This window comes from Bos mutus, chromosome 2 (genome assembly GCF_027580195.1).
Source record: "Bos mutus isolate GX-2022 chromosome 2, NWIPB_WYAK_1.1, whole genome shotgun sequence".
NCBI lineage: Eukaryota > Metazoa > Chordata > Mammalia > Artiodactyla > Bovidae > Bos > Bos mutus.
Window position 1 is genome coordinate 10,051,952 of NC_091618.1, and position 136,673 is coordinate 10,188,624.

The following is a 136,673-nucleotide window of genomic DNA, read 5'->3' on the forward strand; positions in this document are numbered from 1 at the left end:
TAAATGGGAGCAGGAGGAAGCTTCCAAGTGGAGTGAATAACTTGAACAAAGGTGCAGTGTCCTCAAGATGAGTTGGGATACTCTTGATGGACCAGTTGGACTGGAGTGGACAGTTTGGGCCCTTGAGGGTCTGTGACTTTAAGCAAATCACCAGACTGTTTTAGATCAATTTTCTCTTCCGTAAAATGAAAGGACTAACCGAAATCAGTGAGTCTGAAGTTTTCTCACAGCGACCTAGAGGGCACTCCCAAAGGCTTTGCAAACACAAGTCCTAAAGAAAATACTAGGAGGGAATGTGTTAGTCGCTCAGTCATGTTCAACTCTTTGTGACCCCATGAACTGTAGCCCCCAGGCTCCCCTGTCTATGAAATTCTCCAGGCAAGAATACTGGAGTGGGTTGCCATTTCCTTATCCAGGGGATCTTCCCGACCCAGGGATCGAACCCGAGGCTCCTGCATTGCAGGCAGATTTTTTTACCGTCTGAGCCGCCAGGGAAGCCCCTGATGAGTACATTTTTTTTAAAAAAATATTCAATTATAAACTATTTCAAACATACAGAAAAATATAGATAATAATATAACCACTAAGATAAAAGTGATGTTTAATATTTTGCTATGTTTACTATTGACCTCTTTTTTAAGAAATAAGTTAGCACTATAGCAAAACCCAGTTTCCCAGGTCACAAAAGTGGTAAACAACCCACCTGCCAATACAGGAGGCATAGAATACCAGACCACCTGATCTGCCTCTTGAGAAATTTGTATGCAGGTCAGGAAGCAACAGTTAGAACTGGACATGGAACAACAGACTGGTTCCAAATAGGAAAAGGAGTTCATCAAGGCTGTATATTGTCACCTTGTTTATTTAACTTCTATGCAGAGTACATCATGAGAAACGCTGGGCTGGAAGAAACACAAGCTGGAATCAAGATTGCCAGGAGAAATATCAATAACCTCAGATATGCAGATGACACCACCCTTATGGCAGAAAGTGAAGAGGAACTCAAAAGCCTCTTGATGAAAGTGAAAGTGGAGAGTGAAAAAGTTGGCTTAAAGCTCAACATTCAGAAAACAAAGATCATGGCATCCGGCCCCATCACTTCATGGCAAATAGATGGGGAAACAGTGGAAACAGTGTCAGACTTTATTTTTCTGGGCTCCAAAATCACTGCAGATGGTGACTGCAACCATGAAATTAAAAGATGCTTACTCCTTGGAAGGAAAGTTATGACCAACCTAGATAGCATATTCAAAAGCAGAGACATTACTTTGCCAACAAAGGTTCGTCTAGTCAAGGCTATGGTTTTTCCTGTGGTCATGTATGGATGTGAGAGTTGGACTGTGAAGAAGGCTGAGCGCCGAAGAATTGATGCTTTTGAACTATGGTGTTGGAGAAGACTCTTGAGAGTCCCTTGGACTGCAAGGAGATCCAACCAGTCCATTCTGAAGGAGATCAGCCCTGGGATTTCTTTGGAGGGAATGATGCTGAAGCTGAAACTCCAATACTTTGGCCACCTCATGTGAAGAGTTGACTCATTGGAAAAGACTCTGATCCTGGGAGGGATTGGGGGCAAGAGGAGAAGGGGACGACAGAGGATGAGATGGCTGGATGGCATCACTGACTCAATGGACGTGAGTCTCAGTGAACTCCGGGAGCTGGTGATGGACAGGGAGGCCTGGCGTGCTGCGATTCATGGGGTCGCAAAGAGTTGGACACAACTGAGCGACTGATCTGATCTGAAGAGACTCAGGTTTGATCCCCTGTGCTCCTGAAGGAGGGAGGGAATGGCAACCCACTGGAATACTCTTGCCTAGAGAATCCCATGGACAGAGGAGCCTGGCAGGCTATAATCCATAGGGTCGCAGAGTCAGACACAACTGAAATGACGTGGCATGCATAACCAAACCCCATTGTTCATCTTGGTTTTCTTCCTTTTCCTCAGAGGTACCCACTTTCCCCAAATTTCTATGTGTTTTTCCCATTTAACTTTTTGTACTTTTATTTCATATGTAAGCATCTATAATATGTGGTATTTTTGTGTTACGTTTTACATCAATATCATACTGAATGGATCTTTTTCAACTTTCTTTTTTCCACTCATTATTATGCTTTTAAGATTTCTCTATCTTGACAGCATGTGAATCATTGAATTGGTTGTGTAGTACTTCATGATCAGGGATTGAACTTGCTTATCCTGCATTGGCAGGCAGATTCTTTACCACTGACACACCTGGGAAGCCCCTGATGGCTCAGCATTAAAGAATCCACCTGCAATGTTGGAGACAGAGGTTTGACCCCTGGGTCTGGAAGATCCCCTGGAAGAGGAAATGGCAACCCACTCAAGTATTCTTGTCTGGAAAATCCTACAGACAGAGGAGCCTGGTGGGCTACAGTCTATAGGGTTGCAAAGAGCCAGTGCAAGTAAACGCACAGTCACCAGTGGTTAAGACCCCGTGTTTCCAATGCAGGGGATGCAGTTTCAATCCCTGGTCAGATCCAACATGTCTTGAGTTGCGAGGGGAAAGGTTGTGTTCTTTTTAAATTTGTAAAAAAAAATATCAGAAGTTGCATTGCTGGGTTGTAAAATATGAGCATCTTAAATGCTTTAATGAGCATCTTTAATTTCAGGTTGACTATATCCCCTTTTGTCCCAGAGTCCAATCAGGACATGAAAATAGTGGTGTCAGTGACTACCTCTATAGAGCTGATCAGCTGGGGCATCATCGCTGCATTCACTACTACAAGCCATATTTGAGTAATCTTTGTCTACTTCCAAAAGTCAAATCAGAAAATATTAGAATTGGTCATATAATTAAATATCTATACAATAAAGTCAGAGAAGGCAATGGCAACCCACTCCAGTCAGTACTCTTCCCTGGAAAATCCCATGGACAGAGAGCCTGGTAGGCTGCAGTCCATGGGGTTGCTAAGAGTTGGACATGACTGAGCGACTTCACTTTCACTTTTCACTTTCATCATTGGAGAAGGAAATGGCAACCCACTCCAGTGTTCTTGCCTGGAGAATCCCAGGGACAGCGGAGCCTGGTGGGCTGCCGTCTATGGGGTCGCACAGAGTGGGACACGACTGAAGCGACTTAGCAGCAGCAGCAGCAGCATACAATAAAGTAATTCTTTCTAGAGTATCCTGGACAGATGACTATATAATATATCCTATACATGAATCCCACCAAAGACAGAGAGCTCCAAACCTCCCAAAGTAGCCCAACTCTAGTGGTTAGAAAGTTCTCTCTTAAATTGATCTGAAAACACCTATGGCTGGGAGGGGTCTTATTCTGAACTGAACTCCCCTGTGAGTCTCTGTTTCTTCTATGTAAAATGAGAGTAAGAATAATACCTACCTCATAATGTTGTTGTGAAGATCAAATGAGTTAGGGTGTGTGTGAATGTATAATGTGTGTAAACAAAGATACATGTATATATGTATGTATACATGTGTATATATATATATGTATACATATGTATATGTGTATATATTTATCTATAAATGTGTACACATGTATATGTGGACATGGATACATGTATGTATATATGTATATATATGCAATATATAAACCTGTCATATATACATATATATTCATAGATGTAGAAAAGAAAAAGAGTGCATGAGAGAACAAGTGAGCTCCTGATAGAAAATAATAAATAATAGATGTAGCTATTATTAACATTCTTCTTGCTATCATCCACTCCCTATCAACAACTTGACAACAAATATTTACTGAATGTCTGCTCTCTGCAAAATATTGTGCTAAGAGTCACAGAAACATCAACCATACTTCTCTATCAATATTTCTAAGATCCTCTGATATTGCCAGCATAGAACAGGGTTTAAAATGGGGGTTCTGGACTCAAATAAGCTGGGTCTTAATTCCAACTAGCTATATGATTCATGACAGTATTGCTTAATTCACTGATAAGTACTTATCTCCCATGGTAAATGTTCAATAAATGTTAGCTATTATTCATTTGAATTGACCCAGTGGTTTAGCCTGCAGCTTGGGAGCTATACATAGGTGATCTCAAAGCTTTCTCCCAGTCTCGAAGTTTATAATTTTTTATTTAAATTATTTATTTATTTTTATATTATCTTGGTCACACCATCCAGCATGCAGGATCTTAGCTCCCCAACCAGGGACTGAACCCATGCCCCTTGCATTGGAAGCACAGAGTCATAACCACTGGAAGTCCCCTATACTTTTTCTTTAATTTTATTTTATTTAACTTTACAATATTGTATTGGTTTTGCCATATATCAAAGTGAATCTGCCACAGGTATACATGTGTTCCCCATCTTGATACTTTTTTAAATTTGGTGAAACATCTATCTGTAAGAGAGAGATCAGGAGGAATGATCCACAACATTTTTAGGATAAAGGCATTGCACAAAGCTGAATTGACAAGGGTAGGCTTTAACGCCTCCAAATGGGGAGAAATCGCACTTAGGGAGCTCACAGACTAATTCAGCTCTTGATATGAGCAGAAGCAGGACAAAACAAGCAACTCATGGAGTAATAAACACGGGAAAACACTCTAAATGCTAAATACCTATATATAGTTCTTCCTGAGGACAAATGCTGCCTGGTTCTCACTGGAGGGACAGGTACTATTCAAAAGTTCAGACTCTCAGATTGGTTCCTTATCATCCATGTGACCCTGGGCAAATTGCTTTTAACTTTTTTATGCCTCAGTTTCCTCTACTGCAAAACAGATACAGTAATAGTACCATCTAAGGAATAGCATCTTCCTTAGTAGCTCAGTTGGTAAAGAATATCCTGCAATGTAGGAGACTGAGGTTCTATCCCTGGGTGAGGAAGATCCCCTGGAGAAGGAAATGGCAACCCACTCCAGTACTCTTGTCTGAGGAATTCCATGGACAGGGGACCTGGCGGGCCACAGTCCATGGGATCCCAAAGAGTTGGACACAACTGTGAGACTAACTTTCACTTTTCAAGGAACTGTACTCAGTACAGTGCTGACATAGTAAGCAAATGCTCAGCAAAAGCACATTATTGTTATTGTCTGATAGAGGGCACCCTATGGGTGAGCGATAAGTTTCCATTCTTGGAAGATGACCTTGTCTTCTTTTTCTGACTGGAGGCTCCTCGTGGGTGGGGCCCAGTCTCTACCTTCAGAAGTTAGGCAAAATGACTCCCTTGTGACCTTGGGAACTTCTTTAGAGAGGAAGTGACTCCTCCATCAGACTTGGGACTCCACAAGGCTGGAACCGCCTCTCAGAGGTGGGAACAGCAGTACTTGCACCGATCTCAGATGCATCTTGTCTCTTCCAACAGACTGAGGGTTTCCAAGAGTGTGTGTATGGCTGGCTCCCCTCCAGGCCACCCAGTGTAGGCTGATTACCTTTTATCCTCCTCCTTCAGGCGGGGAGACAACGGTGAGGAATGTGCCGCTGCAGCAGCCCCCAAGAATAGGATGGAGTGAGCTGAGACTTGGCTCTAGGGGAGGACCTGGGGCCCCAGCCTTGAGGGGTCCCGCAATTAAGGGGCTCTGAGGAAGTCTTGAGAAGGCTCTTGAGAGACTGTGTCGGCCTCTGGGGGCAGTGGGTGAGGGGAGTGTCCCAAAAGTGACAGCAGGGAGCATTTTACGTGGATATAGGATAGAAGGCGCGTCCGGGTAACTAATGGCAACTGGGCGGGGTAAGCCCGCGCTGCGGGAGCTCTTCGACGGAGAAAAACTACGACTCCCAGGATGCCTCAGGGCCTAGCCCAGCTTTTCCGCCCGCCCACTGGCTGCCGGTCTGGCGAGCGGCGAAGCGGATTGGCCGCGGCTGTGCGGGGCTCCCCCACTAGCAGGTTAGTGGGCGCCGCCGGCAGCAGACGTTGACCGGGCGCGGGGAGTGGAGGGTGTTGGAGGGGGCCCTGATCGCCATTCTGGAAACTGCCGGGCGCTGTCTCCGTAGCGTAGCCGCTGGCTGTGAGGCGCGGGGCTGGGGCGGAGACTGCGTGGCGCAGGCGCGGTGCTGGGCTTCTCCTGGGTCCCCAGACAGCTGGAGGAGATAAACAGAGCAGGAGGAGGGAGGGGAGTGCGTGTGTGAGAGCGCGCGAGGGAGTGTGAGTGTGTGTGTGAGCGCGGGTGTGAGGCGGTGCGCAGGGGCGGGCGGAGGCGCTGTCCGGCCCCGGCCAGGCGCCGGGCGGGGAGCATGGGAAGGGGCTAGAGCAGCCCGGGCCCCCCAGCCCCCTCCCCGGGATCCGCGCCCCCCCTCCGGGGAGAGGGGCCGGGCCCCCCGGACGGACATGGGCTCCTGAAGTTGCGCCGCCACCGGTCCTAGGAAGAGGCCTGACAGGTACGGGTAGCCGCCGCCCCCTGCTCTTCGCGGGCGCCCAGGCGAGGACCGGCTCCGGCAGCCTTGGGCGCACGGGCCGCCTCTGCTCTGGGCCGGCCCCAGCCCTGCCGGCCCGGGGGCCTGAGCCCGTCCGCCTCGGGGAGGGGGGCCCGGGGTGTCCCAAGAAGGGGCAGGCCTCGCCGGGGCGGAGGGCAGAGTGGGCCGGGGTCGAGGTGGGGACGGAGGGCTGGCTGGGAAGTGGTGGGGAAGGCTCTGGGAGTTCGGGGAGCCTCAGCAGAGGGAGAGGTGGAAGTCGTCCCATCACGGGACTTTCTTGCGGAGTTTTTGTTTGACATCTGATATGGCCCGGGTCTCAGGAAGAAGGGGGCAGGTGGAAGTGCCGAGAGGGCTACGTTGACCTGACCTCCTGCTCTCTCTTAGTTTCTCTCTCTCTCTCTCTCTGTCCGTCCCCGTGTCCAGTCCAGGCTTCTGGCAGCCGCAGATGCCTTCAGTGGCCCATCCTGGCACCAAACTGAACTCTGCCGAGGTGTTTCCACCAGGCGACTGTAGCGCCCGTACAAAAGGGCCTTTACTTGGGAACTGGCTATTCAGTACCCACTTCAAAGGGCAAATAGGAAGTGTGGAGTAAGAGAGAGACTGCGACCCAGCAGGTTCCAATTCTCGTTGCTGAAAGCTGCAGAGACGCCCCCTTGCCAGTCAGGTTGAATTTGCCCAGTGCCCTCTGTCTCTCCTCTGCAGGTGTGCTACCGGGGTCTCTAGAAAAGAGATATCGGGGACTTACGACTCATGTCTAACAACCTAATTTGACTATTTCGCCCAAAGGCCTTTTTTTCTACGACTTTCTTTAACTGGTAGAGCAACTTAAAGTTTTCTTCTCAAGTTAGTGAGTTTAAAAGCCTGGTAGGGTGGCTGTAGCTTCCCCATTCTTTCTAAAGATGGGTAGGTGATCAGGGCCAAGTGGCAGTTAAGTCACCACTTTTAATAAAGCCTGAAACAGTTTTGAGAAGACTATTCTGAGGTCACCTCCTGACTCAAAGGCATTATGAAATCCCCACCTAGGGCACAGGTATGCCCAGTGGCCTCACTAAACTTTTCTGTATCTTGCAGTCCTTCTTGACTGGCTAGTCTTTGTTCCTAAGTTGAAGGAACTACTTAAGGCTATTTTGGTTTGAATTCTGGTTTCTTCTTTGTAATTCTTCTGTTTTTAAAGAGGTTGTTGGCTGTTGAGTATAGTACTAACTAGATTCCTCTCTCACATGCCAAGGAGTAACTAGAAGGGCTTCCTTGGGCCGAGTCTAAAGACTGACAATGAATTTCTTCCTTGCAAGCTGTTGTGTTTCATTAGTAGGTGGGAAAACAACCTTTTCTGCCGTAGTTTGTCATCACACTGCTTCAGTTCTGGAGTCCAGCGATCCTTCCCTCTTTTAATCTGCTTGGGGGCACTTGTGTTCAAGTCACATCCCTGTTTGTAGAAGCAGTGCTTTGGGTCAACTTTGAGGAATAACTGAACAACAATTCATATTTGTGCCTGGGACTCCTTCCCTTGGGGTCACTGAAGGAAAGAGAATATGTGTAATGCTTGTGGTGATGATCTCATTGACGATTTGCCAGTTTTGAGTTTTAAAGTAGTCAAACAGCTTTCCTAGCTGGCAAGAACTCATGAGACATCCTGTGAAGGATATTTTCACACACCTGGGCTTAGAATCTGGCAGATTACAACTGAAGAAGCCCCCTGCTAAACATCTGTAGCTCTGGAGAGGCTACAGATCCCTCTCCAGATCATCCCAGCATGGAATGATCCAGAACTGTGACTTTAATTATTCTTTAATTATTTTTCTTCTCTCTTTTTTGAATTAAGGAATATAGCCTGTATGTGCAGTCCTGGGTCTCAGAGAGGGAGTCATAGACAACACGTAGTGTGGTGATACTTACCTTTTCTTTTGGGCGACTGGTTTAATGATCCATTCTGTTTCCTTTCTTCTTTCATTGTCACCTTTCCAGATTCTCCACCACATCTTTGGGCTGCCAAACCCATATAACTCTTGGGCTGTGCTTTCTTCTCAGCTGTATAATAAGAAAGCTCTTCAAAAACCCAAGCCTCGATAGTTCCCATCAGAAACCAGTCCCTTGTGTTACATTTAATTCTGGCTCATTTACTGTGAGGGATATTTGCTAATTGGAATACATCCTAAAAAGTGACTGACATTTATTGAAGGCCTGGTATATGTCAGACTCTATGCTCAGTAGTGTTTTTACTTTATCTAATTTAACCTTCATGACTACCCAGTGAGGCGAAAATCATTTTTCCTAATATACATATGAAGATACTGGTTCAGAGAGGTAAAATAACTTGCTTAAGGCCGCACAACTAGTAAGTGAAAGGATCAGAACTCAGACCCAGGTCTGTCTCCTCGGGAATCGTGACACTTGATCAGGAGCTGAAGGGACCAGAGCTAAGAGCCTGGGGGACATATACTTGAAGAACTGTCCTTGGAAAGGGACCTGGACTTTTCTCTGTGTGATTCTGGAATGCAGCATTAGGATCAGAGGATGAAAATCCCAAGAGGGTAGATGTTGGCGTGACAGGAGAGAATTTGGCTTTCTAAAAACAAAATGGGCTGCCTTGTGAAGGAGTGAGTTAGCCATCATTGGAAGTATTCAAGCAGAGGCTTTGCCACTTTTTATCAAAGATATGGTAGAGGAGTTCATACTTATGTAGTTAATTGGACAAGTTTTTTTTTTTTTAGTAAACTGTTAATATGTGAAAATTATATAAAATTCCTATTGTTTTGATCCGTAAATAACTAATATGTATTGAATATTTTGTGTCTGGTACTTGCTGGACACTTTTCTTCCAAGATTTCATTTAGTCCTAGTGATAAGTATTATCACTATTCCCACTCTACAGATGAGGAAGCTGAGGATCCAGAAAGTTGACAGATACGCTGGAGGTTACACAGGGAGTAATAGTAGGGCTGATACTTGATCCTGCGTGTGCACCTTCTTAGATGCGTGTCCTGGAGTAAATCAAATGTTCTCTCTGAGCTATGCTTTTCTGATCTGTGAAATGACCACCTACTCTACAGTGGGTTTGTGAGGACTCACTGATGTAATATTTGCTTTTCATTAGATCTCGTCTATGGCCCATCAAGGGCCTGGGTTTGGGGGTGAAGGGACTTTGGTTTCTTCAGGGTGAATTCAGGCCTGCCAGAAACCCTGAGAGTAGTTCTGGGGTTCATTCTTGGTGCTATTAGTAATAGCTGCTGACTCCACAAAGGGCTTTGTGGCATTAGTGACTAATACCCTAAAAACTTGAGGCCTGAATAAGAGGAGGATTCAGCCAACAGGTTGGGGTATAGGAGGCAGTGTTGGAGGCTGTGTGGAATGGAAATTCTCACCCTGTTGTAGAGTCTGCTTCAGGGATCAGTGCTGCATCTTTATATTTAATGTCTTCTTTTAGAATGAACAAGGTCATAACTGCTAGAGCTGTGACAGAGCTGGATGCAAAGAATAATAACCCTTAATCCTCCCTGTAGCCATCTGGGGAGGTATTAACCCCATTTTCTTGGGGAAGGGGGCAGAGGAGGATCTGTCCTTGCCCAGGTAGCTATCTACAGGTTCTTTGGAGGCAGTGTTAGGATCAGGACCTTGGTAAAATTATGTCCTTGTTCATAACCTCCAGATTTTATTTTCGGAAAGCATAAAACTGTGCTTATTCGTGAACCTTTTAGAGAGCCTTTCTCAGAATGGGAGTCAGGCGTTTCTGGTCAGGGAGCTTCATCAGTTGAGGCCTAAGTGTTTGGGTGCCAGTGGCTCTTCCGGTTCCCTCTTGAGCTAGACATCTGGATGTAACACAACTGCAGTTGAATCAAAAAGGAAACATTTCCAAATTGATTGACTTAGTTTTCCTTGACCTTTCTACTAGGAGTGAAATTAGAGGGTGAAACTTAAGGGCTTCCCTATGAGAGGTACGTTGAGTTGTGGCAGGATTTGGGGTGATCCAAGTTAAAGGTGAAATGCAAGACCAGATGCTCTTGAATTCAATGAGAAAGGATAATGTTATCAGAATACTCTCCCATTTCTGTTTCTGTTCCCTTCCACTACCTTAAGATAATTGTGGCCCTATGACACTGCAGATAAATTAGTATGGTCACTGAAAAGCAAAGTTCTGAGAACAGGAAAATCTTTTACAAAACTTCAGATGGCAATAGAGAACTCTACAGACAGAGAAGACATCAAGGTGAGTTTTCATCCAGAGCTCCCAGAGTGGAGCATTTCTTAAATGGCCTTTCACAGAGAATGCTTCAGTCAGCCCCATACGGAATCATTTAAGCCAGGAGCCTCAAAGATGGCAAAGAACTTTTCCAGTGGTGCTTGGCTGATGGGCTTGTCCTGCCATCCACACCTTTCTCAGATGTTCTTGTGCCAACTTAGTCCATGACCCTGAAATGCAAGCTTTAAGTTTGTGTTTGAGACCAGCAAAGTCAAGGTGATTTTGATGCCTTAGCCTAACCCTAAGAAATAAGAGACAGAGTTTCTTTTGGCAAAGAGTGCTTGGATGTGGTCTAAATAAAGATAGTAGGAATTCTTTTTTAGTGGTCAACAGCCTGGGTTCTGGAGATAAACTATCTAGTTTGACTCTTCATTTAATTACTGTAACTTTGGGAAGTTAACTTCTCCATGCCTCAGTCCTTCATCAATAAAATGAGAATAATAGTAGTACCTGTCTCAGGGCTGTTATGAGGAGGGGTCTGTCAGACAGTACTTGTAAACTGCTTAGAATGTCCAATAAATACTATTTGCTAGGCTCAGTATCAGGCATTTCCTCCCATTCCTCATCACTCTGTGAAGGTGGGCTTTATAATCCCTGTTTTATAGATTAGGAAACTGAGGTTTAGAAATAACTTTCACAGAGAAAGTAGGTGGCAGAACTGGAATTTGAACCTGAGGTCTGTTGGACTCTGCAGCCAACTTTATTTTATTATTTTAGTTCAAATTACCTTTATGCATTGGAAGTGCATTTTTTTCCCCCATAGGATTGCTCCAGTAGGAAAACCATTGCAAACAGAGAGGAAACTTGCATATATCTTTTGCGTAATTCAGGATGTTGACAGGGAGGTCAGTCAGTTGTCACTCAGCCGGGGGCACTTCCCTGTAGTGGGAGGCAGCAAGTCCAGAGGAAAGAGAATACAGATGATGTGGATTCAATCTCCACTCTACTGCTTCCTAGCAGTGTGTCCTGGGATAATGGTATTGGAACGAATTTTGCAGTGCATCTCAGTCTACCTCTCGTTTTACAGATGGGTAAGTAGGCTGAGGGAATGAAATGCCATACTCAGAGTCACGCCGCCAGTTAGAGGCAGGTCTTGGCTTGGAGCACAAGACCCTAATCCCAGTTCCGTGCCTCTCCCTCAGTACCGCGTAGCAGTGGGCTTCAGTTCCCCCTTGTTAAAAGGGGATCGTAGGAACTTTCCAGCTTCTTCTCAAGGTTATTGTGAAGTTCAAATAAAAGCATGAACAGAAGCATTGTGATAGGTATGAAACACTGTTTGTATGCAAGGCAGTCATGCTGTTGTTCATTCAGCAAGTTTTAATATATTGGTTCCTGCTAAGCCCACATCACTCCTTGGGAGACCCAGGAGGGGTCAGCAGATGAATCAGATAGATAGAGTTGGCCCTCAGGATGTTTTCAGTCTGTTAAGAAAAAGAAGCCACATAAATAACTGCTATTCAGGTTAGGAGACAAATGAAGGAAAGGGTGAGAACTAAATTTTCTTAAATTGTGATTTTGAGGTAGAGAACCGAAGAAAGGGTTTGGGGACTTTTCCTCCTTTATAGCTGAGATATAATTTACTTACCATAAAACCCATGCTTTTAATGTGTGCAGTTCTTCACTTTTTGATATAGTCACAGTTCTATAACCATCTAATTCTGGAACATTTTCGTCACCCCCCGCCAAAGAAAACCATACCATTTAGCTATCACTGCCCACCCCCAATCACCCCATCTTCTCTCTCAACCCTAGACAACCACTAATCTACTTTCTGTCTCTCTAGCTTTTTCTATTCTTGAGATTTCACATAAATGAATTCACACAATATGTGGCATTTTGGGACTGGCTTCTTTCCCTTAGCATAATGTCTTCAAGTTTTCATCCATGTTACAGTGTGAATCAATACTTCATTCCTTTTTATGACCAAATAACATTCCGTTGTATGAATAAGCCACATTTTGTTTATCCATTCATCAGTTGATGGACATTTTGGTTGTTTCTGTCTTTAGCTATTGTGAATAATGTTACTATATGCATTCTTATACGAGTTTTGTATAGAATTTCTTTGTTTTCAACAAAGTCATTTTTTTCCTCCTGATCTTGTATTTCAAAGCTAGCAGAGGTGATAAAGACATCCTGTTCTCTATGCCCCACCATACCACGCACAATGGAATCCTCAATGTCAGCTTTGTCTCTCTGGTAGGGAAGGAAATGTGGAAGAAATGTTGTAACCATGCCACTGAGCATAGATAACAGGAGTTATCCGGTCTTAGAATTTAGGTTTGGCTACCATATATTCCCTCATAGCTCAGTTGGTAAAGAATCTGCCTGCAATGCAGGAGAGCCCGGTTCGATTCCTGGGTGGGGAAGATCCTCTGGAGAAGGGGTAGGCTACACACTCCAGTATTCTTGGGCTTCCCTTGTGGCTCAGCTGGTAAAGAATCTTCCTGCAATGTGGGAGACCTGGGTTTGATCCCTGGCTTGGGAAGATCCCCTGGAAAAGGGAACAGCTACCCACTCCAGTATTCTAGCCTGAAGAATGTCCATGGGGTCACAGAGTCGGACACAGCTGAGCGACTTTCACTTCACTACTACTGCTGTTGCTAAGTCACTTGAGTCGTGTCCAACTAAGCCTTCAATTAACAATCTATTAAGCCCCTACTATGATCCAGGTATGTATTTTGCACTTTTATACATACTTTACCATTTATTCCTCACAATGCTCCATTGAAGGAGGTTAGCATCCTTCTTTTACACGTGAGCAAATTGAAACTCAGAAAGATTAAGTAACTTGCCCAACCAGAGGCTGAAATTCAGGCCCAGGTGCCTACGTATTTTAAGTCTGCTCCTCTTTCTGCTACATTAACCAGAGCCCAAACAAGGACTGTGGCACACCTAAAATGGGCGGTTCCTCATGTTTGCATATTGCCATTTAATCCTTGGTTCCAGATGAGTAATCTTCTCCAGGTGTACTTTGTTCTAGGTTTGTTAACCTTAAGCTGTTATATTACTGGTACCCTTTGCATTATGACCCTGGAGAAGGAAATGGTAGCCCACTCCAGCATTCTTGCCTGGAGAATCCCATGGACAGAGGAGCCTGGTGGGCTACAGTCAGTCGGGTTGCACAGAGTCCAACATGACTGAGTGACTAACACTTGCATTGTGAAGTATGAGTTGAAGTCCTCCAAACTGAATTTTATTAGCTTCCTTTAACTGTAACAGATATAGGCCCATTGAAGAAAGTTTCCCAGTAGCCTAAGTTAGAAGTCTGTGGAAGTGATGGTGTTAAGTTCTAGGTGTTTTAGAGCTCCAGGAACAGAATACCCTTTGGAAGATACAACATCTACATAGCAGCTCATGTTTTCTTTATAACATTAAGTCATATGTTTTCCTCTGTGCCTTAGGTGTTTCTGTATTTCTCATATTCCTGATTCACAAAAACTGGCTTCTTTCTTCCTCTTTTCCATTGAATATCAGCTGGAGTTTGCCTGTAGTATCTTAAATTACAAGTAAATACCATTCCTAAACCTTTGTATTCTAGCTGGAGAACGTTTTCTTGAACTTTCATATTCTGCTAGCAAATTAGCCCTCAATGTTATGAGAGCTTTAAGTGTGAAAATCAGAGTTTATTTATTAACTGTGCTATCCTTAGGATGAAGAAGATACATTAAAAGTTTCTTGTTGTCTGGGAGTTCCCTGGTGGTTAGGACTCAGCCCTTTCACTGTGATGGCCTCAGTTCAGTCCCTGGTTGGGAAGCTAAGTTCCCACAAGCCGTGTGGTGCAGCCCCCAAAAAAGTTGCTTGTCAATTGTTAAACTCTTCATTCTTCATTAGTGATTTCCCAGGAGTCTGCCTAGCTCTACTGTTACATGTTTAGATGTGTGAATAAATGAGTATAAATAAGATTTAATTTATTATTCCATGTTGTTCCTTCTGAATTTACTGTCCTAGCTATTCATTTTGATCATCTAAGTTAAAGTCAGCCTTCTTCAGTCTCTCCTTGGAGCTCCGATTATGGCCTGGGTGCCTTTGATGCTCCAGTAACTATGCCTACATTGTGTGCTCTTAGTCTGTCACAGTCCCTGGCAAAGTAGACACTGAATTTGTTACTTTATGGGTTCTTGAAGTCACTTAGTTTGGTCTTTTTACCCCTCAACAGAACTGAATATTATGTAATTCGCATACTGCACCAGAGATAGAAATTCTCTTGAATTAAACACTTTTCTAGTGTTTAATCACACACACACACACACACACATATGTAACCTCCTTTTGCCAATTTCAATATTTCATTCATATCATTTCATGTCTATGAGTTCTTTACTCTGTAGAATTGACTATTTCTGAACCTTCCTTAAAATAATGCTTTTAAAATTTGACCATGATTGAATCTCACATTCATATAACTTTTATTTACTGCTCTGATTATTTATGTATTTGAGAAGTATGAAACTAGTTATGCCCTCTGTACATTTGAGTATATTTCTCTCCTGAGCTGAGCCTTTTAAATGATCTCTACTTAGAAGTGTTTCCAGTTATGCTTGTCTGCCTCTTAAAGTTTGTGAAGAGGCACTGTTTCCTTAAGAGAGGAGAGGGTGGGCTGTGTTACAAAATGAGCTATTTGCCAGTGTGCTATCATTTCTTCTTAGGATGGGAATGGAACTGTTTACCAAAATACCACCTGAGCAGTAGTTGTGTTAAATTTGACATTTTGGGTCTTAAACCTCTGCCTACCAGTCTGATACTGTTTTAAATCCCAGTTTCCATTTTACCATTTACCTGAATAGCAGTGATTTTTGCTTGCCTGGTTTCTCTGCTTTTACTCTTCTTATTCCTTTTAGTATTTCCAAGCCACACACCAATATTAGCTAGAGTTCCTTGTGGCTTGTGGGATTTTAGTTCCCCCACCAGGGACTGAATGCATGCCCTTGGCAGTGAAAAACACAGAGTCCTAACTGCTGGACCACCAGGAAGTTCCCTAAATCCCTTGCCTTTGATTCTTTGCATCTTAGCATAGGTACTGTATCTTTTCACCTTCACTATTCCCTCATGACTAGCACAGTGCTGGGTGCTTGGTAAAAATTCAGTTTATGTTTTAAGAAAATTAGTGAATGAATAATGACAATTTATTTGGCTCTTTTGGGGATTCCCTGATAGTTCAGTTGGTAAAGAATCTGCCTGCAATGCAGGAGACCCCGGTTCTATTCCTGGACCGGGAAGATCCGCTGGCTGCTGCTAAGTCGCTTCAGTCGTGTCCGACTCTGTGCGACTCCATAGACGGCAGCCCACCAGGCTCGGCTGTCCCTGGGATTCTCCAGGCAAGAACACTGGAGTGGGTTGCCATTGCCTTCTTCATTGTGTGAAAGTGAAAAGTGAAAGTGAAGTCGCCCAGTCGTGTCTGACTCTTAGCGAACTCATGGACTGCAGCCTACCAGGCTCCTCCATCCATGGGATTTTCTAGGCAAGAGTACTGGAGTGGCTTGCCATTGCCTTCTCCGAAGATCTGCTGGAGAAGGGATAAACTACCCACTTCAGTATTCTTGGGCTTCCTTTGTGGCTCAGCTGGTAGAGAATCTGCCTGCAATGCAGGAGACCTGGGTTTGATCCCTGGGTTGGGAAGATCCCCTGGAGAAGGGAAAGACTTCCTACTCCAGTATTCTGGTCTGGAGAATTCCATGGACTGCATAGTCCACGGGGTCGCAAAGAGTCGGGCACGACTGAGCGACTTTCACTTGGGGATTCTTGTGGTGATCATTACTCTAGGAAATTGCATACTGGAGCAGTTTATTTATGTATACATAGTGGTTAAGAGCGTACGTACAGTTTTGGGTTTGGGTCCCTGCTGTGTCTCCAGTTTATCAGCTATGTGACGTTGTGGGAATTGTTTCATACCTATGACTGTCTCCTCGTGTGTACAGTGAAGATAAAACCAGCACTACCATACAAGCTTTTGAGCTGATCTTAGCACTGGTTGTCTCCCTTCTCAGAATTGTATCCCCCTAGATCTTTGTGACTTCTTGCCATTCACATTTCAGCTTAAATGTCATTTTCTCAGAGAACTCCTCTGTATCAGACTGGATTTGTAGTTGTCAGCAACAGAAACCAATTCTAGATGATTCCTAAAAGGATATTAAGGAAACTCAACAAAATATCAAGGAAGGCCACAAAGCCAGACTTGAAGAATGGGCTGGAACAAGGGAAATTAGTTAGCAGCCAGGACCCACAGCCAAAATTATTCACAGAACCAGTCCGTGAGGTCACTGCTGCCACTTACGTAGCTTACCCCACCAGCTGACTGGACCCTAATGGCAACTGTAGCACCCCTTCCTGCCAGCATGGACTCTCCATGGTCCTCTGATTCTTTGACAGCATATCTCAATTAAGGTCTGGGGCTCATGTGTCTGTTGACATAGCCTGGGCCATATGCACGCACACTAGGTATAGGAGAGCCTCAGAAAGAGAATCTTGTCTCCACCATTCTCACTTCATAGTGAGAGGGCTCTCTACTTCCCACCAGACTCATGAGATGGGAAATTCCCAAAATGCAGGAAGGAAGTTCACATGCTGAGCAGCCAGACAAACTCCAAAATGCACTATATCTTTTTTAACCTCAAGTCTAAAAGTAGCTCATCAGTCACTCTCTGATCAGCTTGTTTTATTTTCATCATAGCACTTTTCACTACTGGATATAGTCTTATTTTATTTGTATTATTATTTGTTATCTATCCCCTCTTGCTAGAATATAGGTACCCTGAGAATAAGGAATTTATCTGTCTGTTCACTGCTATGTCTCCTAGGTCTGGAATAGTACCTGGCATATAGTAGAAGCTTCTTGTGCTTACTTGTTGAGTGAATAAATGAATGGGTGAATAAATATAAAGCACTTAGCATAATTCTTGGCACATAGTAAGTACATAATATTTGGCAACTTACTATTTCTTAGCAGATACAAGTATTTATGTTCCTTTCAAAATAAAATTAGGGAAAGGGCTTTATACTTACATTATTTTTTTTGACCTTCCCAGTAACCTTCTAAGGAAAAGGGTGTTGGGAGGAAAAAGTGAGCCTTCTTCTGGTGAAGCGTGCATGGCCCCGTCACTGTTTGCTGCAATGCTTCCTGTGCCTGTGAGTCACAGGAATGAGTGCCTACTTAGAGAGATTAAGAGACTTGACCAAGGCCACATGGCTGGTCTTACTTTATATCAGATATACTCACTGACTTTGGTGTTTTCCATTGTGATAAGCCCCATCTCATATTCATGGTGATTGTGGGGGCAATTACTGTTAATGTTTTGGCTTTGACTGTTATAACACAAATCAGAGTCATAAACACAATTGCAGGCCAGTGCTTAATGTCAGTTTGTTCAAATTTATAATTTTAATTTGATAGCCAGGGGCCCCTGGAAAAGCCATCACAGAATTGTAGTTCTTACGATGGCATCCCTGGATGTTCTTGGTGCTTGTAGGTCTTGTGATCCTAGGTAGTGCCCATGACTTCCATATATCCCTAGTAATGCTCACTGAGATGCAGTGCTGGTTGGCTTCCACATTCTAAGGGAAGGTTTTTGCCCTTTTAAGAGCTTGTAATCCCAAAATAGATCATGGAGACATAAGCCCCAAAGCATTCAAGCCGAATGGGAGCATCTAATCAGGCAGCAAGTTTTGTTTTGTTTTTTTGTCCTACTATGTGCCTAGCACTAAAGGGAAAAAAGCAATCTCCAATAACATAGTGTTTGTAAATGGAGTCTCCTTTTGTGGTTAAATGTCAAAAGGAAGGGAAGGAGTCTGCTCACAGCTCAGGTGGGGAATGTTTGGTTTTAGGAGGGTATACAAGGGATCTGCAGGAGGCCAGCAGGAGGAAAGCCTGGGCCAGGAGATCCAGAAGTGGCTTCAGGGGGTCCTGCTGACTCAGGAGGGTTAGCAGAGAGGCCTGATGGGTCCCCAAGGCATTGTCATAGGGCCATCATGGAGAAGAAAGACCGGACCTCCTGTGTGACTCCAGAGGTAGAAACAGGACCAAAAAGTGGGCATAACAACAGACAGAACTTTATTTTAAAATTTTGTGGGTTTATTTTCTCTGTTTTTTTTTTTCTGATTGTAAAATTAATGTGGTTATATAGAAAAAAATTGAAAACATCAAAAAGTAGAAGGAAAAATTCAGTCATACTATTTATTATCTAAAGATGGCAATTGTTATTTTTTATATTTCCTTTTTTAAACATAGCTGTGATGATAGTGTTTATTGCAAAAGAAAATACAGGCAATCTGATATAAGCATTTTTCTTTCACAAGTAGCCTTTCTAATGCTGCATTATATCATATGGCTATCCATTATTTAGCTGTTCCTCTATCATTGGAAACTTGGGTGGCTTTATTTATTTATTTTGCTCTTCCAAAGTCTGTGATGAGTGTGCTTCAGTTTGGAACTTTTTTATTTCTCATATTTTGTGCTTTCTTAATGATAAATTATCAGAAACGGTTTCTCTGTCAGAGTTGTATAACAAAGAAATAGTTTGCTTCAAGAGGTTCTGAGTATGAAAATCTACCTATCAGGATACTGAAGAAGGTTTTCTTAAAGTTGGACATGGTCACCATTACATTTCCTTTCCACTCTTTGACTCTGTGAATCTGTCAGACAGTTGAATGTTCTGTCTGTGTTACTGATTTTGTTTGGGGGAGAGCCAAGCTGAAGGTCAAGGATTTTGAAGCATAATTAAAAGTTACAGACTGGTGGCCACAGATGCATACTGAGCAAGTAAAACTTGACATCTTTCTCGCTGTATGCCTTGTTCTTCCTTTCAGGATGTGTTTCCATCTTCCTTCATACTCAGTCACACACACACATGCACACACACACACACCCATTTTCTGGAGAAGCATACATGGCTCCTTCAGTGTTTGTTCCAGTGTTTCCTGTGGCTGTGAATCACTGTTTCTCCCCTGCCCCCTTGACCCTCCAGAGGTTCTTCAACACTATGGAGCAGGGCCAGCACACCATGTCGTAAATCACAGGAGATAGCCAGTTTACTGGGTGGGCTGGTGGGGTATTTTAGGGGTGGAATCAGGGCTCCAAAGCCACCTTTCCCCATCCCTCAAGGTTTGATGATTTTTCTTCCCCCAGGTAATTAAATGTGTGTCTTGTGGACCTGGGCTTGGCTGGAATGCTCAAGGGTCCTGAAGATCCTTCTATAGCGTCCTTCTGTTGAACCCATTAAGAGAAGATGGCAAAAGTCAACATAACTAGAGACCTCATCCGTAGGCAGATAAAGGTAAGCAACCCAGGCCCATGATCCAGAACATGAGGTCCTTTTTTCCCCACAGGTTTCTTTTATAGCTGAATAAACTGAGGACTAGAGTCTCTGACTTGCCCGAAGTCGTACAACTAATTTAATCAGTGACAGACCCAGGACTGGAGCCGAGGTCTCTTGACTCTGATCTTCTTTTACCCAAGAACGTGGGATGCATGGGGATTCCTCTGTCCAAGCACGTGTACCTGGGCTCCTGAGATTGGTGGAGTCTGGGGAGGGAGGGGAGCACGAGTGTGGACATCTCTGAGGGTGGGGGTACAGCAGATGTAAGGAGAGCTTCTTCATGTTGCTCTGGCTGCTCAGCTGAACCTGGGAGAGTCCTAATCCCACTTTAGCTTAAGCTTGCTCTTCTCTTCTTCGAGAGTCTCCTGTACCAAAGCCTGCACCTCTTCTCTGCGGTTTGTACATGGAAGACTCTCTAGTACTGTGAGATGAATAGATGACTGGGCATTCACACTCATTTAGCTATGTAGCCCGAACTTTGTCAGGGAGGCCCTCAGCAAAGGAACACGGGTGTAATGGAGGAGATTCAACCAAGACAAGTTGTGCTTCTGAAATAAGAACCCCAGGCTGGGGTCAGGAGCTTATAATCTCACTGCCCTAATTAACTACCTGTATGACTTTAGTCATTTCACCTCCTTGTGCTGCGGTTTTCAACTGTTAAACGATAATAATGTCTGTCTGCCTGCAGGCTAATCTTGAGGATGAAATCTAAAAGACCCTGAGAAAGTTCTTTGTAAAGGTTTGGTGACAAAAATCTTTAAAAACTTAAGTGGCCTGCAGCATCAGGTGTGGTTGCCATCTAGAAGGACCAAGCACAGCCTCCCCATGAGCCATGCACTTGGTGCGCATCAGTCTGTGTGTCACGTGTTCTGCTCTGCATCCTTTTGCAGCTTTGTTCACTTGTCAGGGCATTTTCTTGGTTTGATTTCATTAGACTGGGTGGCCCTCAAGGGCCAGGACTAATTCCTAGAGGCACAGAGTCACATAATTGGAGGACTGTGCAAGTTATTTTTCTCCTTTGTATATATCCCGGAATATGTGTCCTGAAGATGATGCCCACCTTCTTTAACCTAAATATGGAAACATTCTATTTGTTGTTTCAGGTTTGTTTGTTTTTTTGAACCTAACAATTAGGACTTAGTGCTTAATTACATACTCTCTTCTATTCTCTAATCCCTGCTGAAGTATAGTGTAAGCTCCTGCAGGCCAGTTTCTTGTTCTCTTTTTCTAGCTCTAGCCCAGCACATTGCTGTATATGTAATAGGAACGTAGTAAATCATGTTACATTTCAATCAGTTGAACCCATGAGTTTGTTTCTGTCTGCAGGAGCGGGGAGCCCTGAGCTTTGAGCGGCGCTACCATGTCACTGATCCCTTTATCAGACGGCTGGGCCTGGAAGCAGAGCTGCAGGTAAGAGCTCCAGTTTGCACCCTAGATGCAGATGACTGGTTCTCCACTCTCTGCCTGCCGAGAATCTTCTTGGCACTGTTCAAGGCATAAACAGTTTTTCTCTGTAGGTCATACCTGAAGGTTACCTCTCGTTTATAGCAGCTTTATTAGGCACAGAAATCTGAATCAAGGTTAGTGATTGACACGGTCACACAGGAGTTGTTTTTTGTCATACTATTTCCTTGGTGCTTGGAAAAAGACTATTGAATTTCTTTCATACTGCTGTTTTTACTATTGGCTTAGACAGTTAAGATTCTTACCTTTGTATATGAATTTAGAATTTACAAAGTGTTTTCTCTCGCTCACACACGCACACACACATGTTTTCTCATTTTATCTTCAGAGAAATGCTGTGGGAGGTAGATAGGAAATAGATACATATTTTTTTGAAAAAGCGATTTAGAAAAACTCAGCACCTTGTCCAGTGTTGTGTTGTCCTGTCCAGTCCATGGAGAGTCAGGTCTAGAGTCCAGAAGTTGAGTTTTTTCGTTGTGTCAGACATAAAAACAGTCCATAATATTAGTTTCATTCCCTTTTCTTCCACAAGATCATGTTCTGAATCCAGCTTTTAGCTGTCCTGTCCAACTTAGTGTCATTCTTGGTTCCTTCACATTAGTGTTTATAAGTGATTGTGTTGATCTTAGAAAAAGATTAGAAAGGAAATTATTGAATACTAACAGTGTTATCTGGAGGTAATGAAATTATAGATGATTGTTATTGTTTTCTTTTCATTATAAACTTTTATCCCTTATAAAATATGACTACATTAATAGTAATATGGAAAAGAGAACTAGAAATTACATCTTATTCCCACCTCCCTAATGTAGTTACTATTAGCATTTTATATACTTTATCTCTTGCATATTTTCACATAATCGTAATCACACTTTGATTTGATATTTTTTTCTATAATAATCCTTCTCTCTGTATTACCAAGTAGTCCTCACAGCTTTCACTGAAAATTTTTTTCTGATTATAGAAGTGGTAAATATCATAGTAGAAAATATGGAATTGACAGAAATATATAGAGAAGAAAACAAAAATCACTTTTAATTCTTCCATCCAGAGATAAACATTGTTGCTGTTTGGAATATTACTTTTGTGTATTATGAAGCAGAATGCTCATTAAGAGATGGGCATTAGAGTTGGATAAATTTAGTTTCAAGATCTATCTTCTCTCCAGCTGTATGTACAAGCTACCCCTCATTTCCTGATCTATGAAAAGGAACAATAGCTGAGAACTGTGGTGATGATTAAATGAGGTGATTTTGTAAAGTGATTAATACAATACCTGGATCATAGTAAGGTAGTTCAGTAAATAACAATTATTATTATTAAGTCTTCCAGTTTTTTTAATGCTTATATAAATTTTTTTCTACTTAATTGGTCTTATACTATTTACACAGTTTGTTACACTCTTTTATACTTTTATTTCCCCATATCCCATGGACGGAAGACCCTGGTGGGCTAAAGTCCACAGGGTTGCAGAGTCAGACACGACTGGAGCGACTTAGCACACAACGCACATATCTCTAAAAAGCCTCTGAACACATGAGTTTGTAAATGCATTGTACTATTTGTCCTTTGTTTGTTTCTTTCCGTGTTTCCTTTAGAATATAAAGTGCATCTGTTTAGTGCAGTTGGGCGTGGTGCATGGAAAGTTTTACCTCCGAGGAGACATTGGTAATGTCCAGAAACAATTTTGGCTGTGAAAACTAGAAGAGCTCTCCGGGCATATAGTGAATAGAGTGTAGGGATGCCGCTAAACATCCTACAGTCAGAGTACAGCAGAGGATTATGCAGCGCCCAGTGCCAATAATGCCAAGGCTGAGAAACCCCGCTCAGGAGGCGGGGGATGCTGAGTAGACAGTTCCCACTAGCTGGCTGGGCTTCTCCTTTTAACTGTGCCTCCACCCAACCTGTATTGTCTCTACTATCTCTTCCTAGTTTGATAACTTTGTCCACAATAGACTTGGAAACTTCAAGAACACAAAACAGAATTCTATGATTCCCAAAGATTTGGCACTCAAATACAAAAATATGTTAAGGTGGATGAATTGTTTGAATTTACACCTGGCTGAAGGCAGCCTTGTTGGGGACCTGTAGCAGCAGTGCACAATATGAAGGAATGCACACAGGTTTAGATGGTAAAGCAAACATCCCAGCTTTGCACTTGTGAGGCTTAGAGAAGTCAGAGCAGATGGAGAGAACACTGGGAGAAAAAATAGACTTATGAGAGAATCAGGGGGTTGGACCTGTAAAGTTGGGAAGCCTTTTGGATAGCTTTGTGGAGATGTCAGGTAGGCAGTTGATGGTGCTAACTGGGGGAGAGCTATGGACCATAGGGAGAAATTCAGAGACTTCAGCATCCATTTAGGCTTAAAGAATAAGCCTAAATCTCTCTAACTCTTAAGAGATACTCCAGCTGTCAGAATTGATTACAACCTAAGGAGATTGAAAAGTTAACCACCAAAGAGAGTCCATGAAGTAGAACAGAAACAAAACCAGAAGAGTGTAAGGAGAGCATTTCAAGAAAGGAGTGGTCAGTTTTACTCAGTGCTTCGGAAAGTTTGAGTAAGTGGGGGCAAAACAATGACTGTGGCCTAAACTAAAGCAGTTATATTGGAGTGGTGAGAATAGACACTAGACGGAAGGAGTAAGTTGGACATGAAGGAGTGCAGAAGCAAGTAATGGTAGTGGTTTTGCCACTTAAGTCCTGTCCAGCTCTTACGACCCCATGGACTGTAGTTTGCCAAGCTCCTCTGTCCATGGGATTCTCCAGGCAAGAATTCTGGAGTGGATTACCATTTCCTTCTCCAGGGAATCTTCCCAACCCAGGAATCAAACCCAGGTCTCCTACATTGCAGGCAGATTCTTTACCGACTGAGCTACAAGGGAAGCCCGTAGCAAGTAGACAACTCTGTATTTTAAAAAAAATTTTTTAGGAAATTCTCTCATAGTCCCATGGTTAAGACTCGGTGCTTTCACTGCAGTGGGCCTGGGTTCATCCTCTCGTTGAGGAGCTAAGATCCCACAACTGCACAAAATTTTAAAGAGGGTGATTAAATTTTACTTATCTGTTTATTTAGTTATTACAAACTTTTCCCCTAGATGAAAGGAAAGATAGGATGTAAGCAGTAAAAAGGGTAAACAGTGGCAGGAAGGGGGACCCCTTCCAGGGCCGGAAAGTGGGCTCTTGTCTAACACTCAGAAACGAATTGTCCGAGGAGACACACACGCTGACAAAGCAAGAGACTTCATTGGGAAGGGGCACCCGGGCAGAGAACAGCAGGGTCAAGGAACCCAAGAGAGCTGCTCTGCCCCGTGGCTTACAGTCTCAGGTTTTATGGTGATAGGATTAGTTCCTGGGTTGTCCCTGGCCAGTCATTCTGACCCAGGGTCCTTCCCGCTGGCACACTCATCACTCAGCCAGGATGAATTCCATGAGAAGGGTTTTTAGAACTTGATGGGACATACGGCCTGGTGCCCCCTCTCTCCTGACTTTTCCCAAACCCTTCCAGCTGGTGGTACCTTGTTAGTTCCATTTTGTTCACCAGGACCTCCTGTTGTAAGAAAACTCTTAGTGTTGTGCCTGGCCGTGGTGGGAGGTTTTGATAAGTGGTGCCCCTAACAAAATTGTAAAAGATAACCTTCTCTTGTCTCTACACCTCCTCTTCACCGTTTTTTCTTAGCTCACTGCCTGGATAGCTGACTTTCACAGATGTGAATCTCTCTTGTCCTGCTCTCTTCTATTTGACTTTAACCAGTGGGGAGTCTTTCAGGAGATTGGAGGAAGAAGACATCTGTTTTGTTTTCCCTTCATTTCCACCCTTCAAAGTCACTTTTGTTTTTGTATTTGTTTTCCAGCTCTATTGAGCTGTGTAGACAATTCTTGAAGGACTTTGTTTACCAAATGGGACGGTAGATGGAGGGGCATATGGGATCAAAGGAGGGATTTGTAAGAATGGGAAGAAATACTAGAGCTTGTTTGTATGTTGATAAGAGAGAAAGGGATTGAGGATACAGGATTAGGACAGAATGACTGAAGGAGCAAAGTCCTAAGGAAGATTGGAGGGTTTAGGATTCAGAGTTGAAGCAGAGGGCTCAGCCTTTGATAAGTGCAAAGACATTTCTATCATTGTTACAAGGTCTGGTGGGTCTGGGGCCAAAAGAAGCATGAAAAGTGAAAGTGTTAGTCGCTCAGTCTTTTCCTACTCTTGGCGACCCCATGGAGAGTAGCCCCCCAGGGTCCTCTGTCCATTGAATTCTCCAGGCAAAAATCCTGGAGTGGGTCTCCAGGGGATCTTCCCGACCCAACGATCAAACCCAAATCTGCTGTGGCCCCTTGCCCGTGGATTGTTTACCCGCTGAGCCACCAGGGAAGCGTAGACTGGGATAAAAACCAGAACATCATTGTAATAGTCTGTACAGTAGCAGTTCTCAAAGTGTGGCGTGCAGACCCCTGGGATCCCCATGACCTCTTCAAGGGAATCCATGAGGTCAAAACTACTTTCATAGTAATACTAAGACATTGTTTGCAAAACTAAACTAATTCATTTAAAAGTTTGTGAAAAAGTGGTAATATTGTCATTTTAGTGTGAATCAAGGCAAGTAACATCAAATTCATTGAATCATTCACCCTATGCATTTGCAGTGACAAGCCAGTCTTACTTAAAATGCCCTTGATGTAAGTGCAATAAAACTTACTAATTTTAAATTTCAACTCATAAGTACAGATCTCTTTAGTATATGGGGTAGGAAGTACTGCTGCTGCATACTGAATTATGATGGTTGTCTTGAGGAAAAGCACTTGTTCAGTTGTTTTGAGTTGTAAGCTCAACTGGACATTTTTTTCATGGAACACCATCTGAAAGAATGGCTAGCAGACGAAAACTGTGGTTATTCAAATATGGATATTTGGCAGACATTTTCTTTAAAATGAATGAAGTAAACTGTCACTTCAAGAAGAACAACTGACAGTATTTGTTGCCAAGGATAAAATTTTAGCTTTAAAGAGAAAAAAAAAAAAGAATGTAGGAAAACTTGTGTTTGCCACCAAGAGCTTGATAGCTTCTCAATACTTAAAAAAAAAAAATTATTCAGCTCTGCCAGCTCTTAGCTGAGGTATGCGGCATCTTAGTTGTGGTGTGTTGCATCTAGCTTCCTGACCAGAGATAAAACCTGGGCCCCCGGCATTGGGAGTGCAGAGTCATAACCACTGGACCACCGGGAAAGTCCCTTCTTAATACTTCTTAAAAGACTTTTTGATGAGATCTGTGGTGATTTTAACAAATGTCAGCAATATTTTATTGTATAATAAATGTTAGCATTTGAAGATCTTCAAATTCAATAAGTCGCTATTTTCCAAACAGTCATACATGTACAGAAGTCATACGTGTGTAAAAGACCCAGGCATAATGTAAAATCAACCAGCACTTTTTAATGTAGCAGGTTACCAACAGCTCATTTATGTGGATTCAGATTCCACATTGTAACATTAAGAAACCATTATTTGTCCAGTTGTTGTGTAGTATCAAAGAAGGATACCTACAGTGATCTGAAAAGGCCATTAAAATACTGCTCCTTATTCCAACTACTTATCTTTATGAGGCTGGATTTTCTTCATATACTTCAACTGAAATAGCATCTTGCACCAAAGTAAATACAAAAGTAGATATGAGCACCCAGACATGAGAATCCATTAAGCTGGACATTAAAGAGTTTTGCAAAATGTAAAGCACTACTGCCGTTCTTCCCATTACATTCTTTTGCCTTGGAAAATATAGTTACTTTTTATTTAAAATGTGTTAACTTATCATTTATTACTATTTTAAGTGAAATTAATAACTTTATTTTCATTAAAGTTATAATTAATAATGTTAAGTTTAAATGGAGTTAATATTTCAGTTTTAATTTCTAATATGGTAAATATTGATAACCTATATCAATAGGTCTTGAGACTAAAAAGTTTGTAAACCAGTTGTCTATAAAGACACGAAGCCGAGTGACTGGATTGTGTCACTGGTGAGAAAAAAGAAAGAAGGCAGATAAAGGCCCAGGACCAAGAACAAGGCATTTTCGCATCTAGAGACTATCTTTCTTCTCTTTCTCTACCCACAGGAGACAGAAAGAATAGCATAGTGGTGGAAGAGCATGATATCTTGGAAGTCAAGGAGGAAAAATATTCAGCTGTACTGATTCTTACAATCCTGATCTCAGAAGTCTATCCTATTTCCCTCTTTCCTAGTTTGAGGTTGAAAAGGATAACGTTTTTTGATACTCTCACCCCCCACTATAGTAATAAAAATGCTATTATAAGCCATATGACCTTGGATAAGCCCTTTAACTTCTAGGGCTCATTTCCTCATCTGTATAATCTGTATAATCTGGCAAACATCCTGTTTGTCTCCTGGGTTTAAGAGAAGGAATAGTTAATTTGTGTATGTAAAGTATTTAGCCGGAGAAGGCAATGGCACCGCACTCCTTGCCTGGAAAATCCCATGGATGGAGGAGCCTGGTAGGCTGCAGTCCATGGGGTCGCCAAGAGTTGGACATGACTGAGCAACTTCACTTTCACTTTTCACTTTCATGCATTGGAGAAGGAAATGGCAACTGGAGTGTTCTTGCCTGGAGAATCCCAGGGACGGCAGAGCCTGGTGGGCTGCTGTCTATGGGGTCGCACAGAGTCAGACACGACCAAAGTGACTTAGCAGTGACTTAGCAGAAAGTATTTAGCATGGCACTTAGTATATTGTAAAATTCATCGTATATAGTACTCAAATATTAGGTGCTATTATTATTGTTATTTATAGAAAGTTCTTAAAGTTTCCTAAGATGCTGATTTGATGGCATCTAACTTTTAAAAACGCTTTCTGGTCATTTTCTTCCCTTGTTTTGTTTCCCATCCATTATCACATTTGTGTGTTGGTCGCTCAATTGTGTCCAACTCTTTGCCAACCCCATGGACTGTAGCCCACCAGGCTCCTCTGTCCATGGAATTCTCCAGGCCATAATACTGGAGTGGGTAGCCTTTCCCTTCTCCAGGGGCTCTTCCCAACCCAGGAATTGAACCCGGGTCTCCTGCATTGCAGGCAAATTCTTTACCATCTAAGCCACCACAGAATCCCTTATCACATATGGACCCCATTTCATTTAGCCAGAGTTGGTTTGGGGCATTAAGAAGAGGTGATATTATAAGGGTTGGGGGTGGAATAAAAGAGGTAAAATCAACAGTAAAAGCTCCTGCCTTTTGTGGTTATTGATTATAATGCTTTCCATACTGTCTGGGGGAATTTTTTCTCCTGGATTTGCTAATTTACTATTTTGTATACTTTTTGAAAAAGCAAAAGGAAATTCCAAGAGAACTTTTAGGATATAGTGCTGAACATTTAGTAGAGGTTCACTAAAAGCCTATTGGTTTGATTGGCTTTTAAATTTTTCTATTTTAGAGCTAGCTTAAAAGTTTAAAAAGGTCATCTCCTTTCCACTGTTTTTCTCAGCCACCAAATGCACTCTCCTGGAATCAACTAGCATACTCAATTTCAATATCCTTCCAGATAAATTTTATTCATTTTTATGTAGATTCTCACCTTTTCTCACAAATGTTAGCCTAACGTATTTACTACTTTGTATCTTACTTTTGAATTTAAAAATATACTTTCTTGATTTTACCATATCAGTACATAAAGATGTCTCTAATATCTAAATTTTTCATGGCTTCAGAGTATTGTGTTGTATGAGTGTAGTATAAATTATTTAAATTGTCCCTGTTGTTGAAGATGTAGATTACTTACAATCTTTTGTATGGACAGTGTTATTCCTTGCAACATCATTTGGCATATGTGGGTGTTTATCTTTAGAATAAATACCTACAAATAGAATTAGCAGGCCAGAGAGTGTATCTACCTGTAATTTTGATAAATACTAACAAAATTGCCTTTCATGGAATATGCACAGTTTATCAATTTATACTCAAAGCATCAATTTACACTCTTATCACACTTCTTCACTCTTAAACATAGTATTCAATAAACAATTGTTCTCTCAATCTCAACCTCTTCTCCCCCACGTAGCCATCATTCTGAGAAATTTCACATACAAGTGAAATACAATGGGCCAGAGAGTTGGCTTCCTAAGAGAAATGTAGTCTAGGCTGATACCTGAAATATGGATGGAAGGAGCTAACTAGATTTGGGGGAGATAGGAAGAGACTGAGCAACTTCACTTTCATGCATTGGAGAAGGAAATGGCAACCCACTCCAGTGTTCTTGGCTAGAGAATCCCAGGGACGGGGTAGCCTAGTGGGCTGCCGTCTATGGGGTCGCAAAGAGTCAGACACGACTGAAGCAACTTAGCATCAGCAGCAGCAGGAAGAGAAAAGTTCTAGACTGACAGAACAGCATTCGAGTGATACAAAAGAGAGTAGAGGGTACTTGGTTCACGAGAACAGATAGTTACAGATACAAATTGAAAAAGGATATAGATAAGGTTGGTGAGATGAGTGTGAGTGGATGATGTTTCATAATGAAGGGTGTTGTAAGCTGTATTGAAGATTGTTGATTTTATCCTCAGAGCAGTGGAGAGCTATAGAGTGGTCCGTATCATGTAAGCAACATGATCAGAGTTAAGGTTGTTTTTGTTTTTTAATTAAAATTGCCTTCAAAATGAAGATTGCTGACATTTAAACTGTGAACAAATAGACCACTTAAGAGACAGTGGTAGTGATTCAGGAAGAAGTAATTGGTTACTTGAACCTAGATAATGGTAGTTTGGGTGGAGAGAAGTCAGTGAATTTGAAAGACATGTAAGAGGTAGAATTAACAGAATTCTTGATGATTAAATGTGAAAAGTTAGGAAAAGAGAGGAGTCAAGGATGAAGTTAAATTTCTTTTTAGCAGAGTAAATGATAGTATCATTCACAGAGTTAAAGAGCACTGGAGAAGAAATAATTTTGAAGGAAAAGATGATAACTTGGTTATTGCTGTTCTGGAGCTATAGGCCATGTGTCATCTAGTGCTTTCTAGATTGTTGCTGTTCAGCCACTAAGTTGTGTCTGACCCTTTGCAACCCCATGGACTGCAGCACTCCAGCCTTCCCTGTCCTTTACTATCTCCCAGAGTTTGCTCAAACTCATGTCCGTTGAGTCAATGATGCCATCAAACCATCTCATCCTCTCTTGCCCCCTTCTCCCCCTGCCCTCAATCTTTCCCAGCATCAGGGTCTTTTCCAGTGAGTCGGCTCTTTGCATCAGGTGGCCACAGTATTGGCACTTCCACTTCAGCATCAGTCCTTCCAATGACTATTCAGGACTGATTTCCTTTAGGATTTACTGGTTTGATCTCCTTGCAGTCCAGGGGATTCTCAAGAGTCATCTCCAACACCACAATTTGAAAGCATCAGTTCTTCAGCGCTCAGCCTTCTTTATGGTCCAGCTCTCACATCTGTACATGACTACTGGAAAAACCATCGCTTTGACTGTACAGACCTTTTTTGGCAAAGTGATGCCTCTGCTTCTTAATATGCTGTCTAGGTCAAAGAGGAATGTTTCATTGAGAAGGAAGTGTAGTCAGCATCATCAAATACAGCCAGGGACCAGTAAGATAAGGACTGAGAACTGTCCCTATGATTTAGGGCGAGGAAGCCTCGTGGTCACCTTGGCAAGGGCCACTTTTGTGGTATCGATAGAAGTGGGTTGAGAAATTATTGGAAAATGAGGAAGTAAAAATGTCCAGTATAGACTGCTCTTTCAGTATGGTTATGAAGGGGAAGAAAAATGGACGGCCACAGCTAAATGTGAATTTGGCATCAAGGGAGGACTTTTTAGATTAGAGAACCTTTAGGACCCTTAATCCCAAGGGGAAAGAATCAGTAGAGAAAGGGAAAGTTGAAGATACAGAAAAGTTAAAAGATCATCTAGGGTTGGGATTTTGTCAGATGAAGGTTGGAAGAGAATGATTGTGGTAACGAATCATACATTTTTAGGGAAGTGGGAAGATACGAGTAGCTTGTGAGGGAAGAATAGAGTGATTGGACTTAGAGGACTTGTTAAGGATAAGAATCATTGAGGAATGATATATATTCTCTTTTTTTCACTTACTAATGTATCTTGAAAATCACCCAGGTTGGTTCAGAGAGTTCTTTTTTTTGTTTTTTGGCTCCGCCTTGCAATCTGTGCAACCTTACTTCCCTGACCAGAGATCAAAGCCAGGCCCATGACAGTGAAAGTGCTGAATCCTAGCCACTAGACCTCTGGGGAATCCCTCATGGAGCTCTTTTTCACAGCTGCATGGTAGTCTATTAATAGTATGTAGATAAAGCAAGGCTAAGTCAGTGAATTTCCCATGTATGGGCTCTTACAGTTGTTTGTAATAGTTTGTAATTACAACGCCATAATGAATAAACTTTTTGTGTATATGGATTTTAGCATTGCTGGAGATACATCTTCAGGGTAAAAACCTAGAAGTGGGAGTGCTGACCAAAGGGTAAATGTATATGTGGTTTTGTTAGCTATTGCCATGACAGCACCTGTTTCTCCACAACTTACCAACAGACTGGGGGGTTGAGCTTTAGAATATTTTACCATTCTAGCAGATGAAACACGGAGAAGGCAATGGCAACCCACTCTAGTACTCTTGCCTGGAAAATCATATGGACAGAGGAGCCTGGTAGGCTGCAGTCCATGGGGTTGCTAAGAGTCAGACACAACTGAGCGACTTCACTTTCATGCATTGGAGAAGGTAATGGCCACCCACTCCAGTGTTCTTGCCTGGAGAATCCTAGGGACGGGGGAGCCTGGAGGGCTGCCGTCTATGGGGTCGCACAGAGTCAGATACGACTGAAGTGACTTAGCAGCAGCAGCAGATGAAACATGATATCTCAATAGAGTTTCAGACTATATTTCTCTTATGAGTGGGCTTCCATGGTGGATCAAACGGTAAAGAATCTGCCAGCAATACAGGAGACCCAGGTTGGATCCGTGGGTCAGGAAGATCCCCTGGAAAAGGGACTAGCAACCCACTCCAATATTCTTTACTGGAGAATTCCATGGACACAGGAGCCTGGAGAGCTATAGTCCATGGGGTCTTAGAGAGTCAGACAGGACTAAGTGACTAACACACAAGAGTGAAATGGAATATCTTTTTTTTTAATGTATGTAAGGGCTTCCCTTGTGGCTCAGCTGATAAAGAATCCGCCTGCAGTGCAGGAGACCTGGGTTCAATCCCTGGGTTGGGAAGATCCCCTGGAGAAGGGAATGGCTACCCACTCCAGTATTCTGGCCTGGAGAATTTCATGGACTGTTTAGTCCGTGGAGTCACAAAGAGTCGGACACGACTGAGCGACTTGCACTTTCATACAAGGGTTGCTTTAATATAATTTTGCGAAGTTTGGTTTAATGAAGGAGAGTAAGAATTTATATATGTAACTGCATAGTTTTACAAACATAAGTATAGACTGGATAAGCAGAGACTAATGCAATTGGTCATCTCTAGGGGATAGAAGGGAGAAGGCAACGGCACCCCACTCCAGTACTCTTGCCTGGAAAATCCCATGGACGGAGGAGCCTGGTGGGCTGCAGTCCATGGGATTGCTAAGAGTCAGAGCGACTCCACTTTCACTTTTCACTTTCATGCATTGGAGAGGGAAATGGCAACCCACTCCAGTGTTCTTGCCTGGAGAATCCCAGGGACGGGGGAGCCTGGTGGGCTGCCGTCTATGGGGTCGCACAGAGTCGGACACGACTGAAGCGACTTAGCAGCAGCAGCAGCAGGGGATAGAAGGCATAGAGTGGAGGGGTAGAAAAAAGGGAATAATGCTTCTGGACCTTTTTGTAGAATTTTTACTTTTATAACCACATTGAGGTTTTACACATTCAAAAAGTAAAATAAAGTTGGCAGAGATGGGGAAAGTGATGTCAACTAACTCAAGTAATTTTTGACATAGTACTTTGACTATAAATATTAGTTGACTGTATATATTTTGAAGACAAACTAAAGAAATCTTGATTGAACTCTAGTTAGTAAATTTGTCATTTGTAGTGCAATTGCTGCAGCAGTTCTGTAACTATTTTGCGTATGTTGCAGAACTGAGCAAATTAGTAAATATGTCGGTGTTGGGGTAAATTTATCAATGTATAATAAATATAATATTTATAATATTGATATAATGTTATCAGTGTTATTCCCTTCCAAATATGGAATAGGCAAAAGAACTCTGAGGTATTGAATTGGAATTATTAGTATCAGTAGGAATTCATAGGTGTTTTGGGGTTTTTTTCGGCCACACAGCTTGTGGGATCTTAGTTCCCCAACCAGGGATTGACTGTGGGCCCTAGCAGTGAAAGCGCCAGATCCTAACCACTGGACTGCCAGGGAATTCCTGAATTCATAGTTTAAAAATACATATATTTTAGCATACGTTTATATATTATTTCTAGCTCTATCTTCTGAGAGGGTCCAAGAAGCAATCATACCTCAATAGCCATGAGTTACTGGTTTCTAAAAAGAACTATGGGTTCTTGGAGGAGTGACTGATTCAAGTCTGGGACAGCCGTGAGCCTACAGCATCTTGTGGCAGAGCATTAACAGAAAGTGAAGAAGTAAAAATGATAGGGGCTTATCATAAGGACACGGAAGCCAGCTTGAAAGGCATGCTGCTGGCCAAACCCGCTGTAGTTTGAGCATCAGGATGAATAATGACTATACTGAATTAAAAACCCACTGAATAAAAAATACCTGAGTTTGTGCTGGTGAGAGAGAGAGAAAGAGAAGGGGAGGAGAGAAAGCGGGTGAAAAAAACCACTTAATTCTAGTAGATTGTGGTGGTGGTTTAATCTCTAAGTCGTTTCTGACTCTTGTGACCCCACAGACTGTAATCTGCCAGGTTCCTCTGTCCATGGGATTCTCCAGGCAAGCATACTGGAGTGGGTGGCCATTTCCTTCTCCAGGCGATCCTCCCAATCCAAAAATCAAACCCAGGTCTCTTGCATTGTAGGCAGATTGTTTACCAGCTGAGCTACAAGGGAAGCCCAAAGTGAAAGTCATTCAGTCATGTCCGACTCTTTGCAACCCCATGGACTATACAGTCCGTGGAACTCTCCAGGCCAGAATACTGGAGTTGGTAGCCTTTCCCTTTTCCAGGGGATCTTCCCAACCCAGAGATCGAAGCCAGGTCTCCCGCATTGTAGGTGAATTCTTTACCAGCGGAGCCTCAAGGGAAGCCTAAATGAAGAAATGAAACGTTGGGAAAATCACAGATTTATAAGCATCATACCAAATCAGTAATTGATTCAGACAAAAATAATCAGTGAGTTATCGAACCTTTGGGTGGAAATTGATGTTTGCACAATGTAGAAGTATTTTCTCGCAGACAACAAAAGGGAAAATAATATTGGAGTGGAAACCCTGGTCTGTCTGTACTCAGTCTCGTCCAACTCTTTGCAACCCTGTGGCATGTAGGCTGCCAGGCTCCTCTGTCCATGGGATTTTCTAGGCAAGAACACTGGAATGGGTTGCCATTTCCTGCTCCAGGGGATCTTCGTGACCCAGGGCATCTTCCGCATTGGCAGGTGGATTCTTTATCACTGCACCAGCTGGGAAGCCAGAGCAACCTGTAGATGCCACCTTAACATCAGGTGCCACCTGATAGTGTGCACTGAGGACACAAGATCACCCGGGTGGTGGTTCTGTCAAAATGCGTGATCTGAAACTAATCCTCAGGAGGTAATCAGACAAATCCAAACCCAGAGACGTTCTCCAGCACAACTGACATATTATTCAGAGATGTCAGGGTCAGAAAAAATAAAGGACTGAGGAACTGTTCCACACTGAAGGAGACTAAAAGGAAAATGGCAACTAAATGCAGCATGTGATTCTGGATTGGATCCTGGATCAGCGGAATCAAAGGGGTGATATTGGGACAGTTGATGAAATGTGAATGTAGACTCTGTATTGAATAATAGTATCATGTCAAATTTCCTGACACTGAAATTTAAGTATGTAAAGGGTCCTGAAGTCTGTAACTTATTCTCAGATGGTTCAAGGGGGAAAAAAACGTGTGTGTGTGTAGAGAGAGAGGCGAGGGGGACACAAACGTTAGCAGTTATGAATTAGGGGAAAGATGTATGTGGGTGTTTTTGTTCTATTCTTGTTCCTTTTTTATATGTTTGAAATTGTTTCAAACAGAGTTTAAAATGCTCATTAAGAAAATATGAAGAAGTGTTGTAGTGGCAGCAACTTAGGAAGAGAGACCAAAGGGAGGTCAAAATTAGAAGATTTAAGTTTAACGTTGATTAGGATAAGTTGTAAGTTGTTCTTACATATAGACTAAAACAATTCTCTGTATTCCTTGAACACCTTTGCTGAGCGTTCCTCATCCCCCTTTAGTTTTATGTGCTAGCTCATCTTGTCTCAGTGAGTTTTGTCCTAACCAGACAGGAGCCAGATACCCTGGGATTTCAGTTTGTGACCTGCAGTCCTTACTGTGGAGGCAGGGAGCTGTTTGCTTTCAACATCACTAGGATTTTCCAGGTCTTCCTTAAACTTCTGATCATACTTTGATCCATTCTATTCCTTCCACTCATGGGATTTCTTGCCACAGTGTTTGGCATCAACACTGAAAGGCAGAGGGAGAGAGAAGAAAGTACCCTCTCTTTACAAATAATGAGAGTAAAAAATCACTTCCAAGTTCACATGAGTGGTAGAAATAAGATTAGTAAGATTTGTATCAGGCCTGTCTGGCCTTAAAGTTCATAGTCTTTCCTACCTCACCCATGTGTCTACTTTTTTAAAGGCCTTATTAACAAATAGTTCTTAGCTTGGTGGATTTATTTTTCTGCCTTTTTAGTTTTATTAATAATGTCCTTATAAGTTGCATACATTATATATGTCCCAACTTCACAATTGGTTTGATGTTTTTTTGTTTCTGTTTTGTTTCTTCTGTAAATTTGAGCATAAATTCACTGGAAACAAGTCATACCAAACTAGTGAGGTTTTCTTTTTGAATATAGTTGGTATGGTAGACCAGGATAGTTTGATAGAGTAACCTGATTCTAATGAAGATTTGTCAGAGTTTTTTTACAATATCAGTTTAGAGAAGGAAACTTGACAACTTTTATCAAGTAGTCACCCTGAAAGAAAGAGATGGAGCAGAGATCTGACTTTGTGAGAGATTTCAAGGACTGTCCTTTATATCAGGAGCCAGCAGATTATTACTTGCAGGCCAAATCCAGCCTGCCACCTTTTTGTTGACTTGAGTTTTTGGGGTTTTTTTAAGTTTATGTGTTTTATGTAAGTGTACAATTCAGTGGGGTTTTTGTTTTGTTTTTAGTATATTCACAAAGTTGTGCAGCTGTCACCATTACCTAATTCCATACATTTTATCACCCCAAAATAGAAGCTCTTTACCCATAGTACTCCCCATCCCCTACCCCTGGCTCCAGCCCCTGGCAACCACTCATCTATTTTCTATCTCTATGGATTTTCAGAGAAAGCAATGGCACCCCAATCCAGTACTCTTGCCTGGAAAATCCCATGGACAGAGGAGCCTGGTGGGCTGCAGTCCATGGGGTCGCGAAAAGTCGAACACGACTGAGCGACTTCACTTTCACTTTTCATTTTCATGCATTGGAGAAGGAAATGGCAGCCCACTCCAGTGTTCTTGCCTGGAGAATCCCAGGGACCGGGGAGCCTGGTGGGCTGCTGTCTATGGGGTTGCACAGAGTGGACATGACTGAAGTGACTTAGCAGCAGCAGCAGCATGGATTTTCCTATTCTGGATGCTTCATATGAATGGAATCATATACTATGTAGCTTTTTGTTTCTGACTTCCTCATTATGGGGGCTTCCCTTGTGGCTCAGACAGGTAATGTGGGAATGTAATGTGGGAAACATCAGTTTGATCCCTAGGTCAGGAAGATCCCCTGGAGAAGGGAATGGCTACCCACTCCAGTATTCTTTCCTGGAGAATTCCATGGACCGAGGAGCCTGGCAGGCTATAGTCCATGGGGCCGCAAAGAGTCAGACACGACTGAGTGACTAACATCTTTTTCGTTTCCTTAATATGATAATTTCAAGATTTATCTATGTTGAAGCATGAATCATACTTCATTCCTTTTTATTCCCAAACAACACTCCATTATATGGATATGCCACATTTTATTTATCCAGTCATCAGTTAGTGGATGTTTTGTTTCCACTTTTTGACTATTGTGAATAATGCTGCTGTGAATAATTGGTGTAGATGATTTTGTGCAGACATTTATTTTCAGTTCTTTTAGTTATATACCTAAGAGTAGAATTGCTGTGTCATATGGCAACTCTATGTTTAATTTTTTGAGGAACTGCCAAACTTTTTTTCCAAGTGGCACCACCATTTTACATGTCCACCAGAAATGTACAAGGGTTCCATTTTCTCCATATTCTTCCCAATACTTACTGTCTTTTTTTTTATTATAGTCATTCCTAGTGGGGGTGATGTGCTATTTCATTGTGGTCTTGATTTGCACTTCCCTAATGACTAATGATGTTGCACTTCTTTACATGTGCTTATTGGCCATTTGTATGTCTTCTTCTTTGGAGGAATGTCTATTCAGATCCTTTGACCATTTTTATTTTTTTTTAATTAATTTATTTTAATTGGAGGTTATTTATAATATTGTAGTGGTTTTTTTGATACATTGATATGAATCAGCCATAGGTGCACATGTGTCCCCCATCCTGAACCCCCCCTCCCACCTCCCTCCCCATTCCATCCCTCAGGGTCATCCCAGTGCACCAGCCCTGAGCACCCTGTCTCATGCATCAAACCGGGACTGGTGATCTATATCACATATGGTAATAAACATGTTTAAGTGCTATTCTCTCAAATCATCCTACCCTTGCCTTCTTCCACAGAGTCCAAAAGTCTATTCTTTACATCTGTGTGTCTCTTACTGTCTCGCATATAAGGTCATCATTGCCATCTTTCTAAATTCCATATATATGTGTTAATATACTGTATTGGTGTTTTTCTTTCTGACTTACTTCACTCTGTATTATAGGCTCCAGTTTCATCCACCTCATTAGAAGTGATTCAAATGCATTCTTTGTAATAGCTGAGTAATATTCCATTGTGTTTATATAGCACAGCTTTCTTATCCATTTGTCTGCCAGTGGACATCTAGGTTGCTTCCATGTCCAAGCTATTGTAAACAGTGCTGTGATGAACATTGGGGTACGTGTGTCTCTTTCAGTTCTGGTTTCCTCGGTGTGTAGGCCCAGCAGTGGGATTGCTGGGTGGTATGGCAGTTCTATTTCCAGTTTTTTAATGAATCTCCACACTGTTCCATAGTGGCTGTACTAGTTTGCATTCCCACCAGCAGTGTAAGAGGGTTCCCTTTTCTCCACACCCTCACCAGCATTTATTGTTTGTAGACTTTTTTGATAGCAGCCATTCTGACTGGCATTAGATGGTACCTCATTGTGATTTTGTTGTACATTTCTCTGATAATGAGTGATGTTGAACATCTTTTCATGTGTTTATTAGCCATCTGTATGCCTTCTTTGGAGAATTGTCTGTTTAGTTCTTTGGCTCATTTTTTATTAAATCGTTTATTTTTCTGGAATTGAGCTTCATGAGCTGCTTGTATATTTTGGAGATTAATTCTTTGTCAGTTGCTTCGTTTGCTATTATTTTCTCCCATTCTAAAGGCTGTCTTTTCACCTTGCTTATAGTTTCCTTCGTTGTGTAAAAGCTTTTAAGTTTAATTAGGTCCCATTTGTTTATTTTTGCTTTTGTTTCCATTACTCTGGGAGGTGGGTCATAGAGGATCCTGCTGTGATTTATGTCAGAGAGTGTCTTGCCTATGTTTTATAGTTTCTGGTCTTACATTTAGATCTTTAATCCATTTTGAGTTTATTTTTGTGAATGGTGTTAGAAAGTGTTCTAGTTTCATTCTTTTACAAGTGGTTGACCAGTTTTCCCAGCATCACTTGTTAAAGAGATTGTCTTTTCTCCATTGTATATTCTTGCCTCCTTTGTCAAAAATAAGGTCTCCGTAGGTGCGTGAATTTATCTCTGGGCTTTCTGTTTTGTTCCATTGATCTATATTTCTGTCTTTGTGCCAGTACCATACTGTCTTGATGACTGTAGCTTTGTAGTATAATCTGAAGTCAGGCAGGTTGATTCCTCCAGTTCCATTCTTCTTTCTCAAGATTGCTTTGGCTATTCAAGGTTTTTTGTATTTCCATACAAATTGTAAAATTATTTGTTTTAGTTCTCTGAAAAATACCGTTGGAAGTTTGATAGGGATTGCATTGAATCTATAGATGGCTTTGGGTAGTATACTTATTTTTGTTATATTCTTCCGATCCATGAACACGGTATATTTCTCCATCTATTTGTACTTTGACCATTTTTAAACTGTTATTTATTGTTGAGGCATAAGAATTCTTTGTATGTCCTGGATAATAAACTTTCATCAGATTATGTGATTTGAAAATATTCCTCTCATTCTGTGGATTTTTTCACTTTCTTGAGAGCACTTTTGACTCACAAAACTTTTAATTTTCTTGAAGTCCAAGTTATTTTCTTTATTTTTTCATAATAAATGTGACACTTTTGATGTCACATTTAAGAAGCCATTTCCTAATACAAGATCACAAAGACATATACACTTGTGTTTTCTTCCAAAAGTTTTATAGTTTTAAGTCTTCTGTGTATGTCTTTTATCCATTTTGGGTTAATTTTTATATATGGTGTCATGTTGAGGCCCAGTTTCATTCTTTTGCATATACATATTCAGTTATGTATATGGGCTTCCCTCATAGATCAGTTGGTAAAGAATCTGCCAACAACGCAGGAGACCTGGGTTCGATTCCTGGGTCAGGAAGATCTCCTGGAGAAGGAAATGGCAACCCACTCCAGTATTCTTGCCTGGGGGATCCCATGGACAGAGGAGCCTGGCGGGCTACAGTCCACAGGATTGCAGGAGTCGGACACAACTTAGCGACTAAACCACTACCACCATTCAGTTATTGGGCTTCTCAGGTGGCGCTATTGGTAAAGAACCCACCTGCCACAGCAGGTAGACGTAAGAGACTTGGATTCGATCCCTGGGTTGGGAAGATCCCCTGGAGGAGGGCACGGCAAATCACTTTGGTACTCTTGCCAAGAGAATCCCATGGAGAGAGGAGCCTGGTGGGCTGCTGTCCATAGGGTCACACAGAGTTGGACACAGCTGAAGTGACTAAGCAGCAGTGGCATTCAGTTATTACAGCAGCATCTGTTGAAAAGACTGCTCTTTCTCTCATTTGAATTGTCTTGGCACTCTTGTTGGAAATCAGCTGCTGCTGCTGCTAAGTCACGTCAGTCGTGTCCGACTCTGTGCGACCCCGTAGACGGCAGCCCAACAGGCTCCTCTGTCCCTGGGATTCTCCAGGCAAGAGTACGATCTTGCCTCTGCTCACCTCCGAAACTTAGCTTGCCTTACTCTGTCCCTTTTATCCCTGTATTCTAGCCACTGGCCTTAATTCTATATCTATAGCATGCCAAGCCTCTTCTTACCTTTGTACTTGTTCTTTTCTATGCCTGGCATGCTTTTCCTTCTCAGCATTCAAATTTCTTCTCAAACTTATCTATAAGGTTTCCCTGGCCAGTGTATCTAAAGTATAACCCATCACCATGTTTTCTTGTCTTTAATTAATTTTCTGTTTGTGCCGGAGCCAGCCGGCAAAGTCAATCAGGTCCCGAGAACGTGCACGACGCGGCTGAGAAAGAATACTACAGCAAAAGAATACTACAGCAAAGATGGGGTTGAGAGGATCAGACACGTCTCCACAAAGGGAAGCGGTCTGACCACGACTTTATTCAGCATCTTATATTTATACAGGAGAGCAAGAGAAAAACAAGACAGTTAACATTTTTCCTGGCTGACCTATACATCTTACGAAAAGTCACAAAAAATCTTGAGAGCATGGGAATGGCACCCTGTTATTATTTCTTACACAAGATAACATTTCCCTGTGTGTGAGAAGTTTGTCCAGAACTCCAGGTGTCTGCAGTAAATAATCGCCTAATCTCTGGGGTGGCGGGACAGAGAGCTATGTTTGCAAGCAAACCCTCAAGGACTGAGGCAGCTCCCAGAGCTGTGTCCTTTAGATAAAGGACCCCGTTCTCACGGGCAGCTCCCTGCATCTCCTCCTTTCTTTTTATATAGGTGCACGCTTATGTTCCTTTAACCGCAATTTCCATAGATAGAAGCCTTTATCATCCATAGATCATCAATCAGTTTTTTAATTAAACAAGGTGCAAGAAATAAAACAGTTAAAATTATTAAGAATAGTCCTCCTATGGCTGCTCCCAAGTACCAAATACTATTGATGGTAGGTACATGTCAAAAAAGTTCTTTAACAAAAGACTCAGCTCTTTTTGCAACATCCAAATCAAGTCTGGGCGCATTTTCAATGTTCATTGTTTCCTGATGTAGATACAGTAAATCTAAGGAAATATTTTCATTATGCCAAATACCTTCTAAATGAGCTTTCACCTTATCCCAAGCAGTTATACTACCATTATATTTTTTGGGGGTAACACAGATCCATCGAAAATCGGCATGACATTATACCTGTAATCTCAACTTTATACCTTGAACCTCTTTGCCTAAAAATTTTACAACATCATAAAGGGCATTCAATCGATCCTCTAGCTTTTTGTCAATATCTTCTTGAGTCCCCAGGGTAACGGATACATTTTGTGCCAGATTATTAACAGAAGTTGCAGTTTGCACTGATTGTGCCAGGGACAGGGCTGCAGTAATCAAGGAGGCAATAAGGGTTACCAAAGCTACAAATCCCAGAATTATTAACCCTATTCCCCTGCGATAACGCATTAAAGCACCCTCTACTTCTCTCCAAAGCTCAAGTCCTTTTTCATCATACCAAGACCCATTAATCTTTACAGGAATCATAACAAAAGCAGGCTGTCTTAAGACTAGAACCCTAGTTTGATTAGTAATTCCCCTGACGCAGTTAGTTAAGGTACAGTTGTTACAAGTTACATTATAATTTCGTAACCCAGGTTGTATATTTACAGATCCTACTAGCAAAGCATAAGGGTGAGGCACACATGCACGAGGGTATCTCATGGTGAGATTCCATAAATAACCGTGTCTCACTTTCGATCCCACCTGAAGGTAGGAACCCTCACATCCAAGGGTGGCAGCTAGTTTCCAGATTTCTGTTTGGAACACTTTAGAGCCGCCCAAGTTCCAAATACGGGATGCAAACTTTCTATTATCTTGTGCTCCGGAGTTTCTGGCCGAGTCTGGAGACCAGTCCCACAATGACTCATTTGTCCCAAATATGTTATAAACTATAGCAGTTCCATCTCGACACAGTTTCCATGGTGCAGCAGTGGCTCTTCTCCTTGCTTCAGGGTCACAGAAAGGGATATCTAAAGGACCAGTTCCATTACGACATTGAGGAATTCCAGATTCTTTCGTTACTCCAGGAATATATAGGCTCCAACCATTGTCATAATCAGCCTATCCTGACTCCCCAACAAAAAGACATCCTGTTGAATTAAAATATCTAGACAGACAAATAGGTAAACGATCAAACACTCCATGATAAGAGAAATTAACTTGATTAGGAATAATATGTTTATCTGAAAACCTCCCAGGGCATATCCTCTCTATGGTACTGAGCCGCTTGTTCATTTAACTCTTCCTGTTCATCAGAGCTTAACACATCATCATTCCTTCCAGCCTTACAAGATGTTCCCTCAGGCACGGCATAAAGCGGCTCAGGCGGAGGGGCGGAAGGCTCTGCAACTTCGGGTTCTGTGGAATCCCGGAGGGCCTTTTGAATCTTACGTCCCTCATGTTCAGGATCCAGACAGTCTCTTATGAGAGTCCACAAAGAAAAAGCATCCACAGGGACACGATTGGGACCATGTAAGGAATAATATGTCTGCAATTGTTTTCCTACTTTCTTCCAAGTTTCCAGACTAACTGTTCCTTCCTCTGGGAACCAAGGACAAACTTCTTCTACAAAAAGTAAAAACTTCTCTAACTGTAACTTATTTACATGAATTCCCCTGCCTTTTAACATAGTTTTCAACATATGTACAAATAACTGGCTGCTATTGCCTTGTCCCATGATTTATTACTCTCGACAATAACACTCCCTGCCCCTTCAATAATTAGGCATTCCTCGTTACTTAACCTCAATCCTGACGGGCAGCAGCCGTCGTCGCACTCCAATTCTCCAGTCCCTGTTCGGGCGCCACCTGCCGGAGCCAGCTGGCAAAGTCAATCACGTCCCAAGAACGTGCACGACGCGGCTGAGAAAGAATACTACAGCAAAGATGGGGTCGAGAGGATCAGACACGTCTCCACAAAGGGAAGTGGTCTGACCACGACTTTATTCAGCATCTTATATTTATACAGGAGAGCAAGAGAAAAACAAGACAGTTAACATTTTTCCTGGCTGACCTATACATCTTACGAAAAGTCACAAAAAATCTTGAGAGCATGGGAATGGCACCCTGTTATTATTTCTTACACCAGATAACATTTCCCTGTGTGTGAGAAGTTTGTCCAGAACTCCAGGTGTCTGCAGTAAATAATCGTCTAATCTCTGGGGTGGCGGGACAGAGAGCTATGTTTGCAAGCAAACCCTCAATGACTGAGGCAGCTCCCAGAGCTGTGTCCTTTAGATAAAGGACCCTGTTCTCACGGGCAGCTCCCCGAATGTTTGCACTAGATCTTCATTGCTGTGCAGGAGCTTTCTCTAGTTGCAGCAAACGGGAGCTAACTCTTTGTGGTGCCTGGGCTTCTTATTGCTGTGGCTTCTCATGTTGCAGAGCACAGACTGTAGGCCCACAGGCTTCAGTAGTCGCAGTACGTGGGCTCAGTAGGTGTGGCATATAGTTCTAGGGCACGTGGGCTTCAGTAATTGCAGCACATAGGCTCAGTAGTTGTGGCTCTCAGACCCGAGAGTTTGCAGCCTCAGTAGCTGTGACCCACAGGCTCAATAGCTGTGGCACATGGGCTTAGTTGCTCTGTGGCATGCGGAATCTTCCTGGACCTGGGATTGAACTCGTGTCCCCTTTGTTGGCAGGTGGATTCCTATCCATTGCACCCCCAGCTAAGTCCCACCATGTTTTATTTTCTACATAGCACTTATCACTGTCTGAGCTCATTTTCGGAGAAGGCAATGGCAAGCCACTCCAGTACTCTTGCCTAGAAAATCCCATGGATGGAGGAGCCTGGTAGGCTGCATTCCATGGGGTCGCTACGAGTGAGTTGCGACTGAGCGTCTTCACTTTCACTTTTCACTTTCACGAAATGGAGAAGGAAATGGCAACCCACTCCAGTGTTCTTGCCTGGAGAATCCCAGGGACGGCAGAGCCTGGTGGGCTGCTGTCTATGGGGTTGCACAGAGTCGGACATGACTGAAGCAACTTAGCAGCAGCAGAGCTCATTTTACTGATTCCTGTGCTTTTTTTTTTTTTGTCTCCCTCATCACTGGAGTTCTTTATCTTATTTACCACCATAGCTTTTGCACATGTAAGAGTGCCTATTTTATAAGAAATAAAAATAAAATCAGTCCATCAATCAAATAAAGTGAATTTGCTGGGATAGACAGCAGATATAGGTCAGCATAAGGAAAAAGTTTCTCATATGGTTGTTGACTCACCCCACTATATTCATACTTAGATTTTTGCTTAAACATATAGCAGTTGAAATATATATTACCTTATTTTTTTAGAAATATGTTTTAAATTGTTCCTTTTAATAAATTCTAGGAGGATTTTTCCTTCCCCAGTAATCATAGTTCACATTAGGCTGTACTGTAAGTCTTAAATTATCCTGGTGCAGGGGAGAGAACATATTTGGACTTGATTTCCAATTTTGCTACTCAGCTATCACAGTGTTTTACAAATACTGATTTGTGCCCCACAACAATTCTATGAGGTTATGTATATTATCACCGTTTTTTTTAGAGATATAAAACCTGAAACACAGAGAAGTTATAGGACTTCCTCAAGGAAACACAGCTTGTGAACCCAGAAACACATTTACTGTCCTTTATGAACAGTTTAATGAACTTTGAAGAGTAATTATGTGAAGCAGTTAGGGCAGGGCCTGACACGTGGTATGATGGGTTTTGGTCACTCTTGTTTCTCTTACTACTCTAGTAGGCAATTTTCAGTCACACTAAAATTTGAGAAAGCATTGAACTCAGTTAAAGAAGCAACAGAGGATTTTACAAAGATGTTTGTTTACTCACATCATTCTGCCTTTAGGATAACTGAGTTTTTTTTTTTTTTTTTTAACTTTACAATATTGTATTGGTTCTGCCATATATCGAAATGAATCCGCCACAGGCATACACGTGTTTCCCATCCTGAACCCTCCTCCCTCCTCCCTCCCCATACCATCCCTCTGGGTTATCCCAGTGCACCAGCCCCAAGCATCCAGTATTGTGCATCGAACCTGGACTGGCGACTCGTTTCATATATGATATTATACATATTTCAATGCCATTCTCCCAAATCATCTCACCCTCTCCCTCTCCCACAGAGTCCAAAAGACTGTTCTATACATCAGTGTCTCTTTTGCTGTCTCGTATATAGGGTTATTGTTACCATCTTTCTAAATTCTATATATATGCATTAGTATACTGTATTGGTGTTTTTCTTTCTGGCTTACTTCACTCTGTATTATAGGCTCCAGTTTCATCCACCTCATTAGAACTGATTCAAATGTATTCTTTTTAATGGCTGAGTAATACTCCATTGTGTATATGTACCACAGCTTTCTTATCCATTCATCTGCTGATGGACATCTAGGTTGCTTCCATGTCCTGGCTGCAATAAACAGTGCTGCGATGAACATTGGGGTACATGTGTCTCTTTGAATTCTGGTTTCCTCAGTGTGTATGCCCAGCAGTGGGATTGCTGGATCATAAGGCAGTGCTATTTCCAGTTTTTTAAGGAATCTCCACACTGTTCTCCATAGTGGCTGTACTAGTTTGCATTCCCACCAACAGTGTAAGAGGGTTCCCTTTTCTCCACATCCTCTCCAGCATTTATTACTTGTAGACTTTTGGATCGCAGCCATTCTGACTGGCGTGAAATGGTACCTCATAGTGGTTTTGATTTGCATTTCTCTGATAATGAGTGATGTTGAGCATCTTTTCATGTGTTTGGATAACTGCGTTTTATTTGCCTTCAGGACTCATTACATTCTGTTATATTGTGACTGTGTAATCTTAATACATTAAGGCTAATAAACAACATGTATTGTGAAGTTTAAATGAATTCGTATACATGAAAGCTTAGCACTTACAGGCACATAGCAGACATTTCAGTTTTGAGGGAGATACCCCAGAATTTAAAAAGGCAGTATGACACCATGGTTAAGAGCCAAGCAGTGGAGTCTGTCAGACAAGGATTCACATTCTTACTATACTGTTTATGCAATATGGATATTAACCTTTTTCTCATTAAAAAAAATGAGAATAGTAGTGGTATTTCCATCATGAGGCAGTTGTAGAGTTTAACTCAGCATTAAGTGAAGGGCATAATGTTGTCCCTAGAGGATGGTGAGATAGCACTTACTATATATTAGCTACTACTATCACTATTATTGTGATTACCTTTTTTCTTCCCTCTCTTTATTGAAGTATGATTTGCATAAAAATAAAGTACATGGGTCTCAGGTTGGATGAGTTTTGACAAGTAACTACTACTCATGACAAGACAGAAAATACTTCCATCACCTTAGAAGTTCCCATGGTGCCCTTTCCAGTCAACACTCCTCTCTCAGAGCAACCACTTTTTGGCTTCTGTCTCCGTAGATTAGTTTGTTTGTTTTCTATTTCTCCCCATAGGTTAGTTTTGCCTGTTCATACACTTTCTGAAACTGGAATTATACAGTATGCGTGTTTTTCTGTTTGGCTTCTTTTGCTTAGCATCATGTGTTTTGAGTTTCATCCACGTGGTTTCATGTATCTATGGTAGTTTCTTTTTATTTCTGAGTAGGATTACACTGTTTGAATACACTACATTTTGTGTATCTCTTCTGTTGATGATCATTTGGGTTATTTCTCGTGTGGGACTTTGAAAATTAAAGCATCTAGGGGGCAGGTGGAGAAGGGGATGACAGAGGATGAGATAGCTGGATGGCATCACTGACTCGATGGGCGTGAGTTTGAGTGAACTCCGGGAGATGGTGATGGACAGGGAGGCCTGGTGTGCTGCGATTCATGGGGTCGCAAAGAGTCGGACACGACTGAGCGACTGAACTGAACTGAACTGAATGCTATGAAACTATAAAGAAAGCTGAGGGCCTAAGAACGATGCTTTTGAAGTGTGGTGTTGGAGAAGACTCTTGAGAGTCCCTTGGACTGCAAGGGGATCCAACCATTCCATCCTAAAGGAGATCAGTCCTGAGTGTTCACTGGAAGGACTAATGTTGAAGCAAACTCCAAAACTTTGGCCACCTGATGCAAAGAACTGACCCATTGGAAAAGACCCTGATGCTGGGAAAGATTGAAGGCAGGAGGAGAAGGGGATGACAGAGTATGAGATGGTTGGATGGCATCACCAATTCAATGGACATGAGTTTGAGTAAACTCCGGGAGTTGGTGATGGACAGGGAGGCCTGGTGTGCTGCAGTCCATGGGGTTGCAAAGAGTTGGACACGACTGGGCGACTGGACTGAACTGAACTGAACTGAAGGATATTCTTATACCAGTCTTTAGGTGGACAAATGTCTTCATTTCCCTTGAGTAAATACCTAAGGAATGGAATTGCTGGGTCATACAGTAGAGGTGAATTTGACTTTATATCAAACTGACAGTTTTCTAAGGTGATAGTAGCAGTGAGATCTCTTTTTAATACGGGTGGGAATAAGGGTGGCATTTGAGGTAATCCAGCACAGAGAAATATTTGGAGTCATATGGGCCTGGGTTCCTATCTGGGCTCTGGTGTTTACAGTCTGAGTGACTTATTTAATATCTCTGAGACTTAGTCTTACCTGTTAAAAGGGAATGACAATAAGGTCATGTATATTACTATCTAGTATTCTACCCAGCAGCAGCATACCAAGCTGGGGGCAGTAGTGCAGGCTTGTAAGGGGGTGTGTGGTCTGCAAAGAATTTAAAAGCAGTAAGAAAACCACCAAAAAAAAAAAAAAAGCCACCTAAGTGTCGGTCTGCTTTTTACCATCATTATGCACCTGCAGGTCGAAGCAGCGTCAGTGATAAAATGCTTCTCCTTGCCTCCTTTTCCTCCTGTATACTATGCTGCCTAGCAATTATAGGAATTTATAATAAATAGTCATTATAAGCAATCTTTAATCAAGTTAAGCAGGAAGTAAGAGGTTGGAATTTGGAACCTGAGTGAGATCTAGGACTTCTGTTGCAGGTTCGTTCTCTGGGCAGTTTGTTTCTTCCTTATTCCTGGTATGCAAGGCTCACCATAAGCAGGTATGTGTCCAGGGTTCCAGGGAGCCAGCCACACAGAGGTCTGTTCCTCTCTCGGAGCCATCTGTAAACAACCACTCCTCTCTTTCTTTAAAGTTTGAGGTTTTCTCCCTTCTTTTTTACCCACTGTTTAATTCTGATATGCCATAGGCATATTTTCTTCCGTTGTATTCTTCAACTTAATTCTAGATCACGTACCTCATCTAAGCCAGGCTTATTTATCAAGGCCAAAACAAATCCTCTTAAACACCCCATGCCTTATATAAATTAGCTTCCCAAACACATAGTCTAACTTATAGAGCCCTTTATTAATGCCTTTTGTCAATAGTTACTTTGTATTTTTGTAGAATCTGATTTGGACTTTCTCTCTACACTTTCTCCAACTTACCTGTCTCTGAGCTGTTTTTTACTGTGTAAAAATGAGTCATAAGTAACATGTTTGTCTTCTGTGGCCTGTCTTCTGTACTTTGGATGCACTACTGATTTGAGGACAAATATAATAATTCTGGAAGCATTCATGCACTTTTCAGACAGTGCTTAAGAGCCCGAGCCCTTGAGTTAAAATGCTTCCTGATTAAAAAAAAAAAAAAGTGCTTCCTGATACCACTTCGAGCTGTGCTACATTAGCCATGTCCAACGTGTGGGTATGTGTTGGTTTGGTTTATACCACCAAGCAACTCTCCAATACCAGCTGGTTCCCTACAATTTAACTCAATTCTGATACTGTCTACCTGGAGATAGTGTCAAATCCCTCGGGTTAAGAGCTCAGTCCTTAACCACTAGACCACCAAGGAAGTCAAAAGCTTAGTCCTGTAAACAACCCTGCTGCCCTTCAGCCCCAGCAGCTACTTCAGACACCAGTTGCAAATCCAGGCTGTCACCTGTGCTTTCGACTAATTGTAGATTAGAAGTTCCAAGGGGCTTCCCTGGTGGCTCAGACAATAACGAGTCTGACTGCAGTGCAGGAGGCCTGGGTTCGATCCCTAAGTCAGGAAGATCCCTTGGAGAAGGAAATGGCAATCCACTCCAGTATTCTTGCCTAGAGAATTCCGTGGACAGAGGAACCTGGCAGTCCACAGGGTCACAAAGAGTCAGACACGACTGAGCGACTAACATTTCAGAAGTTCCAAACCCCTTTTCCTTGGTTTCAATTAATTTGCTAAAGTGACTCACAGAACTCAGAGAAACATTTTACTTACTAGATTACTGGTTTATTATAAAACAATATAATTTAGAAAACAACCAGATAAAAGAGGGCAAGGTACATGGGATGGGCTGCATAGCTTCCATGTCCTCTCCTAGCATGCCACTCTCCCCAAATCTCCATGTGTACCAACACAGAAGCTCTCTGAACCCTGTCCTTTTGTGTATCCCATTACCTTGGCTGGTTGATTAAATCATCGTCCATTGGTGATCAGTTCAGCCGCCAGGCCCTCTCCCCTCCCTGGTGGTCAGGTTGGAATGAAAGTTCCAACCCTCCAATCATATGTTTGGTTCTCTTGGTAACCAGCCTGCACCCTTAGGTGCTTCCCAAAAATCTCATCATTAACATAAACTCAGGTGTTAGTTGAAAGAGGTTTGTTATGGATATCACGACATCTTTATTACTTTTATTACTTAGAAAATTCCAAGGGTTTTTAGGACTTCTGTGCCAGACAGACTATATCAAGACTATATCTTCCTGACATACAATAAATACATATAAATTACAGAATTGCAGCAGTTTACCTAAGCTCTCTGAGTATTGGGTTTTCTTGGGGTTTTTTTTTTGGAGGGGGGGAGTTGTTTCTTTTTGTTTTGATTTTTTTCGGTCACACTGCTCAGCGTGCAGATTCTTAGTTCCCTGAACAGGGATCAAACCCATACCCCCTGTGTTGGAAGTACAGAATCTTAACCACTGGACCTCCAGGGAAGTTTTTCTTACCCATGAAATAAGTAATGATACCTGTTTCTTAAAACAAGATAATGGATGTGGAATGCTGTAAAATTCCTGTGGCTGCCGTAACAAATCACCATAAACTTAGTGGCTTAAAACAGCACAAATGGATCATCTTCTAGTTCTGTAGGTCGGAAGTCTGACCTGGCTCTCACAGGCCTAATGTCTTGACAGGGCTTTGTTCCTTCTGGAGGCTGGAGAACAGAATCCGTTTTCTTGCACTTTCCAGTTTCTAGCATTTCTTGGCTAGAAGAAACCTTCCATCTTCAGAACTAGCAGTCGTCGGTCAAGTCCATTTCACACTTACATCTCTCTACTGTCTGCAGCCAGGAAAGGTTCTCTGATTTTAAGGACTCCTGTGATTGTATTGGGCTCCCCTGGATAAAGATAATCTCCCTACCTCAAGGATTTTAGCCTTAAGTCACATCTGCAGAGTCCCTTTGCCATCTACCATAATGTGTTCATGGGTTCCAGAAGACCAGGACATGGACATTTGTAAGGGGGCCGTTATTCTGCCCACCACGGGTGCACGGTACTACACCTAGCTCTTTGTAAGCCCTTGGTAAGTGATGAACATTAAAAGCCCTCAGCACTCCGGGAAATTGCACGCTAAAGATGTGACCCCTGGGCGCAAGTAATTTAAAGCTTGGAGGGAAAATGAGAGGGGTGAGGAAAGAAATGAATCTGATTCAGGAAGAGTGACCAGAATCGTGTATGGATTTCAACCCAGTGCCATGGGAAAGTGAGAGGCCGCAGGTGAGCCAGTGGTCTGGCAAGTTAAACAGAGTGAATGTGTCAATAATGTATTGAAGTGCAGAACCTATGAAGACATGAGGTTCAACCCACATGAGCATTTTTATAGGACAATGGGTGAGAGGGAAGGAAAAAGCAGAGGAAAAGCCTCTGCTGACGAGAGAGTCAGGGGTTTGTTCATTCTCTCAAGTCTTCCCACGAGGCCCACCGGACCCACTTGTTCACTGTGCAGCAGATACGTGCCAGGCACTGTTCCTGGCCTCGGGGATACAGTGAGCGTGGTCACAGGGGCTGCCTTCCCCACTCAGTGTGGTGGAACAGACAGCCGTGTCAACGCAGAGCCGTGATACAGCGTGACAATAGGAGCCCACAGGAAGGGTGTGCCTCCTTCCCAGGTTTACGGGATGGGAACAGCTGCTTGAGGAAAGTGCCCACGAACTGAGACCTGAAGAGTGAGTTGATCAGGATGCTCTGAGCCACAAGTAACAGCCCAGCTCAAGTGACCTTAAAGCAACGAGCAGACTGGCTCCTGACTGGAGCCCAGGAGTCGGGTAGGCATCAGGGTGGGTTACTCTGGTCATTCTGGCTCCATCTTTCTGTGATTCCTTTGGCTGGGCTTTTCTCTCCATGTTTATTTCACTGTCAGGCTGGCTACCCTCGTGGTCACAGTTCTAGGAGTCACATCAGGACACCCAGCATCCACAGGAAGAAAGGTGTCCCTTTTGTAGGTTCTTTTCTGAAAATGAGAAAACTTCTTTTCTACACGCTCTCACCTCCTGGCCCCCTTGCATCCAGTTGGGGTTACAGGCTCATTTCTGAGCCGGTCCCTATGTCTGGGTGAATGCCATGTCCATTGTGGAAAGGACAATGAACTTACACTTCCTGAAATACATGGTCTTATTTTGGGCTGGACAGATAATGAAATGAAAATCAAGATTCCATTAGGAATGAGGGAAAGAAAGAACAGAATGTAGGAATGGAAGTGGCTTGTTCTCCTCTTCTCCAGTGTAAGACTTGTTTCTGCCACTGCATACCTTCTGCTTTTCATGGTTTCTGTTTCCTCGTAATTCTGGCTTTGCCATGACTTCTCTCTGTGCATGCTTTCAACTTCAGCATTCGTCAGTAAGTGCCTCACTTCTCCATGTCTCTCAGTTCACATCCCTGTGCTTGATTTACCTCACTTTACACGTACCCGAAGCTCCAGGAGACCAGGGACTTTGTTATGCCCCCAGCATCTGAACAGTACCTGGCATGCAGTGCGTGCTGGGTAAACACGTGCCCTATGAGTGAAAGATCAGGCTTCTGGCAACTAGCTGCGTTTCGGTCAGTTGGGCTCCTCTGTCCAGATTTTCTGTGGCTGAGGGGCTGTCCCTTGAAGCGACTGTTAATAGATACCCCTCTGGTGGTAGGAGCAGAAATTTGTTTGGATACATTTCCACTATTACCTGAATTTCGGTTTACTTTTCTGCAAAATAAAGTCAATAAAATCTTCCCTTTGTGGCTCAGAGGGGTTCAGTATCAAGTGGAATTATGCATATGAAAGTGTATTATATATTGTGAACTGCATGGTGGTTTGATTCAGTCCTGGTCACTCACTCACACCTAGAAAACCCTGATGATGGAAAGGCTATTTTATCTGTTCACTTCTACTTCTTGACATTGAGTTCTCCAGGAGAACTTCTAACTGGCTCTCTTCTTGTCCCCCAGGGTCACTCAGGATGTGTCAACTGCCTGGAGTGGAACGAGAAAGGAGAGTAAGTATGAAATCGGCACCTATGGGTGCTGGAGGAGGGTGTGGGGAGGTTGGGAGGAGGGGATTTTCCTTCCTCTTTGTAGATCGAAGGAAAAGAGTGGACCCAGAAGAGGAGTTGGGTCCTCTGCTCTCTGCTGTGTCCTTAAGTTTCATTCATCAGCAGCACACAGTTAAATAATGAATCCCAGATAGATGGAAGGTTGGATGACCTTCCAAACTCTGTTTTTTTGATAAGCTAATGCATTTAAGGAACAATGAGAAATCCTCAGAACAAAATATGAGACTCAGTCACTGTTTACAAGATAACCTTATATTCTGTGACACGTACTGTTGTTCTTAAAGTTGTGTGTGGCCTAAGTCCTTTCACCTGGAAAACATGGGCTAGAGGAACTTGAGGAGAGGAGAGGTCACAACTGTTCCTCTCTCCGCTTACAGCTTGCTGGCCTCTGGTTCTGACGACCAGCACACGATTGTGTGGGACCCGCTGCACCACAAGAAGCTGCTTTCCATGCACACAGGACACACTGCAAACATCTTTTCTGTCAAGGTGAGCAGGACGAGCCGCGGAGCAGACGGACGGTGTGACTGGGCTCCGGGTGTGGTCGTGTTTGCGTGTGTGTCTCCCACCTACCCTGGGGGTCACAGACCTCTTTGTGATCTGAGCATCTGCTGGTGATTTCTAAAACTCTCTGTCTCTTTTCCATGCGCTAATTCCTCTCTCAGAGCCAAGAGGTCAGCTCCAAATGAATGTATACGCATGTGAGTGGTGATGATATAAGGTATGGTTCTGAGTACGAACTTTGATAGCATAGCAGGCAGACCCATATTTGACTCCCTCATCTGCCTCTTGGAAGCTGTGTGAGCTGGGCAAATCACCTGACCTCTCTGAGCCTGTTTACCCATCTATAAAAAGGAAGTAGCTAAGGACAATCCCTCAGATTCATGAATAAATAAACTAAAAAGGGAAGTAGCAATCCACAGGGTTGATGTTACAGTTTAAGGAGATTGTTGATTAAAAAAAGCACCTGGCCCAGGTGATTGTAGAAAATGAGTCTGCTGTCTGTTGGTGGAGGGGGGTTGAGGAGAGGGGAGGGAGGGGACTTACAAATGCCTTCAGACCTCTGAAAGTGAAAGTGTCCAACTCTTTGCAACCCCGTGAACAGTATAGTCCACCAGCCCCTTCTGTCCATGGGATTCTCCAAACAAGGATACTGGAATGGGTAGCCATTCCTATCTCCAGGGGATCTTCCCGACCTAGGGATCAAACCCAGGTCTTCCACCTTGCGGGCAGATTCGTTACTGTCTGAGCCACTGGTGAGGCCCCTTCAGACCTCGGGAGGCCTGTTATGTGGAAGTAACGTGAGGCTTGTCCCTTTTGGTCCCAGAGAACAGACCTCGAATTAGTGACTATGAGTTTTCAGAAGCAGATGGAGGCCTGATGAAGGAAAGAACTGTCTGATGCTTAGAGGTATTTGAAAAAGGCAAAATGGGCCTTCTGAGGATGTAATCAGTGTCCCAGCACTGAGGTATTCCTCACGGGGAACTTAAAGGAAATGACCTTTAAGGATGTTTCCAGCCCTGAAATTCTATAATGGTGTATGTGAGAGTGAGGCTGTCCTTTGGAAAGCCTCACTCATCCAAGAAATCTTTTCCTGATTAATATCAAGACCAATTACAAGAAGCCTGAAGAGGAAGACAGATTCAAGAGCTCAAAACCAACTCATTTCCTTAATCAGAACTTCTTTCCCAGCTCTGACTCTCATCTACTGTTCCAAGGACCAAGCCTAGATTAATTCTGTGATTTTTAATGGCAGGAAAATGCTGATTCACCTCCTGCACGATGACCAGAAACTGCTTTCGTCCCCTGAAAAGTGTTAGGCCTAGTTTAAATCTGTGGGGTCAGATCAGGAGAAGGGACCTAAGCCATCATTTTGGCATCATAGAACACAAAATGCCAAGTTCAGAGACCGGAATTGGACAGTGGCCTTGATATTCCCTAATACTAAGACCTTGGGCAAGACCCTCAGCCTCCTCTTCTATTATAAAAGGGGTTCTCTCCCTTCTGGTGATAAACCACAGATGTATTTAACCCACGAGCTCCCCCTAGTGGCATCTATAATGTAGGACGAGTAGGGCAGCAGCCGCAAGCTCTTCCCAAGGGCTCTTGTTTCTGTTGGGAGTGGGGTATATGTTGTTTCCAGACAGGATTAAAGATCCCTAGTTGTCCCTAAAAATGATCAAATTCCATCTTTCATCTAGCCCTTATGCTAGTGAGCTATTAGAGAAGTGGATGTGGAAAGAGTGAATTTTTAGCTCAAGCCAGGTGGGACTTTAGTATGTTTAGACAAAATTTTAGTATTAATCAAAATTATGTTTGTGGCTGTTTTGTCCTTGCCATATGTGATCTGGACCGTTCTGTTCTCAGCTTCATTGGAATGATGGTTGTCCTTCTGAATGATGGCCACATAGAGCTGAGCCTTCTGATGCTCAGCCCTTCCCCAAGGTCTGACTTCTGAGCCATTTCCAGCACTGCCCTTATAAGGAGTGCTACTTGGAGCATCTTTGCACGGGTCCCGTTTTTCTTTTAGAATTACTTCCCAGAAGTGGTAGCTTTGGGTCAAAAGATAGAAATAGTTTTTATATGTTACCTGTTGCCAGATTGTTCTCCAGAAATATTTGAACCAATGTAAAACACTCACTCTCTTAAAACACTGAGGGACTTGTGTTTTAAGACTAATTTATTACTTAACCCCCAGGTTATTAAATAGTCATCATGAAGCATCTAGGAGTCAGACAGACTTGAATTTGAACCCAGTCCTGCTGAATGCTAGTGCCAAACCTCAATTTTAATGAGATTTTTATATTATATTAATAAGATAAATCACGTACTCAATGTCTAGCACATGGTAAATGCTTAATAAATGGTAACAACTGTGATTATCATCCATTCAGCTCTTGGCCTGAAAGAATCAGAAGAAGAGAGTTCCTTAGATAGTCCAGCTTGGCGTGGGTCAGGACCACTCTGGAAAATAAAGGTGTACACCCTGATTTTGACTGATAGGCCTACAGGCTGATGCTCAAGATCCAAAGTTCTCTTGGTTGATTGGCCTGGATGGGCTCCTTTTCTTATCTGCTGTGGAGAGGGGGGAAAGATGCTAAGATGCAGGCTAGTCTCCTTCCGGGGCCCACCCCTACCACCTGCCAACCTCTTCTTCAATCTCTCCCAAGCAGTTCCTGCCTCACGCTGGGGACCGCATCTTGATCACAGGGGCAGCTGACTCCAAGGTGCACGTCCACGACCTGACAGTGAAGGAGACGATCCACATGTTTGGAGACCACACAAACCGGGTGAAACGCATCGCCACGGCACCCATGTGGCCCAACACGTTCTGGAGCGCTGCTGAGGATGGGCTTATCCGGTGAGGCCCTAAGGCGGGGCGCGGGGCCTGGGCCTCCCCTGCTCCCGCTGCATGTGGGTTCCCCCCTCCCATCTGCCCTCCTGCTTCCTTCCACAGACCTGGCTCCTTCCCTCCAACGGAGGTCCAGCCTCATTGGCCTGCCCAGCACAGTTATCAGGGAACAGATACAGTGGGAACACTTGCTGATTCTATTCTTCACCTTCCTCACTTCTTGCCCTCTCCTGAGCTACACAAGCCCACTGGCTTTCTCGCCGCCTTGCACGCACAGTCTGCTTCCTCAGGCTTTTGCCCCTGCTGCCCCCTCTGCCTAGTTTTCTCAGCCCCAGCTCTCTCTCAGCTCTTCTCACCCTAAGGAGACTGCCAAAGAGTCACCTCCTGGGAAGCATCTTCCCTGGCCACCCTCTGCCACAGGCCTTCCACCACTGTGTTTTGTCTCTGTGCTCTCACTGTATCCTCTATAGCTCTGATCACCACCTGGAGTTATTATTTGCTGGCTCACCCTTTTGTCTGTGCCCCTCACTGAGTAGTAAACTGTCAACACTTTCGCCTGTCCTGCCCTTGGTTGTGTCCCTAGAGCCCAGCACAGTGCCCCCACACAGAGGCACATGATCCGTTTGCCTTGAACAGTCGGCCAGTGGGCATATTCTTGGGAGGGGGATCGCAGCCAGAAATGGTTAAGTGGCCTCTCCCCCTTTCCGCTGACCTGCATCATCACACCTCTGCCTCTGCTTCCCTTTTTCTTAACATGGCCTCATTGCCTTTCTCTAACTCCTTTCTTCAAATATACCCTGAGAACTTTCCCCCTATCCCCACAATCTGCTTTAACTGCCTCCCTGAGGTCCCACGGGACTTGGTGCCCTCTCCCTTTTCACAGAGGACGAGGGGTATCTGAGTCATGGAGGAACAAGGACTCGGACCAAGTCAAGTCCTACCTCTGTCACTCGTGTCCGGGCAAGTCACTTCACCCTCAGACCTCAGTTTCCTCATCTGTAACAAAACCAGCATTTCAGGAAGAGCAGTCTGGTGAGGATGGCTGAGAAAGATAAGCGAACGACAAAGAGATTATGGCAGATGTTTAGGTGGAGGTGGGTAAGCGCAGGGGTGATGCCCCTGCCGTTTTCTGGATGTGCCTGCGTCCTAGAAGCAAAACAGGTCCCGGTAGAAGTGTGCTTGTGCTGGGTGGGCGTTTTGGCCTCACCTTTACCATTGGTTCAGATGGTGAAGAATCTGTCTGCAATGCAGGAGACCCGGGTTCGATCCCTGCTTTAGGAAGATCCCCTGGAGAAGGGAACGGCTCCCCACCCCAGTATTCTGGCCTGGAGAATTCCATGGACAGAGGAGCCTGGTAGGCTACAGTCCTTGGAGTCACACAGAGTTGGACACAACTGAGCGGCTTTCACTTTCCCTTTACCATCTGGATGGGACTTGGGCTTGTTCTGGGAGTAGACGTTTCTGGGAAGCTCGTAGATGATCTCCAGATTCTCCTTCTGTCACCTCTGTACTTCTTTTGTTTCCTACAATAAACTAGGTTAAGAATAGAATTAAGAATTAGAATCAAGGAGCAGAGCAGAGTGGTTAAAACAGTCTTCCCAGCACTGCACTTAACTGCGGTGTCATCCAGGCAAGTTATTGAACTTCTTTGAACTTCTAGTGGTACCTAGGGATAGTGTGAGAATTTAATTAGATAATACCTGTGTAACACTTGGGAACAATACTGGACACCAAGCAATGTCTCATGAACTGTTAATACTCAGTAATAATGGTACTTAGTGGCAATAATATTGATATCTGTTAAAAGAATAAAAGGGTTCAGTAGTATCTGCCTTAGGGAGTTCTGTTAGAATAAAAAGAATGTATGAGAAGCCTGCTACAGGTGCTTGGCACACAGGGCACTCAAGATATGGGAGTGGTTTTTGACGTTCTTACTTACACACAGATCCAGAACCCCTCCCAGTTCGCTTGCGCTCCAGGCCTCAGCTTCTCCCCTGCCCTGTGCCCACGGACGCAACCCCCAACCCACCGTGTCCTCTCCCACAGCCAGTATGACCTTCGGGAGAACAGCAAACACTCGGAGGTGCTGATCGACCTGACAGAGTACTGTGGCCAGCTGGTGGAGGCCAAGTGCCTGACCGTCAACCCCCAGGACAACAACTGCCTGGCCGTGGGGGCCAGCGGGCCCTTTGTGAGGCTCTACGACATCCGCATGATCCACAACCACAGGTAGGAGCACACGACAAGTCCCTGGGAGCCTGATACCCTGACCCTCGTTGCCAGGCCCTCTTCTCTTTGAGGTGGTTTTTTTTTCATTCTGTGATTTTTTTTTAAATAATTCAATCCGTGTTTGTTTTTATGAGAAGTGTATTAAAGAAATTACTTTTACTCCATTACCTGAAAGAAATCCCTGTGTGTAATGTCTTCTGTACACACGTAGTGTACGTAGTTACCATCTTACACGTGTAAACGCCTTTATTTGTACATACAATTTTACTTTATTCTTTTAAAAAAAAAAAAGTATACTCAGAACCTCCACAGAAGTCCCAGACCTGCGCGGCCCGCCAGTCTGGTTTTCAGTGGACTCCTGGGACAGGTGTGTGGACTTCTGGCCTGCGTTGCTTTCGTTTGTGGATTTGGGCGACTGTTGTTGCTCTTCACACACTACATGACTTAGAGTAGGCCACGACCTTTAGCTTCCTCATCTATAAAATGGGAGTAACAGGGAGGCCATGAACCAAAGACGGGTAGGCAGGGCCACTGTGATGGATGTGCCCACAGCTCTCTAGTTGGTTGACTTTTGGGGGTGCTCAGGTAAGGAAGAAAGGTACCTCTTCCTGACACAAATGGCTTTTTCCCGAGGAAGTGTGGTCCAGCCAGGAGTCCTGATCGGTATTATAACCTATTTCGTTTGCCTTGCCACCAGAAAAAGCATGAAGCAGAGCCCTTCAGCAGGCGTGCACACCTTCTGTGACCGGCAGAAGCCCCTCCCGGATGGCGCAGCCCAGTATTACGTAGCAGGTAGGGCTCACCCCAACTCTGGCCCTAAACTCTTGGCGGGGTGCTGATTGTCTCCAGAGCAGTGCAGGGAAGCAGTGCTGAGAGTCAGACAGACCCGGGTTTAATCCTGGTTACCACCCACCAGCTCTTACGTGACCTTTGGCAAATTTCTTACTCTGGAGGAATCTTAGTTTCTCTTCTGTAAAATGGGATTATGATGACTCAGTGAGACAGTGTTTAACGTTGGCCCAGTTCATACAGTAAGGGCTCAACTCTTAGAGCTGCTTTTCTGAGGAAGATGATTGGTCACTGATAAGGCTGACTTCTCACAACTCCTTGCCCCTTTTTGGAGGGACTGGAAGCCTCCCACCTGGGTAACTCTGCTCGCTGCAGGTCACCTGCCAGTGAAGCTGCCTGACTACAACAACCGTCTGAGGGTGCTGGTCGCCACCTATGTCGCCTTCAGCCCCAACGGCACAGAGCTGCTGGTCAACATGGGGGGAGAGCAGGTATGGCTGGCCCCCCGAGGTGGCCCCTCCCCCTGCCCCCCGCCCCCACATCCGGCAGCCAGGGCTGGGTCCGCCACATCCCCTACCATGAGGCAGACAAGAAGCCTCACTGGAAATGACGTTACCGTGAAATACGGAAATGCCCCGGCACGGTTGGAATTCCCAGAGAAGTACCCTGGTCTTGAGTGTAAGCTTCAGAACTGACAGACCTGTCTTTAGTCACTGGCCTTTTATTTATGAGCTGTGTGCTGTAACTTTGAACACCTCTCTTCATTTTCCTGAGCCTTGGTTTCCTCATCTGCTGCTTTCCTAGGAGGAAATCCTGCGGCTCAGAGCCTGCAGCCAGGGTGCAGTTCAGGCCAGTTTTGGGAAGTGTTCTTTGATAATGGTCGGTTGCTAAACCTTCTGTTGTTCTCAGTCAGGTTGTTTAATAAGCCTTGCATAAATTACTCTGCAAACACTCACTGAGTACTTACTCTGGGAGTAGCATTATCATAAACATGAGGGAGACAGGTGCAAAATATGATCCATGCTAGGCTGACGGGAGAGACATGGCAAGTGAAACAAACCATTGATGACATTTAAAGGCAAGGTGTGATACAGGAGAAATGGGATGTGGAGACTGGGTGAGCCCCCGAGTTCAGAAGAGGCCTTTGGATTCAGATTGCTGAGCCGTCCCCTGGCTTAAAGGTAGTGTAAGGATAAGTGGGAGAGACAGTCTCGCAGAGTGGTTCGGAGCCAAATAGACTTGGTTTTAGGTGCTGGCTGTGCCACTTGCTACTTTTATGGCCCTGGATAAATTAATTAAACTCTGAGCCGACATTTCTTCTTCTGGAAAGGTGGCTGATAATAGTACCTTTTTGTGGTACTAAAGATGGTACTCATTTTGTGGTACTCATTTCTAAAATGAAATGAGAAAAGTCATATAAAACACTTAACAGAGGAGCAAAGTAAGGATTCAATACATGTTAAGTAATAGTAGGTAATATTTACTGAGGGAGGTAACTAGCAATGTTACTTTGGGCAAATTGCTTCTCTTCTCTGAGGTTTCAGCTTTCCCATTTATAACACAAGATCACTGAGGCCCTTGTTGACCTAATACGCATGTGATTCTAAGGAATGACAGTATTTCAAGCCGTCCACCCCTAGGGCCAGGCCCTGGGAGGATTTTCCTGCCTGAGGTTTGCTCCATGATGCACCCCATCCTGGGTCACTCGGTGGTTCCCTGCTCAACACTCAGCTGCATTCCTGACAGCCGCCCAGGCCTCGCTCCTGGCCCGGCCACGTTCTTGCCTCACAGTGTCCATCTTCTCTTGACCCCTGCGCTCTAGGTCTATTTGTTTGACCTGACTTACAAGCAGCGGCCGTACACCTTCCTCTTGCCTAGAAAATGCCACTCCTCAGGGGGTAAGTTCTCCCTGCCCAGCTCCTTCGGGGCATCTCTGCTGGGATCGTGAGTGTGCGCTGCCTCTGCCGGGCAGCCTGCCCCTTACTTTGCACTGTGGCTGTGATCCTCCGGAAGGAGAAGATTCTCTGAAATAGCACTGTACAGTAAGAAGGAAGGGAACCCCAGGTCAGAGAGCTCTGTAAAAATGGGTTTGCCTCACAGCCCTTTTCACTTCTTTCGGAAAAAGCAGGTTCTTCCCATGGCTTGGCTCTTGAGGACCTGAAGTAGTTGTGCCCTCCCCTGCTGTCCTAGACCAGTCTCCTCAGTGATTCTTCCTGGGCCTGCAGTTGATTTAGGCACCTCCTCACCCCCCGACTTTTAGGCATCCCCACAGCCAGATAATGCCAAGTTGAAGTTATGTCCCTCTCCAGCCAGCAGAGGGCGCATAGGCTTTCTTTATGTGCTTGCGGATCTGCCTGTCAGAACTTGCTTTCTGGGAGTGGATCTACCCTGGGAGGGATAGCCCTGCCGTGGAGCCGTCAGATCCCCGGATGGAAGCTGGAGGGCTGCTGAGGAGAAGTGAGGACTGCCTCCTAAGTTGTTGCTGTTCCTTTCTAACCACGCCCCGCCAGAAGTTCAGAATGGCAAGATGTCCACCAACGGTGTGTCCAACGGCGTGTCCAATGGCCTGCACCTTCACAGCAATGGCTTCCGGCTGCCAGAGACTAGGGGGCATGTCAGGTAAGGCCAGCCTGACTTGGGGCACAGAGGCTTCTGGAATGTGGCAGTGGTCCCCATGCCACCTCCGCCTGGTGGGACTCCAGTCGTGCTCCAGCTGAAGCTCTGGTCTCTTGGTGCCAGTAGCTGGGGTCAGGACCCAGGGGCTAGCTGCTTTTAGCCCTGGGCTCCCTCCTAAAGGGTCCCGCACAGACAGGCCTCCCCCATTGTGTTTTCTGCATTCATCTTCACGCCTCTTTCACTGCCAGGCCCTGAGCTCAGCTTTCGATATAGAGGTGCCCAGGTCCTCTAGCCCTTGAGAGAAACCTCTCTATAGAGAGATCCATGGGCGGGACTTGGACGGTGACAAAGTTCAGCTCAGCATAGAGGCCGGAGGTGTCAGCTACTTTCCTACCTAGTTTGATGAAGAATTCCTTTAAACCTGTCTAGGACAACTTCATTTCTGCCTCTCTGTTTTTTTCACTGGCACAACGCATCTGGAATTGTGGCCATTGACCTGCCACAGTTACCCAGGCCAAGGGTGGGAGTGGTGTCCTCTTTCAGAAGACAATGCAGATCTCAGGGACCAAGAAAACCAGAGAGGCCTCCAGGCAGGGCCACAGATGTCCTGAGGGGCTGCTCTGACCTTCCTTGGTTGGCCTGACACTCTGCTTCCCCCGTAGCCCCCAGGTAGAGCTGCCCCCATATCTGGAGCGGGTGAAACAGCAAGCCAATGAGGCTTTTGCTTGCCAGCAGTGGACCCAGGCCATTCAGCTTTACAGCAAGGCCGTGCAGAGGGCCCCTCACAACGCCATGCTCTACGGGAACCGAGCTGCTGCCTACATGAAGCGCAAGTGGTGAGTGGGCCTGATGGAACCAAGTTGCTGAGGCATCCAGGGGCAGTAGCAGTGGCATCCTGCCGGCCCTCAGGGCGTGTTAGGCCCAGGCCTCTCACCAGTTCCTGGTTGGTGGTGGGCAGGTGCCTGACCTGTTGGTCAGGAAGCCTCAAACACCAGGAAAGCTCACAGTTAAGTGGAACATGTTCACAAGTAGCTTCAGCATGTTAGTGCTGTGGTTGCTGGAAGTAGGAATTGGGAGAGTGGTTAATCCCAGTCCTTGGAGAATTGGGCCTTGAATCGGACTCTTAAAGGGGCAGTAGAATCTTGCTAGATGGAAATGAGGCCCTGGTGAATTCAGTTGCTATCTGTTTGAAGTGATTGTGCAGTGCCTTGACCTTGGGGTTTGCTGTCCTATCCTCTTGGACCCTTTGGACCAAGCACAAGTAGGATCCTAGACATCTGAAGCTGGCTGTGGGTCTTGTTGTGTGGTAGTGGCCAGTGGTAAGGGAGCAGGTCCATATCCTGAAGAACCCTTTACTTTTGAAGACCACCAGGGCCCCCAGCCCTTCCGCCTGCAGCACCAGCAGGCAAGCAGGCAGGCAGACCCCATCCCCCAGCCAGGGCCAGGATGGGAGATGGATAAAGCTGGGCCCACAGCCATTTCTGCTCCGTCTGGCATCCGTCGGCTCTGCCCAGACAGACAGGCCAGCTGGTGTGCCATCGTCTGGCTGCAACTCGGCAGGCCAGAGAGGGAAGCTTAAGAAACCCACCCAAGTCAGCAGGCTGGTGGATGGGGGTTTGGGAAGATGCTGCCCCTACAGGCCTTAGCTCAGACATCAGGAGTTGAACAAGGGCTCAGATGGCAGCCAACCCCAGGAGATGACAGTTGGGGGGCCCTCCTGAGGTGTTTTGCCCCTCTTCCAGCAGGTAGGTAGAATGCAGTGGTCTTCATGCAGGCTCTAGGCTGAGAGCGCTGTCCTGCATTTTTGCTGAGAGGGGCTGATGATTTCCCAGTCCACAGTACCCTTAACGTCTTCTTTGAGTCCCTACTGTGCACTGGGACCTAGAGACACAAAGTTCTGTCCCTCCGAGTGCCTGTGCTCCGGCGCGCACAGCCTCTGGACAGAGGGTAAAGAGGTGGGCATGGTCCATCACCGAAGAGGCAGGAAGCAGTGAGTCTTTGCAGGGTCAGGTGAAGTGCCATGGGCAGAGGAAAAGTCGGGTCACTGTAGCTGGGGATCAGGGAGCACCGGGAAGACGTAGTGTCTGCTTTCAGTGTGGGCAGGCTTAGACAGGAGAGAGAAGGGGGAGGGGACTGTGGGGGAAGGACATTCCCAGAGAGATGAAACGTGTGAACAAAGGCGTGGGGGTGGGGGACTGACTGAAGAGCTTGTTTGCAGAACAACAAATCCATTTGGCTGGAGCAGAGGGTTCGGGAAGGGACTGGCAGGAGATGAGTCTGTGAGGTAGCCTGGGGCCAGCCTGGGAAGGACTTGGAATGCAGAGCGGTGGCGTTTTGGCCTCGATTCAGTGGATGATGGGCAGCTACTGAAGAGTTTCGAGCAGGAGAGGGAGGTGTTGAGGGCTGTCTTTTCAGGGAGATTGAGCTGGCAGCAAGTCCGGATGGGTGCGCCCTGGGGCCAGCCTGCTCTCTCCCCATCCCCACGTGCCTGCCAGTGACCCCTAGAATGTCACGTTCTGTCCCAGGCCAGTCTCCCCAGGGCGGCCATCTGCTCCTGGATGCGGTGGGAGCTGTCGCCCTCTGGCTCCTGGCTGCTTTCTGGTCTGGCTCTCCTCGGGAGTTCTGAGGGGCACCTTGCAGGCGGTAATTGGGTTTCCGAAGCGCGCCTGCTCCTCCGTCACAGCCGCTCGTTCTGACGCAGCCACGCCGTCGGGACACTCTGTCTCCTGCCCGCCTCCGCACTGCCAAGCCGCTTGTCCCTGGTCTGAGCAGGCTGCTCTGAGCACCGGTGCTCCCTCTGGGTGCTGTAGGAGGGAGGGTCAGGAGCACAGCTCCAGTGTCGGACCTGCCCTGGCCCCCTTCGCACAGGGGCTGTGAGCTGCGCCTTGGTGGGGAGGCCATCAGCTCGGGGCCAGGGAGGTGGCGGGGGGTGGGGGGCCTGCTTCTTAACACAAGTGGGTCCTAGGCCCGCCTCACCCCAGCAGAGGGGAAAAACGGAGAAGTGGATCCCGTGAGGGCACCTGGCTCTCCAGTTGAGAGGTGGGGCTGTCTGTGGACCTGGGCAGATGTGTATTCTATACTCCTGCACAGGGTGGGAGGAGGAGGGGCTTCTTCTCTGACCCTCCCCACCCCCCAAAATCGTTCCCACTTCCCCACATCCGTGCTTCGGGAGTTTGGAGAAGTTAGCATGGATGATTTGCAGCTCCTGTGGCCTATGCCCACCCCCACCCCCACCATCCGCTTCCAGAGAAGTGGCTCTGCCAGACTGTCGGGCCCCATCCTCCAGCCCCTGGAGGTAGAGGCCACAGCTGCTGTGGATCAGTCAGCCAGGACAGAGGGGGGCCTGGCTGAGGACTTGCTGCCTGCCGGTCAGACCCTGAGTCCCCAGCCTGACACTTCTGGCTTCACCGGACCACGAAACTGTCCTTGAGGGCCCCCTGCCTCAGACCTGGCTTTGAAGGCCAGCCGGGGGGATCTGAGGAGGTGGGTGGAGGAAGGGAGAAGGAGGGCCTGGGGAGCCTGAGGTGGGCAAGATGCCAGGCCTTCTGCTGCAGAGCTGCGGGTGCCTGGGGTGAGCGGGCGCACAGTTGCACTCTGTGTCCAGCAGAGGGCAGCCCGACACTGGTTTTTGCCTCATGCCCAGCCTCTACCTGCCAAGACGCCGGGGTTCCTGGCTTGCCTCCTAAACATACTCTGCCTCCTAGAGAGCAAGTCCTGGGCTGAACCAGGATTCTCTCCATCCCCAAATACCCTTGCCCTGAGATTGCTCAAAGGTGGGCTGGGGTGGCCACAGGAAGCGATGAGACTGAATGGGGACTCCCTGCCTGCCACGGGGCCCCACCTCCAAACCACACTCCCCTGCCTTCCCAGGGATGGTGACCACTACGACGCCCTGAGGGACTGCCTCAAGGCCATCTCCTTAAATCCATGCCACCTGAAGGCACACTTCCGCCTGGCCCGATGCCTCTTTGAGCTCAAGTACGTGGCTGAGGCCCTAGAGTGCCTGGATGATTTCAAAGGGAAGTTCCCGGAGCAGGCCCATAGCAGTGCCTGTGACGCATTGGGACGTGACATCACGGCCGCCCTCTTCTCCAAAAATGATGGTGGTGAGTAGAGTGCGCACTGAGGAGGGGTTGCTGTCACTCTGTCTGTTGGAGATGCTACGTGACATTCTGGAGAGGACATAAGTTCTGAGACTGGAGAGGCCTGGGCTCACGCTGATTGAGAACCACGTGACCTTGAGACAGTCACTTGGTCTCTCTGAGACAAGGATTAGCAATAGCGTGTTTAAGGCACCTGGTGTAGTTCCCCCGGCCTCAGGAGAGGAGTCGGCTGAGCTAGGCCATCCTCTCCTGTCATGGACAGGGCCTTGGCCGTTCTGCTGGGATCTGAGCTCCAGCTAGTTGGCTAGAGTGCACTTGCTCCAGATGGCGTGGGTGCAGAAGAGACAGCACACAGAGCAGTGGTGAGGCCCCGGGCACAGGTATGGAGCCTCGGTTCCAGTCTCAGCTCTGCCATGTGGAACCGTGAGACTTTGGGCAGAGCACAGCCTCTCTGAACCTGCTGGCTTATTTGTACAGCGTGTTGAAGGGCCTGCCCTGCTCCTCTGGGTAGCGCTGGAGAGTGAGCCAAGTAACTGCAGTCTGTAAACGTGAGAGGGGAGCTCACTGAGGGCAGACATGCAGCTTCCTCTTCTGCTGTGCAGCGTATTGGACCACGGATTGATCCATCTGTGTGGGTAGTGCCAGGCACTGTGCTATGTCCTGGGAATACATCTGGGAACAAGTCAGATGGAATTTCTGTCTTCATGAATCTATAGCCTGGGAAGGGACTGAGCGATGAAGGAGAAGCAAAGAAGACCCCGGGGACCTGATAGGGTGCAAGTGCAGGGGGAGGGCTTGAAGGCAGCCTGGGGTTCTTGAGGGAGACGTTCAGGCGGAGATCTTGAAGCTGGGGAAGGGGTGACTAGGCACGGAGTGTCGCCAGAGGTGAAGCGTCTGGCAGAGGGGCCAGCACGTGCCAAGGCCCTGAGGCAGGCAGAGACAAGGCACTGAGAGAGCTGGTGTGACTGTACCGAGGCATGTAAGCAGCCCACCAGGACCCAGGCTGACTTGTCTTCCAGGGCAGGAGGGCTAGAAAAATCACCCGCTCAAGGCTCTCTTGGCAGCACTTTGCCCTCCCCTCCCTGCCGCTCACCTCCACAGCAACAGACCTTAGGGCCGTGCATCCTCGGGGCTTCCAGACATTATTCAGGGAGCTAAGCCAAGGCCCTCCTGGCATCAGCGGTCTCCTCTTGAACACCCTCAAGGGCAGGATGCACAGATGCCTCTTTTTCACAGTTGTTCCCAGCTTTTCAGGGTAGTGGGAGAGAGATAACCCTTCATGGCTTACTACTTGGACGGAGAACAGGATGAAGGGGAGGAAACGGGGACCAAGGGAGAGATGGGCAGGACTCTCACGGTCCCTGTTCTCTGCCCCAGAGGAGAAGAAGGGAGCAGGCGGTGGCGGCGGCCCCGTCCGCCTCCGCAGCATGAGCCGCAAGGACTCCATCTCTGAGGACGAGATGGTGCTGCGGGAGCGAAGCTACGACTACCAGTTCCGCTACTGTGGCCACTGCAACACCACCACGGATATCAAGGAGGCGAATTTCTTTGGCAGGTCTGAGGCCCTGAAGAGGAGGGGGAGGGCCTAGCCTGGTTCGCGGCAGGAGGTTGCAGTGGCATGGGGACCTAGGCTTTCAGAAGTCTCAAATCCCAGCTCTGTGCCCTTGGGCAGATGGCTTCACCTCTGTGAGCCACCATCACCCCCAGCCCTCCTCTATAGATGACATACTCTCTTGGGTAGGTGAGATCCATAAATATGAATCAAGCATCTCCAGCAAGATCCCTTCTAAATATCAGCAGTGTGTTGGGGGCAGGTGTGCTGTGGGATCTGGGGGTCTGGATCCAGAGAGGCTAGGACTACTGAGGAAAGGCTGAGGCAGGAGAGTTCCCAGAGACCCCCGAGAGGCAGGATCTGATCCTGGCACCCAGCAGGCTTATGACGCACTTTGAGGGAGAGTAAGTTAGAGGGACCTCGGCCGTCTTTGACCCCAAGGTTTAGAACCGTTGGACAGTGACACGACTCTCCAGTGTGGAGAGGATTCTCGTGTGCGTGGGAGTTCCGAGTCGGGTGAAGACTCCAGAGTTCAGGGGGCTGAGTGGCTCCAGGCTTCCCTGCCCGCCCTTTCCCTCAGCCATGCAGCCTGCGGGCCATCCCCCCACCTGACCTCCCTGCCCTTTGCCCCTCCGCCAGCAACGCTCAGTATATCGTCAGTGGCTCTGACGATGGCTCCTTCTTCGTCTGGGAAAAGGAGACCACCAACCTGGTCCGAGTGCTGCAGGGCGACGAATCCATCGTCAACTGCCTGCAGCCACACCCCAGCTACTGCTTCCTGGCCACCAGCGGCATCGACCCTGTTGTGCGGCTCTGGAACCCCCGGCCAGAGGTGAGGGGCGGGCAGGGTGGCAGCAGCCAAGCCGGGAGGAAAGAAGCGGGGGATGCTCTGCGAGGCCTCCAGCTGAGCTCGTCTGGGGCGGGAAGGGAAAGGAGTCACAGCCTCAGGGAAGCAAGGGGCTTCCGGGGAGGAGCTCTCTCCCCAGGGGTCCAAGCTGCATCAGGGCGGGAGCCAGCGAGTTCTGAAAGCTCCAGATGAAGCAGGCAAGTCCAGGGGCATATCCGTGAGCCAGGTGTGAAGGTGAGCCTCACACCCAGGAGGCAGTGGCCCAGTAACTGGGCCCGGGTATGGGAGGGCAGGGAGGGCACCTGCCCCGCCCCAACACCAGCTCCCAGATCGGCACCTCCCTCAGTGCCCTGTCCCTCGTGTCCCTCTGCGTCATGTCCCCCAGAAACCCTGCAGAGGCCAGTGCCTCAGGCACACGGGCAGCGCATAGGCTTTGGAGTCTGATGGCCCTCAGTTTGAATCCTGGTCCCTTCACTTAGGCCTGAGGGACTCAACCCAGGTTTTTATCATCTGTATATCAGAATGGGCATGACAGCAGCACCTCAGAAGGCTATTTTGAGGATTAAAGAAGTGATGCCTGTGATGTGTCTGGTCCACGGGGACACAGGGACGGTGCGGGTAGTCAGGTGGGCTGGCCTGAGGCCTCCCCAGCTCTCTGCCCACCTCCTCCCCCTTCCCAGCTGGTAAAACAGAAGTCAAGAGGTGGATCTAATTCCAGAGGCAATTTCCTATAAATTTTAAGACCTTTCCTTGAGGGACGAGTGGCAGCAAAAGAACGGGGTGGGGGAGCTGTGTCTGCACCACCCCCCCAGGGTATGGTATCTGTGCCCCCGCCTCAGGGTATGGTATCTGTGCCCCCCCCCAGGATATGGTATCTGTGCCCGCCCCCCAGGGCATGGTATCTGTGCCCCCCCAGGGCATGGTATGCGTGCCCCCCCAGGGCATGGTATCTGTGCCCCCCCAGGGCATGGTATGCGTGCCCCCCCCAGGGCATGGTATCTGTGCCCCCCCCAGGGCATGGTATCTGTGCCCCCCCCAGGGCGTGGTATCTGTGCCCCCCCAGGGCGTGGTATCTGTGCCCCCCCCAGGGTGTGGTATCTGTGCCCCCCCAGGGTGTGGTATCTGTGCCCCCCCAGGGCGTGGTATGCGTGCCCCGCACATGCTGGGGCAAGTCCACCCTTGTCCGTGTCCATGCACCCTGCCCCCCGCTATATTCTGTGTCCTCTTCACTTTCCAGTGTGGGGCCCACCAGAAGACGCTCTGGTGTGTGTACCCCCTGGTATAGATCCCACTGTGTGACCGTGTGCCCCCCACCCCCAGTGTAGTGCGTCATCCCCTCACATGTATCCTGGCATCTGTCTGTCCTTCCATCCATCCACATACATCCCAGGACGAATTTCCCCTGCACCTGGGCACCCATGGGTACACCCACACACACACCCTGGTATGTACATGCCCCTCCACACGCACAGCTCAGTCTGTGTGTACTTGCCCTGCTTACAGATCCCCGCAGTAAGCGTGCCTCCCCTGGCTCCCTTCCCGCAGAGTGAAGACCTCACAGGCCGAGTTGTGGAGGACATGGAGGGCGCCTCCCAGGCCAACCAGCGGCGCATGAACGCAGACCCGTTGGAGGTGATGCTGCTCAACATGGGCTACCGGATCACAGGCCTGAGCAGTGGGGGCGCCGGGGCCTCTGACGACGAGGACAGCTCGGAGGGCCAGGTGCAGTGCCGGCCCAGCTAGGCCCTCCCAGCCCCCGGCCCAGCCCCCGCCATCGGCTGCATCCTCCGCCCTGGGCAGGAGGTCAGGGGGTTCTGTTTTGGTTTGTCTTCCCTGTCCCTCCATTTTTTTTTTTTTTTTTTCCCGTTACATTTGTTAGTTTGGCATTGTGGGTGGGGATTGCTACAACTTGCTGGCTTTTGGACTTTTGGGCAGTTGCCCCTTGACTGGCCCCTTGACTGGCCCCAGCCCTGAGCAGAAGAGCAGGGGGGAAGCTCCTCCATCTCCCCCAACACCACCTCCCCCCTCCACGTTCCTGAGGGCTCTGGCCTGCCTCAGGTGGGGAGGCCAGGGCTGCCGCTGTCTCCCGGGACTGCCCCACCCTTCAGCTGGCAGCAGGAGTGGGGTGGAATTGGACAGGCTGGCCTTGGCCTGTTAGCATTCTTGCTCCTGACGGCGAGGCTGGCTCCCTCCTGGTCTTCAGGGAATGTTCTAGAAAAGGACAGGGTGCCCCCAATCCCTGCAGAGCCGCTGTGTCAGGGTGGAAACAGAAGTGAGGAGGGAGCCCTGGAGTGGGCACGGTCAGGCCACTTCCTCCTGGCAACCCGATGTCCTTTCCCTCTCCCCCCTCCGCCCCCGCGGGACCCCCCAAGCACGGGCGCTGGGTCCTTGCTGCGCCCGCACGCCCTCACCGGCCCTCTAGGGGCTCAGCCTCTCCCACGGGCCCTGGCAGTGGGCAGGGGCACCACACCATTCCCCGCCCACCCGTGCCAGCCCTTCTGCACTCTCGGGGGGGGCCCCTCTCCTCCCTTGGGCGCTCTTCGGCCTCACTGTGACCTTTCTGCCAGAGCTCCCAGCCAGGCCTCCTCTCGCTGAGATGGCACTCCCTCCCACCCCCCACACGCTGAGCCGCCACAAAGACCAAAGAAGTGATGGCTTTTCTCTGTCCCCTGCTGCTCTGGGGGGAGGGGGTGGGTCTCCTGAGCCCTGGGATGGAAAGTCCCTAACTCGGCCCCCTCCTCAGCAGCCAGAGCTCTACACTGGATGCAGCGGTTCCCCCAGCACCCCACCACTCCCCCGAGGCCTCGCTCTTGGCCCCCTTGGCTCTCAGCTCCCCTCGGCGCTCCCTGGGCTCCAGCTTCCAGCTGCAGCCTCCCTCCACCCTGCTCCCTCCCTCCGCCCTGTCTCTGCCAGGTGCCTCCTCTCAGTCAGGCTTCAGAGAAGCCCTGGAGACAGCAGGGCCATGTTAAAAGCTTTTTCACAGTTTTAAGAAGATGGGGGTGGGGGTGGGGTGGTAAGGATAGTGGTGGGGGGTCTGGCACCATCTCGTCATTGCTTTAATCCCAGCGACACAGGTGGCAGCCTCTCCCCCTTCCTCTCCCCCCCATCACCCTCCCCACCCCTCTCTCCTAGCTTGGTAATGAAGTATATTTATTGGTGAAGGAAACAGCTGCTGCTGCTTCTCCTGCTGCTGGGACTTGCTCCCCTGTCTCTTCTCCACGACCTTTCTCCAGCCGGGAGGGGAGAGCCGGAGCGCTGAGGCTGGGCCTGGGGCCCAAGGACTAGCAGGGGCCCCTTTGCTTTCCTGTGTTCCAGCCACCCGCCATTTCCTCCCTCCCTGCCTCCTGCCTGCCCAGCCTGGGCCCTGCCGTGTGGAGAGACACAGAAGCCTTACTGTCCTCTGGGGGCAGGAGCCGAGCCTTTTTGTTGCTCCGCTCCCAGGAGAGTGAGGGTGACGCAACTGATTAAAACCATTTTGTTCTAGGTGTGGCTGGTGGCATTTGTGGGTTGCCCATGGGTCTGGGGGAAAGGGAGAGGATTTCATCTCCGTAGCTCCGTGACTCTTGAGTAACCACACCTCTGAGGGGTGGAATGAGGCCCGCCTTGGAGCATCCCTGTGGACCGTGGCCACCAGCAGGGCAGGACCAAGTGCAGAGCCTGGCCCTGATGGCCGTGATTTGCAATAATCAGCTTTCATTATGTGGGCTGTCTTCTCATCTGTAAAGTAAGGAGGGTGAAGTCTTAGTGGTTTTTCAGACTTTTAAAATCATAACCCAAACAAATACACATCTTGCATTGTGACCCAAGATACCCATGCTAATTTGTATGCATATAATGAACATAAGTTTTACATAATAACACTAAGCCTTGCTACATGCAGTGTGTTCTAGTTACCATTCTATTTTATGAAGGAGGGGAAAAAAATGCTGTCTGTAACCCACTAAATTGATTTCAAAATCTGTTGTTTCTTGATGGGCCCTAGATTAGAGGGTTTTCTTACACCAGAGGTTCCCAAACTTTCTCAGCTCCCTGAACCAATAGTGCCTCGGTAGTTTGTACCTGGACCCCCTAAGCCGAAAGAAATACCTGACATTTCAACATGTTAGTTAAGCCAAGATCACTTAAGAATTTATGTCCTGGGCTTCCTTGGTGGTCCGGTGGTTAGGAATCCGCCTGCCAAAGCAGGGGACATGGGTTCAATCCCTTTTCTGGGAAGATCCCACATGCCACAGAGCAGCTAAGCCCGTGTACCACTACTGAGCGCAGCCAGCCACAGCTGCTGAAGCCTGTGTGCCTAAAGCCTGTGCTCCACAGCAAGAGAAGCCACCAAAATGAGGAACGCGTGCACTGCGGCTAAGCAGTAGCCCCAGGCATTGCAACTGGAAAAAGCCCATGCAGCAACGATGACCCAGTGCAACCAAAAATAAATAATATTCTTAAAAAAAAAATTTTGTCCTACCAAGTTAGTCATTAAAGAATACACAAAAGAAAAAAAAAATTGAAAAAAAAAACCATATCAGAAGAACCTCTCTCTATTTCATTCTCAATAACTACAGTAACTACTGGAATCTGTGTGCTTGTTGGGTGCTGTAAAACTTGTCAGACTTTCTAATCAGATTGGACGCCACCACCCTCATTTCGTGTTCCACAGTGACTTTCATTTACTTTGTATCTCAGCAACCTCTAAAAACTCAGCTTCTCAAAGATGGCATAATCAAAGGAATGTAGTGGAGTCTAAGGATAAAACTGAACCACCCTGAGCTTGAAGCTCTCTCAGTAGCCAACAGATGCTAAGTAACTCTAAATTTAAAATATCCTTCTGTGCTCCTGTGACTTGACTGTGGCACCCTAAGGTAACTTTATGCACAGTTTGGGAACTGTGGGTCAGTACTGTAGGAACAATAGTTTCACTAGTGAGATTTTGTGGTTATTCTGTTTGTACATTTGGAAAGAACCAGGCTGAGGCCAGCAGGGTATACTCAGTTTAGTACAGGAGACAGGGAAGAGATTCTGTCAGAAGCACAATAGGTGATGTCATGAAGCAGGTGCTTATCATTCCTCTGTATTCCCAAACTGATGCTGCTTTAGCACGTTTCCAGACTATGCAAGGAAGGGGTGATGTACCAGATCGAGGGACTAGGGCAGAGTCCCAGGTGCCCTCATGGAGCCTGAGTGACTCAGTTCAGCTGCATGGTAGAGGATGGAGTCACCCATGGACTTCAGGGGCAGCCAAACTGGGGAGGACTCCCTGTGCTTGACTGCAGGGATTGCAGGCTTGGTCCTGCGAGCAGGGATTAGCCATTGGAAGACTTCACCAGGAGCTCCATCTCATTTGGAATTGGTACATTTAAAAAAAAAAAAAAAGACTTTTTTTTTTAGAGCAGTTTAAAGCTTACAGAAAATTAAAAAGATAATACAAAAGTCCCATATACCCCCCTCTCTCCCTGCCTCCATTTCCCCTCTTATTAACATCTTGCATCAATGTACATTTGTTACAATTAATGAACCAATGTTGATACACCATTAATAACTAAGGTCCGTAGCTTATATTGAGGTTCACTCTTTGTATTGTACAGTCTGATGGGTTTTGACACATACATAATGTCCTGTATTCATACTGTGAAAAACAGTTGCACTGCCATAAAAATCCCCTGCCCTCCACCTATTCAGTCCTTACCAGCACACACACAAAAAAAAGAAAAAAAGTAAGTACTATAAGTACTAAGTACATACATGCTTCAGTTCAGTCGCTCAGTCGTGTCCGACTCTTCTCGACCCCATGAATCGCAGCATGCCAGGCCTCCCTGTCCATCACCAACTCCCGGAGTTCACTCAGACTCATGTCCATCGAGTCTGTGATGCCATCCAGCCGTCTCATCCTCTGTCGTCCCCTTCTCCTCCTGCCCCCAATCCCTCCCAGCTTAGTACCTACTAAGTATGTGCCAGCAAAATATACACAAGATATTTATGAGGAAAACTACAAAATCATGATGAGTGAAAACAAGGGAAATCAGAATATCTGAAGAGATATTCCATGCTCATACATAGGAAGCCTCTATTATTAATAAAGATGTCATTTCTTCCCAACTTGGGCAGTGAAATCTCAACCAAAATCCCAGCAGATTATTTGATGACTATCCACAGGCTTATTCTAATGTTTGTATGGAGAGACAAAAGACCCAGAATAGCCAACACAGGTAACAGAAAGAACAAAGTCAGAGGACTGACACTATCCAACCTCAAGACTTATCATAAAGCTACAATAACCAAGACAGTGTGGCATTTGCGAAGGAAAAGACAAATGAGTGGAATGATCTGGGGATCCCAAAAGTAGATCCACACAAATATAGTCAACTGATCTCTGACCAAAGAGCAGAATCAACTCAATGGAGAAAGGAAAGAAACCTTCTCAACAAATGGTGCTGGAACAACTGGGTATCTCCTTGTGTGGGTGCATGCTAAGTCGCTTCAGTCATGTCTGACTCTGCAGCCCCATGGACTGTAGCCCGCCAGGCCCTCTGTCCATGGGATTCTCCAGGCAAGAACACTGGAGTGAGTTGCCATGCCCTCCTCAGGGGATCTTCCCCCACCTAGGGATCAAACTCACGTCTCTTGTGTAGCCTGCATTTTGGTGGGTGGTTCTTTACCACTAGAGCCACCTGGGAAGCCCAGACATCTACATGCCCCACCCAACCCCCCAAAAAAAGGATCTAAGCACTGAGTACACTGTCCACAAAAATTAACTCAAGATTGATCATAGAACTAAACGTAAAACATATCAATAAAACTCAGAAGAACACATAGGAGAAAATCTAAGTTTGGCAACACGTATTTAGACACAACCTTGAAAGCACAACCCATGAAAGAAAAAATTGATAAACTGGACCTCATCAAAACTCCTGTTCTATGAAATCACTGTTAAGAGAATGAAAAAGACAAGCCAACAATTAAGAGAAAATAAACGAATTTTTACAACTCAACAATATGAAACAAGCACCCCAATTTAAAAATGGGCAAAATATCTGAATAGACACCTCACCAAGGAGGATATACAGGTGACTAGTAAGCACACAAAAGCTGTCCAGCGTTATGTCACTTCAGTTTAGTTGCTCAGTCGTGTCCAACTCTTTGCGACCCCATGAACCGCAGCACGCCAGGCCTCCCTGTCCATCACCAATTCCCAGAGTCTACCCAAACTCATGTCCATTGAGTCAGTGATGCCATCCAACTGTCTCATCCTCTGTCGTCCCCTTCTCCTCCCACCCTCAACCTTTCCCAGGATCTGGGTCTTTTCAAATGAGTCAGCTCTTTGCATCAGATGGCCAAAGTATTGGAGTTTCAGCTTCAACATCAGTCCTTCCAGTGAACACCCAGGACTGATCCTTTAGGATGGACTGGTTGGATCTCCTTGCAGTCCAAGGGACTCTCAAGAGTCTTCTCCAACACCACAGTTCAAAAGCATCAATTCTTCTGGGCTCAGCGTTCTTTATAGTCCAACTCTCTCATCCATACATGACTACTGGAAAAACCATAGCCTTGACTAGATGGACCTTTGTTGACAAAATAATGTCTCTACTTTTTAATATGCTATCTAGGTTGGTCATAACTTTCCTTCCAAGGAGTAAGCGTCTTTTAATTTCATGGCTGCAGTCACCATCTGCAGTAATTTTGGAGCCCTAAAAAATAAAGTCAGACTCTTTCCATTGTTTCCCCACCTATTTGCCATGAAGTGACAGGACCAGATGCCATGATCTTCGTTTTCTGAATGTTGAGCTTTAAGCCAACTTTTTCACTCTCCACTTTCACTTTCATCAAGAGGCTCTTTAGTTCTTCTTGACTTTCTGCCATAAAGGTGGTATCATCTGCATATCTGAGGTTATTGATATTTCTTCCAGCAATCTTGATTCCAGCTTGTGCTTCTTCCAGCCCAGCATTTCTCATGATGTGCTCCGCATATAAGTTAAATAAGCAGGGTGACAATATACAGCCTTGACGTACCTCATTTGCTGTTTGGGACCAGTCTATTGTTCCATGTCCAATTCTAACTGTTGCTTCCTGACCTGCATACAGATTTCTCAAGAGGCAGGTCAGGTCGTCTGGTATGCCCTTCTCTTTCAGAATTTTCCAGTTTGTTGTGATCCACACAGTCAAAGGCTTTGGCATAGTCAATAAAGCAAAAATAGATGTTTTTCTGGAACTCTCTTGCTTTTTCAATGATCCAGCGGATGTTGGCAATTTGATCTCTGGTTCCTCTGCCTTTTCTAAAACCAGCTTGGACATCTGGAAGTTCACAATTCACATATTGCTGAAGCCTGGCTTGGATAATTTTGAGCATTACTTTACTAGCGTGTGAGATGAGTGCAATTGTGCGGTAGTTTGAGCATTCTTTGGCATTGCCTTTCTTTGGGATTGGAATGAAAACTGACCTTTTCCAGTCCTGAGGCCACTGCTGAGTTTTCCAACTTTGCTGGCATATTGAGTGCAGCACTTTCACCACATCATCTTTTAGGATATGAAATAGCTCAACTGGAATTCCATCACCTCCACCAGCTCTGTTCGTAGTGATGCTTCCTAAGGCCCACTTGACTTCACATTCCAGGATGTCTGGCTCTAGGTGAGTGATCACACCATCATGATTATCTGGGTCGTGAAGATCTTTTTTGTACAGTTCTTCTATGTCACGAGGGAATTACGCATTAAACCAACAATGCGATACCCCACCACACCGATTAGGATGACAACATCAAATGCTGACAAGGATGTGAAGCAACAGGAACTCATTCACTGCTGGTGAGAATGCAAAATGGTAAGAGTTTGGCAGTTTCTTACAAAGTTTCAATAGTCTTTTTGTAAGATCCAGTAACTGCTCTCCTGAGTTGCAAGTGTTATGTCCATGCACAAACGTGGATGTAAATGTTCACAGCGGCTTCATTAATAATTGCCAAAAACCGGAAGCAACCAAGTCCTTCAAAATGTGAATAGATAAAATAGGTACAGCTGTGCAATGTATGGAAATGAGCAATCAAGCCCCAAAGCCAGGGAGGAAATTTAAGTGCATTATTGCTTTTGAAAGAAGCCAGTCTGAAAGCCATACCATATGATTCCAACTATATGACATTCTGGAAAAGGCAAAACTAGAGACAGTAAAAAGATCCGTGGTGATCCATTTTTAACGTCCGTCCGCATGTGTTACTCAACCCTGCTGATGGGGAGCCTGGGGCTCGGTCAGATAAGCGTGCACAGTGAATGTGTAGCAAAAGAGGCTTCAGGACTGGAACTCCTGTGTTTGTGGTGGGCAGATGTGGTCCCAGGGTCCTGCGGTGGGTCTCTGTGCTAAGGAGCATGCTAAAATGTAGTTGCAGAACTGAAAAGGAGATGAGAGATCATCTAGCTCAGAGGTTCCCAGCCCTGGTTATACATCAGAACCACCTGGGATACTGTTTTAACCAGAGATTCTGTTTTAATTGGTCTGTGGGGAAGGTGGGGAGGCAAGCATCCATCCATTATTTGAAAACATCCCAGATTCATTCTAATGTAGGGCCAGAGCAGAGAACCACCAATCTAGTCCTATTTCCAGACCATCTATGGAGTCCTATTTACGGATATAGACAAGTTCCAAAGAGGGGCAGGAAGATGGAATGGGCTGCCTAAAACCCAAGTTAGAGGCAAAACCACTAATCTCTGCTTCCTGGTCCACTTCTTTAAGAATCATTTTTCTTATTTAATGTCACGAAACTTTTTGAGCCCCTATTTGCCCAGCACTGGCTTAATGAAAATGCACCCAACAGGTTAGCCCCTGCGTTCCTGGAGCCCCCACAAGATCTGGAAGACGTGGGTAGCAAATACGGGGGTCATGCACTGTCCCTGAATGTTGGACTTCGCCATGGAGCTCCCCACTGAGTGGTAGGCCGTGTGTCTGATGGACGTGATGGCAGGCGTGAGGCATTCATGGGGACAGGTTGGCTTCCTGCATCTGACCCATTTCTGTACATATAACAGGTCCTAGGGTTTCCCTGGTGGATCAGAGAGTAAAGGATCTGCCTGCAATGCAGAAGACTGGGGTTCGATCCCGGGGCAGAAAAGATACCCTGGAGAAGGGAATGGCAGCCAACCCATTCCAGTATTCTTGCCTGGAGAATTCCATGGACAGAGGAGCCTGGTGGGCTACAGTCAATGGGGTTGCAAAGAGTCGGACACAACTAAGTGACACTGGTCCAGTGAGGCTGCAGTTTGCACCATTTTATGATGATTTACAGAATCTCAGGTCTCCTCCTCCTCTCTCTTTAATGGCCCTAAAAGGGGTCACCAGCAGAGAAAAAGCAGGGTTGAGGTTCAGAACCCCAACTCTATCTAGTTTATGCATGCTAAGTCGCTTCAGTTGTGTCCGACTGTGCGATCCTATGGACTGCAACTTGCCAGGCTCCTCTGACCATGGGATTCTCCAGGCAAGAATACTGGAGTGGGTTGCCATGCCTTCCTCCAGGGGATCTTCCCCACCCTCGGGTTGTAACACCCCTGTCTGTTACATCTAACCTGCATTGGCAGGCGAGTTCTTTACTGCTAGCACCACCTGGGAAGCCTGGCTTATGTTTAGACCTTGGAAAAGTTCCTGAACCTTTCTGGGCTTATTTTTCTCTTTGGGAAAATGGATGCCATGATACCTGCTCTCTGGTTACTTCACTGCATTGTAAGGAGGCACCAAATCATAGGAGAGTATGCACATCAAAGTGCATTTTAAGTGGTTAAGTGGTGATGAGTGATTTTAATTGCTATAATAGTTAACACCGAATGTTTATATTAGGCCAATAGCTGATCAGCTATAGCTTATCCAATAAGCTTTGCAAGAACTTTGCAACTTTTTTCCCCCCATTTTGCTACTGCTGCTGCTGCTGCTGCTAAGTCACTTCAGTCATGTCCGACTCTGGCGACCCCATAGACGGAAGCCCACCAGGCTCCACCGTCCCTGGGATTCTCCAGGCAAGAACACTGGAGTGGGTTGCCATTTCCTCCTCCAATGCATGAAAGTGAAAAGTGAAAGTGAAGTCGCCCAGTCGTGTCTGACTCTTAGCGACCCCATGGACTGCAGCCTACCAGGCTCCTCCATCCATGGGATTTTCCAGGCAAGAGTACTGGAGGGGGGTGCCATTGCCTTCTCCTCCCCCATTTTAGGGATGAGGAAATTGATGCCCTGACAGGTTCAGTTACTTTCCTAAGGTCTGACAACCTCTGACAGAGCTAAGGGTCAGTACTGGACTTGCTGGCTGACACCTGCGTTCACATGTTCAACCATCATGCTTTATCGCCCACCTGGCAGCAGAACCCAGCAGATGCTGGGCCTGGCTGTGCTTTCTATATTCTTAGGGAAGTTTACCCGTCTATAAAATGGAATGGAGAAGGAAGTCATTTTGTAATCTCTAATGTCTTAACGGTCAGAGGGTGTATTCTCAAATGGTTTGTTGCATTGTATCTGCCCCGGTGGTCCCTTCCCCACCACGGAAAGGTCTGGAGCCATCCAGGAAGACCATTTAGGGCTTAATGGAGGGAATCCAAAGGAGCATAAGCAGAAAGGCTGCAGAAGAGAGGGGACACACACACAGCGTCACCCCTAGCAGCTCCGCCAACCTGCGCTGAGATTGCCCCAGGCTCAGCTCTGCTTCCCTGGCTTATTGATTGAGGTGATTCTTCTGTCAGAGCCCTGAAGCAGACTAATCTATGGTCAACAAACAGCTCCAGGGACAATCCCTAAGCGCTTCCTATCTGCCGTTCTGACTCCAAGGTCCAATGGATCTAGTCAGTCCCCTTCTCAAGGAGTTCACAGTCTCCTGAGGTAGACAGACATGTAAACAGCTAATGCTAATGCAAGTATACATGAATATTCAATAGGCAGAAACAGCCTCCGTGCTCTGGGAGCAAAGAGGGAGGATTTGCTGGAAACCTTGAAAGTGGTGTAGGAGAGCAGGGGAAGGGCACCCTGCTGAAGGAACAGTTCGAGCAAAGACACGAGGTATGAAGTGCAGGGCTCATTCTCTGAAGGGCAAACAGCGCAGTGAGGTTAACTCCAAGCAAGTCCCAAGGGAGACAGAGAGCGATGAGGGTGGAAAAAGAAGGTTAAGGGTTGGGCCAGACCATGAGGGCCTTGAATGCCAGAATGAGGAGTGAGATGGCCTGGGGAAGGAAGGAAGGATGTGAGCTCTGGGGACTTCTACCTGGGGCCAATTGAGGGGGTGTCCTGACCCACACCAAGAGAGGACGTGCCCTGAGTTCACCCTTCAAACAAGCAGTGTCTTACCCTCAAAGCTTTCCTGGCTTGACGCTTCCAGCTCTGCCATCCTTCCCTCCCCCAGCCAGTCCTATAAGTGGGTCCAGATGGTCATTCCTATTTTAGGTCGGGGTGTGTGTTGGGGGAGGGGTAGCTATGAGCTCTATCAATCCTCTCCTGAGCTGTCTGTTAGAGGAGCTTCTTCCAGGACACTGCTGTGATCCTCTGAGCCTGGAAGGGAGTGTTAGGCCTTGGTGGAGATACCCCATCTGTCTGTGCGTGATAGGGGTGGCAGCAGCAGAGGAGGCAAGGACACGGGCCACGGAGGCTTTCACATTGGGTAAGAGAACCAAGGTGACGTGTACAAGTGGAAGGCGGCCCTGTGAACAGGCTGTGATGGGGAACAAGCCTAGGACAGAGGCTCCAGAGGAGTCAGAGAAGGAGCTGGCTTCTCCCTCCAGGTACCTGGAATTCTCCAGGCAAGAATAGTGACTCTTTGAGACCCTATGGACTATAGCCTGCCAGGGTCCTCTGTCCGTGCAATTCTCCAGGCAAGAATACTGAAGTGGGTTGCCATGCCTTCCCCCAGGGGATTTTCCTGACCCGGGGCATGGCAACCCACTCCAGTATTCTTGCCTGGAGAATCTGCGTGGACAGAGGAGCCTGGCAGGCTATGGTCCATAGGGTCACAAAGAGTCAGACATGACAGAAGCAACTTAGCACAGCACATGGACCCCTTCAGGTACCTGCCTCTTCTCATGTCCCTGCTTCTGCAGCTGCTTAGACCAAGGGTAGGAGGATGCAGGCCATGGGGAAAGGGGCTGGGGCTCTCTAGTCAGACCCTGCTCAGCACTGTGCCTACCAACATCCATGGGGCCCTTAAAACTCTTGGGGCACTGCCAGGTAGCAGCTAACAAGCTAGGTTCCTGCCCTCAGACTGGCTGTAGCTGTCATACTAAGCTTATAAGTATTTGTCATTCATTCAGTTTAGCAAATACTGATTAAGGAAATGCTCTGTGCTATGGACGGAGGAGCCTGGTGGGCTGCAGTCCATGGGGTCGCTGAGGGTCGGACACGACTGAGTGACTTCACTTTCACTTTTCACTTTCATGCATTGGAGAAGGAAATGGCAACCCACTCCAGTGTTCTTGCCTGGAGAATCCCAGGGATGTGGGAGTCTGGTGGGCTGCTGTCTGTGGGGTCGCACAGAGTCGGACACGACTGAAGTGACTTAGCAGCAGCAGCAGCAGCAGACACTAATAGGCATTGGTTTTACAAAAGCGAATAAGACAAATACAGTGTCTTCCTTCAAGGAGTTTCCAGCCTAGTCGGGGAGTCCAACAAGACATAGCCACAAACGTGCTGCAAAGGAAAAGAACAAGGCATTCCAGGAGCTTTCTCATTCAGATTGGGAGGCCAGGGAAGAGCTCTCTGAGAAAGCGACTTTAATCTGTGACTTGCAGGATGAATGGAAGTTAGCCAGTTTTGGAGGCAGTAGGGGCATTTCAGGTGAAAGAGAACAATATGTGCCAAGTCCGTGGGGTATGAAACAGCATGGCCCATGAGCGGAACTGAAACAGGCTGTAGGATGGTGAACAAGTAAGCGGAAGGGCATGATGCAGGGCCTTGTGAGCCACGGCGTATTTGCGTTTTATCTAAAGTGCCATGGGAAGCCACTGAAGGCCGTAGAGTAAATGTGGTGCTTGTGTTAGTCCTTGCAGATTTGTGGCAGACTCTGAGAAAGGCTGACTTTGGTTGTTTATTCATCCATATACACAATAAATGTTTAAAGAGCACCCACTGGCCCTTTGCTAGAATTACGGGTTGACAGTGATAGAAGAGGCATGTCTAAGGTATAGATTTTCCTTGGAGACCTTCCTCCAGAAGAGATGAGACAGGTATAGTCAATGAATCAAGACGCAGTTCCCTCATTCCACAAACATATACTGTACACCTCTTCTATATCTGTGCCAGGTGCTGGCTGTTGCCCTTCACAGATCACACACATGGGCCACAGGAGAGGCACAAACATACTCAAAAGGATTTTGAGTGGGTGAGAATCATTTTCAGCTGTGATATCTGTGAGGCCTTTATAAAAACATCCATTTAGTCACTCTGTAAATCAGGAACTATCTAGTGGGCATCTGCTCTGCACCAGAACAGTGCGAGCTACTGAAATTAAGGACCTTAGAGTTCCAGAACAGAGGTAGACGTACACCCCAAAAATGCATTAAAATATTAGGCGCCAAAAATAGACCAGCATCGAAAGAGGGTAATTCAATGGAAAAAAATCTTCCCCAAAATGCACAGCTCCCACCTTTCTGAGTGGCTGTAGCCATACCTCTCACCAGCTTAATTGTGAGCTGCTGCCTTCCTTCTTTGTCCTCCCATTTCCCCTTCCCACTCCAGCAGATTCCATTTCCTTTGTCTATCTTGGCATCTGTTTAAAAAGCCCAAAGAATTCAGGATTTGAGCCTGGCTTCTTCATATGATACTGTGTGATCTCAGACAATTACTTAACTTCCCTGAGTCTCATTTTTGCCAATTGTACAATGAAGGGATGGGATCACATCTAAGGCTTGTGATTTACTCCAGCCAAGGTGATATTCACACTCCTGCGCATTGCTCTGCAAGGCCTTCCTTTCTTTGCACCACTGCACGCACCCATCCTGGAGCCACCTGGCAAACATCAGGACTCGGTTCAAATATCTCCAGGCAAGTTTTCCCTACTTCTACACATATGCCACACATTATTTTAGCTTATCCTTCCTTTATGCTACCACTACCTCATGAAAGACCACAGAATGAAAAAGAGAGGGAAACAGACTTGGAGTTGAGTCCTGGCCACTTACCTCACCTCTTAAGCCTCAGTTTCTCACTGGTAACGTGCGGGAAATGGAAACAGTGACAGACTTTATTTGGGGAGGCTCCAAAATCACCACAGATGGTGACTTCAGCCATGAAATTAAAAGACTTGCTCCTTAGAAGGAAAGTTATGACCAACCTAGACAGCATATTAAAAAGCAGAGACATTACTTTGCCAACAAAGGTCTGTCTAGTCAAGGCTATGGGTTTTCCAGTGGTCATGTATGGATGTGAGAGTTGGACTATAAAGAAAGCTGAGCACCAAAGAATTGATGCTTTTGAACTGCGGTGTTGGAGAAGACTCTTGAAAGTCCCTTGGACAGCAAGGAGATCCAACCAGTCCATCCTAAAGGAAATCAGTCCTGAATATTCATTGGCAGGACTGATGCTGAAGCTGGAACTCCAATACTTTGGCCACCTGATGCGAAGAGCTGACTCACTGGCAAAGACCCTGATGCTGGGAAAGATTGAAGGCCGTAGAAGGGGACAACAGAGGATGAGATGGTTGGATGGCATCACCAACTCGATGGACATGAGTTTGAATAAACTCCAGGAGCTGATGATGACCAGGGAGGCCTGGCTTGCTGCAGACCATAGGGTCGCAAAGAATCGGACAGGACTGAGGGACTAAACTGACTGAACTTTTGTTCGCCTGTCTAGGGGCTTCCCAGGTGGCGCTAGAGGTAAAGAACCCGCCTGCCAATGCAGGAGACATGAGACGTGGGTTCGATCCCCTGGTCGGGAAGAGCCTCTGGAGGAGGGCATGGCAACAATTCTCGCATGTCTAACCAGTTTGTGGGGATTAAAAACAATGTATGTCAGGCGCGTCGCACCTAAGGAGCGCCCAATAAGTAGAGACTGCACCACACCTCTCAGAAACCCTCAGCGTACTGAATTATTGAGTGCTTAATGAAGCTCTAGCACTAGACTGCGGGAATGCCCTCAGGCAGCGCCTCGCCGCCCGCGCAACGGCGCGGCGCTGGTGGGCGTCGGGCCCAGAGGGACGCGGCTCCTATTCCCGGGGGGAAACCCAAGCCGGGCGGACCCCATCTTCGGGAAGTGACGCCGCCACCCAGCGAGCGGCACTGGAGCAGGGGCTGGGCGGGTAGGGCGCACGCAGCATGGCGGAAGCGGAAGGGAGTTCGCCGCTCCTGTTGCCGCCGCCGCTGCCTCCCCCGCTCGGGATGGCGGAAGTGGAGGCGCCGACGGCGGCCGAGACGGACAAGAAGCATCTTAGCGGTGCTGGCAGCGGCGCCATGGACGTGGAGCGGAGCCGCTTCCCCCTACTGCGTGGTGTGGACGCCCATCCCGGTGCTCACGTGAGTCTTCTCTGGCATTCGGCCGGGACAGGGAGAGATGGGCCGGCGCGTTGTCCTCCGGCGGCCCCGGGCCAGCCTCCGGGCCCAGCGCGCAGCAAAGCCTTCCCGAGGGGCCGGGGTTCATCGGTACCCCGCCACCCGCGTGTTGCCAGTGGTGCTGACGGATGGGACCGGCTCCTCGCTCTCGTTACACCTGGTCTGATCTGAGAGACAGTTGTTGACCGTGGAGAGGTTCAGAGGCTGGGAAGCTCAGGACCTGTGGGCGTACAGAAAAGGGGCCCCTTGACTTAGTGTGAGAGAGACATCTTCATTCATTCACTGGCTTATTCATTCATTAAACAGCCGATTACTGGTCACTTCCTGTACGCAAGACATCCTGCTGGGTCCGGAGGCCCAGAATGGAAGTTTGGTTGGAACCACACTGACTCCTGGGATGTCGTCATTGGAAGGGCCCCCAGAAATATCACCACACCATCTCTGTTGCAAAGCGCGTCAGGCAGTCTGCCCATCAGACCAAAGTTATTTCTATAGCATCAGATCAGCCTTTGTCAGAAAAGAAAGCAAGTGCTCCAGAAAGTGCTGGCGCCTTGTAGCAAGGAGCCGCGGGGTTAGGGAGGTAGGGAGCTGGTTTGCCCTGGTGCTTCAGCCCTGACAATTGATGATAACCATTACCCCCCCGTGCTGGACACTTGGCTAAGCTCTTTTACACTCATTTTCTCTGAATTTCACAGCCACTTTCTGAGGTAGGAATTATAGTCTCAGATGATGGATCTCTACCATTAAATGTCTTGATCAGGTTCACACGAAAGTAAGCAAAGCCATGCCCAACACCGTTTTCTGACTTGCTCTCTTTTGACCACAACCTGTTCCCTCTCACCTGATGGAATAGACTTATTTGTTCCCTGTATCAAAAACAGCCAGGTGGTATGGAGATCATTTTTGTCCTTATATGTTTCTGATTCTAAAATGAGCTCTTTTTCTTAAGTCTTGCATCATGTTAAAATACTTCTGTTGTTTCTGTTTCAAATGCTTTTGCATTTGTTTAAGAATGTCCAAGTCTGAGTCCTTTAAAAATAAAAATATTTAAGAAAGTATTTTCATTGATTAACTCAATATTCCTTTTAACACACCTGCTCAGTGACTCCTGTGTGCCTAGAATAGTTCTAGGTGATAAGAATATACAGTGGTGAGTAAAGCAGGTATGACCCTGGCTCTCACAGAGTTAAATCATGGTGGAAGAAGATAGACAGTAAACAGGCGAACTATAAAAGAACTGATAGTGATTAGTGCTATGAAGAAAGTAAAATGTTAATGTGAGAATAAGTGGGAGGGAATGTATTGGTTTTGCTAAAAATTGTGTTGTTATCCCAAGATCTCTCTGGTTTTCCCCTGTTCTCAAAAACACTTTTGCTGAGTCCTCTGCCCTTCAGACCTCTGGTAGCAATGTTGAGTGGAAGCACCACAGTCCCCAGTCATCGGGGCCAGAAGCAGCGCACACTCCGTTTCTATGTAGATCTGTGTACAGGTGTTCATAAGATGAATCTAGTGCCCCTGTCAGAGGGCTCATGTTCCCATCACAGGACTCGCCCTCCAGCAGGAGAGAGAGGTGGACCAGTGTGTGCCTTATGGTGATTGCTGACGTCAGGTGCAGAGCTAGGGACGGATGGGGCACAAGGGACTGTCATTGATTTTGGAGAGGCAGTATCAGAGAGGAGGCAACTGAACCCAGAGATCTGTCTGTCCCCTCAGAACTGTTGATGATTCTGCGTGAAAAGCCTGATAACAGCTACGGCTGCTACAGAAAACAGCAAAGAGTAGATACTTACTCTGTTCTGGGCTCTGTTCTAAACATTTATATTCACTGTCTCATTCAGTCCTCACATCAACCTAAGGAAACAAATACTATCACCCCCATTTTCTAGATGAGGAAACAAAGGCTTTGAAGCCAGCATAGGGCTTTTTCCACTGAAATACTCTACCTTACTAGGTAGAGGTCCAGGGGCAGTAACTCATTCATTCAACAAGCAGATCTTGAGGCCCTTTTGCACGCTAGGTCTGAATATACGGTAGTCCACAAAGCAGCTTTGGAGCTTGCCTTCACAGAGCTTCCAGACTGACACACACTTTGAGAGTTTCTTCTCTGGGCTTCCCCAGGCGCAGGCGCTGTCACTGTCTCTAGTCTTTATTCTGACCTCCAGCGCAGCCATGGTATGTGGAGTACTGGTCAAAGCCATACCTTTGCCCCAACCAGATGAAAGAAATTGAGGGGAAGAGGGGGAGAGGGATCTTGAGATTAGGGTCTGAGAGGTCCGAGGCCTTTCCCATAATCCTGAATGTCCGTGCTGTGGCCACTATGAATCTTCAGCAACTTATATACCAGTCCAACCAGTCATATAGCAAGTATTTATTATACACCTCATGATAACTACATTGAGCAACTACCAAGTACAAGGAAGTGTCAGGCATTTTGCAAGCATATCCTATTTGATCCTCACGATTAGGCCACACTGAGGCACTGTCATTAGCGTTTGCCTCTCACTGAGAGATGGGAGTGAGCGCCTGCCCAAAACACAGTCCAGACTCCACCCAGGTCTGACTTCAGAGCCTGACTCCACTCTTAAATGCAGGACATTCACTCATTCAGCATTTAGTCAATGACTGCTTGGCTCCAGTCATGTGCCAGGCACTGCCTGTGGGCTACTCTAATACTGAAGAGAAAATCCCTGCTCTCTTGGAGTTTACGTGCTAGTGGGGAAAGACGGGGGCTTTCCAGGTGGCACTAGTGGTAAAGACCCTGCTTCCCATTGCAGAAGACAGAGATGTGGGTTCGATCCCTGGGTCTGGAAGATCTCCTGGAGAAGGAGATAACCCACTCCATATTCTTGCCTGGAGAATCCCATGGACAGAGGAGCCTGGCAGGCTACAGTCCATAGCATCGCAGACACGACTGTTAGACATAACTGAGGCAACTTAGCACGCAGGCACGGGGAAAGACAGTGACCATATCAGTGAACAAGGTAATCTGAGATTGTAGTAGATGCTATGAAGAAATTAAAGCAGAGTAATGGGATCTGGGGTACCTGGGGTTGTGTGTGGCCACTTTAGATGGCATCATCAAGGAAAACCTCCAAAGTTGATGCTTGAGCTGAGGCATCAATGATAAGAAGCAACCAGCTATTCGAAGCTCTAGAAGACAGTTTGGGATGAAAGCCAAAGCAAAAAACAAAAAAAGCATTGAGGTGGGAGGACTTGCTGTGTTTGATGAACCAGAAGTGGGCAGTGTAGCTAGAGAAAAGAGTGAGGTGGCATCAGAGGATAAGCAAGACGAGACTATTCTGGAAGGAGTTTGGAGTATAAGTGTAACAGGAAGCCTTCAATGAATGTCAAAGCAAGGGAATGACGGGATCTGGATTACGTTCTTAAAAGACCACTTGGGAATTCCCTGGTGGTCCAGTGGCTAGGATTTAGGCTTTTCACTGTGGGGGCCTGGGTTCAATCTCTGGTGTGGGAACTAAGATCCCTCAAGCCATGTGACAGCAAAAAAATTTAAAACAGACCACTCGGTCCCCACCGTCCTTTCAGGTCCTCAAGCTGCAGCCCAGAAGTGCTCCATTCTGTCGTCATAAAACCACCCAGTTTCCTTTGAGAGATCTTGTGAAGCCATCTGCTTCTCACCACCCCACCACCAGTACTCTGCTTGGGATCACTGTCACCTCTTGCCAGTGTTCCAGAAGAGCCTCTGAACTCCTGTCCTCCCATTCTCCAGGCACAGGCAGCGCTTTGCTTCCTTTGGAGTTCTGCTTTCTTCCTCTTGACATTCTGTCCTTTCACAGGTCTGGGTTAAAGGTCACCTCCTGTGTAACGTCCTAGCCCCACATAATTGTTTTCCTGGGGCTGCATCTCTAGGCTTTTCTCCACCTCTCCAGCAGGCAGCCTTAAAATCACACTTGCCTGCTGGCCCTGTGAGGCCGTTTTTTTGCCCCCTGTGAGTCCTTCTTAAACTGATCAGTCTCTCTACCACCTAGTTCCTGTGGAGCCATGGTTCTCAGACTGCAGACAGATCTGGAGTTCCTATGTGTTTTGCATATAGGAGTCCTACTGAGATTTGGGTTTTTGTAAATGCCTGTGACTTGGAAAAGTTTGAACTCTCAATTCCTGTGATACACTGTGCTTTTGTCTGGATCTCTACCACATTCTTCATCAGTTCCTCAGAGGAAGCTTCTGAACTACCCCCACCCAACACACATACACACACACATATATATTGGTTGAAATGCTCCCCCCTACTTTTCTAAAAATAACTTTTTATTGAGATATAAGATATAGCATAAAGGGTACAAATCTTAAGTGTATGGGTCAGTGAAGTCCCCATATGTGTGTGCTCACGTCACCCAGGTCAAGAAAGGACATTTTTAGTATCCAGGGGAGCTCCCTTGTGCCTGTCAGTTCTGCAGAAATAACCCATCTTCTCCCTCCAGCACAATAGATTAGTTTTGCCTTTTCTTGAACTTTACATAAACAGAATACTATGCATGCATTTTTGTGTGAGATTTCGTTTACTCTGCTTATGCCTGTGAAGATCTGTGTTGTATGTAACAGTTGATTCTTTCTCGTTGTTACCTGCTATTCCACTGTGTGACTATACCCCAGTCTACGTGCCCGTTTTATTATTGTTGGACATTTAGCTTATTTCTGGTTTTTAATCAACTTTACTGTGGTATAATCACATACGGTAACGTGCATGGACTTGTAAGTGTGCAGTTCAGTGAGGATTGACAGATGTTTTTTCTAGCTATGTGTTTTTCTTCTTTTAAAAATTTTCTTTTTCTTTTTTCCTGCTATTTTTTAATAAAGGTGCCGTGAATGTTCTTGTCCACAGCTTTGGTGGACACTGGCACCAAAGGTTTGCTTTTGTGGGGTGTATACTCTGGAGTGGAGTTGCTGAGGTAGAGGGTATAGTGCCCGTATGCGAAAGCTGTAGAAACGGCTTATACTCCCAGCAGCAGTGAAGGAGCATTCCTGTTGCTCCACGTCCGCACCTCACTCAGTGTTACTGTCCTTGAGTTTAGCTGTGTTGTGGGCACGCGGATTCCCCGCTCTGTTAGTTGTCTGCACTAGCCTCTCTTCCCTACTCCCCCGCCCCTCACACCACCCTCATGGGCACTCGTCACATGTATTATACTCATCTGCTCTCAGCCGGATGGAGTGTCCCAGCTCTGTCTGACCAGCCGAAAGACTCCCCTGAGCTCTGCCCTTCCATGTCCTTTTTTCTCACAGGTGGTTTTTCCCCATCATCGGCCACATGGGCATCTGCACATCCACAGGAGTCATTCGGGACTTTGCTGGCCCCTACTTTGTGTCGGTGAGTTCCCCGTTCTGCCCGCTCTGGAGGGCTCTGAGGCTCCCGTGGAATGCTGGCCTATCTTGCCAGCAGGCAGCCTTCCTGTGTCCCCAATATCCAGAGAGTGCAGCTGCCCCGCAGTCCTGGCCCTGGCCCTCTGCTCCCCACCAGTATTTTGACCCCGTTTCCCCTTCTCTTGCCTCCAGGACAGGCCGGGAGGGCAGTGTGGCCAGAAGGAGTCTTAAGTAACTGACCCAGCCCTTGGCCCACCCGGGGGTACCAAGACATGGGTAGGGGTTAGAGGCAAGAGTGGAGAGTCAGACCATCCTGGAACTACATCTCTGGACCTTCAGAAGGTGGGAGTCACAAGGTGGGGGCACATGGGAGGCTGACCTGGTCCCCTGGGTGTGGCCATGGAGAAGAAGGGGCAGGCCTTCTAGAGGAACCAGCTGTGTTCTCAGGTCTGCTCCCCGGGGCTGGGCCCATGTTAGGGGCAGTGGGCTTGCTCCAGATAAGCAGGCAGCATCCTGCCTATTTCAAGGTTGCAGCTTCCTCTCCATCAGAAACTAAACGAACGAGTGTGACAGTACCAACCTGTCTGATTCATACTTACCATGATCTCTAACACCACAGAGGTCTTTCCTAACCCTTACTTTCAGTGTCATACACGTTGATGAGAATTCATCTCTGACCAGCTCTGTGAGCAGATGCTAAACCCAGACTCTGTCCCTGTGCAACTCCTGCACTCCGCATCTTGTGCGGCAGGTCTAGGACTCGGCTATAACATCTCCCTCAAAGGAGGCCTCTTGAGACCCAACCTCTGTCCCCCCACAACCCACCCCACGTCCTGCTCCGACTGCAGTCACACTGCCAGACTCCGTGTGGGCCACCACTGTCGGGTCAGGAGGTCAGAGGGTGTCTTCATTCATACTATCAAGGAAACCACCTCCCTGTGGGCAAAGACCAGAGACTGCCCAGAGAACCTGGAGAAAACCAGGCCCAGAGAGGGTGAGAGAATTACCTGGGAGCCACAGGGAGGGGCAGTCATGCCTGTACCCCGAGTGTCTGGCCTCTGGGCACAGGGCTCTGTGCACTCCTGCCGCATCGCCTTCTTCACGCAGGAAAGCTGCTGCAAGCACTTGAGATACCCCACCAGCCCCAGAGCAGGGCCCACGCCCCGCCTCGTGCCCACCCCACATACTTCCTTCTAAGTCGCAACACTTCCACCACCAACCCAGGTCTGTCTTTCTGGCTGGATGCAGGCTCCCCACTGACCTCAGCTCTTGTCCCCCAACAGGAAGACAACATGGCCTTTGGGAAGCCTGCCAAGTAAGTGACGAACATGCGTGTGACTGGCCCTGGAGCCAGGTTCCTCTGCCTGGAGCAGCAGGCCAGGCCTTCTGGGGCACAGCAGGAGCCAGGAGCCTGAGGAGGGGTTGAGGGGGGCGCAGCCAGGGTCCACCAGAGGGTCTGGCCTTGTACCACACATCTCCTGCTCCGGTCCCTGGCCGGGTCCTTTACCCACAGGCCTTCTAGGCCTTGCCTCAGCCCTGCAAGGTCGTGTTCTCAGCTGCGTCGGAAAGGTGAGGGAAAGAAGGAAAAGGTGAGAAATGGAAAGGAGGTGGCAGAACTGGAACTTGCACGCAGGTCTGTCTCCCTCCAAACCTAGACCCTTTCTCCTGCCCCTCAGGGAACAAACACACCATTTAAGGTGTAAGGGAGGCGTTGTTTAGAACTCTGCTGGAAAGTTTTGGTTGGAGAGAATGAAAGCAAATTCAGGCCCTCCTGGAGTATTGCTAGTTTGCATGGGGTTTGGGGACCTCAGTTCTTCTGTCTGGGGGCCTGTCTCTTGTGGCCTGGAGACAGCGCTTCAGTCATCGGTCTGCTCAGGAGAGCGTCAGGTGCCCTGTTGCCCGAGGCAGCGTCCAGGAGGGTGGAGCCCTGGAGGAGTGGGTGTCCCGCACAGCACTGGCAGCCAGGAGCGGGGCTCCCAAGCCCTGCTGGCGTCCTCAGGGGCCTCTGGCCTGGGTGTCTGCTGCTAGCCCACTCTTCAGCAGGAGTCGGAAGGGCACCGGGCACCCGTTTCCAAGCAGGAAGCACCGAGCAGCCCAAGTCCCCAGACCACGTCCCCAGACGGTGGCGGTTTCTCTCTGGTCCAGTCTGTAGGCTCTGTCAAGCCACTCCCCACACAGCAGCCAGAGGGCGCTTGAGCTCCCAGTGCCCCCGCCTGAGAGACCCTGTGGGCTGACCCCCAGCTTGAGGGTCCTGAGCTTTAAGCTCCACCAGCTGTTCTCCTACTCACCCTAGCCTCCCCAGTGAGGCGATGAGGGGAAAGACGGATAAACGCCTCAGGAGGACATTCAGGTCCCCAGACATGGCCCCCTGCCTCCCCACCCTCGGCGTCCAGCCTCCCTCACCCTGTTCCTCCCTCCGAACCCTCCAGCAGTGCCCAGTGTCTTCATTCCTGTATGTGCTGCGAGTGTCATGCCCCTTCCTCCCTTCAGACTGTTCCCTCTGCCTGGAACGTCCACTCCCCACTCCGTGCCTGGCTGCTGCCTCCTGTTTCACACCGGACTCAAGTGTTCCCACCCCACTCCCCACAAGGAAGCCTCTCACACCCCCACTGAGTGAGCCCGTGTCCTCCGCAGGATCTGCGAGGCTGCGGCATGTCACACTGTTCAGCTGCCAGCTGCGTGGCTCTCTCCCTGGACCTGGCTCACCCCTGTAGCCTCCGTGCCCGCTCAGGGCCCCACACGGAGCAGGCGTCAGGGGATACTCGTGGAGCTGAGCCAGTGCCCAGAACGCCCTCTTCCCCCCTCTCAGGTACTGGAAGCTGGACCCCGCTCAGGTCTACGCCAGCGGGCCCAACGCGTGGGACACCGCTGTGCACGACGCCTCTGAGGAGTACAAGCACCGCATGGTAGGTGGGCCACCCCTGGGGGTGGGAAGCAGGGTGGGAGGGCACCCCCTGCCCCTCACACCCACAGCCCGGCCTGACCCAGCCCTCCCCGCATCTCCAGCACAATCTCTGCTGTGACAACTGCCACTCGCACGTGGCCTTGGCCCTGAACCTGATGCGCTACAACAACAGCACCAACTGGAACATGGTGACGCTCTGCTTCTTCTGCCTGCTCTATGGGAAGTACGTCAGGTAAGCCCCTGGGGCTGCGCGTCCACAGATCCCACCAGGGCCACGCATCCCAGCAGGGCAGCTTCTGGGGCCCAGCAGGGCCAAGCAGGCGCTGATGGGAGCCGCGGAGGTTCTGAAACAACTAGCTGAGCTGGCCGAGAGGGCGTGCCATCTGAGGCCGGCTCTGTCCCCTGCCCACGGTGAGATCTCGGCCCTGGCCTCTCTTAAGCGGCAGCTGCCTTTTGATATAACGGAGATAAAGATGCTGACTCCTTGGGGATGCTGCGCGTGTGCAGAGCCCTGTGCTCAGGTCAAGGGAACCAGGTAGACCTTCGTCCCCTCCCAGCTTCTCTTGCCAGAGGCAGGGTTCTGGGCGATTGGGCCCCCCGTGGTGGCCTGGGAAGCCCTTTGAAGCCACGACCCCATGACTTGTGAGGTAGCACAGGCCATAGTCACGATTCACAGGTAGAGGGAGCTTGGAGAGGTAGAGTGACCCACCCACAGGGCCCCAGCACACACCTGGGCTAGCCTGACCGCCCCTCCAGGCTTCCCTCCAGCTGTGCTCATGGTACAGAGCTTCTGAAAAGGAGGTTCTTTTCAGAAGAATCTTTTGGTCCAAAGGGTTTTAGAGGTCCCCTGGGAAGCCCTTAACTGTGGTCACACAGAGGCTGAGACAGAGCCAGAGTTGAACCCGGGACCCTGACTTCAGCCACAGCCCTGTGCTGACTCTCGCTAGCCCCTCCCCACCTCTTAGGCTGTCTGCACCACACAGACTAAAGACTTCCTGGTTCTCTTGCCAGAGACCCCTCCCCAGACACAGGAGCCATTGTGGATGGAGTCAGGAAGGCCCAGAGGGTGGGCCTGTCTTCCCGTACCCACCCAGTAAGGTGTCCCATCTCCAGGCGCCTGGAACGGCGGCAGCCTGGGACGGGAGCTGGTGGGCCTCCGTAGTGGACCAGTCCCTCAGTTGACCGAGTTCGGGGCTGAGAGGGTGGGTCTGGGAGCTTCCTGGGGGGAGCAGCCCCATCTGGGTGTGCAGGTGGACGGTGTTCTGAGCCGCACACCCACTCCCCAGGCCCCTGCGGCCCACGCGCTCCTCTCTCTCCACCAGCGTCGGCGCCTTCGTGAAGACCTGGCTGCCTTTTGTCCTTCTCCTGGGCATCATCCTGACCATCAGCTTGGTCTTCAACCTGCGGTGATGGCCGCTCCGTGGCCCTGGGCCCACCCAGCTCCTGAGGAGGCAGCCGCCACCCCCCTTTTCACCCCAGATTGTTTGTCCTCGCCCCGAAAGGCAGGGATGGGCCTGGTGGGTTTGACCCGGGGTCTGGGCTAGGTGGGATGGAGTAAAAGGCTGAGGGTGCGCTTGGGGCAGAGGCATTTGCATTTTGTGCCTAACCGGTCGCTCCGAAGCTCCCGGACCCCTCCATCCCAGGCTCGTGACCCCCATCCTCGAGGCACCCTTTGTTCATCTGTCGGAAAAGCCTTAGTTTCCCTCTGGAGCTGGGCTCCCTCTCAGCCCAGTGCCTGGCTGGGGGGAGAAGGGCATTTGGACTCACCAGCCAGGGCAGCCCTGGGGCCAGAGCTGCGCTTGAAGCCCATTCTCCTGCCAGGGCTCTGGTCTCGGGACGAGGGCACCCTGAGAAGTCTCCGTGAGCTCGGTGCCCCAGGGCCTGCCTTCTCCACTGGCCACTGGAATGGCCCAGCAGGACTGACGCCCCCCCCCCCCGGTGTTTGTCAGAAGCTGCGCTCGGGGTGCTTTGGGCCCCACTGCGGACAGCCTCCAGCCCATGCAGCACTCTCTTCCCACTCTCCCAGGGCCTGCAAGCCCTTGGGCCTATCTTCCCCTGCAGTTTGGGGCCTGGGCTCCCCCAACCAGGCTGGAGAAAGGAGTGATATATCCAGGGTGACCCCTGCAGATCAGAGCAGTGTCACAAAACTTGGCCTCAGCCCCAGGTGTGGACTTGACACTGGTGACTGGACGACCTCCAAGACATTGCGGGGGTGGCTGGTGCAGCCAGCGCCATCAGAGGGCTGAAGGGGAGCTGCTTCTGCCCGCCTCCCACGGCTCCCCCTTCTCTCCAAGATGTGGACGGGCCCGTGCCGCCCCCCCTCACCTCTGCTCCACAGATTCCTTTGTGCGAGCCTCCCTGGACAGGACAATAAAGAATTTTAACTCCAGACCAGGCCTCGTCCTTGTTTTCTCCCTTTGGTGGTCCCTGGGTTCACTGGAGATGTGAGGTCCCTTCAGCTCGTCTTCTGGGTGAACTTGGGTTCCTCTGCCCCCAGCAAGGGGTCTGGTTACAGAAGACATGGCTGTGTCTGGAGCTTAGAGTCAGCGTCCCTCGGGTGTATCCCGCTCGGAGCCTGAGCTATGGAGGTTCCTCATCACGCCTCATCCACCGCCCCGAAGCTGTCTCCCTGAGGCAGGCGGATAGTGAAACCCCTCCCACATTCCCTTTTGGAAGGAACTTGGCAGTGGGATTGGAGGTCAGCGCAGGGATGACCCCAGGGGCCAGGCCGCTGCCCTGCTCCGTGGCGCCTCTGCTTGTCATGGCCTTCGGGGCCCTGCAGTCTAACTCTGCATCCTGGCCTCCACTGAGAAAGGGTAGCGCCCACTCTTGACACCTGCCTGCTTCTGGTCCTCTGCTTTCCACCTGTTGAAGTCATGCCCTTCCCAGCTTGAAAGCCACTCCTTGGCAAAGTCTTTCCTAATCTTGTGCTATGCCAGGTGTCACTTTAGTTGAGCTAGCAAAAGATTGGTCTCTGAATCCTGAAATCCCAAGGATGGCCCTCCAGGCCCTGGATCGGGTGTCCGTCAGCTCACCCCAGACCCTACAGTGTTGCGGTTTGCAAGCCTGGGGGTTCCCCGGGTTAAGGTAGTACCACCTCCCCTCTTAGGAGCTATTCCATTTTCAAAAATCTGTTTTGCACGCTGGGGTCCACCTAAGGTTTGGGGTTAGGTTCTGATGCAGAGGACACAACAGCAGAATGGACAGGAACGTTTTCGGGCCTGCTCACACAGGCCATGTGGTGATGGACCTAAACAGGTGTCATAAAAATCACTGACAGTTACTAAGTGCTGGTAAAGTATGTCATCTACCCTCACCTCAGCCCCATGAGGGTACATGCTGTCATCCCCATCTGAAGATTAAAAAGAGAAGGGATTCCCTGGTGGTCCAGTGGTTAAGACTCTGCCTTGTAATGCAGGGGACGTGGGTTTGATCCCTGGTCAGGGAACTAAGATCCCATGTGCCCCAGGGCAACTAAGCCCGTGTGCTCTGGAGCCCATACACCCCAAGGAACGATCCCGTGTGCCCCAACTAAGACCCGAGGCAGCCAAAATAAAATTTAAAATATATATTTTTTAAAAAGCACAGAGAAGTGATGTGATTTGCTCAAGGTCACAAAGGTAGGAAGCATGGAACCACGTTCAAAGGCAGCAACTGGGCTCCAGAGCCCCCCATTTGGAACCACCCCGCGAGGTGGCCCCACTGGAGCACAGGAGGGCAGGTGAGGAGGGGCTGTCCCTGACAAAAAGGGAGAATGGACTCTGGAGGCAAGAGAAAGGGACCTCCCTAAGACAGTCCAATGAGACGGCTGCCATTGTCCGTTTCATAAAGGGATAGAGAGACGCTTACAGAGATTGTCATTGATCCAAGGCCACGGGAGCCATGCGGCAGAGCCAGAATTTTAACCGAGGTCCGGGGCCTCTTAGCCAGGAGTTGCCTGGAGACCAGCCGCAGTGCAGAGGCGCTGAGTGGCGGAGGGTGGGGCAAGAATTCTGCAGTTGAGCTGGGAGCACGCGTGGACCAGGTGGGGGGCGGGCGGGGGGTGTTGAAGGACAGGAAACAGCGCCTGTAGGTAGGCTCTAAGGGTGTAGGACCACTCAAAGCCAGGCAGGGGTCCTGAGGGTCAGGCCGAGGGGCCGGGCAGCCCAAAGGAGGATGGACCGTCTTGGGAGATGATAAGACTCGGCTGGGCAGGCTTGGAGCAGATTTGTTACAAGGGTCAGAGGGTTCCCCTGGCTGTCTGCTGGCACCTTCCAAAGCTGAGGAATGACACAAAAAAGGGCCCTCTGACAGCTGGGCGTTAAAGGGCTGGGGGTAGTGCTGAGGGTGGAGGCCAGGAGGCAAGGGGGAGGAGGCTTCCGAAAGAGACCGGACAGAAACGGAAACCTGGCCAGTGGGACAGCAGTGGAGGTGGGGGACAGATGGCAGAGGGGGCAGCCGGGGAATGGCAGCAAGCGTCAGGAGGCCTGGGGGCCAGGACAGGAGAGCCGGCCACAGAAGTGGAAACTTGGAAACGGGAGGTTAGAGATGGGGAGGGTACAGAGGAGTTGGGGCTGGGAAGAAAGGAGAGTCACAGATACTAGGATAGGAGATCAGAAAGAGGAAGAGAGTATAGAAGCCAGAATAGACAGCAAAGTTTGATGCCTTCCAGGGTGATAGCCGACAGGTGGGGTGTTAGAGAAGCATCCTTGGGTGGAGCCAGGACAGAATAATGGGCAAGGTTGAGGGTGCTGCTGGCCACTCGCCTTCCATTTGGGGAGACTTGGCAGAGGAGGCTGGCATCAAAGTGACGGCTCCCATAGTGGACATTCAATGGCTGTCGCATCTACCCTTGCATATACATGCTTATTAAGGGCCTGTAGGGATCTCATTGCACTCTAGTGAGACCCATCTGAGGAGGGATTATTATCCCCATTTAATAGATACGGGTAACAGCACTTCCTGGGAAGCATGTGTGGACACTGAGGGACAGCGGTTGGGGCTTATGTTGGCCAGAGGACACCTGGTAACCGTGCCAACTGGTTCCAAGCACTTCCATCTCCCTTAGAGGCTCTTCAGGCTCTGCAGCCTGTACTTTGCATAGGAGGAAATTGCAGCTCAGAATGGTTGAGACCTGCTAAAGGTCACACAGCAGCAGAGCAGGAACTCTTCGGGGTTATCTGGCTGCCGTGTGCAATCCTTCCACTGCCCTTGTTCTCAGAAAGGTTTCTAACTTTGCTTTCAAAGCAAGTTTCTATCAGCTCCTTAGTGGGCGGGATGGGGCTGCAACCCATTCTGTGGAAGGCGCAGCAGAGGCTTTGAGGGGTGAGAGCCAGCTCGGGTTACAGGAGCCACAGAGGAAGTCTGCCTAGGAGCTGGAGCCAAGCCCTGGGCCTCTCCCACTGACCAGATCAGCTCTGGGTTTGCTGAAAGCCACAGCTGCACCCCTGGGGAGCCAGGAGTCCAGGCCCGGTTTTGTATCGGGCCCTGTGAGAAGGTGTTTCCTCCTCCTCAGTGGGGCAGCCGCCTTGCTGGGCTGCGGTTGAGTCAGCCTTAGGCCCTCACTGCTCTCCTGGTCCCTGAACTTGACTGCCAGGGAGCCGGGGTTACCCCACAAAGGCGTCCCCTCCATTCTGGACCCCTACAGGTAATACACCTTGGGCCGGGGGTCCCCTGCCTGTGCCCAGAGGGGCGGGCACTTCCACCTGGCATCCTGAGTCCCCTCTAGGATCTCGGGGTGTAGGAGGGAGGTGGAACGCGTCTGGGACTGGAGCAACCAGACAAATGGACAGACGCTTAAGCTGACCAATGGATCTGTCCCATGAGGGTCAGAACCATGGGGAGGGCTGGACGCTGGATTCTGCCTCTGGGACCAGAAGGGACTGCAGGGAGGGGGCACTGCTTGGGACCCTGAACTCAGAAGCCCACAGCCCAGCCCTCAACCTCAGGACCAGGGTAGAGTCAATTCCGCAGACCGTCCCTCCGCCTCCACGCTCATACACACACTGGGTAGCCCCAGGGCACCAGGGTACACACCGCCACACACAGCCCCGTCATACACACACAGGCGCACATCCCACCACGCTGTCACCAGAAAGTCACAGAACACACAGTCTCCTGTGCAGCAGCACACAGTGACATGATGCCCAGAGACACACGCAGCTACAACACTCACACCCACAAAACATACAGGCTCCCAGATCCACGGTATGCAGACACCTGCCGAGAGCAGAGACTCACAGCAACACCAGGCAACACAGGGGCTCCCACACCAGGCCCCAGAAGCACCCCGAACCCTGCATCTGCAATACCCCGGACCTGCACACAGTAGACGTTCAGGAAATGCTGTTAGCGTGGGCACAGGCATTTCCACAGCGTCATACAGGACACCTGACTGAGACACCCGTCCACCCCCCCGGGAGGGTGGGGCAGGGGCTTGCTCGACGGGCTCGCTGACTCAGCTGGGAGGGCACAGATTGCGGCAAAGCCAGGGCCTGCCTACTGAGCGCCCTCTCCCCACCCTGGCCCTGCCTGGTGCCCCGGGAGGGAAGGGACTGGCAGGGCAGGGGCAGCAGAGACCACCCCGGCCCGTGGGCTCAGGCCCGGCCGCGGGCCCCTTGCCACGTCCACACACCCCCTGGGGCTGCCCAGGTGTTTTCCTTCCGGAGTCACCATGGTACCCGAGCTGCTTTGCAGCACTCAGCCTCCACGGCCAGGACCCCAGCCAGATCCAGGCCGGGGCGTGGGGATCCCATGCGGTCAGAGTAGAGGGGCCTAGGGCCTCTGGGTCAGGGTGCAGGGCTGGCAGCAGGGGCATCCCTGGGCTGGAGACCGCAGGGGGAGTGGGTGCCGCGGTTACCTCCGGGGAGGAAGTTGGGCTGTGGGCTGGGGAGGAGGTTGCCTCAGACAGGAAGGCCCACTGGGCCAGGGCAGGGTGGGGGTGAAGGGTGGAGGGGAGGGACCCAGGTAGGGGGATTCCCAGGGCAGGGGGCCAAGCAGATATGTGTGTGAGCCTGTGTTTCCCAAGCCAGATATGTGTCTGGCTGTGTGTGTGTGTGTGTGTGTGTGTGTGTGTGTGTATATTCCCCATGTGTGTGCAGCTGCATTTCTGCATTTAACTAGTCAAACACTTACTGACTATCTGTTGTGTGCACAATTCTGGCTTTAGGGGTGAGGCCCTGGTCTCTCTAGCTTCAAGGCCACAATCCAGTTTCAGGGGTGCAGTATGTGTGTGCAAAAGTCTGTGTGATTTGTAAGTATCTAGGGACACGCCTTTGTCCCCAGACTTACCCTTGTGCAAGTGAAGCCATCTGTGGTCCTTGTCGCCCTTGTGTGCTCTTGCCTGTGTGCAGGTGTAAGAATGTGTGAGGTACAGCTCTTGGTCTGCACATAGATCTGGGTCTATGACTGCCTAGGGCCCTTAATGTGGGACCAGGTATCGTGTGCCTGTTTTTATACAAGGGTCAGTGTGCATGTGTGACCAGGTGTACTTCTCAGTGGGGGTAAGTGTATCTACATGTATCAGTGAGTACACATATGTCTCTGTACATGTCTTGGAGTGTGTCCCTGAGTATGTTCATGGGCCTCTGTAAGTGTGTGTCCATGAGTGCCTGTCATGCCACCTTGATCTCAGCCTTCCTGGGCTTGTACCCTGCCCACCACAGGGGTGTATATTTGGGCAGAAAAGGGCATCTGGCTCCAGGATGTGCCCTGTACAGGGGCAAGGCCTGACCTGACCCTTGGTCTGCCCCCAGGGAGTCACGTGTGCCCAGCCTGGGCGCTGGCCCGGCTGATGCCCCAGAGGGGCCATCCAGCTCCAGAGGGGCCCTGGTCCCTGCCTGGCCTCCTCATGGCACGTGAGCCAGAGCCCGAGGCCGACGGGCTCCTGGATCTCAGCTTCCTGACAGAGGAGGAGCAGGAGGCCATTGCTGAGGTCCTGAAGCGAGATGCCCGCCTGCGCCAGCTGGAGGAGGGACGGATCAGGTAAGGCAGAACAAGGGGAGCCCGGGAAGGGGCTCCGGCCTTGGGAGGCTCAGGTGGCCCCCACCCTGTCCCTTCAAGGTGCAGCTTGTCAGATATCTCAGTAGGCTTTGCTTTTGCCCCCTGGTCTACTTGGCCCTTGGCCCGCTCAGCTCATCACCTCTCCCAACGTGGCTGCACCCGCTCCCTTGCCAGCCTCCCTGCCTGCAGGCTCGCCCTTTCGGGCCCACCGCCATGCTGCAGCCAGAACTCTCCAGATCTACTCTTGGTATCCACTCCTGAAACCTCACACGGTTCCTCAGCGTCCCATCAGCTCCGCACTGCGGTCCACAAGGCCCCCCTGGTTGGTCTCTGTCAGCCTCTCGCATCTCACCTTCCACCAGGAAACCCCACCCCCCGATGCACAGACTCAAAGTGTAGCGCTGCAGCCACTCAGTTGCTCCACAGTCCCTGGACACACCGTTCACTTCTGGGCTGTTCCTCGTGCCTGGAAGAAGCAGTGAAGAGGAGCACCATCAGTAGTGTCTGGGGATGCACAGACACCTACTAGCTTGTAACCTGGACCTCCCCAGCACCGCTCTCCTCATCTGTAAAATGGGGTTAAGGAGCCTACTTCATAGAGTTAGGAAGGGTTATACACAGTCATTTAATGAAGAATAAATATTTTCCTTCTCTACCTGGAGAACTGAATTTGTCCTGGGTAAGAAATTCAAATGTCACTTCCTCTGGGAAGCTCTCCAGGATTCTCAAAGGCAAAGCTGATCTTCTTACATATATATGACTCCTACCTCACTGTAGTGTCCTGGTTTATTCCAGACTCAGTTCCCCACCAACCTGAGCACCTCCAAAGCAGGGATCAAGTCTGATTTACTGTTATATCCCTGGCCCCAGGTACAGGGCCTGCCACACAGAGTGGGTGGCGAGAATGTTTGGTTGCATAAGCGGTGACCGCCATGTCCTCCCCCATCCTCCAGCAAGCTCCGGGCATCACTGGCAGACCCTGGGCAGCTGAAGATCCTAACTGGGGACTGGTTCCAGGAAGCACGCTCCCAGCGGCACCACCACGCCCACTTCGGCTCTGACCTGGTCCGAGCTTCTATCCGCAGAAAGAAGGGCTGCAGGAGTGAGAGGAGCTCCCCAGAGGGGGCAGGTCTTGTGCAGCCCAGCTCACTGGGTATGTGCGGACAAGGAGATGGGGCCCCTGGTACTATGTGACTCTGTGTGGGCACCACCCCTCCATGGGCTGTGGGGAGTGGGTGGGTATCTCCAAGGACCAGACATCCCAGGAGCAGGGGTTCACAGAACGTCTCACCTGGGTGCAGGAGACCAGGCTGGAGGCAGCGATGTGGAGGCCGAGGCTGCAGGGAAAGAGACTGAAGAGGCCCTGGAGCCCAGGTGAGGAGGCGTGGCGGGCAGTGGCGGGTACTTCCCAGTCGGCCCATCCCTGACTACACCTCTCCCTCCTCCCAGGCTCTCCGTAGACGAGGGCCCCCAAGAGAGGTTCATTGAGGCCGAGGTGAGCAATGAGTGACTCAGCGGGCTAACGAGTGCATGTACAGAGTCTCTGGAGGGGAGGTGGAGTGTACTAGGGAAAGAACCCAGCCTGCAAATTAATTGGGAGACCCTGGGCTAGGCCTCTGTCCTCCTCTGTCACATGGGGCTGTGGACCCAGCCTCCAAGGGATGGGGTGGGGGACAGAGCTGGGCAAGGTCCAAGACTCAGATGCCACCAGTGGGGACCCTGGGAGTCAAGCAGAGCAGGCCCTGAAGTGTGAAGGGGCGTGAAGTAAAAGGGCCAGACTAGTCCTGCAGCTGGTTACTGGCTCGGCCCTGAGGGCGGTGTAAAATCTGGAGCTGAAGCCTCTGACCTCTGACCCCATCATAACCTCTGACCCCTTCACCACCAGTCCCCACTGTGACTTCTACCCCTTGCTTCTTTCAGGGACCGGATGTCCCCTCACCACGTGTCTCCACAAAGCCTTCAGAGCAGGAGGAGGAGCCCCAAGCCGAAGAAGATGAGCGGGAAGGTGTGTGTTCAAAGCACCAGGAGGCTGGGGGATCAGAAACAGCTCTGTGTGTGCTGTGTGCTTAGTCGCCCAGTCGTGTCTGACCCTTGCGACCCCATGGACTGTAGCCCACCAGGCTCTTCTGTCCATGGGAGTTCTCCAGGCAAGAATCCTGGAGTGGGTTGCCATGCCCTCCTCCAGGGGATCTTCCCAACCCAAGGATCAAACCCTGGTCTCCTGCATTGCAGGCGGGTTCTTTACCATGTGAGCTTCCCTGGTGGCTCAGATGGTAAAGAGTTTGCCTGCAATGCAGGAGACATGGGTTCGATCCCTGGGTCAGGAAGATCCCCTGGAGAAGAATGGTAACCCACTCCAATATTCTTGCCTGGAAAACCCATGGACAGGGAGTCTGGCAGGCTACAGTCCAGGGAAGCCCAGAGACAGCTATAAGTGACCCCCAAACACCTGTTTTCACCTTTCTCCTCTTGTTTTGGGGGCGGGGAGGCGTGGTCTCCACAGGTGACCGCAGGGCAGCCCTGGGCCTGAACCTGGCTGGTAAACCAGTCCCTCCAAATTTGCTCAGGGGCGGGCTGGCGGGCGGGCAGGGGAGGGGCTCGCTGAGCAGCTTGTGCCCCTCCCAGCCCCTGACCTGGAGCACCCTCTGGTCATCGCCGGAGAGGAGGCGGACCCGGAGATGCAGCCGCCGTCGATGGGAGAGGAGGAACCGCAGACCCCGCCTGCCCAGGTAGGCGGGAGCGGCCCGCGGCTGCTCTCAAGACCCGGAGCGGATTCCGGGCGGGGAGCGCCTCTGCCCGAGGCTGCGAGTGTGCGGGACCAGGAAAAGCCGCGGGAGGAGCAAGGGGTACGGGGGCGCCCCGGTCACTTAGTCACTTACTCCCCTCCTGAGACTCAGGCGGCGTCTGAGATGCTGGAGAATGGGGAGGAGAACCCGGGGCCCGACTCCTCGTTCGACCGCATGCTCAGCAGCAGCTCCTCCATGTCCAGCCTCAACTCCTCCACGGTGAGGGGGTGAGGGAAAGGGTCTGGGGGTGGGGGTGGGGACACCTTTCCCCGCATCCCAACACACAACCCCTGCATAACCCCTCCCTCGACCTCACTTCCCCCCATCCCCCACCATTCCCGCGATCTGAACCCTCGGCGCTCCCTCCGCTTCCCCAGCCCCGACGTGAGCCCTGGTCCCCCGCTCTGACCTCCCACCCTCGGTCCGCAGCTGAGCGGCAGCCAGATGAGCCTGTCCGGGGAACCGGAGGCGGGCGCGGTGCAGGTGCGCGGCTCCGTGCACTTCGCCCTGCGCTACGAGCCGGGAGCCGCCGAGTTGCGCGTGCACGTGATCCAGTGCCAAGGCCTGGCCGCTGCACGCCGCCGCCGCTCCGACCCGTGAGTGCCCGACCCCGCGAGGCTGGGGGACTAAGGGGGCCGCGCTCTCCGCCCAACCACGCCGCTTTTCTTGGCCTCAGTTTCCTCATCTGCAAAATGGGAATAACCTTCTTGGGAGACGCAGGCGTTGGGTGATTTAACTCCTATAAAGTGCGGCACGAGGCCTGCCACGCGTTCCAGGCTGTGGCTGGAGCAGGTGCTGCAAGGAGCTGGAAGGGCAAAGTGCCCCCTCCCTTTACCTTCGTTCCTCACCTCCTCCGCTCCAGCTACGTCAAAAGCTACCTCCTCCCGGATAAGCAGAGCAAGCGCAAGACAACAGTGAAGAAAAGGAATCTGAACCCGGTCTTCAACGAGATTCTCCGGGTGAGGTTTCGGCGACGGGGCGGGCCCCATTAATGAACCGAACCCCCGCCCCTTTCTGCAGGGGTAGGGGGGCAGGGGCAGACATGGTACTGTCACTCCTGGTCGCTCCAATCCTCTATTCTGCGGGAGGAACGGCTAGGAGGCCCTCGCATTAACTCACCCTCCGGCATTTCGGTCTAGAGGTGGGCACGGCGCTAGTCCAGACCCACATTTACCCGGTCTGGGGCTCCCCGGGATTCCTTCCAGCAAGGAGCGTGGTAGGATAAGGCCCAGCGAACACTCCTACAGCACTGAGGCCGCGGTCTCGACGCTGCTCCATTTTAGTGCACCGCTTTCCCTCATAGCTCAGTTGGTAAATCATCTGCCTGCAGTGCAGGAGACCAGGGTTCGATTCCTGGGTCGGGAAGATCCCCTGGGAGAAGGAAATGGCAATCCACTCCAGTATTCTTTCCTGGAGAATCCCATGGGCAGATGAGCCTGGAGGGCACAGTTCATGGGATCGCAAGAGTCGGACACGATTGAGCGACTTCGCTTTCTTTCTTTCCTGTCCCCAGTACTCTGTCCCGCAGACGGAGCTCCGGGGCCGCGTGTTGAGCCTGTCCGTGTGGCACCGCGAAAGCCTGGGTCGCAACATCTTTCTGGGAGAAGTCGAAGTGCCCCTGGACACGTGGGACTGGGACTCCGAGCCCACCTGGCTCCCCCTGCAGCCCCGAGTGAGCAGCTGGCCCGCGTGGGGAGACCCCGGCCCAGATCTCGCGCCTTTACCCCACCGGGCTTTCCCCCAGTCCCCTTCGCCCTCGAAACCTTAAGGCCCCAGGCAGAGGTCTGGTCTCCGACCGCTGGTGCCTGGGTGGCTCTCGAATTCCCTAGGCGGTTCTCTCGGAGCCCCGCCCCGAGACCCCGCTCCATAGACACGCCCCACCAATGTCTGGGGACCCGTCTTTCCCTAGGTCCTGGTCCCCAGCCCCTGACAAGCCCACCTCTCGCAGGTCCCGCCCTCTCCCGACGACCTTCCCAGCCGCGGGCTGCTCTCTCTGTCCCTCAAGTACCTCCCCGCTGGTTCCGAGGGTGAGTGACCGCCCCCGAGGGTCAAGCCAGAAGGGCCTTGAGAAGCGGGGAACCCGGGTCCCGCAAGGGTGAGGGGACGCTGTTCCCGGGGCAGGGTCTGAGCAGAGTCTCTCCGCAGGCCCGGGACTGCCCCCGAGCGGGGAGCTGCACTTCTGGGTGAAGGAGGTTCAGGATCTCATCCCTTTGCGCTCAGGGTCCCCGGATACTTTCGTACAATGGTGAGGGGCATCGCCACTTCCCGGCTTCCCTTCCTTTCTCCAGCGGTGGAGGGGACTGCTTGCGCAAACGCCTGGAGTCAGGAGAGTGAGGACTCTTTCCAGCAGCTGCATTCCAGTGACTGGCGCTTATAGGACTTGTTGGAGAGCTGAGACTGAGACCTAGCAGGTCTCAAGGGCCAACCTATGGAAGACCTGGAAAACCAGGTTGTGAGGCTTGGTCCTTGCAGTTCAGTGGTTTTCAAAGTAAGCACTGGAGGAATTCTAGGGGTGCCTGCATCTGCTGTCCCACCCTCAGAGAGTAAAACAGAGGCAGGCCCCAGTGAGGTTCTGAGCTCCCAGCCCTGATTTAACCAGAAGCTTTGGTTTCCCTTTAGGTTTTGTACTTCTGAGTAATATTTTGTCTTACAGAAAGAGCTCCAAGCGCCTGCTTTAGAAAAGTGTGGAAATCACTTCTGGGTGGTCTTGAAGGTGACTGAGCTGAGGAGCAGCAGACGGGCATTTCAGGGACTTTACTCTGGGGTCCTATGGATAGGAGTTGTAATTTTTAAAGGCAGGAGATGGAAGTAAAGGTCCCAGCAAGGGTTTGAGGCTGGTTCTCAGGCAGGAACCAGAGGACATGGACATCGCAAGGGAGTGTGGGTAGGACTCGGTGACTGGTGGGTACTGGGGAGTGTGAGGGGGTGGCCACTTGACGTCAGCCCACCTCCCTCACAGCTCAGTGCTGCCTGATGACAGCCGGGCCAGCCGCCAGCGGACAAGGGTGGTGCGACGCAGCCTCAACCCCATGTTCAATCACACCATGGTCTATGATGGCTTCGGGCCTGCTGACCTGCGCCAGGCCTGTGCGGAGCTCTCCCTCTGGGACCATGGGGTCCTGGGCAGCCGCCAGCTGGGGGGCACACGCCTCAGCCTGGGCACCGGTGAGTGGGGCAGAGCCCCGAGGGGACCTGATGCTAAGAGGCCGGGGCTCAGCATGTGGCCTCGGGCAGGTCTCTGTCCTTTCCTGAGCTTGGTGTCCACTGAGAACTGGGGGGGTGACGGTGCATGACCAGGGACCAGTGTTCCTTGGGATCTGGGGTGTCCAACATGACCATGCCTTCCACCCCTTTCCCCCGCCCACTGCATCCAGGCAGCAGCTACGGGCTCCAGGTGCCCTGGATGGACTCCACACGTGAGGAGAGGCAGCTGTGGCAAACCCTCCTGGAGCGGCCATGTGAGTGGGTGGATGGCCTTCTGCCCCTCAGAACCAACCTGGCCCCCAGGACATAGCTGCCTTACATGCTCTACAAAACCCTTCTTTTGGGATCCCCATTTCAGGGCCTGCCCTTGGCTAAAAAATAAAGTTTATTCTGAGGGTAACAAGGGGCTGATGTCTGCCTGGGATGGGGGAGGGGGTTGGTGGTGAAAGTGAAGGGGACCAGAGGAAAGAATTTTAAACTCAAGACATAAAGACCTCAGGGAGCTGGTCCTAGGACCCCTCTCCATACTTCAGACATTGCCAAGGCCCAGGGGTACAAAAGTATTGTTTAATAGTCTTTGCCTGTGGCCCTCATGAGCTTGAGGCACATCTGTGATTGGTTCTCCCCACTGGGGCTAGAGGCCTGGCCCCTACCCTGACGCCCTCCCACCTGGCCTCCTCCAGTTGCTGCTGGGTCCTGGGGCAGGTATGTCAGAAGCCTCTTGTGTTTCCTCCATTCATCCATCCTTGGGTCTGGCCTCCTGCCTCGGATGTCCTCATTCAGCCTCCTGGGGGCCAGGGGTAACTGGCGTGGATCTTGTTCGCTGTGCCAAGATGGCTCTCCAGATGCGGCATATCATCCCCCCCCTGGGGGTACCAGGCTCAGTGAGGCTCAGCCAGAAGAAGGCCCTGGGTACTCTCTGGTACCCACTGTCTGCCTGATGCCCCCTCTGTCCCCAAAGGACACTGGTGTCCCTGTATTTTTCAGGGAGGAACCCAGGCAGTTTTGTAACGGCAGGGTGAGGTGATATCAGGATCTGGCCAGCATGAGGCCATGTGTGTGGGTTATCCTTCGAGGGCCAGGACATACCTGATGCCTGTGTAGATGAGGTCATCTCTAGTGGCACAGGTCAGTAGGGCATGGAGGGTGAAGCTGTGGTTCAGTAGCTGGTTGTGGACAGAGACCCCCACACAGAAACAGGGAGAGGTAAAAATCAGACAAAGCTAGATCCAAAGATCCAAGAACTAGCTCTGGGTTACTGGGTTGGCCAAAAGTTCATTCGAGTAAGAAAAACCTGAATGAATTTTTGGCCAACCCAGTACTACCAACATGCTAGGGCTGTCCTTTCTGCACCTCAGTTTTCTCATCTGTACGATGGGGGGAAAAGTAAAGTGAAAGTGTTAGGCGCTCAGTCATGTCTGACTCTTTGCAACCCCACGGACTGTAGTCCGCCAGGCTGCTCTGTCCATGAAATTCTCCAGGCAAGAATACTGGAGTGGGTAGCCATTCCCTTCTCCAGGGGATCTTCCCAACTCAGGGATCGAATCTGGGTCTCCTGCGTTGCAGGCAGATTCTTTACTATCTGAGCCACCAGGGGTATACAAAGTGCTCATTCAGTATTGAGATTCTCTGCATTAGACGGAGAAAGAGAGAAGAGCTGAAAGATGGGCATAAGAGGAGTCTTTGGTTGGTGGGTGTCAGGGGCAACCAGCGCATTTCCTCTCACCGTCTGGATGGTGCCTGAATCCACATTCAGTTCCTGTAACCACTGCACCAGGCCCTGGTCCACCGCGAGAGCCGCTGTCAGGGAGGTCATGTGTTGAACCCAAGGGTGCCTTGGCCAAGAAGCTGCCCCCACCCACCATTCATGTTCACCAGCCTGGTCCTGCTCACCTGGGGGCTCTGAAGCCAGGGCACAGGTCCTGGCCTCCCCACTGACCCGCTGGAGGGCTAGTTGCACCAAGGCCTGGCATTCCCTTTCCTTCTCAGCCAGAACATCTCGAAGCCTGTTGGAAGGCAGAAGCCCACAGAATGGAGGGGGAGTAGCAGTAAAGCTTGTGCAGAGATTATGGGCAAGTCCCCGGAGCTGTACCTATCGGTCTCTGCTCGCAAGAGGCCCAGCTGCACCATCAGAGAAGGGGTACCCTGCTCCGGTTCCCCCAGGAGAGGGCTCGGCTCGGCTGGGGTCTCCTGCTGCTTGGGCTCGGACTCCTCTGCGTTACTGGCCTCTTCCGACTTCGGTAGGACCGCCTCCTCCTCCACCTCTGCCAATCCGAGGGGGATTGAACTCAGGCAGGGCGAGAATGCCCATTTAGGACCCCAACATTGGCAGAAGACGCGGGACTCGGCACCGGCCAGGCAGCGTTAGCCTGGGAGGTATCCTTTGGCCACATCCCCCTCCTTGGCGCCGAGTCTAGGCTGGGCCTCACTGACCACGCCCCCACCTGCCCTATTGGTGTTCGCCACGCCCCAAGGATCACACCCTCTCCCCACGCGCAGGCGGGCAGGTAGGCTCCGCCCTTCCGCCCACCTGGGGCCAGCACGGCCAGGGCTGCCCGCACAGCGCGGCTGAGCAGCGAGTCCAGCACGAACATCCAGTGTGGGCGGATCTGGCGCCTGCGGAGGACCTGCTTCACCTGGAGAGGGAGGGAGGGCGCGGCTAAGACGGCTGAGCCTCAAGGAGGAGTGGAGCTTAAGTTGGAAAGGCCAAGGCAAGTAGGGTGGGCGGGCTTGGGATCAAAGGAGGGTCAGAGCAGCTAGGACTGGGCAGGCGTCCCATTCCCAGAGGCTCTATCTTCACGGGGAAGACGCGGAATCTTGCGATATCACCTTGCACATGCCTAAGTATTGGGAGCGCCCTACCTCTTACTGCGTGCATGTGTGCTAAGTCGTTTCATTCCGTGTCCGACTCTTTGTGACCCCATAGACTGTAGCGTACCAGGCTCCTCTGTCCGTGGGGTTCTCCAGGCAAGAATACTGGAGTGGGTTGCCATGCCCTCCTCCGGGGGATCTTCCCAACCCAGGGATCGAACCCCCGTTTCTTATGCCTTCTGTATTGGCAGGCGGGTTCTTTACCACCAAGCACCACCTGGGAAGTTGGGTACCCCTTACTGTGAGAGGGCTCCCTCACCTCATCCGGGAAGGCGAAGAGCGGTCCTTGCAGAAGCTCGGGCTCAAGGCCCTGGGCCCGAAGCTGCCCTTGGAGTCCCCGCAGCTCCTGGGCCAGCTGCCGACGGTTGGGAGTATGGATGTGCGCCCTGAGGCAGAGCAGTAGCTGTTCCACGTGACTCCTCTCCAGACGGGGACCCTGGGAAGGAAAAGAAGGGTCCTCAGCGAGTATACGGATGAGCCAGGAGAGATGCCCGTGGGAGGATGTGCTGGGTGGGCGGTAGGCCGTCAGCTGGAAAAGCAGGCGTCCTGTCGGGGCTCGACCAGCAGGGGGCGCCGGGGCGAGCCTCCCACCTGTTCCTGCTCCAGGCGCAGGCTCTCCGCCAGCGCCGGCAGCTCCTGCTCCAGAACCGTGGCCAGCGTGGCCCGGCGCCTACTCTCTTGATGCAAGAGGCTCAGCCCCGAACTCTCCTCAGGGGACGCGGGCTCGTCAGCCCCAGGCTCCTCGGGCACCCTGGGTGCAGTGAAGAGTGGCCGATGGAGGATGGGTAGCAATACCATTCAAGCCACCTCCACCCCAGAGACTGAATCCTGGCCTTTACTTTTATCCCCCACCTCACAGGGATAAAAGAGATGAACTCAGCATTGAGAGGGCACAATAAACTTAATGCCATCCTTGCACGTGGTCCAAGTGTCTGGGTCCCCAAGAAGGGCTTTTGCTGAAGGGAGTCCCCCAGGGACAAAACCAGATGAAGCGAACCCACCCTGGGACCCTGGGTGCTCACCGGAGCTGGCTGGTGTCCCCATAACTGAGGCAGCGCTTGGGGGGACTGGGAGGGTGCTGAGAGGGTGCCTGAGGGCGCGGGAATGTCTGGGACTGGGAGGTGGAGTCTGCTGAAGGAGCAGGGCTTGCGGATGGCGCCTCTAAGGGAGGGACAAAGCCGTCGGCCTGGGCCCCTGAGCCCTCTCCCTCCAAACCTCCGCTGCCCTCACCCCAGGGTGCTCACTCCCTCCACCCACTTAGTACCTGAGGACCTTAGAGCCTGTCTGGGGGAGCCCGGGCTGCGGCTCCTCTTCCCGGGCTGCAGGAAGGGGTCTGCCAGCAGCGCTTGAGCACTGGCTCGGAGACGGGGGTCGGGCTCAAAAGTTCGGAGGAGGAAGGCTTGAGCCTCAGCTGACAGAGAACCGGGCATTGGCGGATGCACCTTGTACATGCCCACCTGGGAAGGGAGCAGGGACGGGGAACAAGGGACACATTTAAAAGTGTTCAGGACTCAGTCTGCCCCCACCCCACCTCATAAGCCAGGCCCTGAGGATCTCACCTGAAACATGGCAGCCTGCGGGCTCCCTAGCTCGTGGAAGGGTGGGTGACCTGTGGCCATCTCGATGACTGTGCAGCCCAGTGACCAGATGTCTGCTGCCTTCCCATACCCTCGTGGGCCCTGGTCAATGATTTCTGGGGCCATATATTGTAGGGTCCCTAGGACAGGAGCAGTAGCAGTAATGCTCACCTAGGCTGTATCACCATGGAGGGTGGCAGGGGGCTCTATCATTTTCTGGCCACCTGCTTTCACCCTGAACTCTATCATCCAAAACATCCCATCACCTACCCTGGTCATCAAACCTCTATCCTGAGTCTCCTCACTCATCTCAGGCTCCATCACATTCATGGCCTCCATCACCCACAGGAGGTGCCATCATTTATCCTAGACTGCACTGTCCGCTCTGAACTTTGGTCCCCATCCACACTTTTGGGCTCCATTTCAGGGACTGAACTCAATCAGCTCAGTTATCAGCTTTCCAAGCTCCAGTTCTAGATTGTATCATTGCCCCCTGGCTCAGCGACCTGCCCTGGGTTCCATCTCCCATTAAGACTCTAACTCTGTGCCCAGGAGAAACGTCACTCCCTGGAATGTCCCATGAGTTCTCTGCCCCACATCAGCAAGCTTCCTTCGCCACCCCACACCCTGTTCCCTGTGAAGGTCTCAGTGCAGGGTATGTTGGCTGTTACCTGTGAAGGTCTCAGTGCAGGGTGTGATGCCTGCTAGTCGCTTGGAGGTGCCAAAGTCAGAAATCTTGAGCAACCCGCTGAAGGTGTTGATCAGCACGTTGTCCCCCTGAGCAGAGTGGACATTGTGCTCAGCAGACATTGGACTGGGCTCCTGATGCCAGAACTTGACTCTATCCCAGACCCCATCTCCCAAGACTCCCAGCCTGACCCTGCCTCTCTCAACCCCACCCCTGCCATCCCATTTATGTCCCCCTGGAAGTTGGCTGCATTTTACTGATTTATTTTTGGCTGTGCTGATCTTTGTGGCTGTGTGCTGGTTTTCTCTAGTTGCGTCGAGTGGGGCTACTCTCTAGTTACGGTGCATGGGCTTCTCACTGCAGTGCCTTCTCCTTTGCAGAGCATGGGCTCTAGGGAGCACGGACTCAGTAGTTGTGGCGCACAGGCTTAGTTGCCCCACAGCATCTGGGATCTTCCCGACCCAGGGATGGAACCCATGTCCCCTGTGTTGGCAGGTGGATTCTTAACCACTGGAAGAATCAGGGAAATCCTGGAAGTTGGCTTCAGAGCTGAACTTCTTTCCCTCCCTAGGGAAACTTCTTGATGAATTTCCCAAGCTTTTGCAAAGGGTCTGTCCACTTCAACCGCCAGCCTATGTCTGGAGCCCTCTCTGCTCCTCCCTCTCGCCAGCCCCACCCCCCACCAAGGTGAGCCAGCAACAGGCTGACCTTGATATCTCGATGCACAATGTGGTTGTCGTGCAGGTAGCTGAGTCCCTGCAGGATCTGGCGGGTGTAGAAACTGATGGTGCTCTCGTTGTCCTGCAGGGGTCCCCACACCGATCGCAGCAAGGAAGACAGGCTGCCTGGAAGGTGCAGTACAGGGTCATAATTGGCACCCACTTAGTCCAGCCCACAGCTGTCTGCTTGAAGGCCAGGCCATGGCCCAGCTTCCATCACCTAATCGCAGTGCCTCAGCTAATTCTGGGCTACACCACCCACACAGGCTAGGGGTCATTTTCCCCGGAGGGTTCTCCACCCCTTGCTTGGCTCCATCCCCAGGCCCCACAACTCCAGTTCCATTTGCCTCCCACGCAGGGCAGATACCTCCAGGCACTTCCTCCATGAAAATCTTGAGGTAGCCGCCCTGGCTGACGGAGCCCAGATAGCGCACAATGTTCTTGTGGCGTAGGCGTTTGTGCAGAGCGATCTCTTCATGCAGCGGCTGAGAGAACCTGGGGGCCGGTAGGGAGTGACTAACAGGCCTGCTTGAGGCAGGGGTGCTTACCCCACTCCGGTGCCAGCAGGACAGGCCTATAGATTCTCCTCCCTCATCCCAGACCCCCGCCTCGTCCTTCCTCACTTTATCACCCAGCCCACACACCCCTCCGGACCCTAGCCCTGCCGCTGGGTCCCTGCGGTTCTGCGCACAGGCCTGGCTGGGCCCCGGGGGCTCGAACTCTCGCTGCTCAGGCACTCAGTCCCGCCCATGTGGGCCTCTGAGTCGCCCCGGCCTACAGTCGGGCCCACAGGACCCTCTCAACTTGGGGTCCCACCCATGTGACCCGCCCACTTGTTCCCTGGAGCCCTGGCCACCCCCGCCCCCCGCGCCAGCCCCCAAACCTGCTGTCCCGCTCCGGGATCTCCTTGATGGCGATGCGCACGCGAGTGTGTCGATCGCGGCCAGCGTACACCACCCCGTACGTGCCCTTGCCCAGCACCAGCCGCTCACCCGACTCCGTGTACTCGTAATCAAACTGCGAGGGCGGGTGAGATGAGGGGTTCAGTGGGGCCCTCGGCCCAACCTCCTCCTCCATCTCCCAGCACCCGCCCCCTTACCTCCAACACCTCCCCAGCGCCCTCCGTCTCCTCTGCGGGCGCCCCGGAGTCTGGACTCTTCACCAAGGCCTGGATCAGGCCGCAGAACCTGAGGGCGGAGGTCAAGACTGACGGGAGGGGCAACCTGGGGCAGAAACTGTTCCCCTCTCTGCCCAGAGCACCCAGGGAACATGGTCCCTTCCTCTCCCGCGATGCCCTGGTCCTCCTGGCCCTCGGAGCACCCCGACCCCGCGGGGCTGCGCGCACCACTGGCAGTGCCCGGCGCTGGGGAAGCACAGCTGGACGTCCTGAGCCGGAGGAGGCGCGTAGAGGAAGCAGCAGCGCTCGTCCCGCTTGGAGACGCTGGAAGGGATGAAGAACCCGGGTGAGCCGGCCTCCCAGCCGCGCTGCCTCCCCCGCTCACCTCCCCCAGGGCCCCCTCTTACCTGACGCCGCTGATGGAGGCCACCTGGAAGGTCCAGCTGGAGGGAACGTCCTGTGAGAAGAAAGGGGTCCCAGAGGGGTGCTGGAGACAGCGAGAGGGGTCTGGGGATGGGGAAAGGCCGGACAGAAGAGGTGCATAGATGTCAATGGGGTGGCTCACCGGCGACTTCACCTGCTTCTCCGGCTCCAGCAGGCTCAGGGTCACCGCGCTCACCGGGTTTGTACCCTGAACCTCCAGCCTGGCGGGCAGCAGCACCTTATTCATCTCCAGGACCAGCACCTTCAGATGACAGGGGAGAGGGGTTGGTCAGAAGGGGCTGGCACCTCTCCCGGGTCCCACACCCCACCGGCCTCACCAAGCACTGGTCCCCTTGGGGACAAGCTGTCTTGAGTGGCTGGCAGGACTGTAGCAAGAAGTGGAGCCAGAAGTGGGCGCCGTGGGGGGCTTCTCCAGGAAGCTCTAGTGTGGGTCTGAAGTGCTGATACAGCAGGAAGGTTTCCATCACGGACACCAGGTACCTGCAGACAATAGGCATGTCTTCAGTCCAGGCACCAGCTGGCACTGCCAGGGGGATTAGACTGGCTTGGTTGCAGCCAGAATCAGGCCATTGGGTGCGATGGGTACTGGTCTGGAAGAGGTTCAGACTAGATGCCAGGGGATACAGGTGCAGAAGCTGATAGCCCAGGCCGGCCCAGGACCCCAGAGGGGGCTGCTTACCATATGGGGGCGTTGAGCTTGTACAGCTGCTCTGCGGCCAGTGCCACCTGAGTGAGGTCATTGGCAAGGATCTGAGCTCCCAGGTAGAAGCCCACATCCCAGTAATACTGCATCTTCTCCACGCAGCCTTTTCGGGCCAGCAGGCAGCCCAGCTTCATGCCTGGGAGAGAGGGGCCTGGGTTGTAATGAATGTGGTTGCGAATTTCGGCAAAGCCCAGGTGTAGGCCACCAAAGTCACATGGGCAGGAAGATAGAAATGGGTGAAAACTTAGGTGTGGCCATATCTCAGGTGGGAGTAGAAGCTCAGGCACAGGTGAGGGTGTGGGAACAAGTGTACGTGGCATTCGGTGTGTAAAGAGCACAGGTGTGAGCTTAGGAACAGTTGTGGCCTCAGGGGCTCATGAGGGTCCAGGTTAGGCATGAGGACCCAGGTGTGAGTTCAGGCAGAACAGGTCCCAGACGTGATGGGTCAGCCCCAGCTCTAGCCCAGTGTCCTCTCTCCCTGCCCTGCCCCCAGGCCCTTCAGGGCGCCTGTAAGTAAGGGATAGGGATGCAGGATTGCGGCTCACCTATGAGCCGGAGCTCCTCGGAGTCCTCAAAGCGCTGCCCGTCAGCAATGAGGAGCACAGCGGCATTGATGCCCGAGTGAAGGCTGGGCTCTATGTCAAAAGCCTTGCGATACCTGGGGTGAGGGTGGGGGGTGATGCAGGGAGGGACTAATGCCCATAGCCCCATCCCTCAGCCCACTAGCTCAGCCCACTGTCCACTTGTTTGGGCCACTTACCAGTGATATGCCTGCTCCCGGTGCCCAGCATCCTGGAAGCCAGAGCTGAAGAACATGTCCTTGTAGATACGGCCACACATGCAGTACAGATCAGGTGCCACGGGGCCCTCTACCTGTACCAGTGGCAGCAGCACAGCCAGTGCCTTCTCCCGGTCCCCAGGCCTGTTCCTCCTAGGGGGAAGGGGAAGATAGGCTGGGGACCACTCTCTGTCCAGGAACCCCAAGACCCTGAACAGCAGGGACCTTTCCAAGGGCCTGACCATCATGAACCCACAAGAGCAGTGCCTCTGGTCAGCGCTGACCTTCCGAGAGGTGGGAATCCCAGATGGAAGTGACTGCAGTGGCTGCGGAGCCGTGGCCTTAGACGGCTGTGACCACTCCAAGGTCAGCACCACCACCCCACCCCACCCTGGGCAGCAGACACAGAATCATAGGGACGATTTTACACCAGGGTGATCCTGGTCGGCAAATTCCCTGAACAGCCGTGATTGTGGACCGCAGAGACTTTGCACAGCAGAGACCCATGTCCCCATGTGGCTGTGACCTGAGCCTTGTTCTGCCAACCCACCGGTTGAGGGCAAAGGTGTAGTGGAAGCAGACATTATGCTGCTCAGCCACGTCACAGGTGGGCAAGGCCTGCAGGGTCTCCACCAGGTCAATGATGGCTGAATAGTCCTGCAGGAGGGAACAGCATGCACTGGCCTCATGGCCTCCGGTGGGTCTCATCGGCTCACGGACCCTGAGGCAAACCTTGAGCGGGGTCCCCTCCCACCTGACCCCCCACCTTCCCACCCACCATCCTCTGCACACTTCCAGGAAGTGCAGACACTGCACCGTACGTGGAGACCCCACTGGGTGCCCAGCCTTTCCTGGTTTTCTCCCAGGAAACCAAGGCTTGAAGATGTCAGATAATTCATTCAGAGCCTCTGGTGGGTCTGGCCTGGGGCTTGTTGGACGGGCCTGCCTGCCTCTCCGAGCCCCGCACACCTGCACGTCCCGGTAGGAGAGCAGCAGGTTCATGATGATGTCGGGGCTCAGCAGCTCCACACTGTCCAGTCTCCGCTGCAGGCGAGCCAGCTCCTGCCGCAGCTGTAGCCCACTGAACCGCTCCCGAGCCCTCCGGATGTCCTGCCGAATGGTCTCCCGGAAGTAGCCACTAACGCCCAGGGAAGGGGAGAGAGAGAGAATGGCAGGGTCTGCCCCTCAGCTCCAGGCCCCCCTTGTCCTCACCAGCTCCTCCTGGCACTCCCGCTCTGGGGGGCCCCCATTACCAAGAGTCCGTGGGCGTGGCCTCCAGCAGGTGGGCCAGCCGGCCCACCAGGGGTGTGAGCAGGGCCTCTGTGCCCACCCCAGCCTGGAGCAGCCCGTCAGCCAGGCCCCTCAGGAGGCCCGCATCACCACATAGCACCCGACCGGTGGCTGTCACCACGTAGGGGATCAGCGTGTAGCTGCCAATGCAATCCTAGGGTGGGAGAGAGGCCAGGAATCAGAGGAGGTCAGAGGTCAGGAATAGATTAGAGAGGGGCAGTGAAGGGGTCAGAGGTCCACCCCCATGGGGATTAGAATAGCCGGGAAGGGGCCCACTTCACAAAGGGAGGCAATAGGGGGCCAAAGGTCACATGGATGTCAGGGGGGCACTAGGGAGGTCAGAGGTGAATGAGGAGGCCTGGAAACATGGTGGAGAGCAGAGGTTATAATGGAGGTCAAAGGGAAACCACGGAGGAGGGGTGGATTCGGCTCACCGAGTTCTTCTGGAAAATGTCCTCCTGCAAGAGAGAGACATTCAGATACTGGCATTCTGGGTAGGCCACTCCCGCCCTGGGCTGGTCCCCACCAGCCCCCGGGCCACCTACCCGCAGGGCCTGCAGGTCAGGGAGGTCGGCCTGGGAGCAGAGGAGCACGTTGTTGGTCATGCTGAAGCTCTCCCTCACACCCAGGTGGTAGAACAGGGAGGGCTGTGCCAGGGAGCTGCTCACCTCAAGCACCACCACATCTGTGGACACACAAGTGGAGGCCCTGAGCTCTGAGCCTGAACCCCAAGCTTGGTACCCAGAGCCTGGAGCCCCGAGCCCTGAGCCCTGAGCCCCAAACCTCAAGTCCCGAACCCAGCTTGTGGGGAAGAAGCCTGGGGATCCATCCTGGCTGGGTCTGCCTTCCCATGTAACTCCTCAGAATCCAGTTTTGCTCTGGGCCTCAGTTTCCCCCTTTTAGGGTCCCTCTGGATCATACACAAATTATGCCTATGGTATTGAAAGGAGAGGGGTGGAGCTCCCCAGGCCCCACTGCTTGTATCCCACTGTTCAGCGCCTACGGGCATTGGGCACAGAGAAGGGGAGGCTGTGCACTAAACCCGGAGCCTGTTCTGGGCCTTTTGAGAGGCAAGAGTTGTGCAAAGAGAGACGTGCCCTTCCCTGGGTCCTCAACACAGTCTCTTGAAAGGGGCTGGCACCAGCAGTGTGCTGGGTATATACACATGTATATACATACTTGCCTAGTGTGTGTACAACACTGTGCCTCTGTGAGTGTGTCGCTTGCTGTCTGTATCTCTGTGTGGGACAGTGTCTGCGACAGCCTTTGTGAAGCAAGATATGCACGATTTGTGAGTCCGTCTATGATTGTGTGTGTGTGTGTCTTTGTGACCTCAAGGTCGAGTCAGCCTTCATTTTTATCTCTCTATTTATTTTTGGCTGTGACGGGTCTTTGTTGCTGCTTGCAGGCTGACACGGGCTCAGTAGTTGTGGCACACAGGCTTAGTTTTCCCGCCACAGGTGGTGGAATCTTCCCCGGACCAAGGACCAAACCCATGTCCCGTTTCCCAGGTGGCAGCAGTGTGGTAAAGAATCCACCTGCCAATGCAGGAGACGCCAGAGACGTGGGTTCTGTCCCTGGGTCAGGAAGATTCCCTGGAGTAGGAAATGGCAACCTGCTCCAGTATTCTTGCCTGGGAAATCCCGTGGACAGAGGAGCCTGGCAGGCTACAGTCCACGAGGTCCCAAAGAGTCGGACCGACTGAACGAGTAAGCACGCCCCGCAGGTGGATTCTTAACCACTGGACCACCAGGGACCTCCAGCCTTCATTGTTAGACTGACGTTTTATGGACATCCTGCAAGCAGGGTTCCTGAACTCTTGGATAAACAAATTAGTAGCGGGGCGGGGCATCCGGGTTGGCGAGAGGGCGGGGTGATCCCCCTCTGGAATACCCGCTTTCTGGCCCCGCCTCCGGACGACCCTTCTCCGCCTCCAGTTTCCGCCCCAGCTCTGCCGATTCTCCTAGAGCTACTTGTTCAGTCGCTCCGTTGCGTCCGGCTCTTTGCGACCCCGTGGACTGCAGAACGGCCAGGCTCCTGTCCTTTTCTATTTCCCGGAGTTTGCTCAAATTCATATGCATTGAGTCAGTGTTGCTATCCAGCCATCTCATCCTCTGCCTGCCTTCTCCTTTTGTCTTTAATCTTCCCCAGCATCAGGGTGTTTTCCAAATGAGTCGGGTCTTCGCATCAGGTGGCCAAAGTACTGGAGCTTCAGCTTCAGCATTAGCATCAGCGACCCCTCCCCCCATGAAAATTCAAGGTTGATTTCTTTTAGGATTGATTTGTTTGATCTCCTTGCCGTCCAGGGGACGGTTTTCCCCAGCACCACAGTTTTCACTTTTCTCAGAACTATTGGGGCCTCATAAACCAAGCTTCCTCCTCTAGAATCCAGTGCCGTTGGTGCCCTTCGCTTCCCTTTGCAGCCGGATCCCCGGAAGTAGTATGCTAGGACCCCTGAACTCTAGCCTCACGTGTTAGGGGCCCCTTTCCCAGTCCAAGTTCCACCTCCAGGATCCTCCGTCATGAGCTCCGTGAGAGATCATCCTGAGGCTGAGTTCTCCGATCCCATTCCTGAGATACCACACCCTGCCCCGCTCCCAGCCTCTCCCTAATTCTAGCCCCACTCCCTAGGCACGGTGCCAACTCCAGAGTGCCTAAGCTCCCACTCTGAACCCCGAGCCAGACCTGGATCCGCGAGGTCTCTGCCCAAATCTGGCCACGCTCCAGATCCCCTAAACTCCGCTTTTATCACTGGTCCCTCCGCGAGCCCCTCTGCTTTAGTTCACTTTATGCCCCCACGACTCCGGACCTCGGGGGGTCTCCCGGGAGTCGCTGAGCCCCGCCCCTCGGCCCCGCCCCCAGACTCTAAGCCCCACCCAGCGCTCCGCCCCGCGGGCGCGCTCACCCGCGTTGTAGAACGAATCGAGAGCTGCGGTGTCTCCCAGCGCCAGGGTTCCAAAAGGCAGGCTGTGCAACTGAGGTCGCGGCCGCGGTCCGGGGAGCTGCGCGCAGGCCTCACGCAGGCAGCGCAGAGGCAGCGGCTCCGCCTCGGCTCCCGTCTCGGGTTCTACCTCTGGCAGCGGCTCCCGGGTCAGCACGTAGACCACGCTGAGCGGCCGGCTTCGCGCACAGCCCCGACCCGGGGACGCCGCGAGCGGCCGGCCCCGGCTCAGCGCCTCGGCCAGCGGGTCCTGCCAGCAGCTGCCGGCGCGCTCCAGAGCTCCGGACCGCGGGCTCGGCCCTGCCATGCGGGGGCGCTCGGGTGTCGGGCGCCCGGCTTTGGGCACCCGGGGCGGGACGGGAGCCGGGAACAGATCCTGGGATCGAGAATTTCCTGCAGGATCTGGAGGTCAGGAGTCTGGCCAGAGATCCCGTTTGGGAATCTGGTGTGCAGGGCGAAAATCCGGCCTCTGACTTGCAAGGTCCTGAAGATCAGACTTCGGGGATTGGGTCCTGGGAATCTTGGGCATCCAGTGATCCGCGGTTCAGAGTCACGTGGAAGGTCCCAGGCATCGGGCCAGCAGTGCCCACCACCCAGGATCCGCCGCAGAACGCCGGCCGTCGCTCTCTCCTGCCCCCACATGTAGGCCGGGCCCAGCCCTTTCCCGGCCGATCGGGAAAGCTCCACCCTCGGCCTTGGGGCAGCACCGCTCCCTAGCGGCCCGGGACACGGCCTCTTCCCTCCCTCCTCTCCCGCCAGAACCTCTGAGACAGGCCGCTTCCGGAACACCCTGTGCCCCTGCGCAGGCAACCACTGTGGACTGCACAGAGCAGGCACTCGTGAGATGGGTGCCCAGGCCAGAGCAAAGACCCAAGTGCATTGCAGGCTCTGCCCTGCAGGGATCTGTTGGAAGAAAGGATCTTCAGAGATGTCAGGGTGTGTAGAACAAACACGGCGGAGAGAGCCCGTCCCTCGACGTCCTTGCTGGGCAGGCTGGGAGGGACTGGACTGGGAAAGCCTGCTCCCCAGCCTGTCAGGAGCATGGGTCTTGGCATCAGAGCTGGGTCCTTTGCCTTTTCTCTGCTTTCCCCAGAATTCAATCTGCTTTGGAGTCCTTCTGACCCCTGACCTCCAACCAGGACATGACCATGAAACATCTGAGAAGAATCTTAGTGCAAACGTTTCTCCATCTCCCTGGAGAACCCCAGGAACCTCAGCCCTTGGGTTACAATGGCTTCCCAGCTCCAGTTCCCAAGAATCCCTAACCTTCTAGTGGGAATTAGTGAGGCCACAGCCTGGCATAAACTTCAGTGGACTCTGAAATCAGGAACTGGGAACTCTGAGGTTGAGTAACTTGTCCAAAATCACTCAGCTTCATAACAAAGCAGGATGCAAGGCCAGGAGTCCCTGTCAGACTCAGAGATCAGACTCTTAACTATTGTTCTAACACTTTCTTGAATGTGACTCTGGCAAATTATCTAACTGCTTAATAAATGCCAGTTCAGGAACTGCTGTTTCACTGCCCTGTTGCCCCATGGGAGAAAAATGTACCTGCCTTGTTTTGACTGAGTTCGAACTAACCCCTAATGGAACAGGCAGGAAGTAGCAGAGGATGAAAACGTGACTTACAACAGAGCCTGGAAAACAGACAACTTTGAAGGGACAGGCAGGGGATAACAGGGTGAGATGGCGGTGCAATTTCCACCACAAAACCATCCACTCGTAGGACCCAGGGGACCCAAGAATGTGGTCAGTTGATGCTTGAATCCTTCCAAGTCTGCCATTCCATGTGCCTCTGGCCTCGACTTGCACACCTCTAGGGACGGAAGCCTCACTACCTTTTGAGGTCAACTTGTCAATCTTCCTGACTGGAAAGAAGATCTTCCTTGAATGGAACTGAAACTTGTGTCCCTGCTCTGCCCTCTTGCATTTTTCCCAATAGCTGGAAGACGTCTGCCAGTTGGGGAAGAGTTAAAATGATTTTATTTTTTAATAAAAAGTAAGAGGAGCAGGGATGAGATGGTTGGATGGCATCATCGACTCACTGGGCATGAGTTTGAGCCAACTCTGGGAGACAGTGAAAGTCAGGGAAGCCTGACATGCTGCAGTCCATGGGGTCATGAAGTGTCGAATACGACCGAGCAACTGAACAATCGCTGAGAGTCCGGAAGCTGTGTGATAGAGATAAGGGTGCTGGCTACCAGGGTGCCCTAGCGAGGCACCATTTAATCCCTGTGGTAAGGGTGGCCCACGCCTTGGTGTGAGGCCCAGTTGATGCCATAATTATGGGCAGGGGCTTTGAACATCGAGTAGTGCCCATTGAGATTGGTCTGATAGCAGGATCCATACCACCAGGCGCCGGGAAGAGTCACTGTGCAGTTTCTCCCACTTGTATCGTGGTCGGTGGGAAAGGGTTTCCCGCCGTGGAAACTCTGGGAGGCCCCTGGCAGGAAGAGGGTGGGAGGCGCCTCGGTCCTGGCACCATGCCTGGCACCCTTGAAGAGATCATCTCACAGGAGCCTCAGAGCAACTGTGAGGTGGGTTTTGTCTGGCCCCGTGGGAAAAACAGCAGTGTCATGGAGCCAGGGCGTTGGCCCAGGCAGCTAATCACAGAGGCATTGGGACTTGAGCTCAGGACTGTGGCTCCAAAGCCACTGACGCCTCCCTTTGCCTTGTCCCCTCCCAGAATCTCCGGCTTCCCTCTTGCTCGTCTGTCTCCTCATAGCTCCCAGCTGCAGCCTGAGCTACTGTGCCAGGGGGGAGCTAGGAGGGACTTCTTAGACGCTTAGGCAGGAAAGGGGGCTCTGCTGAGGCACTCCTTGTAACCACTTCCCTCTTTCAAATTTCTTCTCAACTGTTGGTATTTCTTTTAAAAAAACAAAGCCTTTCTTGGTTCCTCTTCCAAAGCAGATAATGATAACACTCAACAGAGCCTCAGCTGGCTCTCACATCCCCCCTCCCTGCCTCCTTACCCATTTTACAGGAGAGGAAATTGAGGCTCTAACCCAGAAGGGACTTGCCCAAGGTCACACAGTTAGTAAACGACAGAGCTGGATTTTACACTCAGGATCGATTGCCTCCAGAGCCTAATTTGTTCACTCCTGCACCACCCTGTCTCATCACTGCCATTTTTCCAATGAGGAAACTGAGACCCACAGCAGGGGAAAGAGTTGTCCTGGGTCATTCATGGAGGCCATCGCAGCTCTGGGGAAAAATCCAGCCTCCCTAGATTTCTTGGCCTGCTCCAGGGCCCCACCGTAGGCTCCCTCACCTGCCCTGCCCTCTGAGAACCTGCCCAGCACCAGCTGGTGATGGTCTGCCTCCACTAGGAGGAGGAAGGACCTGCGGGGAACAAAGGTGTGGTTGCCTAAAGTCCTCCAGCTCCATCCACAGCTCCTGGGTGCCTGGGGGAGGGGACGGGGAGGCAGAGATGGAGGAATCCTCAGATCCCAGGTGGGAAGTCAGAATGCCCAGGAAAGGCCCCTCAGACTCCCTGGACCCTACTGAGAAACCTACATTGGAGAGTAAGCTGGTGCAAATTCTCATTCCCTGGCCAGAATTCAGACTCCTGGCTCCCCACACCTGCTGTGTAGGGTGACCGAGAGCAGAAGGAATCCACGGGACCATCCCGTCACCCCTGGAGCACCTAGGGAGGCAGAGAAGGTGACGATGGGAGTCATCACTCCAGGCTGAGCCTGGGATGAGGAGATGCAAGGGGCAGAGGTGCTGCGAGGGGTGGGCGGGCAGACGCCCCCCTCTTTGGTTTGGGGGCTTGTTGATAAAGTGTGAGTCCAAGTGAGACTTGCCTGTGAATATACCAGTCAACTCTACACACCTTTTACTGACTCTCAACTTCACACCACAGTCCCTGGATGGACTGAAATAGTAGAAACGTTGTCCCTGCCTTCAGGAGATGGTCAGTCCAGTTGGGAGTCGGATTCAAAATAACCCTGCTTTCATTTACGCTAAGAACCAAGGTTTTAGAGCAGAGGTCCATTCAGTCTTACCCTGATACTCCCTCTCAACCCCAGTTTCCTCTTCATGCCAAGCAGTCCCAGGTCCTGTAGAGTTTCTCTCCTAAATATCTTTCAGTCTAAGAGCCTCTACCTCCGTTCCTGCCCCTGCCCACCCTCTTCTCCTGCCCAGACCCCTGCAGTCATCCTAAACTGTGTCCCTACCTGCACTCTGGTCCCCATTCAATGCATTCTCCACAGTGTAGCCTGAATCTTCTTTCGAAAACATGTCTGACCTGGTCCCTCCTCTGCTTGAAACTCTTCCAAGGCTCCCCACTCTCAGAGTCAGTCACTCAGCGCCCTTTGTGAATGGGTCTCTGCAGTCTGGGCCCTCCTCCATGCTTGACCCACACCAGTAGACCTCAATCGAGCACTCCACCTGCTCTCAGCTCACTCGCACGGTCTCCCCCACCCCCTCATGCTCTCCGGCCTCCCTGCATTTGTCTTTCCCTCTACCTGGAATGCCCTTCTGCACCTCACCTATTTCGAGAACTTCTACACAGCCTTCAGGGCCCTTTCGAATGGCATCTCCTCTGTGAAGCCTTCTCAGACTTCTTCAGGCCCTCTGGGAGCTCAGTAAGCATTTGTTAGTGAATCAGCGAAGGGATGTCTTGGCTCCAGTGGGCTCTGGCTCCCCCTAGGGGCCAAGGGGTAGAAGTGCCCATTGGGTCTGACTTGTTCCAGTCCTTTCTCTCCCTGACACTCCTTCACCAGCCAGCCACCATTTGCGGTGTCCTTGTCACAAAAGACAAAATTAAAAGACGCTTGCTCCTTGGAAGAAAAGCTATGACCAACCTAGATATCATATTAAAAAGCAGAGACATTGCTTTGCCAACAAAGGTCCGTCTAATCAAAGCTATGGTTTTTCCAGTAGTCAGGTATGGATGTGAGAGTTGGACTATAAAGAAAGCTGAGCGCCAAAGAATTGATGCTTTTGAACTGTGGTGTTGGAGAAGACTCTTGAGAGTCCCTTGGACTGCAAGGAGTTCCAACCAGTCCATCCTAAAGGAAATCAGTCCTGAATAGTCATTGGAAGAACTGATGCTGAAGCTGAAACTCCAATACTTTGGCCACCTGATGCAAAGAACTGATTCATTTGAAAAGACCCTGATGCTGGGAAAGATTGAAGGCAGGAGAGGAAGGGGGCAACAGAGGATGAGATGGTTGGATGACAACACTGATTCAATGGACATGAGTTTGAGTAAACTCGGGCAGTTGGTGATGGACAGGGAGGCCTGGCATGCTGCAGTCCATGGGGTCGCAAAGAGTCAGCCACGACTGAGCAACTGAACTGAACTGTCACAAAAGACTGGGAGGGCTCAGCCCTCAGGTAGGCACAGATGCTGCCAGTCACTCAAAGTGGTATTCCGGCTCAGCAGCTCCTGGCAGCTCCCAGGGCCTGGGGAAGGGGAGATGAGCTGATGGGGGCCCCCAAGTTATTTCTCAAGCCCCAGCAATGGAAAAGGCCATGTGTTGGACTCCAGGAGCCCTCTCAATTCCTTTGGACCCCTGAAGAGGAGCTCCGGGGTGGGCTGGGCCACACCTGCTGACCCACCAACACTCCAGCACCATCTGATTCTAGGTGCCAGGGCTCCAGTGAAGGTGGCCTCAACCTTCCTGTCCCCACAGCAAGTTCACTGAATCTCCAGCCCCAAGAAAAGATGAATGTTGGCTCTGAAGTCCGAGTACTCCCAAGAGAAGGCTTAGGAACCACCAGAGGGGAGGGTGCCCAGGCCCTTCTCCTGATTTTCCCCACTCCTCCCAGCTTTCCACCCCCACTGCACGTGTGCTAAGTCACTTCAGTCATGTCCGACTCTTTGCGACCCTGTGGACTGTAGCCTGCCAGGCTCCTCTGTCCATGGGATTCTCCAGTCAAGAATACTGGGGTGGGTTGCCATGTCCTCCTCCAGGGCAATCTTCCCAATCCAGGGATCAAACGTGCATCTCTTATGTCTCCTGCAATGGAAGATAGGTTCTTTACCACTAGCGCCACCAGCTTTCCACCCCCTCTACAAGAGATCAATCACAGCCAATTCCTGAGCAGCAGCCAAGCAGCCCCCTCTCTGGTTCAGGGACAGAGCAAAGAAAGAAGAGACCTCTAGCTCCACACACTCCCCAGGCTCACCCATCTTGCCCGGTGGTCCAGGTTGCCCTGACATCCCAGAATCAGAGAGATGCCTTACATCCTGCCCCATGTCAGGGGCCAGAAAGCAATGAAGTCAGATCCCAGCTGCAGCCTTTCCTGGCTCCTGGCTCTGTGTACTTGGGCGAATGACTGATCCTCTCTGAGCCTCCCTTCCCCCCAAGCCCAGCGAGATGGGGATGATACTACCTACCCCACAGGGTTAATCTTAGGATGCTGGGCATCCAGCCTGGAGCCTGGCACACAGTAGGTTCCTTGCCCCTTTGCCATGATCTCTTAGCATAGACTGTAATTGCCACCTCCGCAGGCCCCTGCCTGATCCCTAGCATCTCTTACCTTGAGGACCTGGTGCTCCCTTCTCCCCAGGACTTCCTGGGGCTCCAGGACAACTGGGCAAGAGGACAACTTTACTGGCTTCCAGTTTCCTGGGTTCTGCAGGGAGACACAGGGCCAGGTGGGCACAGGATGGGCATGGGGATAGTGGGTATGTCTCTTCCAGACCCCTCTGCACTTTTCTTTCCATCCCCCAGATTCTAGCTGTCAGGTTTTTCATCATTTGCATCTATTTGCATACATTGTGTGTGTGTGTGTGTGTGTGTGTGTGTAGAGCCCAGATTATCAAACTCCCACCCTGCCCCTTGAGGCTAGTGAGCTGGGTGGGAGAAGGATACCTAGGGAGAGGATGAGGATGGGAGGGTGAGCGGGTGAGTGGGGAGGGGACCCGGGGCCCCTACCTGGGCAGCTGGGGTAGTCCTGGGTCCTCAGAGGGGCAGGCTCCCCAAACAAGAGGAGGAAAAGGGGAGGTGGGGTCCGCAGCAGGCCCATATTGCTGGGGCCCTGAGAAAAGATTCCAGGCTGGTGGGAGGACATGAAGCAAGACTTCCTCCATTGTCTTTCCCCAGGGATACCCCACCCAGGCTGGAACCAGCAGAAGGTGGGGGCTTTTCCTCCTTCACCTTTGAGAGAATGGGCATTATTCCTGCCCGGTCCAACCAGGATGGAGTCCAACTTCTGATCCTGGCCACCAAGACTCTGCAGCCATCTCTTCAGACTTCTGCGTTCACATAGGATCTTTCTACTTTTGTACCTTAGCTCATCTGGAATCCCCTCCTCGTCTCTCCCTGTGAAGCTCCCCCTGGGCATGAAGGTCCAGCTCTCATGTCATCTCCACTAGGAATTCTTCCCTGATCCTTGTCACCATATCAGGAATGACCACGGACACCATCTGGTGGGCAGCAGGCCCCCCAAGTCATGCTGGGTGCTATTTGTATATCGCCTCCCATCCTTACACAGTCCCACTGATGGTTGTTATTAATATTATTGAAACTGGGTTATAGGCTGGTACATAGCAGGTGCTCCATTAATGTTTGTTAAATAAGTGAATAAACAAGGAGAAACAGGCTCAGAGACAGGACATGATTTGTGTTCTCTCTGCCAGAGATTTTGCCCAAGCCCCTAACCATGTCCCCAACCAGAGAGAAGCATTGTTAGCAAGGTGACTTCATGCCCACCCTAAGGTCCACTGAGGAATCCCTGGCAGAGGCTAGAAAACAGCTGGTAATACAGGCTGTCACATGGGCAGGCCATGCAGGGCAAGCGTGGAGGCCAGTGAGGAAGAGGCAGCAGCCTTGGTCCAGATGTGAGGGGTGAGGTCTGAGCTGGAGAGGGACCTCTGGTGACAGAGGAAAGGAAAACATTGGTCATTCATTCATCAAACCGTCTCTGAGGGCCTTCTCTATACCAGGCCCAGTTCTTGTGGGGGCAGAGAAGACCAGGTTCATGAAAGTGTCAAGGAAGGTGGAGGCCAAGCTTGCCAGACAGGATGGATCCATGAGATGAACGCTGAGAAGCTCCAATTCCAGTTCTAGGAATATGTCCCACCACACACGCTCTGCTGCAGGTGTGCCAAGATCTGAAGACAAGCCCGTTTATCATGATGCTGTTTACGATAAAATGGAAATAACCCTGTTGGACTTTGATAGGATGCAGGCAAATCAACCATCACCGTCTGAATAAGTCATGGGGCAAATCTGATCTCTAACGAAAGGGGCAAAGTTGCAGAACAAAATGTAAAGTATGCTCCCATTTCGTATTTTTTTTTTGTAATGAAAAACTTTAAAAAATAGTTTTATTTTTGGCTGACTGGGTCTTCATTGCTTTGTGCGGTCTTTACTTGCAGCGAGCATGGGCTACTACTCTTCATTGCCATGCATGGGTCTCCCATTGCAGTGGCTTCTCTTATTGCAGAGCACAGCCCTTAGGCATGTGGGTTTCAGTAGTTGTGGCACACGGGCTTAGTTGCTGGTAGAATCTTCATGGACCAGGGATCGAACCCACATGCCCTGCACTGGCAGACGGATTCTTAACCCCTGCGCCACCAGAGAAGTTGTCATTTTGTATTTAAAAAAAACTAAGGGTGTGTAAAAGGTCAGTTTTCATTCCAATCCCAAAGAAAGGCAATGCCAAAGAATGCTCAAACTACCGCACAATTGCACTCATCTCACACGCTAGTAAAGTAATGCCCAAAATTCTCCAAACCAGGCTTCAGCAATATGTGAACCGTGAACTTCCTGATGTTCAAGCTGGTTTTAGAAAAGGCAGAGGAACCAGAGATCAAATTGCCAACATCCGCTGGATCATGGAAAAAGCAAGAGAGTTCCAGAAAAATATCTATTTCTGCTTTATTGACTATGCCAAAGCCTTTGACTGTGTGGATCACAATAAACTGTGGAGAATTCTGAAAGAGATGGGAATACCAGACCACCTGATCTGCCTCTTGAGAAAATTGTATGCAGATCAGGAAACAACAGTTAGAACTGGACATGGAACAACAGACTGGTTCCAAATAGGAAAAGGAGTATGTCAAGGATGTATATCGTCACCCTGTTTATTTAACTTATATGCAGAGTACATCATAAGAAACGCTGGACTGGAAGAAACACAAGCTGGAATCAAGATTGCCAGGAGAAATATCAATAACCTCAGATATGCAGATGACACCACTCTTATGACAGAAAGTGAAGAGGAACTCAAAAGCCTCTTGATGAAAGTGAAAGTGGAGAGTGAAAAAGCTGGCTTAAAGCTCAACATTCAGAAAACAAAGATCATGGCATCCGGTCCCACCACTTCATGGGAAATAGATGGGGAAACAGTGGAAACAGTGTCAGACTTTATTTTTCTGGGCTCCAAAATCACTGCAGATGGTAACTGCAGCCATGACATTAAAAGACGCTTACTCCTTGGAAGGAAAGTGATGACCAACCTAGATAGCATATTCAAAAGCAGAGACATTAATTTGCCAACAAAGGTTCGTCTAGTCAAGGCTATGGTTTTTCCTGTGGTCATGTATGGATGTGAGAGTTGGACTGTGAAGAAGGCTGAGCGCCGAAGAATTGATGCTTTTGAACTGTGGTGTTGGAGAAGACTCTTGAGAGTCCCTTGGACTGCAAGGAGATCCATCCAGTCCATTCTGAAGGAGATCAGCCCTGGGATTTCTTTGGAGGGAATGATGCTGAAGCTGAAACTCCAGTACTTTGGCCACCTCATGCGAAGAGTTGACTCATTGGAAAAGACTCTGATCCTGGGAGGGATTGGGGGCAGGAGGAGAAGGGGACGACAGAGGATGAGATGGCTGGATGGCATCACTGACTCGATGGATGTGAGTCTCAGTGAACTCCGGGAGTTGGTGATGGACAGGGAGTGTTGCATGCTGCGATTCATGGGGTCGCGAAGAGTCGGACACGACTGAGCGACTGATCTGATCTGATCTGAAGGGTGTGTAGGTATGTATTTTGTAAATTCATAGAAAAAGGTCTGACCCATCCTGTTAAGCATAGTTATTTCTGGGGAGTGGGACGCTGGGGAGAGTGATTCTCGTTCTTTACATACATAAATGTCCGTGTGGTCCTTTTGTTCCTTGCAGGCATTTACTACATTTGAAAAAGAAAACATCCACTAGAGAAATGTCCTTAACTGGGCGAAAAGCCAGGGGTGAGGGGGGGCATTCTTTCCTTGGCCTGGGAGAGAACGGGCATCGTCCCAGCCAGGGGAGGGCGACCCAGGCAGGAGAAACCGTGTGTGCAGAGGCTTGGAGAAGAGAGAACAAGGCAGGCTGGGTCACATGACCCAGATGCAGGGACCTGGAGGGGAGGCTGATGTCTGAGAGGAGGGTGGGTGTTGATAGAAGTGAGTCTGTGTTGGGGGTAGGAGGGGGTGGACTGCGTTTGGCATTGATGGGTAGGCAGGTGAGCCCTCTGTGAGGCCAAGGAGTAGCTGAAACTCCCTGTGCAGCCCAGGGGCCCTAAAGCCTTTCCAGCTGCAGCCAGAGATCCTGCAAGGAGAGGAGGCCTTGAGGGGAGGAAGAGATGCAGGCATTTGGGCAGCTGGAAGGGTGAATGGGTGCCCTGGAGTGAAGCAGACGGGGCACATGTTCCTGCTCTGAACCTGCCCTACATCCCACTGAGATGCAACAGCTGTTACTGGACTTTACAGATGAGGAAACCGAGGCCCAGAGCTGCTCCATTAACTTCCAGTCGCACAAAGCAGTCGGGTTCCACAGGCTAAACTCTTGCCTGTGACTCTCTACTGCCTCTCAGCTTTCTAGGACAATCATGAGACTAAATCAGACACTGATGCCAGACTCTCAGCCACATGCCGGGTTTCCAGCAAGTGCCCCATGGGTGGGAGATGTTATTAGAGAAGACTTCTGGGCCCAGGTTTGAGGGGGTGAAGAGAGGGAGGTGGGCATGGGTGGTGCTTTCTAGGAGGGCCCATTCAAGGAAGGCCAGAAGTACCCTGGGGAGGGTCCCGGGGGTACCTCCACCTTGGAACAAGGGCAGAGATCCAATTTAGGAGCAAAAAAAAACCTGGAGATGCCTCTGCAGAGGAGTTCTGAAGTTCTGTTCATTCTGGAGTCAGAAAAACCTGGATTAAATTCCCAGCCCTGCCCCATTCCACTCTGTGTGATCTTAAGCCGGCGTGTTTCCCTTTCTGAGTCTCTGCACCCTTCTCTATAATGCAGTGGAGGAGGGGGTTAAACACATAACAACAACAACTATTTTTTTGGCCAGGCCGTGAGGCTAGTGGGATCTTAAATTTCCCGGCCTGGGATTGAACCCAGGCTCCGGCAGTGAAAGCACCAAGTCTTAACCACTGGACTTCCAGGGAATTCCTGCAAATAAAAATACTTTAAAAGGTGACAGTGTTAATTTAAGGCTGAATTTCCATGAAAGAGAGGGCAGTGGACCATACCTCCCACCCCATCCAATCCACACACAGCCCAAGACATGGGACATAAAGCACAGTGCTGGAAAGAGCTCCTTTATTGGGGGCAGTGTCCAAGCCGGGTCCATGGGAAGAGGCCAGGCCCAGACCGAGTACCAGGCGGGGGGCCACAGGGATGACGATGAGGCAGAAGGTGGTTGAAGGATGCTCTCATCTGCACGAACCAGGCCCAGGACAAGAAGGGATGTCAACTATGGGGCTCTGAGTCTGCTCAGTGTCCACAGGGGCCACAATTTGGTGACCAAAGTTTTTCCCACCCTGAGTGCCCTTAAGGAAGCCAAGAGCGGGCAGCCTCTTCATTCTCTTTCCCCTGATTGTGGAATCTGGGCCTGAAGGGGGTCAGATTCTGCAGAGGCCAGACAAAGAAGGCACTCAGGGTGGTGGTCCCACCTCAGTTGGGCTGAGGACCCCCCCTGCACCCCGCAGAGAGCAGGCAGCGGGCAGAAGAGCAAACACTTTAATGGAGGTTGCAGCGATCCACCCCACAGCACACTTGGGGGCCAGAGCACACGGGAGCCTCAGAGCAGCTCCCCTTCTCAGAGGAAAACCAAACCGCACACGTGGCCTGGGCTCCTGCCCGCAGCCACAGAGCTGCAGGCGGAAGGCGGCCTGGGCTGTCACCTACTGGTTCTCCTCCCTGCTGACAGCATGAGGGGACAAAGACAGAGGGGCTCAGCTGGGCTCTCAGACGCCGCGCCCGGGCCGAGTCCCACATGGGCCAACACCCAGCCGAGAGAACCCCACAACTGGAGCGGGGAGACGTGGTGCGACCTACATGGAGGAGGCCAAGAGGGCCTCAGGGCCCCTGAGGCTGCCCCATGCAGGAGACGGCACACGGGCAGTGAGGGCCACCTGAGGGGCCACAGGGAAGCAGGTGCAGGGGGTCGGTGGGCCAGGTACTCACAGTGTCTGGTAGGTGCTGTCCTTGGCCTTGAGGAAGCGCAAGACGAAGAAGGCCACCGCCTGCAGACTCAGCACCATCACCACGCCTCCGATGAAGCTGGCCCCGTCAAAGCCGGGGCTGTGGGCCTCAGGGACCAAGGGGCTCTCTGCAGGGTGGAGGCCACAGCAGGCCACTGTAGGCCAGGGGCCCAGCCCCACCCCAAAACCCGGCACAGGTCATCTGGGAGGCCCCCAGTCCTCATTAGGGGAGCCTTGGACAGAGGGCTCAGAAGTTCCACCCAGATTCTACGGGTGGCTGGAAAGTGCCTGGAAGGACGGATAGCATCCGGCCCTGGCTCCGCTCCTGAGTTGCTCTGTGGCTTGATGCCTCTCACACCCTTTCTGGGCTTCCTGACTACAGGTCCCAGATGGTGAGTGAGCTCCCTGCCTGCCTCCCTCTTCCACCAGGACCCCACAGGGTGACGATGGACCCAGAACTTGGGCGTCCACACCACTTTCAGCTCACAGTCCCTCTCCGCCTTGGGTCTTGAGCTTCGAAGCCCAGGTGTAGATGCCGTGGTCTCCTTTCAGGACTCCCAAGTCCCGAGACCCTGGAGTCACCCAGGGTCCAGAGAGAGGGAAGGAGGAGAGGAAGACGTGGCGGCCCACCCTCGACCAAGGGGATAAATGAAGACTCGATGACATGTGTCGGAGGGACTAACCAGGCTCTGAATGCCAGGCCTGACAGTCACCTCTCCGTTAGGGCAGAGCCAGACTTACATGGCATCCCCAACCCTTTCCCCCACCCCCGCCTCAGGGCCCACAGTTGCCAGGACATCTAGGTGGCTCCCAGCTGTGCCACGTTAGCCATCCACTCCCACCAGGGATTTGATTTCAGGCCCTGGGCCAGGTGCCCAGAGCAGGGCAGGACTGGTGGTAGAAGAGCATTCTAGGGCAGTGAGAGGGGCCCAGTTGGGTGCTGGATCCACTTCCCAGAGGCTGGATCCCACTTCCCCAGAAGGGGAATCTGAGAATGTGAAGGGTGGTCCCAGCAGCAGCTCAGGGAGCCCCAGAGAAGGGGACTAGGGAAAGAGGAGCAGAAGAAGGAAGAAATAAGCTGCACAAGACCCAGCTGGGGCTCAAGCTGGAGGAGGAGCCATCAATAATTCAGCCCCTGAGATCATGTTTCTGGCTTTAATTAACCAAGAGCCTCTTCAGCCATCCTTGCCAAGCCTGCTGACCTCCAGACCCTGAGGGGCAGTGGGAACCAAAGGGTGGGGTTCTTGCCTCTGTTCGGCTGGGACCCTGCTTTGTGACCCTCTCTGGGCCTGGAGGTTGCAGTAGGTAGTCACTGAGGACATCTCCTTGGCAACCTGACATACACCCTCAGCACCAAGCAGGTCCTGAGGGGGGCCATCCTGAGTTCTCAGAACCGGGGTTGGGGAAAAGGGATGGGAACCATCATTTCTTGATCACCTTCTATACATTGGAAACTGAATGAGGTGCTATACACCCTCTCATAAAATCCTCACTTTGTGAGATATTCTTCAACCCATTTTACAGATGTTGGACACAGGCTCAGAGGGAGAAATCACAGGGTTGAGGTCACAGAGCACGTCAGTGCCTGACCCCAGCTGTTTTTCCATGCACCTCTTATCCTTCCATTACCCCAGATAGTACCTACCTGTTGTGACTGTCTTCGGTTCATGAGTTGGGTGGTGGTGCACAGCTGAAGAGACAGGAAATCCATAATTAAACCAGACCCCTGCCACTTCCCATCAAGACCCCATCTCAGGCCCACCTGGCACACTCTTAAGCCTTAGTTTATACAGTTCCTTCCACCAGCGGAGCCCTCTCTCTCCATCTCTACGTTAATCATCATCTGTGACGCTGCCTCCTTCAGGAAGCCCTCCCCCCATTCCCTTCTGAGCTTCCAAAGTCCTCACTGTGGTTTAAAATAGAAGAGCTAGTTCCTCCATTTCCTCTGCATGCTTGTCCTAGATCCTCTAGCTGCACCAATTTTCAGAGGAGGAAACGGGCCAGAGAGGGGAAGCCACATCTCAGTGAGCTAAAGGCAGAACTGACGCTGGACCCAGTGCTTGTGGGCACAGTCTTCTCTCGGGGAGAGGCCGATTCCCTACTGGAGGCGGGCTCTGGCTGAGGACCCCTCGGCCCCCTCCCCGCAGCTTGACTTAGGCCAGAGGGAGCCCCCTTACCTGGACATGACTCTGAGCGGTTGTAGATGGAGCAACCTTCCTTGACCACCTCTGATTGAGCCACGCAGTGTCCTGATGGGAGAAGGAGCAGGGAAGCGGTTTAGGGAGTGGGGCCAAGGCTCTGATGTTCAGAAATGGGGGCACTAACCTTGGGGAGGGCCTAACTCCATACCTGGCTCCTCTGGCCGACACTGCTCCCACACACAGCTGGAGAGGTTGTGTGCTCGGTTCCCCTCCACACAATGTTCACAGGGCTTCAGCTGTTTGCAGGCCACTCGGACAGCTGGCCAGATGTTCACACGGAGCAGGGCTCCCCGCCCAAAGCCTCGAGCACCTTTACCTGGGCGTGAGGTGGGTGCAACACTTGGAACCCAAGTTACCGTTCCCCTTCCCCACTACTACGGATCTCACCCCCCTGCACACATACACTCACCTGGATCCCCTAAGCCCGACCGCACGCCTGGAGTTTCCACAAACACATGGGCACACACGCCTAGAAGCTCCCTGACATTCACCAGAGCACCCTCCCTTTGCATATATCAGGAGCCATCCCCATCCCATTCACCTGGGGCCGCTTCACTTCCCTACACCTGAAGTTGCCTCACACCCGGAACCTTATATACGGCTCCACAGACAGTCGGAGCCTCCTTCTACCCACCCCAGGAGCCCCGCACACAAGTGAGAAGTCCCCTCCCGCGCCCCCTCCCCAAGCCCAGACTGCTCCTGGCAAGCAGTTGGGTGAAGGGCACGCGTTACCAGCCACAGCAAGCTGGGCACACAGGAGGAGGCAGCAGCAGCCGCCACAGAGCGCAGCCCGTAAGGCGCGGGGTCCCGGCGCGGCCATGGGCTCGGAGGCGGGGCCTGGAGGGGTGTCGGGGTCGGCGGAGAGCGGGTGTGGCGTGGCCCCTCTGGATTCGGCTCCGCCGGGGTGTAGGTAACGAGACCAGGGCAACCTGCGCTAGGGTAGGTGGGCGTGGCCCAGACAGGGCGGGGCTAGTGACGCGGTGAGAGGGCGTGGCTTTGTTGTCTGGGGCGGGGTCCGATGGGGCGTGGTTTGTGGGGGTCTGGGGCGGGGCTCTGGCAAAAAAGACGGAGTCCAGAACTATTCCGAGTACCCGACCAGGTCCCTGGATGTCCCCTTCCCTCGCTGGATCATGAACACTCTGTTGCGTTATTATCCCTACTTCACAGGTGAGGAAACTGAGGCTCAGAAAAGGTGTGTGACTAGTCGGAGGTCAAAATTCTCCAAGCCAGGCTTGAACAGTACGTGAACTGTGAACTTACAGATGTTCAAGCTGGATTTAGAAAAGGCAGAGGAACCAGAGATCAAATTGCCAACATCCGTTGGATCATCGAAAAAGCAAGAGAGTTCCAGAAAAGCATCTACTTCTGCTTTATTGACTATGCCAAAGCCTTTGTGTGGATCACAACAAACTGTGGAAAATTTTTCAAGAGATGGGGATACCAGACCACCTGACCTGTCTCCCAAGAAATCTGTATGCAGGTCAAGAAGCAATCGTTAGAA

The 136,673-nt window shown here is 50.1% G+C and overlaps 6 protein-coding genes across 15 annotated transcripts; 3 read left to right on the forward strand and 3 right to left on the reverse strand.

The window, feature by feature from the left end:
- Positions 1–5,888: 5,888 nt before the first annotated feature.
- WDTC1 (WD and tetratricopeptide repeats 1) lies at positions 5,889–72,293 on the forward strand. 6 transcript variants are annotated; one of them, XM_070383548.1, is made up of 16 exons: positions 5,889–6,319; positions 19,714–19,861; positions 21,230–21,313; positions 53,219–53,265; positions 53,700–53,811; positions 56,493–56,683; positions 58,721–58,903; positions 59,601–59,695; positions 60,068–60,183; positions 61,515–61,590; positions 62,206–62,311; positions 62,971–63,144; positions 66,179–66,414; positions 67,789–67,966; positions 68,603–68,795; positions 70,356–72,293. In XM_070383548.1, the coding sequence occupies exons 2-16, from the start codon at positions 19,814–19,816 to the stop codon at positions 70,551–70,553; spliced, it is 2,037 nt and encodes a 678-aa protein (XP_070239649.1). In that variant the 5' UTR covers positions 5,889–6,319; positions 19,714–19,813; the 3' UTR covers positions 70,554–72,293. The 6 variants fall into 6 exon arrangements, with proteins under 6 accessions (XP_070239649.1, XP_070239665.1, XP_070239636.1 ...); XM_070383564.1 differs by having other exon boundaries at positions 62,203–62,311; positions 68,661–68,795; positions 70,356–70,564; XM_070383535.1 differs by having other exon boundaries at positions 5,891–6,319; positions 62,203–62,311.
- Positions 72,294–85,025: 12,732 nt separating this feature from the next.
- On the forward strand, positions 85,026–95,897 carry TMEM222 (transmembrane protein 222). The gene is given in 7 exon segments (XM_005895898.3): positions 85,026–85,214; positions 85,216–85,253; positions 90,531–90,615; positions 91,892–91,923; positions 93,418–93,514; positions 93,615–93,745; positions 94,836–95,897. Coding segments are annotated over 7 exon segments (630 nt in total). The 5' UTR covers positions 85,026–85,055; the 3' UTR covers positions 94,924–95,897.
- Positions 95,898–98,989: 3,092 nt separating this feature from the next.
- SYTL1 (synaptotagmin like 1) lies at positions 98,990–107,888 on the forward strand. 2 transcript variants are annotated; one of them, XM_070383605.1, is made up of 15 exons: positions 98,990–99,139; positions 101,247–101,475; positions 102,447–102,646; positions 102,795–102,867; positions 102,943–102,988; positions 103,414–103,498; positions 104,119–104,222; positions 104,385–104,498; positions 104,709–104,875; positions 105,142–105,238; positions 105,793–105,951; positions 106,228–106,306; positions 106,425–106,524; positions 107,239–107,444; positions 107,654–107,888. In XM_070383605.1, exons 2-15 carry the CDS (start codon positions 101,285–101,287, stop codon positions 107,791–107,793), a joined length of 1,761 nt encoding a protein of 586 aa, XP_070239706.1. In that variant the 5' UTR covers positions 98,990–99,139; positions 101,247–101,284; the 3' UTR covers positions 107,794–107,888. The 2 variants fall into 2 exon arrangements, with proteins under 2 accessions (XP_070239706.1, XP_070239714.1); XM_070383613.1 differs by having other exon boundaries at positions 104,391–104,498.
- Positions 107,889–108,021: 133 nt separating this feature from the next.
- Positions 108,022–121,416, reverse strand: MAP3K6 (mitogen-activated protein kinase kinase kinase 6). Of its 2 annotated transcripts, none has more exons than XM_070383588.1 (29): positions 120,576–121,416; positions 118,216–118,355; positions 118,105–118,128; positions 117,634–117,824; positions 117,350–117,518; positions 116,931–117,037; positions 116,363–116,533; positions 116,148–116,260; positions 115,579–115,738; positions 115,217–115,379; positions 115,021–115,140; positions 114,863–114,912; positions 114,684–114,779; positions 114,438–114,525; positions 114,222–114,355; positions 113,706–113,833; positions 113,328–113,464; positions 112,603–112,708; positions 111,914–112,071; positions 111,619–111,811; positions 111,377–111,515; positions 110,946–111,105; positions 110,614–110,790; positions 110,014–110,119; positions 109,576–109,747; positions 109,377–109,489; positions 109,210–109,283; positions 108,573–108,649; positions 108,022–108,270 (listed from the first exon to the last, which is right to left on the reverse strand). In XM_070383588.1, exons 1-29 carry the CDS (start codon positions 120,916–120,918, stop codon positions 108,051–108,053), a joined length of 4,029 nt encoding a protein of 1,342 aa, XP_070239689.1. In that variant the 5' UTR covers positions 120,919–121,416; the 3' UTR covers positions 108,022–108,050. The 2 variants fall into 2 exon arrangements, with proteins under 2 accessions (XP_070239689.1, XP_070239697.1); XM_070383596.1 differs by having other exon boundaries at positions 108,130–108,349; positions 120,576–121,414.
- Positions 121,417–122,836: 1,420 nt separating this feature from the next.
- Positions 122,837–127,741, reverse strand: FCN3 (ficolin 3). Its single transcript, XM_014478239.2, is given in 9 exon segments — positions 122,837–123,054; positions 123,883–123,980; positions 123,982–124,015; positions 124,128–124,236; positions 125,917–126,042; positions 126,733–126,776; positions 127,104–127,199; positions 127,502–127,604; positions 127,676–127,741. Coding segments are annotated over 9 exon segments (894 nt in total).
- Positions 127,742–132,071: 4,330 nt separating this feature from the next.
- CD164L2 (CD164 molecule like 2) lies at positions 132,072–136,116 on the reverse strand. Of its 3 annotated transcripts, none has more exons than XM_070379419.1 (6): positions 135,905–136,116; positions 135,321–135,488; positions 135,149–135,220; positions 134,617–134,661; positions 132,955–133,099; positions 132,072–132,204 (listed from the first exon to the last, which is right to left on the reverse strand). In XM_070379419.1, the coding sequence occupies exons 1-6, from the start codon at positions 135,990–135,992 to the stop codon at positions 132,201–132,203; spliced, it is 522 nt and encodes a 173-aa protein (XP_070235520.1). In that variant the 5' UTR covers positions 135,993–136,116; the 3' UTR covers positions 132,072–132,200. The 3 variants fall into 3 exon arrangements, with proteins under 3 accessions (XP_070235520.1, XP_070235518.1, XP_070235527.1); XM_070379417.1 differs by lacking the exon at positions 132,072–132,204 and adding an exon at positions 132,211–132,396; XM_070379426.1 differs by lacking the exon at positions 132,072–132,204 and having other exon boundaries at positions 132,951–133,099.
- Positions 136,117–136,673: the final 557 nt, after the last annotated feature.

Coding starts and splice junctions, on each gene's coding strand:
- WDTC1 (XM_070383535.1), top strand. CDS start 19,814: ATGGCAAAAGTCAACATAACTAGAGACCTCATCCGTAGGCAGATAAAG. Junction 59,696..60,067: donor AGCCCAGTATTACGTAGCAG/GTAGGGCTCACC, acceptor TGCTCGCTGCAG/GTCACCTGCCAGTGAAGCTG. Junction 67,967..68,602: donor GAGGCGAATTTCTTTGGCAG/GTCTGAGGCCCT, acceptor CCCCTCCGCCAG/CAACGCTCAGTATATCGTCA.
- SYTL1 (XM_070383605.1), top strand. CDS start 101,285: ATGCCCCAGAGGGGCCATCCAGCTCCAGAGGGGCCCTGGTCCCTGCCT. Junction 102,989..103,413: donor AGAGGTTCATTGAGGCCGAG/GTGAGCAATGAG, acceptor TGCTTCTTTCAG/GGACCGGATGTCCCCTCACC. Junction 103,499..104,118: donor CGAAGAAGATGAGCGGGAAG/GTGTGTGTTCAA, acceptor TGCCCCTCCCAG/CCCCTGACCTGGAGCACCCT.
- MAP3K6 (XM_070383588.1), bottom strand. CDS start 120,918: ATGGCAGGGCCGAGCCCGCGGTCCGGAGCTCTGGAGCGCGCCGGCAGC. Junction 114,526..114,683: donor AGCGCCGGGCACTGCCAGTG/GTGCGCGCAGCC, acceptor CTCCGCCCTCAG/GTTCTGCGGCCTGATCCAGG. Junction 112,072..112,602: donor CTGCACTGAGACCTTCACAG/GTAACAGCCAAC, acceptor CTCCTGTCCTAG/GGACCCTACAATATATGGCC.
- CD164L2 (XM_070379417.1), bottom strand. CDS start 135,992: ATGGCCGCGCCGGGACCCCGCGCCTTACGGGCTGCGCTCTGTGGCGGC. Junction 135,489..135,904: donor TGCCCAGCTTGCTGTGGCTG/GTAACGCGTGCC, acceptor CCTCACGCCCAG/GTAAAGGTGCTCGAGGCTTT. Junction 134,662..135,148: donor CCGCTCAGAGTCATGTCCAG/GTAAGGGGGCTC, acceptor CTGTCTCTTCAG/CTGTGCACCACCACCCAACT.